Source organism: Serinus canaria, chromosome 2 (assembly GCF_022539315.1).
Source record: "Serinus canaria isolate serCan28SL12 chromosome 2, serCan2020, whole genome shotgun sequence".
Classification (NCBI taxonomy): domain Eukaryota; kingdom Metazoa; phylum Chordata; class Aves; order Passeriformes; family Fringillidae; genus Serinus; species Serinus canaria.
The window spans coordinates 29,790,999-29,935,177 of record NC_066315.1 but is presented as its reverse complement, the minus strand read 5'-3'; the positions used below and the strand labels follow the sequence as shown (position 1 = coordinate 29,935,177).

The 144,179-nt window shown below is 37.3% G+C and overlaps 1 protein-coding gene across 1 annotated transcript; it reads right to left on the bottom strand.

The window, feature by feature from the left end:
- Positions 1 to 51,379: 51,379 nt before the first annotated feature.
- Positions 51,380 to 113,090, bottom strand: AHR (aryl hydrocarbon receptor). Its single transcript, XM_030231432.2, has 11 exons — positions 112,899 to 113,090; positions 105,040 to 105,227; positions 74,775 to 74,890; positions 71,199 to 71,288; positions 69,244 to 69,367; positions 64,932 to 65,062; positions 63,875 to 64,077; positions 62,118 to 62,227; positions 59,397 to 59,538; positions 57,344 to 58,616; positions 51,380 to 54,217 (listed from the first exon to the last, which is right to left on the bottom strand). Exons 1-11 carry the CDS (start codon positions 112,952 to 112,954, stop codon positions 54,062 to 54,064), a joined length of 2,589 nt encoding a protein of 862 aa, XP_030087292.2. The 5' UTR covers positions 112,955 to 113,090; the 3' UTR covers positions 51,380 to 54,061.
- Between the last annotated feature and the right edge of the window lie 31,089 nt (positions 113,091 to 144,179).

Below are 144,179 nucleotides of genomic sequence, written 5' to 3'. Positions count from 1 at the left end.
TAACTTTCCTGGATTTTTAAAAAACACCATCCTTATGGGGGAAATTCAGTCAAGGCAGCTTTTTCCAGCCTGAGGATTATATTTGAAAGCCCTCTACATGCAAATTCATCCACTGATACAGTCTCTTTTTGTTTTACTGTCCATTTTTGTTCCACATTTGAGAGCTTTCTGCAGGGCTCTGTACAAGCTCTTGTTTCACTGGGCTTTCCAGCTACCATTAAAATTTAGTTTGTGTGCTAGGAAGTCCTTACATTAAAATGTTTCACATTTCCCTGAAAGGTCCTATCATTGGAAAGGAGTGCTACAATTATTTGCAAAGTCAAAAAACTCAAAATTGTGTGATTTTCTTCCCAGTGGAATTTAAATCTGAGATCCATAGAAAACATCTGAAGACCATCTATTTAAAATATCCAAATGTCAGACTATGTCATATACTGTGTCACAGTACGTGCTTTGATCTAAAAAAGGAGATAAGATGTTTCAATCAGCACTGAATAACAGCTGTCTTTAAGGGTTTTAAAGATAGAATAGACTATTTCAACTATTACATAGTGTCATCTTTAACATCTCAGTGTTAGAGGTGGTGATTAGAGAGCCATGACTGTAAGACACATGGTATGGTATGAGGTGAAGTTAAAATACTTCTCTCAATATAGAAACAAAAATAGCATTTAAGATGAAGTTTGGAGATTCTGAAAAAAATCTTTATTCTAAAATAATCTATGTGAAAACCTTTTTTTTTTTTTTTTGTATTTTCTCATGAGATTTCAATTTTTGAACAAACATTATGGAAACTTCAAAGTTTCTCATTACATAAAAATTCCAAACTTTGACATGATGTACTAAGAAACATGAAAAAAGACAGCTGCATGTCAGCTTTCACTCCCACATTGTAGGGAAGAGAAGACAAGGTTATGTGGACAAAAGAATCCCAAGTTGCTGTGGTGTTAGTAAGATTAGGACTGCAGTGCTATAGCCTTTGAGTTTATATATCTTGGGAGACAGAGTTCAGATGAATGCTTCTTGTGAGGACCATAATCATAGCAATCTATCAATTTAGTTCTGAGCAGAGGTTAACAGTTCATTCAGTTACATATATCTGTGAAAATCAGGATTTTTACACTAAGGGGATCTCCAGTACAGTTGATGAAAGCTTATCAAGGTGACATGACTGCAAGGAGAAGCATGAACAATTCAAAGGTAAGGTGAAGAAATTTGTAGTTAAGACTGATTATTGCACTGGCACAATTTTGTTTTGGTGCAGTCCCAGATATATTTAAAAAGAAATTTGGAAATTGCCTTGAAAGACATTCTGCACTCTCTTTGGACATCCTCATACTTTACCCAAAGTACCCTGGATACTTTGCAGGCACACTGAGGAAAGCTGAGGACAGCCTTTGCTGTTCTGCTAATCCAAAATTGCTGAGGGATTTCAGATCACTCTGGGGAGACTGGAGTGATCACAGAAGGAATTTGTTCTCTCTGGAGACTGGCTTGCACTGTAGTCAGTGACAGCAAAAATATCATGCTCTTCCCTCGCTTTCTTCTTCAACTTTCGTCCCTAAGGGAGGGAAATTCTTTTCTCATCAGATTTGTTCACTGTTTTCTATGTCATTTATGATGACATTAAAATTTCAGTGTTTTTTCTCTTGAAAGCTCCTGTGTTCCCTCACACATTCCTTCACACTATACATTTTTTACAGCCCAACCACTTCCTCCCACCTTCCCTTTCTCCTGTTTCGACTCTCCCCTTTTCTATATGTTTTCCTTTTACTTGAAGAGCAAAACACCCTACAAAATACAAACCTTCTTCCTGTTTGCAGCACCTTCTCCAAAGTGAAGATTATGGCAATTTTTTTTTCATGAATTACTGCAGCTCAGCACAGTGTAATGCATTTACTACCTAGGCCAATTTCCTGAACAGAGAAACACAGCAGGAATTTTTTTATGATACAAAGGGAGAGAGAGACAGAGGGAGAGAGGGAGAATTTTCTGTTTCCCTGCTTCCAGCTTTATCTACTTTGGGATCAACCATTCAATCCAAGCTTAATAAAGTAATTAGGTCAGTGTGAGGCAGTTTCCCAAGGGCAGAGCCTTTTAGAATTTTTTGTTCTTTCTTAAATGCAGAGATGTTATCCAATATAGCATGGTTCCTAGAATATTGTGTAATGTACATTTAATTTGTGTATATAACACAGCACTGCAGCAAGTCATGATTATTCAAACTGAACCTGGCGACATTTCAAGTCCAATTTCTCTTTCCCATTTTCTTTTTTCCTCTTATTTTTCAGGAGCCAAAGAACTTATTTTTCTTGAAAATATTCTTTTTCTCTGTTGCTACCAGCAATCAATGAAATTTTTCTTTACCCTGAGAAGACTGTATTTGAGCTCAGTCAAGTGCTTTGTCACTGTCTAAATGAGTACCTTGTGGCAGCAAGTGACCATCCTCCCTAAACCACACTGTGCACAAAGTTGTATCTGTACAGGATATGACAAAGAGCTCCATATTTAACTCACAGTGCCTTTAATGTGTTCTCCTGTTACTAAATTATATACTTGTCCCGTGCCATTCTCACACTGCATTTTTGTTTCAACTGTATTTTTGTTTTCTGGATCTTGATTAACAGTCAGCTACTGTTACTGTACTGTTTTCTGCACAAAGTAGAAATGCTACAGTGAAAAGGATACTCCTACGTCAGTTTAGCTATAAAGATTAATTGCTGGAAAGCCATAAAATACTTCTGGGCTAGCTAATCAGTTTAAGTAGCAATAATCTCTCTGAAACTAGAAATTCATTAATCAATCATCCCAACTGTAAATGCAGTCTTGGCAGAAAAATCAATGGAAAACCCAACCACTCTTTTAAGGTCAGATGTTATCAACCAAAACCCTGCTGTTTTACTTATGCAAGACTGCACATCTAGTTAGAGATAAGGCAACCACTGCAAAAAAACTCTGCATATGTGGTGAAGAATTTTCATAAACACCTGGGCAAAAAAAAAGTCTTGTATTGCTTTTTACTTCATTCTTCTCACACTACTGCTGTTGCATTTTGAGCACAGCACCAATAGCGAAGAACTGAGTAGGATTTTCACTTACCATAAGGAAAAAGGGCAGTTTTGATCAGTGGGAAATTTGTAGTTTTAATAGTTGCTATTCTTTGGAAGGTCCTGGAAGATTTTCCTAAGTATGAATATAAATTCTACTTGGTGAAAAGTTTCACATATGTTCTGAAACTTCATGAATGATTGAACAATAAATTATCAACTCTTTTTCATAAGAAAGGATGGGGTGGGGATACTCAAAGATAATAGATGTAAAACCAGCTAAAGACATTATTTTCACACATATGATTACAGTGTGGTACTCCGTAAGACAAGATGCACTCGGTACTGAATCCTAAATTGCTACCAGATTTAGCTAAATCTTAAAGATTTATTTTACAAGAAAATTTTGAAAGACAAATCCATCAAGGACTAATAAACATATTAAGTGTCTCAAAGACTGACATTTTGCAGACACCAGACATATATTCTTATAGTTTTCATGCATCCTTTTCATAAATATCAGCTTCAGACCTTGACAGAGGCAGGCTCTTTGGCCATTAGTCTTTCTTTAGCAGGAGTATTTCTTATCTCCTGCCCTTGCTTTTGTGTTGTGTGACTCACTCATCCATATTTCTGTCAGCAGATGGCATTACTCAACATGACCCATGAATGTAAACAGAACAAAAGGAGGCTGATTGCTTCAGAAAAGGAAGTCTTCATCACAGTAAAATAACAAAGTGATCTGATCTATTTATATTTTGGAAATTCTGCTTCAAAAGTCAGGCAAAGGAGAATGAAATGGTTCTGAAATTTATTGTGTTATGTAAAGCAGGAAACCAATTTTCCAGGAAAATACGTGAATTAGAATTGCAGTATTTACCTCAACTTTTTCCTATAAGGGTAAATATAACAAAGCTCCCCAAATTCTCTCTCAAGTCTGTAATAAAAGATTCTTCTGGTGAAATTAATATGTATTACCAACTTAAATAATTTATTCCATTAAAAAGGTAATTTTAAAGAATCCACTTTAACAAATTAATGACTCATTTACTACTCATTTTACAAATGTCTTTCTGTATGAATGCACCAGATGAAATGTATGTGACTATTTTTCCAGATAATGATGTGTGTAGATTTCATGCCTTTGAAAATTCCCAAAATAACTCTGATTATCAATGGGGAATGGCCATGTCAAGGGGAGTAAATAATCTTTTGGAGGCTTTTGGTTTTTTCGGTGATACTGACAGAGGTTTTGTGAATATGTTGATTCCCAAAAAGCAGACCAACTCAAAGCCCAGAAACACAATGGCTGCTGAACTGCACAGAGGTTTGCATTCAAAACAGTACTAAAACCAGTGTAGCTCACCTCTGCCTAGACTGGCACGACAGCTTGTGGACTTTGAAAGAGAGACAAGGAAAACTTACAACCAACCAACACCTGTTTGTATAATGACCAGGTGAAGTCATAACCCTGTTTGTGAATCATTCCCAGACTTTCTGACCTCTTCTAAAATGTCAGAAACCTTCTCAACAAATGTGCAAGCCACCTACAAATTTACAGGTTTGCATAAAATGCTTTTTTTGAGCACAATACATTCATAAAATACTTAAATTTGCTTTCAATTTGTTTCATCTTTAGTATTGCCTTCTTGGGATATTTGTATTTGACATTGTGTTGAACACTGTCAGTGGTTAAACCACCTCAAACACCTACAGGTACCACTCCTCATCCTGCCTCTTTTCCTCTCCCTTCCCTTTGAAAGCTTTCACACTTTTCCCTTTAACTATGAGGAGAAGAAAATCTTCTCAGTTTGCTGAAACACACCTAAGCTGCATACCTATAATGCTCATTTGCTATGAAAATATTCTCTTTTTTTTTGTAAACAACAAGTGTAGAAAAAATGCAGAGCAATCCCTTTGGAAAAATACATCATTAAGAACTGACAAATCTCTCTCATATCTCAAATCTCCCTCCCTACTCCCCTAAAAGAAATTTCTCTCATTGTGACAATTTTTCCAAGCAGCTTTTTTTTTTCTCATAAAAAGCCTTCATTGAAAATTTAATGGAAAACTTTCAAAAGGATTTACTTATTTATGCTGTATATCTTTTCAAATGTTTTCAGAGAATGAGCATGTTCAACAGCATAATGCCTACAAGGATGATTTTAAAAATTCCTGGGAAAAAACTTTATGTGACAAATCATTAATGTCATGTTTAAAAGCAGAAAAACTCTGACACCTTGTCTTTGCTTCAAGCTGGAGTTCTGCAGATACAGATGTTATGCCATTCATAATGCAATTTACTTTGTTTTTAAAGTCCTCCTTGCACAACTGAATGCATTTAAGACTCCAGCTGGGCAGGATGATTTCAGTCTTCATTTAAACTTCATAAAAATTAGCATAAAAATTACATCCTTACTTCAGGAATTTCGTTTTGAAAAGGTTTTTTCATTGACTTTGCATCTAAGAATGAGATACAAATTTTTCTAGATTAGTATAATGAAAAGAATTGCTGCTCTGCTTTTACTTTTCTTGAAAAAGGGGCAATTTATTCAGATGATAATTTTATGTATTTTTGCTAAAACTGGAAACACATTGAGAACTTTTATTGCGCCTACTTCTGTGCAGTTTAAGGGAAATAATTTTATAGAAATCTTTCTCATCAAGAAATAACCAAGAAAATTAATTCCATTCAAACATCTGCAGCATTTCTGCATATTCCTAATTTGGTAATTCTTGCAGGGGTGATTTTCATAATGTGCTTAGCACCACCCTCAGGAAATCTTTTAAGATGTCTCACATACAACTGGAGAAATATCGTATCACTACTTCCTAAAATATTTGGTTATTTCTTTCAGGGAAAGATAATTATATGTGACATATGAACAAGCATGAGTACTCATGCATATTCCAAGTTAAAAGAAATCTATAGCCTAAAAAAAATATTTCCACAGTGGGTAAGATGAGCAGCAGGTGAGAAAAAGATGTATGGGGGAGAATCACATATTATAGCTACCCATAGCTAATTACTGTTTAGATGAAACATGTGCATCTGTTTTCAGCAATTAGTGTGGAGATCAATAGAAAACATATATATTTAATTAGACATATGGTTCATTTTACTATAATTGGAACCCCATGTCACTTCTGGCTCTCCATATGCAGTATGGTCTAAAATGTTTTCTGGGGTGTGTTTCCACCATATGGAAGGTGAAGCTCAGACACCAGCTGATACTCAGACCTCATTGTCTTGTGGTGCTGTTAAATGTGGGCATTTACGGTGATTTAACCAGACCAGAAACCAATAAAACTTTGATTTTGAATGTCATTTAACCCTTTCCTTGATGACTGACCACTCTGCATGTCTTGTAACAATCACAGTTAATGCCACATTTGTTCACCAGTATTTGAGCTTACCAGTATTTTGAATTAAGCCATTTCACAAATCACTAAAAATTAAAGAAACTTTATAACTTCTGAGAAACAGATACATTCAGAATAAGGAAAAATGGTCATGGAATTATGAAATTTTACTCACTGAATATCCTTTATTCAGTGATTTCAGTAAAAAACTCAAATCAAACCAAAAGAAAAAAAAAATCACAAAGATCTTCAAGCAAATTCTGAATTGACAAACCTACCCCAGGTACCCAAATGTATGTATTTATATAATACTTAGTTACTGTATGTCAGTAACTTGGTTACTCTATGTCGGTCTCATATATATTAAACTCTAAATGAGGGGAAGCTTCCTCTGCAGATACAAACAGCAATAGAATGCAGGAGGGAATTAGTAAAGCTTGTTCTCAATGTCCATACTTTGTGAAAATGTGTGATATCATAAAATGTGTTCATAGGCATTTTGAGTGTTTAACTCCAGTGTCTATCCTGGACTATTTTATATGTTCATTTAAATATTCCAGTATTGCTTTCCAGACATTTTTTAGCAGATATAAAATGAATTAAACCAGAACAATTTAGTGAAAATCAGAGCTTTCCTATAGTTTTTGCTCAGAATACCTCACATTGTAAACATCTGCCTGGCACAGGCTAATGGATCTATTTTAAGCAGAACTAGCTAACAGAGCAAGAAAACTCTCTTGGAGGGGGTAAGGGAAATGGCAGACGGAAAGTTGCATCAACAGTAGTTGACTTACATGTTAAAAATTCTGTGTTAATTCTAATAAAGGATGCAGACACCAAAAAATGCAGTAGTGAAAGTACTCTTTGAAAGACAAATGGGTATGTGTGACCTGTTAAATGACCCCATATCTAAAGCATACAAACAGAAACTAAGAGCTGAAGTAAATCAGATCTTTCATCTGGATGAAAGATTTCAAAAACCACATATCAGGAGAGCAATTTTGCAACCAGATATGGGATATTCTGGGTGAGGGAACTTCCTGGTTTTATGCTCTGATAATGTCAGGAAAGGATTGCAGTTTCATGTGGAGAGAAGACAAGCAAAAATATTAAAATACCGAATCTTAACTTTGGATCCCTTATGTCTGCATTTTCTAAGGTGGAAAATTCAATGTGCAATAAACCACTTTTGTTTCCAAGATTATGTTTCAGGAATGAGTATCTTTGAACCAAATGTTATAAACACTGGAGTCAAAAAGTAGTATTTCCTCCCAATGCACTTCACTAGAATATTTGACCATACGCACTAAAAATGTTACTTTGCAGTCTAGCATGAGTATAAACAAACAATGGCTTCACTTTTCCTTAATGTATTTGCCTAAAAACCTCAGCAGTTGCTATGCAGCCCTTTTATATGAGGTAGAAGACACAGATTTTGCACTCCTCAAGCTGAGGAAAAATGCTAACTTTTCCTTCCATTTCTCAGGGAAACATTCTAAACTAGTACTAGGCAACATCCATTATTTTTGAAGTGAAGCCTGGTTTTTCCAGAGGAGGTCTGGGAAATTGTTACTGTCAGGAACCTTAAATTAAAAGATCTCCCTAATTAATTTGGGGAAAAATTAGACGAAACTCTCTTCAAAGCAGAGCAAGGTTGAATTTCGAGTACCTGAAGAATATTAAAGATCAAAGCAGTGGTGGATTTAAAGCAAGTTTATCACAAGTTTCTAGGCTGCAATCTTTGGTACAGATCCTGAAACTCTGTCTATATCTCCTTTAAAAATTTAAGTCCTTTTCTTCTTATACACATCCCCCTTCAACTATGCAATCTCCCTAAGATTTTTTGGGCTCCCTCTTCCCTGTCTTTATTCATTCCATACTGTTAGAGGAGTCCATTGACCCAAGAGAACTTTCTTCCTAAGGCAATAGCTGTATAAAAACATATTTCCAGCAAACAAAGGAGTTGCATTTATTATTTTTGCCAGAAAGTTGTTCTTTATCATAATTACATAAATGGGTTCAGAACAGGACAGCCAGAGAACAAGTGATAGAAAAGCCAAGGAATATAATGTAGTTTCTTTCTCATGCATTGCTTCAAAACTCTACTTTGTCCCGCTTAATATTATTTTTCCTTCTTGACCCTTAAAAGTGAAAGTGTCCAGAACAAAAGTATTAGTCTTGGACTGACGCCTATGTATATTGTCAGTAATTGCAGGGATTAATGGGAATTTCTAAGTATTGTTGCCATTGAATAAATTGACATCATTATCTTTGTTTTACAAGGGGAAATTTCTCTCATCGGTATCTGAGTTCTTGCTTACCTCATGCTGCCTCAGATATTGGTACTGGACAGAGGCCTGGGCATAGAGTGCACTGAAGGCCAAAATAAAAAGAAAAACAAAAGAAGTGAAAAAACCCACCCTGGTCCCTCTAGAAATCCGTTGAAATTGAAACAGATGATGAAGTTTTGTTTTTGCAGAGTTGGCAGACGTGCAGCTGGTTTAGCCAGGGAACAGAGGGAGCTGTGCTGAACTCTGGTGTGATGTCTTGTTTGCAAGAGGAAGAAGGAGCAGCTTGCATGACAGTACCAGTCCACTTTGTGAGAGATGCTAACAGCTGATTTCATCCTTCCCTGCTTTGTTCAAACTGGTTGCATAACTCAGGAGATAGCATCAAACATTTTGGCTGACAAGGCCAGGTTTGTTGCAGGGGACACTTGGGATACCTTTGCACCAAGAGCATGTCCCTACCCAGGATTTGCTGGGCTTCCCAGCTGCATCTTGGCTGCACAGCAGAATGCGTCCCACAGCTGGTAGACATTATAAAAAAACATAATCAGGCCAAGATGCATGAGCAAGAGTGTTTTTCCCATCTCTCAGGTGGTGACTAGCTCCGTGGTGTTGATGAAAGCACTGCACTATTTTGGAAGTTGTTTCAATAGCAAGCCATTTGGCAAGGCAGAAGGGCAGTTTCTGTGTGAGTAGCACTGGCACTGCCAGTGTCTCTCTGTATCTGCCAGGAGCCCAGACCCTCCAAAGACTTTAGGTTACCACTCACACAAAGATTATGCCTCTGTTCAGACTAAAGTGATTATGTTTTATCCCACACTCTGCCACGGAGTAGGTGTTGGCAAATAATTGATTTTTATTCCTAGTACTCTTAAGAATCAAAGAGAAAAGAAGTCTTACTAAAAGTTTGTAACACAGTCATGATTTTTTGCATTTTATGTGTGAATTATAAACTTTATAAGGAGTAATGAACTTATCATCGTCTTTAAACTGATTTTAAAGTCATTTTGTCATCAGGAGAGTAAGTCGAGGCCAGGTAAATGTTTATGGACATAACTGCATTGCCTGGAGATCAGAGATCTGTGCTAGGGAATGCAAAACCCCGGCTGGCAGCTCAGTGAATAGCCCACTGCTTGTAGTCATCTCACTAGCAACTTCTGTAAAGCCTCAGCTGCTCCAGAGAAATAGGAAAATGCCATCTCCTCCCAGCCTGCAGTTATTTAAATGCTCCAGTGTCAACCAATATTATACTGCTTTTATATTTTCTCCATTAGGCAGCTGCTGGATCTGCCTTTATGGGAAAGCCACCCTTGAAGTCACTTGACCTCTTGGTGCCTCAGTCAACACAGATGGAATATTGAATAACACCAGGATGTTGCTAGAAATCATATGATTCATTTGAACCAGGGAGGGAGGGCGTTTTTGGGAATTGTTTTTTTTTTCTTCCTCCTTGGTCAAATAAGAGTTTGGCTTATCTAATTATATGCAAAGGTACACAGATTCTGTTTTGCAAGAATGTATTTTCACAGTCCAGTAGTCATCTTTAAAAGGTCAGCAGTTGTATAAGAAAGAGTAGCACACATTTTGATTTGAAGCAATATCCTGTTCTTCTATTCAGATCTCTGGATCACAGGATCACTTCATAGGAAGTATTAGCATATAGATGATATCTGCTTTATGTATCAAGACTTTTTTTATAAGTCTATTTAGAAGCATGAGTGAATTCTTGTTACATATAAAACAATTTAATAAATGGAAAATACCTTTTTTTTCTCAGAGTCAAGATGCCACAATCTACAGTGATGACTTTTTTGCTATCACGATCCAGCAGCCTCCCCAAAGAGCTGCCAGCAATTGCCTGGAGGTCATGAGCTTGTTTCCTTCCCTTTTTTTCTGGCCTTCTGCCAAAGCAGACTTGTTCAGACATCAAAACCAGCTCTACTTGCTGCTTCAATATACCAACAATACCTAATAATCATCCTCTGCCAAACCATGGAGTGAATTTGCTAAAGTTCCATGGGAGGTAGGACTGAAGATACCATGTTGTAATGAAATTCATTCAAATCAAAAGCTCTGGCAACACAGGTGGAAGCAGTAAAACTTGAAACCTCAAACTGGAAAAATGAGCACATTATCTATTAATCCATCAGAAGGACAGTTTATAACTATTTTTCTCTCATCTTTTTGATGTATATCACTTAGGCATTTCATTATAAAGTACCTTACTGCTAAGAAGAGGCATTTGAATATTCAATTTATGTGAAGCTGTCAAAAGGTGAGCAATCCCAGGAGGCTGACTCTTGCATTTAGATGTTTGCAATGCAGACTGAGAAATTTTGGAGGAGTATAACAGGAATTCTAGTACAATCTCAATTTTATGTATCTGGACACATAATATCTCTGCTTACAAGCAAAGATCAAAGTTGTTTTGACTGGAATGCAACCTTCTACCATTCTTCATTATTGTGACACTCTGCTAAGCAGTGCATGGTCAGAAGTTTCCCTTTAAGGATGCCACAAGTTCTTTCTTTAACTTTGGCAAAGTTTTGAGCCTTTTCCTCATCACTCCTGATATTTTCATTTAGCTTTCACATTTAATTTCAAGATCAGCAAAGTTTACATTGAAACCATGACATTTTTACAGCTGCACATGACTTTTGGGACCACCACTACATTATGAAAGGTTTGTGAGCTTAATGGGTCAGTTGATGGACCAAGTCTGTCCTATCTTCTGAACAGAAATAGATCAAATGAGGATGATCTCAGCATACCAAAATATCTCTGATGCCCTGGGCCTCTTAAAATTCTGACATCCATTTACTGGGAGAAATAAACTCTGTAAGAATGGTAGTAAAATAAGTATCTGCACATACAATATGAGAAAACTACGTACACTGTATAACTTGAAAGTTCACAAAAGCAGCACAGAAGGAACAGATGCACCGGTGAAACAGGAAATAAAGGGAAACAGTCAATTCTAGAGGACAGGATACAAAGGCAGTTTAAAGACATGGCTGGAAGCCCAAATTATAAGACAAAGCCTTTGTAGAAAGGGTGACATTAGTTAGCATAGCTATAAAGCAGGAGCTGTGTTCAGTCTTGGGGTCTACTGGTTTCTGCTCTCAGAAGGTGTTGATGGTGTCACTGAGAAGGGACCAGCCCACTAAGAGGGACAAAAAACAGACTTGCAGCTGGTGCACACTCCAAGTTCACACCACAAGCTCTGGAGTCCTGGGGAGCATTTTAATCAAGCCAAACTCCTTCAGGGAAGGTGTAACTCAAGACGGAGCTGTGCCTAAGCACAACAATTAATCTCTGTCTGAACATGACAGATAGTCTTTAAGTTAAACATACAACGAAAATTGTATGGATAAGGCTGCTTGTTATTTACAGTGTACTCCTCTGAATCCAAGCTTGTCTCAGTTAGTGATGTGTCCTGTTAAGTACCCTATTCATAAGGCAAATAAAGTTATATTGACTATGACCACGTGTTTGTTTCATAACCCATTGCCTATTGTGAAGCACTGGTAGAGCAGTGTAATCCAGAGACCTCCCTCTTGACCTACTTCAGTGCTAGCTGCTTTTTGTTCCATCCTTTGATAAACATTATTTCACATCTGGAAGTCAGTTCTAGATATTTTAGTATCTGTAACAGATGTTTTGTATATAATTTAAAAATAGTGCTTAAGTGAAAGTTTAAAGACCTGCTGCATATTAGTTTTATTGTTGTTCTTATTTAAAACAAATAATTTGTAAGTTTGCTTCCTCCACCATTACAGCAGTAGAAAAGTACAATGAAATTCATTTAAGTACAATATAGTTTACCAGCCAGAAAAAGTAATTTTAATTAATTTTTTTGAATAACACTATTATTATTCAGCAATGCAAAATCCTGCTGCAAAACTGCACCCCACACACGTATTAGAAGTTATTATCTCACACTAAATCTTCTTGTAAGTTATTAAAAGCATTTGTACTCCTCACAATCTGTAAGTAACCAAAATTAATTGTTTATTTACAAATTTCAGAAGTGGCTTAAACTCTGATATTAATACTGTTACAGGAGTATTTTGTGTGCAGACATGCACTCTCTAGGCATAAAACCTCCAGTAGATTTCACCCTCCATTCTCTTTCATTTATATTGTCTCTCACTAACTTTTAACCCCCTTTTTTGGGGGGATTTCGCTTCAATTCCTCTCAAGGCACAACAGAAATCATGCAGGAGATGATGGCCAGTAGGCCTTTCTGTTTGAAATCTCAATGGGGTAAGTGTGGGAACAGCAGTATTATGACAAACCTATTTGCTCTCTGTAAACTACAGCTGGATCACACTAATCAGTGGCTCTGTTGCTTCTGCTCTGGCTTTTGAAGAGTTTCAATCCTCAGTGTGCTATAGATGACAGACATTTTGAGTCAATTTTTTGAGGAAACTCGTTCTCACCCAACAGCGTAAGAGTCAAGAAAAAATCTTCTCTCCATGTTAGAAGCAGCTAAACTTTGTTACCTAAACACCAAATAGGTTTGTTCCCTTTATCTGCATCTCTGCCTCCACCCAAACATATGTCTGCAAAAATTTCTGGTTCATAAGGTTGCTGCATTGTTCATTGAATTAGTCAAACTGATTCTGAACTTTATTGCTAATGGGACTGAAATATTCACAATCCAAATATTCATTTCCTCAAAAAGAATAGGAAGAATAGAGAAAAAAAAAAAAAAGAAACCTTAATTTTGCAAAAATGACAGCGTGAATATGCACTGGGAAGTTTATTACACTATAAATTGCTGTTACAAAAGAGTTTTCTTTGGAACAGTTATAAAATAAGTTAAAAGATAAACAGAGTGATTCATATGTTCATGTGAACTCTGCTAAGCTACTTATGAAGTGAATGAGGATTAGTGGTTTGCAAAAAGTCTCTGCTTTCTTAGCTACGAAATTTTGGTGTTTGACAGAAGACTCTGATTGAAAATAATGACCTCATCCACTGATTTACAATTGGCCGTTCTGTTATTAGGGGTATAAAGAGGCTTTCTGCTAATTATAGCTCATTTGGGCTCATTAAGTAGAGACTGACATTTCTCATACAATAAGAGGGTATGCTGGAGACATGTGTGTCTCAGCTATAGTCTGGGATTCTGGTACCATTTGAGGGCCACAATTTTGAAAAATAACTGGAGACCTCATGGGCTGCAAAGAGGAGGAAGCAGACAGTATAAAGGCTGGGCACTGTGCCACAGTAAATACAGAAGTGTTTGCCATCCATCACACTGCTGGTCTGGGCAGTACCCAGAGATAGGTCTACAGGCCAAACTCAAAATTAGGTTATGTGGGTGTCAAAAACAATTAACTGAAATATGTAATTTTTAACTCTTTTTTGCTTATAGATCTTAAATGAAATGTGTCCATAGATGAACAAATCACATGTACTGACTGATATTCATGTAAACGAAAGAAATTAGAGTGCAGAAAATGTTCAGGTTAAGAGCTGTAGTGCTGAAAAAGTGTTTATTCCTACATGTGGAAGACAGAGTTAATAAAGCAGAATTTGATCCTAAAATATTGCAAAGATCCTTCTATAACCCATTATAAAAATGGTGTGAGGTTTTCTTTTAATCTCCTGGTTTCATAGGTGTGTCCTTTTTGACACACTTCCAAAAATTCTGCAAGCCCAGTGAAGTCAATGAAGCTTCTCAGTTAAAACTGCTTTTGAAAAGAAAATTCTTTGAGCTTGGTCATGATTTCTCTTTTGAGAGTAAACATAAACAACCATGATTATCAAAAATTCCTGTCAAACCATTTGTATATCCAAATGTTTTTGTAATAGTTGCAAACAACTCTGTGAAGTTTTGGCCTTTATTTTCTTCTGATGTTGAGGAATGGTGCATACTTAAGGTACAAATGTATCTCTCCTTCCTTGCTTCTGAATAAAACAATGATTAACCATACATTCCTTTTCCTAGCTGTGGAGAAAGAATATCTTGGCAGATTTCCCACCTTCAAGTGTTTCTATGTCTCAGAGGAGGCATGTGAGAGCACCTTTTAATATTAATATAAGCCTTGCCATAGCAACATGAGTGTTGTCACAAAAAGGTCATTGAAATCACTTAGAAAAATTGTTTGAATTACTGTGGGGAAAATTACAGATTAAGCCCAGCTTCCCAAAACTGTTGTAACACACAATTGTTGTAGTCTCACACTCTGGCTTGGTTTTGCATTCTCTGTCCTTTTGCAAGGAAATATGGCTTAATTTTTCATTTGATATAAATAGCAGGAAGTAAGAATATACAGGACTCTAGATTTAGTTGTCAGTAATTTACAGCACTAAGCAGGGATTTATACTGAACACAGATAACAAGATTTTTTGGCCCAGACCCTCAGAAGATGTTCTTTCCTGTCATGGCAGCTCTCAGGAAAGCATCTGCAAGGGTGGTAAACCTCCTCCAAGTGTTCAGGGCTTTGGTGAAGGGAAGAATTCAGCCCTCAGGATGACTTCAGTTAGACACAGAAATCAAGTGGTTGCAATTGTCAGTGTTTTAGGCTGATCCATCTGATGCACTGTAGGACACAGAAGACAGAATTCATAATAAAGGGAAACCAAATTGTGCGCCAACAAATCTACCAGTGCAGAGATGAGATTTGAGGAAGGCAACAGAGAGTTCTTGAACCCTCTAAGTGTAGGTGACTTTCTCCTCACATGAAAGCAGGGAAGTCATCTTCTATGTGAGTCTGGCCATCATTTCCATTACAAAAGCATTGATTATAGCGGAAAAGGATAGCACAGGCACATAACGAACAGTTAACATATTTCTTTTAATCTGTCCCTTCACTTACTGTCTGTTCTGTAAATCACTGGTGCAAGATTTTCCACAGGAAAAGTTAATATTCCTTAACCTGAAGAAAATAACACTGAAAATTTCTAAACACATCCTAATCACTCCTACACACTCTGTGATCCCTGAGTTCAGGCCAGAAGACAGACAGAAATACAATGAGAAACCAGCTCTGGTTAGGCCACACTGTCATCCCTTCTTCAGACCCCAATGTCACTCCACAAGCTAAAGTAATTGGCAAAGGAATATTCACTGTTCTTTTAAGTTCGATCATGTATTAAAAACAGGAACAGAGGAGATATAAAAACCCGTAATGCTACTCCAGCTGTACTCTGAGTTCTTCTGCTCTGAGGAAACAAGTCTTTTTATGCTTTTTCTGGGAGAACTCTAAAGAAGAATGAACAAACTTGTTTTTAAATGAGATGCACCTCACAATTCAGCTCTTTTTTTTAAGCTTTGCAAAAACCCAAATACCTTCATAAAGAGAGAAAAAAATTCTGGGCTTTTCATGCACAGAGAGTAAGTTTGGATTAGTTATTATAAAAAAATTCTTCACTGTGCATGTGGTGAGGCACATAACCAGGCTGCCCAGAGAAGTTGTGGATGCCCCATCCCTGGAAGTGTTCAAGTCCAGGCTGGATGGTCTTTGAGCAACCTGGTCTGGTTGAAGGTGTCCCTGCTCACAGCAGAGGGGCTGAGCTTGACGATTTTCAAGGCCCCCTTCAAAATGAAACCATTATATGACTGTGAATCAGAGAGTCTATCCCCATTGCTGTAGTTAGCACCATGGAAGAACCAATAAAAGCATTGCTATCCAAGGGAATATGTGGAGACCCTCCTTTTGAGGGACCTTGGTGTTGAAAATTGTTCTAAAATGACCCTCAGATAGCTAAAGGAAGGCATCATCCTGAGTCTATTTAACACATAATCAAAGAATCACAGAATAAACTAGGTCGGAAAAGACCTCTAAGGTCATTGAGCCCAACCTATGACCGAACACCACCGTGCCAACTAGACCATGGCAGAGTGCCACATCCAGTCTTTCCTTAAACCTTGCATGATCTTGACTCCACCACCTCCCTGGGCAGCCCATTCCAATGTCCAGTCACTCTTCCTGTGAAGAAATTCTTTCCAATATCCAACCAAAACATCTTCTGGTACAATTTAACGTCTTCTCGTCCTGTTGCTAGTTGCCCGAGAGAATAGATCACCTGGCTACACCCTCTTTTCAGGCAGCTGTAGAGAGTGATAAGGTCACTCTTGAGTCTCCTTTTTTCCAGGCTAAATTGTCAGAGCTCCCTCAGCTGCTTGTCATCTAGCTTGTTCTTCAGACCTTCCCCAGCTTCATTGCCCTTGTCTGTACATGCTTCAGCACCTCAAAGTCCTTCCTGAAATGAGGGCCCAGAACTGGACACACCACTCGAGGTGTGGCCTTACCAGTGCCAAGTACAGGGGTAGAATCACTCTCCCAGTCCTGCTGGCCACACTGTTCCTGGTACAAGTCAGGCTGAGATTGGCCATCTTGTCCATCTGGGCACATGCTGGCTCATGCTCAGCTTCTCTCTACCAGCATTCCCAGGTCCTTCTCCAATAAGCCACTTTCCAACCACTCTGCTCCCAGCCTGTAGTGCTGCATGGGGTTATTGTGTCTCAAAGTTTTGTCCTGAAAAACAAGGAAGCTAGACAATTACTGAGCTGTGATGTTATTAAGGACGCCAAATGAATCATGCAAAAGAATAATGTAAAACACACACATGCCCCCTGAGTATATATGGTAATAGGGATTTTAACTAACTAGTTTAATTGCTTCCAAGAACTGATGACTTGTCAAGTGTACAGGATGGCAATGAAACAGCTCTGCTGAAGTCCAGATCCTCCAATATCTTGTCCGTTGAGACTTAGAGGCACAGAGCTGCCTATGTGCTCCTGCTTCCACTGAGCTGGGAAATATACTGAGGTATCCTACAAAAGCACTGTGGTCCTATGAAGTACAGAAAAAAAAAGGGTAAAAAACCAATTCTGTCTTGACTAGAATTTAAACAGTTTACAGTAAAAACACTGGCGACAATACGCAAAAGAAACTGATTTTTATAAACCAACTTACCATTCATCCTGAGCATAGGACAGGGCAAGGGTGGCCCAGGGTCCTATCTTGATGCACAAAAAAGCTGGATTCTTGTCTCAAAGATAACCCTTAAGTCCATTCCCTAACTTCTGAATTATCTAGCCTTAGATATTTTCAAGACTGTGTGTTTATAGTTTTGCTATAGAGCTGCCAAAGAATTTAAATGAGCAGATCCAGCTTTTCTATAAACCTGTGGAGAATTTTTCTCTTCATTGAAACTCACAAGAGTCTTTGACATAGTTTTTTGTTTGCTTGTTTGTTTGTTTCAGTGTCAATTTCTCACTAGAGAACATGACTAAATCTAGACATCTTTTTAATCTGGGAAAGTTTGGAGAGATTAATTAAAATTACCTTTCTGTCCATTCACCTCATATTCCTCCCTGATTTGCTTTTGATACTCACCATTTCCAGGGCCTAAGTTCTTGCATATTTCTGTCTAAATCTTGACATCATAAAATGAGTCTGTAACTCACAACTAAGCTCTAGCATGTTACAGAAATATCTTGGTTTGCCTTCTGTCTCAGCTGCTTTTAGGACCTTGGGTGATTCTTTTCATACAAAGCACACAGATTCAAGTCCATGTCTTCCCCTGTCATTCACCACTGAGAAATCAATGTTGGGAAGCCTTAGGCAGGGTGGGATATCCAGCTAGAGATCTCTCCCCTGTCTGATCTGTGTATAGGATTTAAACCTAGGTCATCTAACCACTGCAAAGCAAAGCTAGATGTGTTTGGTTCTGATATCCTCTCTTGTCCTACTGCGCAAAAATACTTAATTATTCATTGAGCTTAGAGAGACTGTAAAAATTACTATATTTAGATCACAATCTCTACTCACACATCTACTAATGTGTGTGTCAAGTGGATCACCTTCAACAAACACAGACTTTGCTCAGCTTATTCTAAGTGTAAGGCAGCTCTCTTGGGAGGAAAGCAATTTTATTTCAAGGCATTGCTCTAAATCAAATTTATGGGGACTTGAATTTTAGGATTCACTGCTTTGAATTCAGCTGGGATAACAGACTTCCTCTTTTGGCTTTTTAAACATTGCTTTTGCATCTACCCTACTTCTGGAATTGATTTGTAGCTGTGAAGTGCATGTTAACAGAATCCTCTGCCCCTCTATTAAAAAATCTGCAGAAGAACTACCTTTTAAAAGAGAGCTAAATCCTGCTCTTGCCTGGCAATCCCCTGTTGGCCATCTTAAGTTACTTCACATACATCTGGGTGTTTTTTCTGGGCCTCCTGGCTTCAGATATTTAAATGCACTCTATCAATTGCCTGGCATTAATTTGGCTGTTGAAAATTGCCCATTTGTGCAACTGGGATCCATTTCTGTGTGTGTTCAAGCCAAACAGGAGGAAGGGCGGTGGCTCCAGGGACTCTTTGAAGGTTGTGGGGATAGCAAGGGGGACACTGCCTCCTTGGAGGGGTGGAGAGCCAGGAGACACCGGGAAAGCTCCACTGCGCCCCAGGCCACGGTTAGGCACAGCCAGCCTCTCTTTGTGACACCACCGGGGGTAGAACTCAGCCCTCAAACTTCAGGCAATTGGGCAAAAGCCCAGGAGAAAACATATGGAAAGAATGAAACCAGGGAACCTTATAAAAAGACTGCATTTAGAAAGCGGAAAAACATGGAAAACAACCTGAGAGGCTTTGCCTGAAGCAAAGGCTGTGGGTAGTGCCAGCCTTTTTCTGTGCAAATGGAAACCCTTGGCAAAGATTTAAGGTATGAGGTAATTCTTAGCAATGTTATGGTTAACCAGTATCAGATTGGTACACTTGCAATATTCTCATTTTAGAAGGCTGGATTTTAAGAAATGGAGTGAGACATCCAGAATTTCTTGCACTTGAAAAATCTACTGAAAATTATTTGGATTCCTCAGAACTGAGGAATTGACAGTTTCCTCTCCTGTTCCCATCCCTTCATATTCCTCTAACTGTGGTCTCCTAAATAATTTTCCATACGAAACCTCCAACTTAGCCCAGGTAAACTCTGTCAGGATATTATGTCCCTGTTTCTCTTGTTATTTCTCATTCCCTTTATTTGAAGATTGAGAGGAATGTGTCCCATGTGTTCTGCCCCAGGGAAGCTCCCCACCACAGTACAGCAGAAAGACAGCAGTACACCTGAACCAGTGCAATTAAGTTCTTCTCAAAACAATTTGCTGACCCACCATTTATGGCAGTGCGTCTTCCATCTTTTATGGTGATCACTGGCAAAACAAGGGATGGCAAAGGCAGTGTGCTGTTCATGGCACATCTGCAAGCACAGCCATCTCCTGTGTCCATGAATGCTTTGTTCTGTGTGCATATTGCAAATATGGGTGAGGAAATGTCCTTTGAATATGACTGTTAGTCACCCTTCAAAGCATGGGATGGAGTAAATTGTAAGAATGTAATTAACTGAATTAGTTTTTTGCAGCTAAGTTGCTGGTGGGGTTTCATCCATGCTTATAATGCACAGGCTTTCATCATTTTGCTTCCTGGTTTATTTTTGCTTTATGATCTGTAAATACATCACAAGGAAGGGATACATCAAACTAACATTTTCTAATTAATAAATTAAGAATCAATAGCAGGTTATACTTGATCTTGAAATCTGGACTTGGAACTTTTAAATTTGCTAAATGTACAACATTGGTGAGCAAAGCTAACCATTAATCATAAATCCTGTTTCTTTTCCATAGGCAAATGTAAGAACTTTGCTTACATAATAAGAATTAAGAGAAATTATTTATGAAAAAAAAGATTAGTTTTTGATAAAATACCACACACAGAATTAACAAATGAACTCATAAAAGAACATATGTTAAAGAAAATGCAGATAAATTACACACTCCACCCCTGCTTCCCCAAATTATTAAAATTGATAATAACTTGTTCAGGCCAAAATATATTTCAGTTCTATTCTGTGGCAGACTTGAAAAGACCTGGGTAGTGTCAACATTCCACTTTCAGCTGTTGCACCTGAAATGCAGAAAAAATATTTTGCTATTATCTGTACCTGTCTGAACTTGCTGTATTTGCTACTCCAGGACTGCTTTCCACATTACTATGTCTGATCTCTCTGCTCTGAAAGAACCAGCCTGTGTTGTGGGAAATAAACAGGTCTGTGGCACACCTACTTAATTCCTTTGTTATGCCTGCATAATTGGAGAAGGAATGTACACATTACAACCTGTCCTGTTCTATGTTAATGTAGAGTGACTATAGAATTCTTTTTGGATTACTCTGCAATCTGCAAGAACAAGCAATTACAGTAGGTACAAAGTATTACCTATCAAACACGCTGTACCTATCATGTAAGCACTGAAGGCTTACATGATAGCCATACTCTGTAACTTACTTATCTAAAGCCCTGTTAAATGTTTTAAAGACCCTTTCACAGGATTCCTAACCAGTATAAATAAAAAGTAAAAAATCATTTCAGCAGATGATATGTCACAGCCATACTTTTAGCAGGACTGGGCACTGAAAAGCATGAAAGATAATGGTTTCTGAGAGAGACCTAAAATAACTCTTCAAAAGCACAGTGGCCATTCTATTTACTCAATCAAACTAAACCAAAAATGTTTGCATCAATAAAGTACTTAAAAACATTTAAAAAAAGGAAACTTAGCAATCTAAAATGAATGCAAGCCATCTTTGATTCTCAGCTGAACAGTATAATTCTGATCTAAATTAATTCCAATTCTACTGGGGCACTTATATTTTATACACTCTACTTTTTTCAATTAATTAAAAATAGTCATTAATAATCACTTTACATGTTGAAAGCTGAATATTTATTCTTGCTTTATAGCCAAATCCTTACTCATGATGGAACTTTACCATTTATGCTGCTGACCCTTTGCTGAATTAATTTTAACTCATTACTTTAAAATATTTCTCAAAGGACATTTGATTATCTATAGGCTATTCCATGATTTTTCTCAGCCACTTGAGAAAAAGCAATCATTCAGCAATCATATTTTTGTCTGATAAATTGAGCTTATTTTCAAAGCTTGTGTTTGAGATACAAAAACATAGTTTAAAAAGTGGACAGACATGGGGCATGCACGAGGGATCAGATGTCTGTAAAATCACTTTTCTGCTGTCCTAGGAGTTGTCAGAGCCTCTTCTAGAACTTCTGTAACCCTTTAGACCTGTATTTCAGTATTTCTTCACACACAGGTGTATGTGCTCTGGGACTGGCAGGGGATAGGGCACAAGGAACCGAAAGATGTTCAGACAGAGAAGAATAGAGTGAGAACAGTTTATCACATTGTCAGCAGCTGATGGAAAGGTTAATCTTGCCCAGGGAGTTCTGTGTCCCCTGTAAAGTGCAGGCATTATACCAAATATAATGAAAAAAAATATAATTTTCAATGGAATATGATGCATAAAACACCCATTCTTGAGACTCCACTGGATAAAATCCTAAGCTCAGCATCTCATCTTTATCTCAGATGAGATAACATCTGTCCTTCATTATCTTCACACGCAGACTTCCCTCTGATGTGTTTGTGAATAGCTCTTTTTTTTCTCTGATAAACCTGACATTACAGGACTCTCACTTACATTAGAAAACAAGGGTTCTTTCTGTTGAATTACTAGCAGTGAGTCTTGCAGAGTTATGTTTTTAATGAAAGTTTCCATGGATGGGGGATTTTATTTGGATGGCATTACACTTCCATAAAAACAGTAGGTCTTTATTGTTTCCATATATACCTCTTATAGCAGTTTTTTGAGCTGGTCACAGGGAAAGCTGATGTCATATAAAACTTCTGTGAAGGGACCCTTCCAAAATTTTTTGGATCATTATCACAGAAACAGAATCATGAACAAAAGTTTCTGAGAAGCCAGAGGAATTTTTACCAACCCACCTTTCTTGTGTTGAGGTACAAGGCTCAGCTTAGCTGTTCTTGGCCATCCTTACACTCACATGAGCCACAGAAACACCAGTAAGTGTGGTGTTCTCTAGCCATGATTCATTTTAGAGCTAGGCTTTAATTTCACCTATAGTGTCTGAAGATCTCTACACAAAAACCTTCCAGTCATCTACATATAATGATTTCTGGGACAATGTGTAGCACGAACATAACAGAGACCTACGTCCCATCAACCTCCTATTCCTTGACTAATCCCAGGATGAGTCTTATCTGTAGCTTCAGCTGAGCACTAAGTAGGTGTGATCTCAAACTCCATGTAGCTGGAGAAGATATCAAAATGTTTTCCAAAGTTTCTGAAGATACTAAAACAACTGCATGAAACAATTTTGATGTTATTAGACAGGAATAAGAATTGTCACAACAGTGTGAAATAAATGACATGAATGAGGCAAGTAGAAATGCTAAGTATACCTTTTTCCTATCCTTGAGATTATGTTAAATACATATATAAACATGTGTATATTTCAGCAGGAGTGTTCACGGTACTTTGCAGGCATAAGACAGCTCTTAGAGAATTTGCCATTTAAGGTTTTTTTGTCATTGCTTTACATGAAACTACTAAACTTGGCAGGATCCCTATTCTTTTCTAATATTATGAGGGATAAAATAAGCAGCCAGGGATCCCATAGACTGAGTAATGCTAAAAGAAGGTGTTTTATACTGTAAATCTGGCACCCTCCACTTCTGTATCTGGATGCATCTGGTCTCAAGATGGGCTGGAGTGGAAGTGGACATCATGGTCATGTAAAAAATTCGTCTATCTCAGCTTGAGAACTTGGCTGCTCCTGAGCTGCAGGTGGTCCTCTGCTGGGGACACTGTCTCTTGCCAAGAGCCCTTAGCTGAGATGGGAGAAAGGAAAGCTCCAGAGTTTCCTGTTTTTTTGAACTGAAGTGTCAATGACCATTATTTATTAACTGACAAAGGGGCCCTTTTTTCCTCTCTTTTAATTAGAAACTACAACAACTTGCTTTTCAAAGCTGAAAATACTTGAAATGATCCCAAGTAATATTCTAAAACCACTAGCCTAAAGCTGGCAGTTAGAATCCTAATGAAATCTGATCAACTGGCTGAGCCCTCCTTTTCCTACATACATACTCACATGCACACACACTCTCCCCTTGTCCCAAAAATACAAAAAAAAAAAAAAAAAAAAAAGAAACAAACAGACAAGGCGAGTGCCTTCCTTTTTAACAGTCATCTAAATTTGTCACACATTTAGTGGACATTTTGGGATCCATCTATAAGAGATTACACTTACTGCTTTGAGAGGCAAAATCTCCTTCATGAAACCTCCCAAAGCAGAGTAAGAAAAGTACATTCATTTCACAGGCTATATTTAATTTCATTCCAGGCTCATCATAGGCCTTTATAATCCTCTTCTGTGCAGAATATCTTCATGGTTTGAACTCCTCTTTAGCAGGATAGATTTAGCATTTGCTGTGGGAGGGGGGGGAAATCTAAATGAAGCTGTGCTGAGTTGCAGCAGCTGCTCCACCACAGGTTCTTTTCTTCCCCATTTAGCATGATCTCTATTCCAGCTCAGGCCTCTGCAGCATACACAAACACACACACCAGCTCACAAGATGTGAGGGTTTTGTCTTTTAATGGCACAGTCTGACAGGCAGCTTGCTGCTGAGGTTCAGCCAGATACAGCTAGTCAAAGCAATGCTGCTCATTTACATCTGTCTCCCATGCACTGAGTTCTGTCAGGGTTTATTTGTCATGGATGGAGTTAATTGTGAAATGCTCAAAACTGAGAGAATATGGAAGATACAACATAAAACAAGCATCTGTTCTGTGAGAAAAAATGAAATGCTGACATAAAACAGAGCTAAAGCTCAAGCAGTTTAAATGGCTGCATAGGCCTCATATATTTGAGGGCTCCAGTCCCTTTCCTAGTAAGTTCTTCTGTTACAGCCTGCCTACAGAAACAGCTCTTGAGTCTGTATTTGCACTGCTTTGCATCTCAAGAGGGGATGGAAGACTGTGATTGGACAGAAATAATTCAGACTATGTCATGGGTGTATGAAGAGCAACCAGTTTAGTGATGCTGTATGACTGAAATGGTTCGAGGAAGGGGGACTTGGGATGGTGAGTGGGCAGAAACTGGGGAGGTGGGAGACACGTCAGTAGTGCAGATGTGAAGTTCTTATTAAGTTTGCCTTGAAGAATGCTCACATCATCTCAGGCCTATCTGGTATTGCTGGCCTGTGCTTCTTTTGCAGAGGAAGGCCTGTCTGGAACGTGCTGATTTAAGCTCCTCACATCAGCTGTGTGTTGTCCACCTGTTCCTCTCCAGCAGCAGCAGGATCACTTGTTAGCTGGTCACAGAGCCTTCATGATATATTTGCCACCAAGCAGAAACTAATGTTTAAGACTTTTCTGAAGACATTGTGGTGCCCAGAAGTTTCCACTGAGAAAATATTTCATCTCTCTGAAAACATGGGAAAAAACTTCTTCTCCATAGATCTTCAGTCAATGACTGCCTCTAGGAAATGAGGGTTTGTAGGAGTATAAAACTGACATGTGGTGTTTTTCACGCAATGTAGAAACTTTTTTCAAAAGCACAGATATTTATGAGAAATCATGTTTCATTTCCATTTGCACAAAGTTTTATCGTGTTTTCCATAGCTACGTTTGTTTACTTATTTGATGTCTCTTCCCGTGAAAGCAAATCTCAAAAAAGTAACTTTCAAGGATAACCCTACTCAGTATGGTTGGGATATACTTTTTTCTATGCTAACTTTTGTATAGGCACAAGAACATCAGTGTTTTCAAAATATTCACGAGGCATATTGCATATGCAAAGAGATACACTTAAATCTTGTTGATTCAAGAGTGACTTCAGCTTCAGTTAAACACACACTTAAACTCTTTGCAAATGGTGCCTCAAACACTTGCTAAAACCTCCCTTTTTCATACCAAAGGGTCCTAGTAACTTGTAGGTAATGCTGCCACTCTAAGTACTTTGATCTATGCAACAAACTCTTGTTGTCTGCTGCCCATCTGTTCATCTCCTCACCCCAGTTGCACTCCATGAGAGCCTATGGGCTTTCTGAAGTCTAACTTATTTAGGTGGGATACAGCAGAAATTCAGTCCTGATCCACCAGGAAGGCTAAAACATTGACACCCTTGAGTCAGGAGTTGGAAATGGTATCAAAAGTGAAGAGGAGCAAATTAGAGATAATTGTAAAAAACTGCTAGTAATCTGTGGGAAGAGGCAGAACTCAAACAAGAAATCCCTCAAATTTCAGGAACCTCAGAATTCCTCTTCCCCATAGTGTCTTTACAGTATTTTTCTAAACTCATCCTCCTATCCTTTCAACGGCAACTTAGCTAGCCCTTTGCTGCTTTCGTGTATATCATTCTTTGCCTTTTTTTTTCACAATCTCTTTCCCATCCTCCTCCTTACCTCCAAAAATATACAAATAGATAAATAAGCAGTGACTGTGACCTTTCCCTGACTTTGCTCTGCTTACAATAGAAACATGGTGCAGGTTGATGCTTGAGCAGAATTCATTATAATTTTAATCCTTTTGAAACAAATGTTTCAATGTTTTTGTCATCTGGAGCCCTAGGATAAACTTTGGAACAAGAATTTTTTGTCTATATTTGTTTGCATAATTTTCAAGATCTTTATGTCTATTTGGCTTCTATTTGTATACAGTATGGTGTTCACTACCAAATAGAGACAGTGGAATTTCTGTGGAGTCATAGCTGTCTGTGGAAAGTCATTCAGAAATTTGGAACTGTCTTCCATGTTCAGAGAGTCAGACCACTTCAGCAGATTAGCATCACCCTCATCCAGTCCATAAAAAGCAGTATTAAACCTGTCGTTATCACTGACTTTTCTAACAAGAAAAGGTTTATCCTTTTTCTTAGAACTGTCATCATATGGAAGTCTGTATACAGAGTAGATTTTATTTCTAAATTTCCCCATTCCTTATGTCAACTATTCTCCAACCTTTGTATTTATACCATTTCTCTTACATCAGCAGTTCCAGAACAACAAAATATGCCTATTAATATGAGGAATTTTGCTTTTTTACACCAATCAAGCACTTGATACATGGTAGGTTGGCAGTTCCAAAAGGTGTCACACATCAAAACCCTGTGACTGAGCAAAAGGCTACAAATGTTTCCAGTCTACAGAATTCAGAACTTCATTCCAAATGCAATTAGTAACAAGTTTTGGACAATCTGCCATGTGTTTTCCAACGGAATTTATGGATTTGCCTGGAAGAAGTGAACTGGATTACTAGACTACATAAATTTTTACTTTCTGTAATCCTGCATTGGAGTCCACATTGTGAATCTGTGCTTACAGGTTCTACTGTAAGATAAAGGAAGGCTAGGTCTCAGCTTCTCCAGCTGGTAACTGTCAATATTTACATCTTTTTGTCTGCATTAGGAATTCATAACATTTTCATTTAGAGAACTTTAATGTAGGTACCTAATATGTACTGATTTCTTTAGGGCCATAAATATAATTTAGTTTTATTAAGAAAACAGAAGGATTAAATAAATACAAATGTATAAATGCGTTTGAATTTTCCCATGCTTTAATAATTGAAGAAAGAGCTTCAAACGTGTGGGTTTTTCTAGAACTTGCAATATCAACTCTGAGATTAAGCAATTTTAAAGAACATAAAATATATTGGAACCATGTTGTGCTCGTTCTTAAAAAAGAATATTTTGGCTTTTTTGTGGGAAATTAATGCTTACTGCTAATAACTGGATACCATTTCTAAGAAATCCAGAAACAGCCTTCTGATAAACAATTAAAGATCATTTGTGAATTTATCGCATGGTCCAGATTTAAATTTGATCAGGCTCTCTATTGCCTTCATTTGCATTATTGAGAGTTAATTCTAGAATTAAGTGGCTTAGTCAGTTGCAAATTTTTTGAAGGACAGTGATGGTGTTGATCATTGCATGAACAAAGTCTAGGATTTTTTAAGAACTTAGGGGAATTAAATACCCGGCTAGCAGTGGAATGTAGACACCTAAAGCTCCTAAAGCTTGTTTATATTATGACTAAAAGATGTTTTGTTACAGAGTTACCTCCTTACAGATTGCAGTACTAACTCTCAGTTTAGTTTTGACCTGAGACCTCTGTTGTAGGCAAGAACATGAGAAGTGCATGGCCTGCATGAAGCACCACCCCTTCTGGACCTCCAGCCACTACCCATTAACAAAAATTCCAGGGTAGGCAATGTGAAGAAATATCCTGTTTCAGAGAAAATCTCCTTTTTTCACATCATGCTGTCTTAATAAATCACAGATATAAGAGGAACAAGGACATCAAAGAAGATGAAACCTCAAGGTAATGGTCAGTGGGTGAACATTTCAGCTTCTGCTACCTCAGTAAGGGTTTTAATAGTTTCAGTTCTTAGAACATGTTACTGATATTTCTCCCATCCACCACGAACTGCCTCAACAAAACCTTGGGATGAGATGGAAATGAGAAAATTAGTAGTTTAAACATGAGAGAGTATATAATAGAAAGGCCTTCAATTTTTCTTTATTATTTGACATGCCCTTGTGAATCCTTAAGAGTATCTTTTAGCTGAAAACATGGCACTGTGCAATCCTGTATCTTGGGTATTTAAAAAAAGTAAGGTGTTTTTTAACATCAGTTTTAGTCAGTTTTAGTAAATAAATCTGTGGCATTTCTGTCTGGAACGTTACTGCAACAGCCTTCTGTGCACCAGTTTGTGGTGCCATTCAAAGCTCTAAAACACCATTAGCCTAAACTGTGCTGGCCAGGGCAGTGGGAGAACCAGAGTCTGGAACCTGATAATTGCTAGCAATGCGCATGGGTGGACAAGAATAAAAGAACAAAGGTGTTCTTCCAGCTGTTCCTCTGAATTTTGGGTAGCCAAGAAGAGACACTGCTTGGGGAAATTCAAGGTCAGGCAACATTTCAAAATGTGGGGATCTGAAGTAGAGAGGGAAAATTACTTCCATGGATGAATAGATTTGGTGACTGGAGGCAGGAGTGTGAGATGAGTCTTCCCACCGCCATGTAGTATGAAATTTTTTGAGGAGGGCAAGCTGTGCAATGCATTACTTACTGCAATAAATTAAGTGCTTAGGTTCACTAGGATGTCATATGTAAACTTATGGTATTACTCAGCCTACACTCTCCCATAAAAAGGGACTTTTTTTAGCTGTGACTAACAATTATAGAGCATTAACTTGGAGCTCTGGTCCAGATGACAAGGATCTGCTAGCAGGAGCACCTTATGACTTGGCCTGGTCTGTGTTACTGATTGAAAGAATGAATAGGCCCAACCAGTGTTTTAGACACGTATTTAGATCACCCTTGGAAACCCTCAGAATGGTTAACATACATACTCTCACTTCAGATTATGTTTCAAATGGAACTGACACCTCTCTCTTTCCATTTACTTTCAAAACAAGTAATAAACCTTTAACGTCTCAAATGAGAAGCTGGCTAACCCTATTATTTTTCTTGAGATGAAAAAACCCCCACAAAACAAAACCTAATAGCCAAACAGAACTAGTTTAGTTGCAATACAATGGACTAAGTTTTTGGCTGTAAACCCTACTTTTGGTGCACTAAAGTATGCCAATAACTCTTCTTGGATAAGACAAAAATGTATATGGTTGTTCTAAAGCATATACACACAGATAAAGCCCCAAACCTTATTCATTTTGGCTGTATTTGTGCTTATCTAACCATAAACCATGGTTAAAACTATTTTGGCAGTGTTACAGTGCATTATATAGTTTATTGCTTTTTGTTTTGGAAACTGAAAGCTGCTAAGATATTGTGGTTTGGAAGCTGCTTGCAGAGCATACACAGCGCTTCTCAAAGGCACACACTTTCACTGTATTGTTTTTTTGTCAATGGTTACAGACATCTCATACAATTAGGCTTTTATGCACCTTTTCAAAGACCCTTAAAAAGCGTAGATGGACTCTCCATTCAGTTTAATTTGAGTCACTCCTGTGGTATTAAAAGAGTTATGTGTTATATCATAGTAAATACAATAAAAATGCATTACACCACTCCAGAGTTGTTGGTTTTTATTGACTATTGTAGCAGGTTTTGATTTCTTATTTGCCAACTGAATTTGTATTCATTTTGCCTTTCCTTAAGGAAGGTTTCCTACCTATAAAAATATTTCCCTTTCTGAAATTCATTGAATAAATAAAAGAGAATGGAATTTCACAGTCTTTTTTTTTTTTTTTTTATATTGTGTGTACTGTCTGATGCCAAGACACACTAGGAAGTAGTAAATGGAGATAGAGGTGAATAAAGAAAAGGAATTAGAGGGGAAATGATGTCATGGTTGTGTGATGGGTGCTGATTCTGTGGGATTGCCACAGCAAAAACAGAACTAGGTTTTATATTTTGAAGGATCAGTGTTTATGGCTTAGGTTATTTTTTGAGGACACTGGATGTACAGAGGGCTAGTTTCAGGACAGAGGGGGTGCTTAACAGTTAATTGGAATTGGGAAGTCTGTTGTGTAGCTTTTCACATAGGGACACTGGGGCCATCAGAGTTGCAACAGAGTCCTGCTTTACCTGGAGACCCAAAATGTGGCCTGAGGCTACCATGGAGTGTTGATGGATCGAATACATTGTTATCACCAGTACTTTCAGCTCTTACAGTTGTGTTGCAAATACCTCTCATCTTTAAATCAGGATTGTTCCTGCATCCACTGAGCTGGGTGCACATGGGGAAACTCCTTCTCTATTTTGCTGAAAATGAAATCAAGTGTGATGAGATTGCAAGGATTAGTAGGGTAAAAACAAAATGCTTCTCTCTAAAGGCTACAGCAGAGATACAAACTCCATCAGGGGTCCATGGGTCAGATCTCTTAATTTCCCATCATGCTCCCAGTGGTAATTCCTAACTTGGGATACATAAATTTAGTTTGAGGCAAGTTCCACAGAGATTTCTGTGTTTCCCCCCTTTTACAAATAAAATGGCGAACTACTGTTTGAGTCCATCTCAGTGTCTTTTTCATCCTTTTTACCATCCACTTGTATATCACTATGAGAGGAAGAGTAGTTTAAGCATAATTAACACCTTTTAAAAGGGATAAAAAATGTATTTCTTTGTTCACTTTTACCTCAGGACAGAAAGGGTGATAGAAGTACAAGGAAATAAATTACTAACTTATTAAAATGCTTGTCAAAGAGAAGAGGTTCCATTTTGCATGGTCCACTATGTGAGCTGAGAGGAAGTAGGGAAATATTTTTCTAGTGGAAAAATACTGTTTCCAAATAGTCATGACACTGAGCAGAGGCTGAGGGGTGCCCAATTTCCAGCATCCTCCCACCACAGCCATGTCTCCCAGGCAGCTTGCCTGGCATTGCCTGGCACTGTTCAACCCCAAGCACGCTGGGGCAGGCACCCCAGGTTATGGGCTCAGGTATGCCTGGAGCCACATCTGCAGGCACATGGCACATGGAGAGGAGTCTGGCTATGAGGAAAACCCTGATGCAAGACATGTACAGGAATTCAGAATTGTGAGGACACAATTTTTTTAAGACCACAACACGTGGTGAAATACAGAGTGCATTTATATGGGGTGAAATAAAGCACGTACTTTATAATACAATCAAGGAGCTATTGCAGTGATTGTACACACAGTGGTTCTCACACTCTTCCTTTTTTATTGCCTTCTGTAACTTGTAGCCATGCATTGACTTATAACAAAGATATGTTGGTGTAATAAATAGGATGCTCTCATTTATGGCATGCCACTGAAAGGAGTAAAATCAATATAAAAAGAGATAAAAAAACAAATTAAAGGCTGAAGCTATAAATCAACATTGTGCAAAGTGCTGGTCAGATTTATTTTGTGCTTTTACTGTAAAAACACATAGCAATAGGAACTGGCTTGCATGGGACAGAATAGCAAGAAGGGCACAAAACCACATCTTTGCTTTTGCTGCCAAGGTCTGCCCTTGCCAACACAACTGTGCTCTGACTTACTAAAGGTATCCTTTTTTATGTTAATGTGTCTTCCAGCACCCTGACACCTGCAAGGGGGTGGGTGTCCCTGGCTGAGTGTGGGGGCCAGCAGAACCCTGGCAGACTGCAGAGAAGATGGCCTCACAGCAGTGCTTGCAGGCCACGCTGCCAGGCTGGTTCACCCTCTATTCCACAAGAGCATCCTCCTCTCTGTCTCCACCATGGTGTAGACATCCAGATTCCTCCAGGTCTATACCACACACTGCTCCAGGTGAGGCCCACATACTCCTCCTACAATCGGTGGGGCCCACATACTCCTCCTGCAATCGGTGGGGCCCACATACTCCTCCTGCAATCGGTGAGGCCTACATACTCCTCCTACAAATTGGATGTAAACTTATTTCCAGCACCTTTTCCAGGAAACCTAGTTTCCTTGCTGGCCTGACTAGGAAAGGTAAGTGTAGGTCTAGGCTGGGTTCCCAGATCTTGAAGATGACTGCTGGGGAAGCAGAGGTGCTGCTCTGCAGCTGGGGTGAGGGCTTTACCCCCTCAGTGAGGAAGAAAGAGCTGCCACGGGGCCCCTCCGCATTGGCAAGGTTTAAAGGGACGTGTCAGTCACCAGAGCCTTCAGCGTGCTCTGCAAATGCCTCTCCAGGCACAGGATTCAGGGAGAGGAATGTCTGCATCCCCAGCTCCCAGCTGCTCAGCCCTGTCAGAAATGGGCCAGTTCTGGCCATGTGCTGCGATGTGAGCCCTGGCCCCAGGGAACTGTGGCAAAAGAGGAAAGCATCTCTGGTGTTTATGTGTCTGCAGGCTTCTGCAGCAGCTCTGTGCTCATACTTGGTTCCTCAGAGCTACATTCAGCACTCAAATCCTGCTTGAGACCCCCAGGTTGAATCCAGGGCCTGGAACAGCCCCACTTGGGGTGCATTAACTGGTACACAGAGTAATCCCTGCTCTTTCTAAAATGGGTCTTTTCTTCTCTGTCTGTTTATCTTCTTTCATCTCACCTCTTGCTGACTCCATCCCTTCACCTAGCCCCTAAACTGGTTCTCCTCTTTTGATCTGCAGGTCTGGTCCCATCCTGAAAGGTCCCAGTCCAACCTGCGAGCACGTTGTCCAAACCCAGGTTTTTCTCTCAGCCCCCCTCTCTAGGGTCTTTCTTGGCTCTGGCTGGGCACCACACCTGTGGCTGCTCTGCCCGAACATTGCCAAATTTCTCTAAGGCTGCAGTCAAGGTCCTTCCATGATCTACCAGTACCAGTGAAAACAGCTGCTCTTCACCAAAACTGTGGGGCAAACTTTAGTTTCCATTAGAAGAGTATGATTTTATGTGTGAACTGTGGATTACTTTTTTTAATATTTTTTTCCTTATTACTTCCTCCCTAAAAGTCTTTTCTGTGAAGGTGCCCACAGGTAACACACAATGGTACATTGCATAACCTGGTGCAATTATGTCTTTGATCTGGTAAACAAACAGGGTGTAGAACCCAGCCAGTTCCCAGAGTTCATTCTTCCCCCAAATGTTTTCACAGGAAAGAATTCACATTTCACTTCCTCTATTATTGCAAAGGTTCAAAGCATTCATACTTGGCATATGGTTTTATTTTATTTAGAGCTTTATTTATCCTTGTTTTCCCTGAGTATAGAAGCCACCATAATGAAACTGTTCTGTAATTCAAAGATATGTATAACTACATAGTGAAAAAATGAAAAGGGAATTTAAACAAAAAGTAAGTGAACTCAGCACTAAACCACAGCATATTTCCAAATTAAACCCTACAGAATCATTACATTGCCTGCGTGGTGGGATAAAATGAAAATAACTTCCATGAATGTTTTTTAGCAAAATGACAGCCACAACGATATAAGTATGTTTAAAGATGTATTTATCAATATATAGGTGTAACATAAAATTGGCTAATATCACTTGAACTTTATCCCTCTCTAGAATATCCTTGTTCACACGGTGATTGCCTTTTATTTATATCAATCTGAATGAGAAAAGGCATACCTCCCACTCACAGACAGTCAGACCATCATAATCTTAAATATAACCTCTGTAACAAGCATGTTTTCCATTAATATTTTCTTCTTATATTGAAAGCTTCATATTTATCTCTGTTTGAATTTTTTTCTTTCAAAAGTTATTATAATGTGGGAAGGTTGACTGAGCTAGTTTCAACAGCTATTGAAATTTTTAAAAGTAGAAAAATATTCATTATGTATTATAGCTTTGAACTAAACATATAATTATGTCCAAAATTAATATTTTTGAATTTTTTGGAAACTGTTAGTGGCACAAAAAAAACCACTTCAAACAAGATCAAAATAGATAATCCCACATTTTACCTTAGATTTTAAAATCTAGGGGAAATCTCTGTGTGAAGTAAACTCCATACATTAGAAAGAGAATGATTTTTGGTAAAAATAACATTAGACATGATTTATTAGTGCAGGCAGATATCAGTCATTTACCCTAGCTGTTAATACTCCTTTGAAACAAAATGCTCAATGTAGATTAATAGAATTCTTAGCAGTCACAGGAAACATCACTTTCCAACTGGAGAAGAAAATGTTAACAAAATATAGGAGTGTCATAGTTAATCTCATGGAGAACAATGAGTTCTTCAATAAAAGAAAGGGAGTATCTGCACTGCAGTAATTTTATATCCTCCACTTAAAATGAAATAACGACCAAACAATTTGCTGTGCAGATGCATTCTCCTTGCATTAATTGTGACAGGGTGAACAAGTTCTAACAATATGGTAATTAAAACTGATCATATTTCAATCCAGAGCTGGAAGGTTTCAGTAGATACGTACTTCAAGAGAGCATCTTTCATCTTTTTGTAGCTGGTTGGAGTAACCCAAAGGTTTTGTTGTCCTGAATAAAGATCTACTGGTCTGTTTTCTTGGTGAAATGAAGCAGCAGTTTCAGTTCCATGTACCAGAGCAGTTCCCACTGTCATCAGAGGTTTTGTGGCTTTCCCAGCACACTAGCAGGAATTCAGCATTCAGGACTGTGAATTTAGACCTCATCCCTAGGAATATTCAACTGAAGGACAGGTTGGGGGAGCTTTCTGTGGGAATGTCTGAAGGAACAGACAGTTTTAAAGTCACCCAGGATAAATTAACATGTGAGATATACAAATTGTACTTCTTTTATTTGATGTGTTGACACCTGCTACAGAGCTGCTGCAAACCCTGCTGAGCATCTTTGGAGGCTGCAGGAAATGTGCTTACTCTAAGTCACAAGCTGCATGATCTTAACATCAAACTGCAAAGCGTAGGAGGACTCTGCTTTCTCTGCACCTTCTGCACTCTTTTTATTGGTTGGTCTTTTTCAGGAGTTATATTAACACTCAGTGACAACCTTACACTGCTTGTGTCTGAATTTGAACCAGTCAGGAAAAAGTCTGTGCTATATTTAGAGAGAAAGCCTCGCTTTCTTTCTTTATTAATGTAAGTGATTTTGCTCTGAGTCAAGAGCTGCCAGACTTACAGGAAATGATAAATAGGCCTCTGCTTTACATGCAGGAGAAAAAGGCAAGAGGGAAAACCCCTCTAATTTGTTTGTATGAATGATAGCATATCTCGTTTGCATAGTGCTCGAGGTAGTCTCGTTGAGGAGCTGGTGATCCAGTTTTGGAAATGACATGCTGTAGTGAATTTAGGCAGATCTACAAAGATCTACAGAGCTGGTGGCAAAGAGAGGGATGGCAGAAGGGCAGGAATAGCGCACATCCCGGTGCAAACAGGTACAAGACTCCTGCCTCAGTAAAATATAGTCTTCGACATGGTGGACTGACTGAAACAATTTTTTCACCTTATCTTGAATTGCCAGGCCTGTGTAGATGTTATTGCTCCTACTGAGAGCTTCTCTGTGGGACTGCTCAGGCAATAGCTGAGTTAATGAGTCAAATCTGGAACACTGAAGAATACAGTCAATGCAAAAGAGAATGCAAGTCAGACTCAGCCTGCCTCTTTGAGTAGTCTAGACAAAGAGATATATAAAATCAATTTGGAGTGAGAGAGAATTATTTTCTAATTGTTTTGGAACTAACCAGTTAAATTTTTGGGCTGCATGTCTGATAGTCATTTTCTTCTAGCTTCAGTTTCAGTAAATATCTTCCCAAACAAAACAAGCTTGTATTCCCAGAGATCTAAGGATGCTTTCAAAGAATTACTGAAAAACATCACTTGTGGAAAGAACTGTTTATGACCCTCTGCCCTCCTACTTCAGTCTGAGTATGACCCTGCAAGATTTTCCCACGTGCTGAGAAAATCAGAATGTTCTAGAGCAGACTGCAACTTGCCCTTTTTGCCTTTGTCTGTGTCACACCACACCATGAGGCCTGATGATCAAAGTTGGGGGGTGGAGGGGTGGGCTACAAAGTCAGTCCTGTAAATAATATATATCTTGCAAGTATCACAGGTAGGAGCCTTAGGGACAGATTTTCCCTTCTGCCCTTGAACACGAGTAAAGGAAAATTTTGGAAAAGAGGATCTACTTGACTGCTTTCAAAGTTCAAAATGTATTTTTGGAGAGTTGGGAAAAGAATAATAATAACTCCAAGTTCAAGAAATTTAATCTTCTGGAATATAAGCAAAGCCCTGAAAGTTTTGAGAAACAAAGAGGTTTTTAAAAATATGCCAAACTGATACAGAAACATTTTTTGAAAGTTGCTTCTCATGCTACCAAAAAAGATAGGAAAATCAGAAAGTCACTTTACACACAAGACTATGTTACTTTCTAGCAAGAAACTGCAAATTGAGGAAGACTTTTCACTCCAAAAGCATGAGTCTGAAGGTGCCTTTTTATTGTGAATACAAGAAACTTAACCTTGGCAAGCGTGAATTTGATTATAAGAAATCTGACTAAAAGGCAATCAGAACTATTAAAAGGACACAAATTAGAACTGTTCTTGCAGCAAATGAACCACATTTTGAAACTCTAATGGATTCTGGTTTGTCCACAGTGATGTGTGCAAGGTTGAATTGTAGTGTTTTATGTACATGTAATGGTAGGTTAAAGTAATGTGTTTATTAAAATGAAAGCTACAAGGCTTAGCCAATATATGATCATCCTAGATAAAAGCTGATTCACTTTGGCCCAAGGGCAGAATCACTGGGCTAAATACTACTAAGCATTAAAATCAGAAAGAATCAAAGCTACAAATCTGGCATGCAAGAGCTTTAATCTAGAAGCACTATATACATTGTGTTATAGTTTTGATTTTAATGTACTCATTGCTTGAGGAAAAACCATCTGCTTTACATTATGCCTGCGGTGCAGAGTACATAGATTTCATCACATCTCTGTACAGAATAACAATAAATGGACTGTGAACCATTCTTCAAATATCTTCTTTTAGAATATAACAACCAGTATAATATTTCAAGGTATGAAAACACAAAGAGAATGAAACAGAATAACTGCAAAAATGCACTTTGAAAGAATGTTTCAGAATGGTTTTGGTCATGGTCCCTTTATTTTATTGTCTATTTTGACAGTTGGCCATCTTCAGCTGTCACTGAAAAGATTGATTCAAAACTTTCACTTTATTCCTGCTTTAGAGATACTAAAATAGTAAAAGATTTCTTACATTTGGAAGATACATGCATCTTCTGCAACATGAAAAGTGTTGGACATGTTCTGTGCTTTTTTTTCCCCTCACAAGAAAATTATTAGTTAAAACACTAAGGAAAAATGTTCAGAACTTCAGATTTTCAAGAATAGATTTCCAAGAATAAGACAGAAAATTTTTCTAGGCTTTTCTAGGCTTTACAAATAGCTGGGTTTAGAAAAAGTTCTCAGGTTGATTTCTGGAATGGGACTTCCATAACAAAATAAAGAAACCCAAAACAAAGAAAAAGCATGGTGCTCACAAGTGTTTTCCAAAAGAAGTCAGTAACCTGCTTTCATACTAAGTAAATCTAACTATCAGGAACTGTCAGAAAAGCAGCATAGATGTGATGATGATAATGCTGTACAAGCTCTATAACTGTGCAAATGATATCTACAGCATAAAGACATACATGGTTATTATGGTTACCACCCAGCACAAAGAAAGTTCAAAGGATGAAGAAATGAGGCAAATGTAAATACAAGTCAGCAGTGCAGTTTTCTGCTGTTTGGATAAAGAATGTATGCTTGCTCCATGCAGTGCAAGGCAACAGTACTACAGCAGGAACTCATCCAGAACAAATGGCAGGTAAGAGACTGAAAGATCAGTAGCAGCCAAAATAGAACTGATCTGGGATTATGGGACTGCATGGTGAGAGGGGCAGGTCCTTAGGCCCTTTGTTCTATCAGTGTGTGATCTGGATTCCCCTGCTATGGAGAATAAATGATCATTGCTCAACCACAATTAGGCCAGTAATTAGAAAATTTGTCCTAGCTATCAGAAAAATGCAGTGGTGCTTGATAATTTTTTCTGTGGGATGTTATACCATATTCCTTTACCATCAAAAATCTAGTGCTGGTGACCTGGAAGTCCTTCTCAACTGATATCAGAGAAGCCTTTCTGATTACTTCAGGCTCCAGTGTCTAAATCACTCTCCAGACTTCACTTGACTGTAGGTTGAGATCTTTGCTGATAATAATAATTGAAGTACTGACATTGGGCTCACAAGTAGATTCTAAAATTAGGCTGGTGCTGACTCCACACTCTTTCAGTCTACTGTTGTTTCTGTTGTACTTTTTCAGTGTGTGAGTCAAGACAGAACTAAATAATGGCCATGCAGACTAGCTGGGACAAATCATTCTGATTCATCCATGAATCTGTAAATCAAATGAAGTTTTAAATGCTCAATAAAATAGTCTCACTCATATGCTGAGGTGTGCATATATAGAATATGAAAACTTTTTTTAAACTCAACTTCAATTAAATGAAAGGGACGCATATTTAAGCAAGGAATCTAGAGAGGAATTACATTTTATCACTGGGGTAATCTCCCCTGCTTTGGGCCAGCCCCATTGCATGACTCAGTGCTTCACAAGTGAGCAACCAGGAGTGCAGGCCTCCATTTCCATCGAGATCTAGCTACACTTATGGGAGAAGGGGAATGGATCACTTTGGAGCAAAATCTGTCACTGCAAAGGCAATAAAAGAAAACAAGTAACCCTTTCCATGGGAGTCCACTCATTGCCCATGCTCGAGTCAGAGAGGTCCACCTCTAGCAGCTTCTATGACTGTGTCAGGGGAGAATGGACCAGAGCTCTTCTGTGAGTACATCAAAGAAGTTACATTTCTTCAAGTCTATTTTGACATATTTACCAAGACAGAAAAAGCAGGAAATGTATAGCAAAAAATGAAATATAGGTAATGGGACTCGAAAATAATTTACATTTACATTCATTATTTTACATTTTATTTTAATCTGGGACTGAAAATTATTTGGATGCAGGAGATCATAGAACCATAGAGTATCTCAAGTTGCAAGGGGCACATAAGGCTCATGTTATAACCTAAGCCTTCATTTTTCCTGTTTGTGGACAAAGTACACTTCTTCCACTGCAGTAAGCAGAGGAAATGACCATACATTCTAGTTCCCTTTTTGGTACCTAAAAGAAGAATATGAAACTAAATTAAATCATGCTAGCACTTTGTCTGATGTGACATTGTGTATATTCTTTTCTTCCCCAATGTAATTCAGTTTCTCTCAGAATACAGCAGAATCCAATTAAACGTAATAAATCATGAGAAACATAGATTCAAGTAGGAAAGGGGGCTTCCCCAAAACTAATCAAAGCAATAGGAAAAGACTACTAAATGGGTCAAGGGAAAAAAGCAAAATATTATGCTATTATTACACTAAATAGAAAGAAAGAGTCAGAAGACCTGACCATACCTGGCATCTGTTGGGACTCAGATGTCAGAACATATCTATAATGTTCTGCAATGTTTAGAGTCTGGAACAAGTGGTCAGTGGCTCTAAGACTTCAAATGACAGTCATCCCCAAGCAAAATATGTTGTACAGAAAAAAAAACCCTTAAGTAAATGACCTTTCTGGAAAATATCATGTTGGTATTTCAGGTAAATCAGACAGTGTTTATAAAGAAAAATGCAGTAAAACTTTAATGAATGCCTCTGCATTTGGCAAAAAGCCAAAGAAAAATGCTGTACCATTGCTTTTCAGAGAAAGTAAAGTTATTATTCACTTCATGGGTGTGGGATAATTGTTCTGCGCTTCTTTGAAGCCAAACTTTTTCATAGGCAATTTAGAGCATCAAGTAAATTGCATGTGTTTTGAAAATAAAATACCTCTTTTATTGACAATACAGACATTTGGCCAGGAGGAAATCTATAAAAGGAGCTGATTTATTGGAAGAAGCGATAGGAGGGTTTTCTAAAGATTAGAACTCCATAACATGCAAGTATTTGTTTTTGTTGATTCTTACTGCAACTATTCTAACAAGATTATTTCAGTGATAATTTGGTTCCTATGTATGTATGTATGTATGTATCGTGTCTGCTGTCTATCTATCTATCTATCTATCTATCTATCTATCTATCTATCTATCTATCTATCTATCTATCTATCTATCTATCTATTTAAAACTGCCCAATTCCCCTATCAGCCCAGACCTTGGTAAAAGATAATTCTCAGCCTTATTCACTTCATAGTGGAGAGTCTCAGTATGCTCTTTGAAACCTCTCTGCTCATATTTTAGCTTTATTTAAAGTTTTCTTTTGGATAGATTGTCTGAATGATTTAATCACTTGCAACAGCTAATATGAGGGTTTACATTCTGCCCATGTCCCAGGTGAGTCTTTTCACATAGTTCTAGGAATTTTTTGAGTCATGGATCAGTTAGTTTGTAAAACTGTGAAGAACTGTCCACAAAATTTTTGGCCTGGTCAGCAAGCTTGTCTTTAGCAAATTATCTCATCTGCAAACGGAAAGTCTCTTTAGAATGAGAAATAGGAGATAAGAGGGGAACAGTTATGGCAGAGCTTCTATTGGAGAAGTGGATGCATCATCTGTGAAAAATATCCAGCACTGTCCCTGCTAGCTGATGCTGCCCAGAAACATGCAAGACATATTCTTAAGGGATTGCAATCAGCTTTAAAAGACTTTGCTTGAAAAATACCTCTTAAAAAATGTTCTTCCTCCTCATCAGGCTAGAGATCTGAAGAAAAAAGAGTAAGCATAGAAAAGTAAGCTGAGTGCCAGCACTTCCAGCAGAGCTGAAGTGCTGGGATCACTGTATCTGGCTTTCATGCCTGCCTAAGGCAGCCTGCACTGATTGCTGTAACACCCACTGGTACTGGCAGATGGCCGGATCCCTGACACTGTAAAAGCTTTCTGGTCGACTTTCATATCCCCTGTCACAGGGAACAGGCAAGATGCCACTGGCAGCAACAAATGGATGATTCCCAAGGACTTCTGCTCACAGAATGCTTAGAAGCAGGATGAGACCTAGCTGAATGTGTTGGATAATTGATAGAGTGAGTGTATATTGAAGGCTGAGCACCAGAGGCCAGAACTGACCCCACTGTCATGGGGTCACATTCGGACATAAATTCTGCATTTTCTCTAGTGAAAGGAGATTGGCAGTTTTTTGTATATAAAAATATAAGTTGCTTCTGCATTCCAGATGCTGTGGTTATACAATTAAGTATTTCCAATTTTAAAAAGTTTTATCGCAACAACATTGACCAGCTACGAGCACTAAAGGACTGTGACCTGGAGATGGATTAAAACTAATAAGAAATTAAATTCAATTTTGCCCTCCTGATTTCCATGTCTATGAGATGGTTTGTAAATCAAGCTGACTGCCTATTAACATGTTAAACAAACCCACATGCTGATCATGTCAGAATGTAAAAGGAATGTAATTATTTATCAACTTTTTTCCTCTTAAGTGCTTCTCAACAACATGCAGATACTTCAATGTGGTGATGATTCCTATATTTGGAATAGGCACTGATCTCCCCTGGCCTACCAGCTGCTTCTGTAAAAGTTGTGGAATTGCTTATGTAGATATTTTAGATAGCCTATAGCTAAAACGGCACTAGATGTCTGTATTTTAGTCCTTGAATATCTTCCAGTGTGTCATTCCTTGATGTGTATAGGAGATTGAACTTGAGTTCAGAATTTCAAGATTTGTGTAACCACTAGCTATGTATACTCTGAGTAATTAAATAGCTGATCTTGATCCTATATCTTAGTCATGCTCTTGTTATTCTGTAAAATACAGAATAAAGCTACATCTAGTATTACATCTGGAAACAGATCTGTTCCATTTCCAACAGTGAAGTATTTCAAATAGTCACTTTTCATTACTTCAAGTTAAGAGTAAAATGGATGATGACATTATCGCTGAGCAAGGAGGAAAAGATGCATACCAGTACGACTGTGTCAGTAGATTACTAATTGCTGTGTCAGTAGATTGCAAAGGTTTCAATTTCTCAGTGAAGGGCAGGGACCACATTCTTTGAAACTACACAGATGCCAAGGAGAAGCTGAATGGTTGAGAAAAAATAAAACAGAAAGGAAGAACAACACAAAAGCTGATTTCTCCACCTGAAGACAAGATAATCTCCCAAAGGTGTTTAGAAAATAAACTACATTTTTTGTTCTATTGCCTCAACCTCTTCAAATAGTATAATAATTTATGAAAAAAATCTGCCAATTAGTGGCAGGAGTGAATGTGGAAAAATCTGTGATTTTGTTCTATTGTCATTGTTTTCTACCTTCCCTTCTTTGATGCCAGAATAGTTGCAGCACAGGTCAGAAAACTAAGGTTAAAAAACCCCCACAGTGAATGTTTTCAAAGCTATAAATATTGATTTGTAAAATAAGCATAAGAGCTTTTCCCTGTTTTGCATGAATGACAGTCATCTCCAGCTTCAGAGACAGTAATCATTCCTGCTGGGATGGGAAAAAAGTTGGGAGACCCAGAGGTGACATTCAGAGCCAGAGAGTACCAGAATTGTTTTAGGCGTCCATGGACAGTACAGTTATTTTTGCAAATATGTTCTGTGTTTTTTCTACATGAACAGGCAGAAGTGATCTCTATCCTGAGGCACAGAGTTCCTAAGTAAGGCAGGCCACTTCTAAACTCACCTGACAACTTTAAACAAGGTAATTTTCTTACTTTGCAGAATGAACTAAATCCACTGTGACTGGGCCTGCAGGTGGGGAAGAACAGTCAGGGTACAGACACTGCCAGGAATAAAGGGGAAGACAGAAAGTGAGCGGATTAACCTATACTTATCTTTTTCTTTGTTTCTCCCATAGGCCAAAAAGATTCCACAAAAATTTGTCAGAAATATTTAGAAGTGGCAGATACAGGATTTCCCTGCAGTTTTTGCAAATAAGCCCAGATAACTTATGCTGCAATTTGACAAGTTCCATAAGGTGAATGAATATCATGAGCAAAGAAATATGTATGTTCAGCTGCTGTGAAAGCATCTTGATGATAGCTGAGAACACCTGCTGCAGGCTGAGATATGATACACAAAGGCTGTCAGCTAGGGAGTAAACACTTTCCAATTCTTCTGGATGGATTTTGAAATGTTTGTGTGAGTCATTTCCAAAGGTTTTGTATGAATTTCAAAAACACATGAAACCAAAAAGAAAAATCAATCTGGCAGGCAGCTATGGGCCCTTTAAAAGCACAAAAGCAAGCATCCACTCTTGAGCTGTGCACACATGTTTCTCCCACAGAATGAAAGGCCCCAGTCATGGACCAAACCGAGTCATGAATAAAAGATGGGAGAAATCCAGTAAGTTATATAAATTTTCTGCAGAGTATAAGCTAGCTCAGTCTAGGTCTGAGTGTCTGACAGAGAGGCACCTCGAACTACACCCAATGGGCTGGATGTCCTATTACTCTCAAAGCTTTCTTAATATTTTGGTCTTTCTTCCACAGTTTTATCTAGCAGCTCCTTGCTGCATCCTCTTCAGTCAGAAAAGATATCCCTTTTTATCTCATTTTTTGGGAAATACAGACTGTCCACTCCTCCAAAGTATGAAGAAAACAAGGAATTCTTAGTGATGGAGAAGGAGACATTGGATAGGCATTTGACATGAGTTTTCAACATAATGTTCATCAAAATCAAACCAATATAAATCTGGCATGCATTAGGAATTACCTCATATGAAAAGGAGGCAAGAGATTTTCTCATACATGTATGTCTCTAATATAATAAACAATCAATTCAACTAATGTCTCTTTGTCCAGCGCTGATGTAATGGACTACATTCACTTTGAGAAAAAAATAAAAGCAAAAATCCCAAACCCCCTAAAAACCCAGCTTGTTGAAAGAAAAGGATTGCAAAACACAATAAAAACAATGGGCTTGTGTTACAAGGGGAGATTTTTATTGAAGAATGATCTTGTCAAGAAAAAAATAATAGCCAGTGACCTGCCACTTCTGCTGTATCATTCTATTTCTTCTTACTTTTCTCTTCACACAAATTATTTTATAGCATGGGATATAGAAATACCAGTCCCTAAATACATACTGTTACAATTGACTAAGGGTGATCATCAAGAAATATTTTGTTGTGCTCCTCTCTGGAAGGCAGCTTCTTGAGATAACTATATAAAGACTATATAAAGAAGCGGAAGAAATGAACAGGAGAAAAATATAGGACAAATGAAGGGTAATCCTTCTCACAGGGAGAGCTTTTACAAGCCTACTGAGATTTTGCATGCATAGGGTGTACCCCACTCACCCTAATCAGACAGATGAAGTTTTCTACAACAATGAGGAATCCTGTTCTGTCAGTGCGAGGAGAGAGATGATGTAAGAGATCTTGCATCATTCTGTGATCCATTAGTAATGTTTCTTTTTACTGATGCAGTTGATTGAAGTTAATCAGATTATGTACTTCTACTACAAGCTCTGCAGTGAAGTAGCCATTTCGAAGGTTCCTGACTGACAAGCAGAGATTGAACAGTTTGATGACAAGCTATAGAGAAAACTATAGGTTTTTACCTATTCATGCAGCTCCCCAGGAAACACTCAGCAGAATGATGACATGACTTTTCATGAGCAGCGTAAAGAGCACCATATACGTGTAATTCACAGCACTCGACTATTTTTAGTTTCTAGTGCTTCAAAAGCAGGCTTTGAGACACTAAGAATCAAAAAAATCAGAACAGGATGCAATTTATCCTGCAAGGCCAAAAATGTTAGCCTAAAGATCTCTTTAATGTGATCTTAATGGCACTGTACTGACATTGATCTGATGTGAATGATTTTATTTAGGCAGACTAACAAAAAAAATCTTGAAAGCCACAGAGCCTTCACTGTGGTTACAAATGAGTATGATCCCAGAAGCAGATAAGTAGCTGATTTGCTCCCAAATGTGCAGGATCTCAAAATACATTAATGGTGTGTGAGATTTTTTTAATCTCCAGCCAAGAGTTACTATTTTTTCTACTTCTGCTACTACGCAAAATGTGCCTGGACGTTTTACAGTGTATCATAAATTAAAGAACACCAAAGGGACCTTTTTTCTTTATTATAGCAATCTACAAGAAAACCACAGTCTGACTTTTTATTGTAAATAGAACAACATATCTGGTTTCTAATTCCAGCAAGCTGAGCAGCTAGTTGTTAATGTGGCACTGAAAAAGCATTTCATGCATGATTTAAGAAGCTGAGTGTAGGTAATGGTATCTGAAATTATACCACTAAAAATATAGTATGGTAAATGAAAGGTCAAACACTAGCTCTTGAAGGATGGAAGAAGAGTCCATCATTTATTGCATGCAATTTTTAAAGAAGTGTTTCTCAAGTTTTAGGTTACAACTAGGAAGTTATAAAAGGCACCAAAGACGTAATGGGTGGAAGAAATATGTACAAGTTCTCTTCCTCTAATGTGGGAAGTGACAAGGGAACATGAGTGGGCTGTAATACCTGGCTGGGTATGTTTATCTTAGCCAGAGAATTGCTACCTACCTCTCACAGCTGGCAGTGGCTTGATTTCTCCTGGGCAGGAGAACTGACTCAGGGCTGCATGAAGATTGACAGCCCAAAATGTTGAGAAAGATTGCTTTGAGGGAAGATGTGACTCAGAAGGAACTGGAAAAGAGCGAGCAGAGGTATTGCCATGTTCTTAGCATGCAGGGGGCAGAGGAGGAAGAGGATGACAAGGGACAATCCCAAGACAGATATCCTACTTGCCAAGTCTGCTGTAAGACAGATGGTCAAGGCCTTAAAAAAAAAAAAATAATCAATCTCTCCACTAAAGCAGAATAGAGGACTGACAATTCCCTTTCTGCTGCAAAACAGGAAAAGCTGTTTAAGCTAACACACATAAACATGTATGTTAGTTATCTAGGTTATTTTCAGGGCTCTGACCTGCTGTAGCAGGAACCACTCACAAACATGCCATGGGTAAAGACACCAGCTGCCAGAACAAGGGACAGAGAGCAAGGAGAAGTTGTAGAAGAAGAATTGTAGCAAAGAGGTTTGGAAAAGCTACAAAAAGCAGATAAGCAACTTAGCAGCTGTTGGAATTGGGTCACGTTACCCAATAGATATAATCAATTGAGGCTGCTACTTAAGTCGTACCTCAAAGTGGACGAGAGTTGACCTAGCAGTTGCCACATCAGAGCAAAAAAGATTCTAAAATAGCCTGGTATTTGCTTTAGGCATTAGGTGTTATAAATCATCCTGTTTAACCCACTGGGAATTTTCTTTCTCACCTCCCCTCCCCCTTCCCCCTTAAATAACAACGGCTGGGTGATCTGTGTCTGCAACCATGGGAGTCAGCTCATTTAGAACATTCAATAATTCCAATCAGTTATTCCAAGTTTATGGGTGGAAGCTCAGCTGGTGTATTTGTTGCAAGGATCCATATCTGAGTGCAGTCCTTCCTGCTGCCAGTTGAGCCCTGGCAGAAGGCTCATCCTAGAACGACAAGGCTGTTGCATAAGAAGGAGTCACCAGTCAGACAAGTCTGGTCTAGGAGCTTACAGTTGGCTTTGAGCCCTGTGGTGTGAAAAGCACTCAGCACCGCAGATCTCTCTGCAGTGCCCGTACAGGAGTTAAGAGTCTTGGCAGCAATTCTGAGCCATATTTGTCCTTTGTATATCTTATTAGTAACTTCAGCTACTGTGCAGAGCTGCTGCAGGAGTCTGGATACCTTGTTCCCTGACGGAACAGGCAACTGCTCCAGCCATGAAGCAACTCTTCCTGCTCTACAGACTCCCACAGGCTATGTTCTTCACCTGCCTTTGCCATCTGTCAAAGTGATTTCAAGAGTATACTTCAGCCCTTACTGCAGAAGCTACACAGTTGTCTTCCTTCAGAACCAGCAGCGACCAAAAACTTGTATCTATATCTAAATAATATCTAAACAATAAAATCAAATTGGTCTCATTCTACTGGTATCTCTTGGAGCAGGTTATGTAAGATTTATATGACCCCTGAGAGTGGGTATGTAAATATGTCCATTAATACAAAAAAACTTTAGTTCTAAAAATAAATAAAAGCAATGAAAAAAGTTCCAGTTGCACATCCACTCAGATCTGGATCTTTTGCCTCATATTTTACCTTTGTCCAGATTCTAGAAATGGGCATGCTGACTTCAAAGCACTTTGAACTTCCACAAGTTTTGAAGTCACAGCTGAGTCAGAAAATTTGTGTCTTTCTCATCTGTAGCAAGAAACATTTTAAATGCTGGTTTTAGATATCTGCAAAAAAGGGAAGGACTGGAGCAAACTTGACAAAGTCATTTCACAGAGTTATATTTGAGGGAAAAAGTCAGAGCTTAGAAGAATTTGATGAGGTTTATCTACATTCTTTAAACTGATCATTTCCACATTTTTGCTGCTTAATAATAATATTCTTGGTCTGAAGGTCCTACGATTGTTATTTTACTTTGCAATATTAAAACTGAAACACAAAGTTAGCAAAACTTTTCTTTGCCTGAGAACTTCCTTTTATTTATTTTATTAAGAACTATTGAGGGACTGAATGTAGACTTGAGCCATAAAGCTAAGTACATAAAAGCTTATGTACTAAGTCTAGGTCTGAAGTTTAACACAGATCCTTCTTTGTACTGAACGAGGTGTCACAGGCTCTCATTAGCCTTTCAAGTTCTGATTAGATGTCAGTATAATTAAAACATTCTTTGGCACACGATCCTGCGCCTTCGCGATCACAGGCTGCTCTGTGTGCATGCATGTGCACGTTACACAGCGCTGCTGCCACCACCCACCAGGGACTCACAAATGCGGCACCATTTTGTTCAGTAATTTTAGGCACCTCTGCCAACAAAGGACTGCTCTATTTTTTATAGTGATTGGCAGTACTGTGAAGTCCTGACCAGCTCTTGGCACCGTATTTGGAGCTCCACTGGCAGAAAGTCATTCTGCACTTACTCTACAGTTCCATTTATAACTTGGAAGAGCAACTTGCACGTTCTGTAGAAAAACCTCTGAGAGACAGTTACGATCATAATGTTGAAGGGAACTTTCAATATTTGTGCTTGAAAAAACATGTATGTCAGTACAGACAGCTAAAATCAAAGAGAATAAACCCTCCAATGAGAGCATTTGTAACAGATTTCAGCTGCAGAGATCCTTCATCTACTGCAGATGTAAAACCAAGCATGAAGTTAGTTTTTTATTTTTGCAGGCTTTTATGTCTAAACCTCCATCCAAAATTGATTACATTTCTTCCCTCAAGAGAATGAAAAAGATGTTGATGAAGAGCTGAATGAATGTCCTAATTGCTGGTCCACAGACTCCTGGGAATCCAGCACCTCCTCCTGAGGAATCCAATTGTCTTAAGTGCATGTCCTAGATCCTAGACCAAAGGATACATCCCTTGCTCTCTCACTCTCTCTGTTATTCATGAACTACATGTTCCACGTGGAATGACTTGAAAGGAGAGACTTTTTCATTTCAGAATATCCTATGAACCACTATGGAGACCTTTTCTTTCACATCCAAACTCCAAACAAGGTAGAGGATGGAGCTAACTTATTTTGCTTGCACATTAGCTCCTTTTCACAGACTTTCCGGCTGCTTTCTGTTGGACAAATTTTCTCGGTATGTTCTGAAAACACTTACTGGTTTGGGCCCCACAGAGATGCCGGAAACACCTGACGTGCAACTTTGAGGGCTTGGTAGCCAAGTAGCTTGGTATTGCCAGGATCTTAGCAGTTATGGAATAATCAAGGCAGCCAAGTAAGGACGCTGAAAATTTAAAATTTGCTCTTTATAAAAGCACAGATTATGACTTGGAAAGTAGAAAAGAATACAAATACCTTCAAACATCTTTTAAGTCCACTGAGAATACCACCATCCTTTCTCCTTCTACACCTCCCCCTAAAACTTTAATGACAAGCATTACAAATTAACTCCATAGTTTTTCTAATTTAGCTCTTTTACTAGCAAGGAGTTGAGTTCTTCCTACCCTGTACCAACAGATGGCCACTAGTGTGTGTTGTGGGAAGTCTGAATGTCCATAACCAGCAAAAAGGAGAAAATTTGATGAAAAATTTTCATTCTGTAAGAATGGGAGGAACGTCAACATTTATTATTATTATTACTATTATGCAGCATGAAGGATTTCCATTAGTCCAAACACCCTTCAGGCACCCTCTACTGTTTTTATGACTTTTTTTTTAATAATGAAACTTCTCAAACTTATTTTTATAGATTTCAGACATCCAGATGGTTATGATCATATACAGCCTTCAAAATGTGTAAAAATATCTGTTGAAATTATTAATTTTGAAGTTAACTTAGTAATTAATAAAAGTTGTAAGCAGTGTTGCTTATGTTTTTATTTGCATCCAGGCCAAATTCAAGAGAAGATAAGAGCCTGTTAGCTACACTATGAATCATAAAAAAGTTTAAGTTTGAGGGAGCTCTCCTTCTCTCAGACTGCCTTCTTTGGAAACTAAGTATATACAGCTTTAATTAATACTAATAACATTGTGTGTTGGACATCAAATAGAAAAGTCAGGTTATTAAGAAGAAAACTCATTATCTCCTAAGACTGATCACATCTTTAATTTCACATATTTGGTTGGACCTTCAAAATTTTTTCAGATACTGATGCCTTAATACTATGGTTCTTCTTCACCTGTCAGGAAGACAAACTTCAAGAGATAAGAGGCTTTATAGAATGTGGGTTCACCAGAAAAATCAACGCACCAGAACTTACTAGAGTGAAAGAATGGAGTGTAGACCTGGCTCAGATTCATTGATAAGCAATCAAAGCAAGAATTGCTTCCTGGAGGGAGCAGGAATGAAATGGGTGAAACTGAACAGTGCCCCACCCTGGAAATTACATATTGAGATTGTGTAAGGTATACAATGGAGGGAATTTAATTTTTAGTTTTAGATGTCAACTTACATTTTGGATGTCTACAGATGTTTTGGTCTTGTATTACTTAGTAAGAACTACAAGTGTCAGCTAGTAGGGAAGCATGCCTGGGCAGAGAAGAAAGAAGGCAGGAAAATAATTTGCTAAATTAATCAATGACAGAATAAAAATATTAGAAGTAGAATCAGGCTCTTACTCTAGATAGTGGAATTAACTGTACTTAAAAAGCCAGTTCTCAGATAAACAAAAACCACCTGAGAACAAAACAGCTCTCAGTTTAAGTGTGCGAGTGAGAAATATGGTCCCTCACTAGGAAGATCTCCAAAACAGCTATTTGGAAAAGCTCCCCTCTGACAGACCCTTGAATAAGATTATGACTCCTACAAATTGCCTGAGCTTTTGGTACAGTGCCCTACAGCTGGTTTGGTATCACCATGGTTGTTAACTTTCATGCTGATTAGAGCAAAGAAGAAAAAACTTCATAAATCTTTAAGAAAATACTTTCTTCTGGAGAAAGCCATCTCCTTCCTTCAAACAAAAGGACAATAAGGTCCTGTACTTCTGGGAACAGGTTGATATGTGGCTTGAAGGTGTACTTTTAACAAATGCAACAGACTACAAAGAAAAGGATAACCAGTGTTGCTTATATTATTGCTTGATTATTTCCAGATGTTACCTTATAGATTTGCAGTCTTGTGGAATTATACTTTTATCTTAGTGTGTCTCTTTGTGCAGTGCAAGAAAGGTAAACAATAGTACTGACATACAGAGTTCAGAGCCTTGTATTGATTCTAGATAAGACATTTGTCTTAATATACTTTGCAAGACAATGGTGTAGTTCCAGCCAATTAAATTATTGCCCATCATGTCACTAAACTGAAAAACTATTGTAAATTTGGTAAACTGCATAGGGAATTATAGTGAAGCATTTGATTTAGCATTACAAACAATTTAAAAGATTATCATGCAAAGCCAAAAGCGCACACAGGAAACAGTAATATCAGCAAATATTATTAGAAAGAAACAAATTGTTTTTTTAACTTAATGTCACTATGAACTAGCAATAAACAGTAAATACCAGTGTAATGTAAGTACCAATGGCCAGCTCCAGATCACAAAAAAGAACATGCTTCTTTTCAGCAGCATCAATGCAGAACTCTGTTCCTGCCTCAGTAGAATTCAACTGTGAATTTACTGTGAGTAAACAATGAATGTAAGAGCCTTCCAACTACTAATTGTGGCTTGCTATTTACAAACTTTATTTATAAATTCATTTTCATGCAAGTATAAAATACTAATTCCATGGACAAATACACATTTGTTCACCACTCTAAATTATATACATTGTATTTGCATTTAATATTCAGAGAAGTGCAAAGTCCACAGTGACGTAAAGAACAAGTTTTGTAAACTATTTTAGATGACAAGCTCTCAAAAGGTATTAGTAACCATACAATAAGGTATTTTTTGTATACTGCTGAAATCAAACATTTTTGTAGTAAAAGAACATACATTTCAGCTACATTCAAGTGAATATTTTATTACCATGTATTATGTCTTACAAACTTCAGTGGAGATGAGCAAGAGCGCTACAGAACCATACCTTAACGCAAGAGGTGTTTTGCATGGTATGTGCAGGCATAGCCAAGGAAAGAGGAGAACTGGAAAGAAAAACAAGGTAAGAAAACTTGTACAAAAATGGACAGTAATACTGACTAACACTGGGTTATAATCTTACTTATAACAGACCTGAAGGGCTAATAGAGATCCAATTCAGAAACACCTGTGCACTGAAGGTACAGTTTGGTGCAGATCAAGAGTGCACTAATACAGTCAACGTTGTACACATGAGATAATGCACAAAATACGCTGATATGCATATCAACAACTAACTTGTTTACATTAAGTAGGGCAGCACTGCTGTAGTACTGCATCCTTGGCACTTAGTGATAGGACAACATCTATTTGGTTTAACTAAATTCATAAACAGGATATATAATGGTTTGTAAGATGGAATACATATATTATCCCTTTCAACCTTCTGGGTTTACAGCATTTTTCTTATTTTCCAGTTCAAATGCAAACATGACACACTACCTAGATATGGAAGACATTTCAGATGTTGGCTTAAATCATCACCTTTACTTACAAAAAGACAGAATCAAGGATTAATTCAAATTATAGAAAGTGAATTTGTTACTACTGTCTTGTGCAGAAAACAAAATCCAAAACATGGGGGGGGAAAAAGTGACCTTATAGTAAAACCCACAATGTCATTATGGGCTTTTCCTGAACAGTAACTGCTTCCCTAATATCCCTTTCATATATGCTAATTTCACTTAAAAGAACTGCTGAATTTATTAATCTGAAAAGTTGTAACTGAGTCAGAAGTTGGGCATCATGTATCACATCACGCAGAATGGAAAAAAATATGCTCTTCTTCAAAGAAAGCATGTTTCAGCTATGAAAGGATTCCAATTTTAATTGATTGCCCTTTATTAAACAATATTAACAAGGAGCCTATCTTCAGAGAGCCAATTTACTTTTGCCTGTTTCAAACAAACTGGTTTAATTGCCATTTTACATTATATATAACAAATGCAATAAAATTGTTCTTAACATATAACAATGTAATACTTTAAAATTAACTGTTTAAAATATTTTACAAAGATGTTTTATTATATATGAGCTATACAACACACAAGAGTATGAAATATTTTGAACATATACACATTTCCGTATTTTTCATGTAGATTATTATTTTGCACCAAACATTGGTGTCTGCAATTTTACAGTCCTCAATTAAAAGCAAAACAAAACCCCAGAATGTTTAGTGGATATGTTTAGTTTGGGTTTTTTCCTGAAAATAAAACCTATTGCAAGGAGAATTTCTCTAATGAATTTTTCTTTCCCCGATTTCGTAGTTTGCACAAAGCTTTCCAAATGGATCAACATACACAAGAAGAATAACCTCTCTGTACTTTGCAGTGGAATTTGCCAGGGATAAAATTGAGACCAAACTGACCCTTTCCCCACTATTAACATTGAAAATTGCAGTCAAAATAATGTCAATGCCAATCACTATTGAGACTCCTTTACCCCTTTTATTGAAAATGCAATCCTTTTCAATATCCATTTTAATGAAAATATTTGCATAGAGCAGCCTTGTATTATTTCTAAAGAACATTATGAGCGTTTTAACACAAGATAAGGCACATGTTTTTCAGCATCAATAATCTAAAACTAATCCTGAGGATCTGCTCCTCCCCCTCAGCAAAATCTGCTTTTTTAATATACCCTGTATTACCTGAAGAAAGCAGAAAAGCAGTATAGAACAAACTCAAATTCTTTAGCTGAACTAAACTGAGAACATTAACAACTCCTGATAATAGTGTAACAAATCCACAGATGAATTAAGTCACTTACTAAAAAAATAATTGTTAGAGGGAAAGAAAAAAAGACACAGCCAGTAGCACTATTGATGTTAGCTAAAAGTTCACATACTAGAGATGACATTTATAGTGAGTTTTGCTTAAATAAGCTCCCATCAGAAACAAGGTAGCTAAATTGTGAGGCACTTAAGGTTGACATGAAAAGGAGGAATGCAAGGGGTCTGTTTCATAGAAAACCTGAAGTTGCATATCATATCCTTGTATTAAGCCTTCTATTAAAGTGCTAGAAATGGAGACTTAAAACAAAAGGATTCAAATATAAAATAAGTGATTACAGAGCTTAATATGCATTTAAATTAAGTGCTTTTGATTCTCATGAATTTAGAGCTTTTTAATAGTTTTTAAAAAATAAAGTCTGGAAATAATCCACATGTGAATCACCTTCCTTGTGCCATCAATGCTATTTGTAAAGTGCCCAATTATTTTCTAAACAACAAAACCATTTGCCTTATCTTATGTTGTATAGCATGACATAGTCTGTAGTATGTATGTAATCCATACTGCAAGGACACAGTCAGCCTGATGGAAAACAGCACATGCATACTTTAAATCAGAAGATTTAATTCCACCTGTCATTCTAAGAAGCCAGGTCTTGAATTACATATCCACCCGTATATAGTGCAACCAACCTCATATTCTCAAAATGTAATTTAGCTGTTCAAGTCTGACACTCAAAGAGAGATATATCAAGCTTTTCCTCAGAGCAACCTGATGCCCAGACAAAATCACAGATGGAGCTCTAGGTCTGAATCACATAAATCCACTAGATGCCAAATCTGAGAAGGATCTGGGTTCTTTTGGATGATGAAGAGGCTGAAGATGTGTGGCAGTCTGTGCATTACTGATCACATCTAACTGAGAGGGATATGATTCATTTACATTTCCTCCATTGAAACCATTTTGGAACTGGCAGGAAAAAAAGAGAATATAAATGGTTAGTATAGGAAACTAATTTATTAATAAGTATTTTAAAATCCTCCTAAAGACACACTGGATGAAATAGTCTTAAAATTTATTGATTAGCTTTAATTGTTTTTTTTCTTATGATTAATGATAATGTCATTTGCATTAAAATAGGGACTGAATCATCAGTGAACTTTACCCATGTTGAAGTCAATGGGAGCCCTACTTCTGGCTAAGTGAAGAAATAATTTTATTATCTAAAGTGCAATAGAGCTTCTATTTCTAGAAAGTACAGTCTGAGAACTCCTAAATGTCACATCCAGCTGTTACATTTTAAAAGTAACCTATTTACATCTTTCCATGCCTGCAGTAGGATCCAGACATAACAGCTCCTCCAGGAATGCACATGCAGTCCTATCCATAAGCTGAAGCATACTGTGTGCAATCCACTGGCTGAAACGTTGCAGGGTGGGCTTTTTGACAGTCTTCACATTGACAGTGCCAAGTAAGAGCAATGAATGGCTTTCATCAGTCTTAACATAATTGTTCATAGGATTATTTTAATCACCTAATGTAATGCTTCCTGTCATGCTGTGGACTTTATCTACAAAATACTCCATTCGGTCATGAAAAGAAAATACAACAAAGTATTTTAAACATTTCCATCATCTCTTTGGGAGTAACTTAAATCATAAGTACTCATTCCTTCAAGGTTTGTCTCTAAGAACATGTCTTATACATTCATTCATCTATTCATCTATCAAATTATGCTGAGTATTAGTTCTTTTTTCCTTCTATGCAAGCATTGAAATTTGACTAACTGCACGATTCTTCTTTTTAACAACAAGGCTATAGCCATGTGAATTATGTTTTCAATCAAAGCTGACATACTTTTAGGAGTACACACAAGGATTGCTTCTGACAGAAGCAGGTTATTTCAATATTCTTCATTAATAAGATGACCACACATTAAATTTTTTAAGAGTGCTCTCAACATAGAATCAAGTACTTAGCAAGGTTTCTCCTGCTTAATAAAGGAGTACTGATCCTAAACAAGCAGCCAAACGATCACAGGCCTTTCCGTCGTTCCCATCACCAAAAGTGATTTCAGACTGCACTGGCTATGCCACAATTACAAGATAGGCAGAAAGTCAAGGCACATGACCACAACAGACCCTTCTGGCTTTCTCATTCCAGAGTCTTTTCATGGAGAAATCAATGGGACTTAGAAGCCTGAAAAGATACTGGTCATGGCTTGTATAGCAACATCTGTCTTTTCTCTGGACTCTAACCACTGATAGGGATGTCAGTGTGCTAAACCCAGCCACCAAGACTGCCCTGCTCTGGTCTGGCTGTGTGAATGTGGGCTCAGACAGCAGTATCCTATTTGCTTATTCACATGGGTCTTCTGCTCATGCAGTGCTACTCAGCCCCACACAGCACAGGAATACGCTAACAAGAGGAGCTGAATTTGCCTCTGAACAACTTAAGTAAGCACAATTCATCCACAAAAGGCCTTTGATAATTTTTTCTCACAACAAACTAAATGTCCTATTATTATTGCAGCACAGCATTCTAGTAAATAGGAGGTAATAGACATAATTTTTTCAAAGGTGCTGTCTTAGTAATTAAACTTTTTATAGATAGATGTAAAGTAAATGCAAGGAAGAAAATTAAAAAAAGGTTCATAACAACAATTATTGAGGAAGTGTAACAACAAAATAATCTGCAAAATAAATGCAATTAAAACCAGCCATTAAAAATAAAAAAAATGGAATTGCAAGTGTAACAGCTGTTCAAAAATGAATGCATCACATTAGTACAGCATTTGTGCAAAGAGTAATTCTTTGTTATTATAAAGACAAACTTGGATGGCCCTGGAGTAGCTCTGCAACCCTAAACACCGAGCACAGCCAAGTCGTGCTCAAGTTAGAACATTGCAGTTCCTCAAAGTCACTTCATGCAATTTCAGCCTCAGAGAGAAGCCATTCATCATGCTGAACGGTGCTATAATTTAGGTAAATTTCTGCAATTCTGCAATTGCATTCTTTTCAGCAGTGAAGTAGTTTTAAAAAATGAATGTTTTGTATTTTCTTAAGCATGTAAAAAATGGGTATGTTCTAATTGCACTCCTCACCTTTGTCTTGTATAGGTTAAATGCCACTTAATACTTTAATTCTGTAAATGCTTATGCATGTGCATAAGCATTTGCAGGATCAGTACTTTAGAACATTAACTCATTGAGATACAAAAAAAAAAAAGTAATTGTGCCTCTGTACTTTAGCAGCATTAACAGAAATAAAGGGTACAACAGAAAGTACTTCAACAAAGATTATTCAGAATCAGGAACCAGCAATTGAATTTTGTTTCTAAGTTAATTTTACCAATGAAGAACAGTATTTACAAGTGTAGTCTGTGCTACAGCCAGGATCCTCTCTTCTATGACTTTTACTGTGCATTCTCCTTGATGAAAAAGATTATTTTACTGTGACTATAAGTTTTTCCAATTATTTTTTCTTCTAGAGTTAATTTAGACAGCAGCTTGAGGAACAAGCTGGCTTTCACTTACAGCAATATGCAAAAACTTTTTTTGGCCGTAACTGTGTATAGGAGTGAAACAGTTCATATTTCAGGCCATTTTTATGATACTATAATCTAATGCTTTCACTAATCCTAAAATCATTGAGGAATCTGAGTAGCTAGACAATATTCACACTTCAAAACCATTTTTTTTTTTTTATCCTCAAAACATGTTTAATGGAAATGAGTGTGCCCAGCTAACTCAACTCCTCTCTAAAGGGCTTATTAGCAAATTCCAAGGCTTGGAATACTTTTCTTCTGCTCCTATCAGGAAAATTACTGGTATGGTACCACAGACTAGTTAATTCACTCTTGATTAATACTGCTAAAGAAAGCTATCAGACTGCAGGTACACACATGCATAAACTTGACCAAATGCAACTCTTTTCACTCTAATGAACAAATAAAGCAAAGATGTCCACACACTGCTAAGCCATCCATGTCAAACTCAGCAATTCAGTCACAACAACCTCTGCCCCCCAGCAATCACCCAAAACAATATCAACTCGATTCAAAGTGCAAGCAGTGCAGCAATGCTATTTACTATACCTTGTTCCCCAACGTTTGTTGCTGTTGATTCGACATCATAGGATCATATTGCATTTGATCCACGCAGCTGGGCTGTGCCTCCTGCGTGCACGGGTACATGGAAACAGCACCTGCATAGCATGTTTGAGGAGTCAGCATAACTGACTCAGAGTTTATCCCACACTCAAGGTTTTCAGGGACTTGCTGCAAACAACTGAGAAAATCCTCAAAATTGGAAGAAGCAGAATAGGTTGATCCATCAAAACCTGCTGCAGGAAAATCCATTTGAGAAAAATTAGAAAACGGTGGCATCATCGCTGTGGGTTGCTTGTAAGGAACAAAGTCTTGCCTACACTCATAAGGGGAAGTGTTAACTTCTGATTTGTAAGAGAACTCAGATGTACTGGCATGCATGCCAGGGAACATGTATTGCTGGGGCTGCTGCTGTGAGCAGCTAAGAGGCATGCCAGAGCTCCAATTTGTGAACATCCCATTGACTTGCATATGTTTCATCTTTTGACACAGCTGCTGTTGCTGCTGCTGCTGTTGTTGCTGTTCCACAAGCTGCTTTTGGTGCTGATGAAGTTGATGTGGATCTAAGTCTTGCTGTACCATGCAACCTTCATTCTGGACCAAGGGCTGCTGCTGGTTACAGTCTGAATATAAGAAGTCAGATTTATTTAACGAATCCTGAACATAAGTCAGGATTTCGTCAGTTATGTTGATGTCCCCAATATCATCCACATCAGATAATTCAGTTTTAAAAAACTCCTCATCCTGCTGAATACACTTTAGATCTTCAAAGTCAATACCAAGATTTTTCATGATGCTGTACAAATCACTGGTTTTGTTATCCTGAAAGAGTGCTGCACTGTCTTCAGGAAGTGGAACAGTACTGTCCTGGGAACACTCCATCAGCTCCCGTTTGAGAATGTTGTGATTTCCAGCAGGTAGGAGATTGTCTGTCCAGCCACTGCTAACAACACCACCCAGTTCGTCCCTACTGTCTGCAAAGAAGTTCCTCTCAAAAGAAAGTTTATGTGAGGCTGGAGGGCAGAGATAAACAGACTCATCTTGCCTTAACATGACACCTAGGAGGGAGTTTGGATCCACAGAGTCATCCTGTAGCGTTGCTTTGGCTCCTTTTCCCACTGTGCTTTTACTCTTCGGTTGAGAGGGGTCCATAAGGCTTGACATAGGGAAAGATACCTCATATAACACAGCCTCACCAGTGGCAAACATGAAGGGCAACTTCATGTTACGCTTCCGTAGATGTTCTGCCCCTTCTTCATCTCTGAAAATAAATCAGATATGTAGCATGGTACTGCAGTAATAAACAGTTATTCTAATCTTTTTGTCCCACAGAATTAACATAAAAAATGAGCTATTCTATTTGTAGGCATTTTTTGAATTCCTACCTATTCCAGCTCAACTTGGCCGAGTTAAACCAAGAGGCAGATTATGAATTAAGGAGCTTATGACTGTAATACCACATTTACATATTACATTTGTAATTAAATCTAGACAGCATACACCATTTTCTATGCATTATGGGCTGAAATAAAAACAAGTGGGCATTGTTCCATGCATTAAGCTTTTCTTGGTGTAGCAAATAAATCAATACTTGAAGTATCAGTTTTTCTCCATTTTACAGACTCCTTAGCAAAAATTATTTCATCTATTTAACAAGGCTGAATTCCATATTATGCAGAACTTAGCTCAGCACTAAAATTCAGGACTGAATTTGTTATTAGTTGCTCCTTCTACACATCTGCAGTCGGATTTCTCAGGTTTTGCTCATTGGGATGGAATATGGTGCATGGAATAAACTTCATGCTTCTGCTGCTGACCTTGTTCTTTATAAGAAATCAATTTGTCTGAAGTTTTATTAAAAGAACTATGCCACAAGTTCTGAAATATTTGAATTTTCTACATTTGTTAGCAAACAAAGAATCTGGGGAATTCGGAATATAAAGGATAATAATTTAAAAACAGAAATTCCTTTGTGAATATAAACAGTCTCAAACTATTTTTCAGTTTTGGACACATACTACTTTGTGAACTGGTGACTTACGTAAGAGGTCTTTGTGTGGCAATGATGTAATCTGGTCTTCCATTTTTGTAGACAAGCCGTGCATTTGCCTGTACCCAGGCCCATCGATTTTCTTTGGTTAGAAGCCTAAATACAGTCATTCCACTCTCACCTGTCTTCATCACTAAAGAGTAAGCATACTGTTTACTGTCCAGCAAAAAAATCATGAAAACATGCATGTCATGAAAGAAATCCCATCTGTAGAAAAATTTTACAAATGTCATGTCCTCCATCACCCAATTCGGTGTGCATTCCCAGTGAATCAGGATGAAGGATCACTTCAAGATGTCTAGTTTACTCATAAAATAGAAGTCAAAACTGCAAGATATCTGCTACAGATTGGCAACATTCTATATGAGGTTTTGTCCATTATTTCTTCAATAACAAAAATTAATAAATACTAGAACACGTAAATGGCAGAAACCCAAGTCTCTCTCACCTTCATAAAGCAGCTATTACTTTATAATTAGAAAACACTTTAATTCTGAATGCAATCTTTTCACATTTTGACTGGTTTATGCAGAAAACTTGAAAAATCCTATGTTTCATTCCCACTACCACTAAAAATGCTTGATAAACATACTCAATTTTCACAGTACATTTCTGTATAGGGTTTGTGTGGCCAGGTTTTGGTAGTTACAGGGAGGGCTACAGGTGTAGCCTCTGTAAGAAGCTGCTAGAAGCTTCCTCCATTTCCAGCAAAGAAAATCCCTAGCAGCTCCAAGGTGGACAGGCTACTGGGCAAGTCTGGGACAATAGGAAATTGTGAAAATGCCTCTGTGATAACATTTGAGAATAAAAAAAAAATTGTGCAGATATAATTGTGGCCAGAGAAGAGCAGATTGAGAATATGTGAGAGGATCAGCTGTGCAGACACCAACGTCAGTGAGGAAGGAAGAGTAGGAGGTTCTAGAGCTGAGATTCTCCTCCAGCCCAGGGTGCACAGTCTGTGTCATGCAGAACCATGGGGATGCAGATATCCACCTGCAGCCCATGGAGGAGACCCATGCCAGAGCAGGTGGATGCCTTACAGGAAGCTGTGAACCCATGGGAGGCCCATGCTGGAGGAGGCTCCTGGCAGAGTCTTGCAGACCCATAGAGAGAGGAGCCCATACTAGAGAAGGTTATCCTGTGGAAGGTGTTTTTATGGCCTTATTTTACTTCTCATTATCCTGCTCTTTTGTTAGTATTCACTTCAATTAATATGCTCAGATGAAGTCTGTTCTGCCTGTGACAGTATTTGATAAGTGATCTCTCCTGTTCTTTATCTCAACCCATGAACCCTTCATTATATTTTCTCTCCATTTTCATTTATTATATTTTCTCCATTCTCACTATATTTTTGTTCAGTTGTGAAGGGCAGAGATGGAGAGGCTTTGGTGGGTGCCTGGCATGCAGACAGCGTCAACCCACAAGAGTCATTTTGGTGCCAAAACCCAGGATCATGAGAGTGTTAAAGATAGTAACCAGGAGAGGTAACAGACAAGATGAGTACTGAACAATGTCAGAGAGTACAATTACTATGAGGAAGTTTTGTTGTAATTGTGGCAAAGGGACAGAGGGCAGATTTTGTGCAAATTGTCCAATTTTGTTCTGTGTTTTGATGAAGTTATCTTGGTTTTTGTGTGGGAAGCTTTCGTTTATTTTGGCTGGTTTTGTTGTTCTAAATGAAGGTCGTGTGATAAATGTGGATTTTAAAGATAATTTTTAAATATGAGATTCAGAGAGGTGAGGGGTGGAAGAAATAAAATTGTTCAAAAACCCTGCACTTGTAGATAGAAAAATTAAATAAGATGTATTAGGAAAGTCTAAAGTCTAACCAAACAACCTTGCTACAAAACTTTTTTTCTTCATTTTAATCTTAGCATAAAAAATGTACCAAAACCAGTTTTAAGACAAAGTTTCAAACCATTCAAGTTTCATCTCTTTGTTTCTCTTTATGAAAGAAACAAAACCACTGATTAGCAACAGTGACTTAACTTCACCTGAAGCAGAAAACGTGCTTAAATAGGCTGAGAACAACCTGCTGAGGGGCATTATCCAATTGTCTATGAGATGATAAAAGAAAAAAACCTGAACTTTTCAAGTGAAGTCAGTAGAAAAGAAGTATCATAATATTCTGAAGATGATTCTGTAAGTTCCAAAGATAACTCTGTTATAACTAGCAGCAAAAGTAAAAACCAGAGTCCCCTAAACAGTTATACATCAGATAGCTGGTGCTTACTTCCTCAACACTATACTTCTCTCCATAATTGTTACTTAAACCATCTCAAGCTGCCAAGAATCAAACCCAGAAAAGTTTGGACGCTAGCATGTTAAATCAGAGATCAATTTGTGGTAAAAATCTTACACCAATATCAAAAGAAAATGCTTTATTTATCTTGTTAACAGGAAAGATATCCTTGGTAGTCCCCTTGCCCAAGGAAAGTTCTTGAAATAGCAGAAGCCAGGCTGAGCAGAGAAGGAAGTCAGAAGAGCAAGATGTGACAGAGACTGGAATATTTATCTTAAAAGGGTCTAAATAGGAATATTAAACATTTCTTCAACCAGTGTAAGTTTTTAGAAGGACAGGTAGAACATATGAAATGAACAGTGTTCGTGTTGTTAACAACCTCTTTTTTTTTCTGCAGTTCAAATTGCATTCATACTGAAAAAATACTCCATGCTTTGATTTTATAGCCTTTTTTAGGGAATAAAACTTACTTCGGATGTGATTTTCAGCACAATAAAGCATGTCAGCTGCGTGAATAAACTGGTATCCTGTTCCTCTCATACACAGCTCTGCTTCGGTGTATCCCAGGACAATCTTTCCTCTGAAAGGTAAAAAAAAAACCAACTGCAACACTGCTGATGAAACAACTCACAGAATGAATGTCAGCAAGTTAATTAGTTAATTATGGCTAGAATATTTCAGATGTAAGTGCTAACAACAGTTTGTTGCTATATCAATTGTACACGGAAGCAGAACAGCTCCAAAAAAAACCAGAGTCAACAAATCATAAAACTTTAATTAGTCTGCCAGGTTGCCTTCAGTGACTAGGACTGGGTTCACAAAACATAAAAATCATAAAAAGATAAAGATCATAAAGATCATAAAAAAGAGTGGATGCCTACAGCCTGACTCTCAATTCCATACTACTGAACAAATTCACTCCTAGCAGGCAGCTCCCATTATTTCCAAAGAAAGATACCCCTTTTATTTGGCTCTGATCATTTACCTATAGTTGCTTGTGTGTAGAATTAAATAGGGGTTTGACTTCAGTCATCTAAAACTTTTGCCTAAATTAGAATTTTTAGTAACTTGAAGTTCGAATCCAGATGTATCTCAGAACTACATCCCCTCTGCTTTTGAGTGGTATGAGACCCCTGTGTTTGCATTTAAACGAGATATGACTCAGAGGACTGCTAGCAAGAGTCATGTTTGACCCTGCAGCTAAAATTAGAGTATTTCACTAGAGGCTGGGGAGATGAGACACTTAACAGAATTCACGTGATCTCTGTGCGATACCTGATAAAAAGGATTTGAAACAAAGACATGGGGATGGAAAGACAAAAGGTAAAAAAAGGGGGAAAGCAGAGATGGGGACATAAATACACATAAATATACATAAAACTATTTTTTTCAAGAGAAGAAAAACATCAAACAGAGAAATTAAACACTTGTGGTAACATTTTGTTGTTTTTTACTTGTATCAGTTTAGAGAAATAAAACATTTTGGTCTCTCAGTAGACAAAACACCAAGTAAGTAATTCAATTCTGTCCTGTAAGTAGGCATGGAAACCCATGTGAGAGGCTCCACTGAAAATGAAAGCATTGTCAGTCAAAAATAGGAGGGAGAGGAGAAGGAAGGAGGCCAGAAGCTCTTATTTTGATTAAAAAGCATCCTAATGGGCTTCTTGCCATTTTGAAACGTTATTTTCATCTAGTACTGCAGTAGTATTTCCAAATTTTACATAAGGAAGAGAATGGTTTGGAAGTAGGCAAAATCATAGTATAAAAAAAGTATTTGAATTCTGTTGAAGGAAAAAAACATTTCTGTTATATTTTACACCTATTTGAACTGAAGGAGAAATGTAGAATGAAATTAAACACTTGCTCTATCAGTTTTAAAACCAAATTTCAAACCAGATTTAACATGAAATTTTCTTCTTCCCTTATTCATTATTATACTGTCTTTTGGTTTTTCTATTTTGCATTGGTTTTGCAGGTTTTAGCTTTGTTTTTCTAGCAACTGAGATTCAGAGAGCAGCATGACATTTCAAGGAAATACACTATGGCACACTCATTTCTCTTTACTTGATAGCAGGGCTGGAGAGAAAAACGTTAACAGTTTCTGAACTGCCATCACTGAAACAGTTTATATAACATAAGAGTAGCTTATTCTATATTTCAAATACATACCTGAAACCTATTTCATCAGCAAATTATTAGACAACTACAGAGAATAATTTGTACCTACTTTGCATCACAGCCAGTGGGTGTGAAATCCAGTTTGTGTTTAGTTCTGAAGATGAAGTTTTTGGTTCGTATCTCAAGGATGGATGGTGGCTGCAGGGGAGTAGCTACTGCAAACAGTGCAAGCTGAGGAGACAAAGTTGCACCATCCTTCCCTTTCTTGTTTTGTCCATGGAGAAACTTCAGTCGTCCTTGAAAATTCATAGCCTTAGGATGAGGAAAAAAGTAATTGTTACAGCTGGAGATATTTAAAAGCAAGATATTTCTGTTACTATGTAAAACATGTATTTTTCATTTTTCTAAAGATCCATCAGATTCAAGTTTTATAGGATGGGATACATAAAAGTTAGCTAACAAGTGCAGAACACTCTTGTTATACCCCTGAGTGTGTCACTTCAATATCTATTGCTAAACATATTGAAAAATTAATTAATGGGAAGATTATTCTGTAAAAAACAAAAAAAAAAACCCAAACATGTAGTATCAAGTATCAGCTGGGGCTTCTAATATTCTAATGAACACACATGCATATAATTATATCATTATTTCTCTTGCAAATTTGTGTGTTCAATTTTGCAATTGTAAAAAATTATGTTTTGTAAGATACCACATAGAGGGTGATAAACCTATACTTGTTTTAAAATAGAAATAATTGACTAACAAAACAATGCTTTAAAAAACAAGCACAAAGTTTTCCAAATAAGGAAAAACTATGGTCCTCTTAATTTCGATGACTTATTGCATCTCAAGATACTCAACTTGCTACAACAAAATACTCTTGTAATGCATTTTAATCTATAAAGTACACAGCATTTTAAAAAAGCAGTTGCTTATTTGCGTTTCACTGAGGAAACTTGGCCATGAGAGAGAACTTGCATATGGTTGTGACAACAATCTTAAAGGGCAGTCATTTGGTTCACTAACTGAAACATTGTGGTTCAAGCAGCCCAGATACATTTGGAGACTTAAAAAATAAAGTAAGTTGCTGCACCTCTTGTTAAGAGGTGCAGATTTCCAACTTTTAGGCATACGTGGAGGTTTTTATGTAGGTCCATACTCACCAAGAATCCAGATGAATTATCCAGGAGACATCGTAACCTGCAGATGAAATTCCTTTCCATAAAGGAAGAATTCTCTGGAGGAAGCTGGTCTGGGTTATAATAGGTTGCTGGCTGTGAAAAGCCATTATCTCCTGCAGGAAAGGATTATTTATAAGGATTATTTTTAGAAGAACACCTAGCGAAGGCTATCTATAACAAACGATCTTCCTTTTCATAAACAAAGTGTTAGGTCATGACCTGAGCAAGAACAATGTAAACTGGAAACATCCTCAGAACCCATTATTATTGTGACACTGAGGTTAAACATCAATTCTTCTGATGGGATTATGGCTTACAGGCTATGGTATTTGAAAACTAAATGTAATTTCAGTTTTTGGGTTTGGGGTTTTTTGGGGTGTTTTTGTTATTTTTTTAATTTGAGTCTTTTGTTTGTTTTGGTTTTTAATTTATTCATTGTATTAGTCAACAGCCTAGATTCCGGACCAGTTGCAAAGAGCAGAGCTCTCAGCAGAGTACACAACCATGTTCCTACAATGGTATGATCTCCAACTACAGGAACTGAGTATTCAAAAACTCAGTATCAAACCAGGAAACTTACTTTCCAGACAGCCAGGTGAAAGCAGTAGCAATAATAAAAATCAGCAACTTCAGGAAACCACCACAAAAAATCAACATTCTTCTCCAATGAAGGCAAAATCACCCTACTAATTGGAGAAAATACTTCTGGGCTCTGCTGATCAAAACACCATAGTTACCTCTCCAGGTATACCTGGAGTATATGTGTTTTGCAGCTGTTTGCTTTACAAAATACTCAAAACCATGATTGTTAACTAGGATAAAAACATGGTATCTTTCCACCTTGTCAGGACAGGCATTTGCTAAGTGGTATTTACAAAACAGACTTACACATTTGGAATATAAAGTAAAACCAGAAGGTAAATCAATAAACCTCTGATAAAATACATATGTTCCACATGAGACTACATATACAGAGATGATTACTCACAGCAAATTTAGCAAAGCAATCTTGTTTGCAATACATATAAAAAACCAGCCATACCCTAGGAATTCATACATGCAGAAAATTGAGAAAAATCCAGCTTAAAAAGGCTTTATATAATAAATTAATCTTTAATTTTAAAAAATAGTTCATGTACTCTTGGAGAACTGATTATCAAGTATGGAAAAAATAATAATACAGATTTTAAGAACCCATATTGACTTTCCAGACATGGAGATGAGGTCAGGGAGAGCATATCACTTAATAACACACCACATTATATTTTCTGGAATATAATTCCTTCTCATGAACAGCTGGAAAAACTTAGAGATAGGCTCAGAGGTTAGTACACTGGCAAAACAAACCCAAAGGTAAACAAGTCATTACCAAAAGCCAGTTCTATTTAATTTCCTATGAATTCAAGGGACTGAATTGGAGCCAAATGAGATTGCTGATATCTTACCAATAGCCCTTACAACCTAAGGCTATCTAAATCCTACAAGTATGCTGAGTTATCTAGGTTTTCAGATAAAATCAGGAGATGCCTTTTTTTTCTTAAAAGAATTGCTATGCAAGGTCAAGTTTTGCTGAATAAACTTCAAGGTATGGAGAAAAAGAAACCTTTTTCTGCTCTAGATGGTAGTGTGATGAAAAGGGATAATCTGAAATTACAGCCATGTAAAGAACTGTATTGGCCAGTCACCATTATGAGCAGATCCCAGAGGCAGAAAAACTCGGTTATTTGTAGTCCAAGACAGATACCATCTAACTTTGAAATTAGAAAATAAGAAATTCCCACACTTGTCATATGGATGGTTCTCAACAGACAATGCAAACTTCCTTACTTGCTACTGCTGCAGGTTTTTTATTTTAAATTGCTTAACTGACAGTGAGAATTTTCAACACTTCTAAGATGGTGCTTCTATAGGAAGCTCTCTGAAGAAGCAATGATTATGAAGAAAGAGCATCAAGGAAACAGCTTGCAAATCCTAAATAATATTTCAAGAATGCCAACTCTGACTGGGTGCAGATCCAATAAGCAGCGCCAGGGTTTCTGCTGGCATCCTCAGCACTGTTAGGTGGGTCCTTCAGCATTTCTGCCACAGGAGAAACTCAGCGTTATTCTTTGGGTAAATACAGAGCTGAAATTTGAAGGTTCAGCAAGTCCAGCTGGATGTTGTGAAGTTTGTCAAGTTCCATAGTAAAACGCACAGTTCCCAAGAGTGAGCAAAGCTGTGGTGAAAGAAGTGGCTCCCGACAGGAGGGGAACAGAACTCCAAACAGGAGGCAATGGGCTTCAAAACTGAGCCTCCTACACTTGCGAAAGCAACACTACTGCACTTTTCCAGGCAGACAGAAGGCAGGAAGGTTTTACAGACAGGATCTTCAAGTGACCTACTGTAAGAAGGCAAAGAATCTTACAGAGCATCTACAATCCCTAGAGCAAAACTACCAGTTAACACTAGAGGGGTTAGAACCCATATCCCTCCCAAAGCTCACACTGGATCTCATTAATCCCACAGAGCAATGTGCAGAACATGCAGTGCATTAAGTGCTTGCCCTTAAACTCAAGACCATATGATTGCGCAACGCGCCAAGTTCAAAAGATAATCCAGACTTAATGCCCCAAAGCAGATATTTGGGACTGAGAAAACCAAAATTTTGCAAACTTCTCTGGGAACAAGTCAAGGACCAGGAGGCATGTCTGGGAAGCACAGTAACAGCTGAGGAAACTAGTGGTCTAGCAGCATACCAGAGTCCTGAGAAATAACCAGTCCAAGCTAACTGAAGCAGAATCAGTTCCCAGACTCAGGATGGAATCTGTGCCTAAACACAATTATAATATACCTATAAATATCTACATAATGCTAGCTGAATGTACTAAAACAGAAATGGATTAAATTAGCAAAAATGGAGGGGATCCTTATGGTCATAGCATTATCCTTTGCTATAAATCTGAATTCAGTTTAAAAATCCTCAACTTCCAAATATTTTATGCCACTTGAGGCTCAAAAGTCATGATTGAACCATAGAATCGTTTGAGATAGAAGAGACCTTGGAGATCACCTAATTCCAACCCCCCTGCCATTGACAGGGACACCTTTCACTAGAACCAGGTTGCTCAAAGCCCCATCCACCCAGTCCCTGGATGCTTTCAGGAATGGGGCACAATTAGCAGCTTTTATTAAGCTAGAAACATTAGATATAAACCAAACAATGATTTGTAATCCTGCTCAGCACTTCCTGATTTTCAGTCAAACCTGAGGCCAATCCAACCTGGTGTCATCCTTTTGAAATAACTTTTTCTAAATTCATATGCACTTACTTAAGGTCCATAGAACACAATTTCACTATGAAGCAAGCAGGATGAAAATCTGGTTTCTGAGAACCTCACTCTTTGCTCTACTGAACTCTGCTATTAACTAGCTGTGCAGCAGGCCTGTGGAGATGGATCTAGAGATGATGTAACAAACAATGTTGACTGCTAAATGAAAAACTGAAATATACTGAGATGCGTTACAAACCAGTAATCTTTCTATATTATTTCAAGGCATTTCCATACTCTAATTTTTTTTATTACTTAAAGATTTATTTTAAAAATTGACTTTTTATGGATTAATGAAGCCCCTATAATCACGTCACAGTAACAGAAGACTTAACCTACATGTTTAAAAAATTGTTGTGCAAAAGGAGCATTAAAATGGAGCAGTTGTCTCTATGACTTTGTTGTCATTATGATGCAGGCCACATGCTTCCTGGATTACACATAACCTGCACCTACACATCTTTGCTCTGATACACATGCAATATGTTTCTCCTTAGCTGTTTCCCAATATAGCAGCTCACTCAAGCATCAGCCAGTAACATGTGACAACTCTGCTCTAACATGCATACTACTTGATCTTAAAGGCTCATCTATTTAATTTCTCTTCCCCGTTTATGTCCAAGAGAAATACTACTCTATGTGGCAATGAATGCACTATTCCCTATAGTAACACTGTAACTAGCATATTCTTGGACTGATCAGTCTAAGAAACATTGTCACTTATACTCCAAATTAAAGTCTTCCAATTTAAAGTGTAATTAGTACTTTAATGGTGCTCTGTTATGAATAACAGTGCCCATTTAAAGTGCAAAATATAGTAATTCTCACTTTTGACTAAATGAATCCATAAAATTCAAATAAATTTGAAAGATGCTATTTCTTCTTTATTCATCTAAAATGATCTAATTTTTTTTTACATAAACAAATTTAAAAAGCCCAAGAAGAACCAACTAATCTGACAGGCAAATATTAAATTCTGTTCTCACCCTGTACACTTGGTCCAGAATCTCCTGACTGGGCAGGATTTAATGCCCAATGTAGCTGTCGCTGAAACTCAGGTCTGTCTTCTGTGTGAATCAATTCAAATACACTCTGGTGTATAATATCTGACTGTGAACAAAAGGAGAAAGGGGACAGAGAACGACAATAAGAAAATTATGTCACAATATGGTACAAGTTGTATGATGGACAGCCCTGAAAATTATGTCACAATATGGTACAAGTTTTATGATGGATATAACAAAATACATTTTTGTCAGGGATAAATACATACAATCACATGCAGGTGGCAAAGCTTCATGAAACAATTTTTGGCAGCACAGAGAACAGCTTAATTGAACACATGACTATAAACATGGGAAAGAATAATAAAAAATATTGCCTTAGAAAAAGAATTTACATTATTTCAACTATCTCTTTACCTGCTTTTACCTAAGAACACTTGAAAATGCTATGCTTAGGTTCTGTTTAAATGATTTAATTTTATATACTGGTAAATAAAGTATTTGCCATCTATTACTTGACTTGACCCACTATAGGTGCTACAGAATACAAAAGAAGCTAAAGACCCTGAACCAAACTGCCAAAACGAAGCCAAGCAGATTATAAACAGTGGATTTGTTTGCCTTAAAGCTTTGTCACTTCTTAAGGATGGGTTTAAAACATGTAATTATTAAGCCCTTATTCCAATACCAATTGTGTGGTTAGGAATGTGATCTAAATGGCAAAGGCTCAAGAGAAAGGATTTGTGCTTAAAGGAATTTAAGGGGGAAAAAACCCACCGAAAACAGTCAAGAAAAGACTCAGTTGACTGAGATGAGTTAAGATCCTATTTTCTGGCATGTTTCAAAAACGGAACCATTATATAAACAAAAAATATTTGAATAAAACATAGATCTAATGTAATTGAGATGAACTGGCAAAAACAGAAGCCTAGATCAAATTTGGTATGACGAATTTCATAAAACAATCAGTATTTTCCAGAATAAATTGCCAGAAATGCTAATTTTTGTAACTTTAAGACTTTACTTCTATATCATGCCCTTGATTTACTAGCATTTCTTCATGAATGTTATGCCCAATTTGTTTTCCAAGCTTTTTTCTTTTTTCATTCCCCAGCCCTGAAAGGAATACATAAACCCAGGAATAAAAATGGGGTTTTTTGAAATATTTTCTTTTACACAAACTTTCTCCAATCTCTTATCAGTTACCTAAAACTGCACACCAAACAAGGTTTCTTGCCATTTTTAGATAGCAGCTGAATCTATCAATATGCAGTATTCATGGATATACTTTGAGAACTATAGCTATCATCTTCATTCTACCATCTTCATATAAAGCAGTTCCAGGAGCTTTCTAACAAAGGCAGAATTTCCCTGCTATGCCTCAGTCTTTAGTACTTTGGCACCTGGCTTTCAAGCCCAGTGAAGTCAGCCATATGTGAACTGCACCATAAATAGTAAAAAACAAAATGCTTGTCTTGAAATTAATAATTAAATAAATAAACATGAGCAAGAGAATAAATTCCAAAAATACCTAAATCAGTCACTTGATATTTATAAATCTCAAGGCATATGGAAATAATTTTTCATGAAAGGTTTCTATTAAAATAATTACCTTCCCATTGAATTATGTCTCACTCAGCATCATAAACTGGGTAACACCACAGTATAAATTTCAAACAGTTGTTCCAGTAAAGAATAATTAAGTGTGAAAATTTCCTATCTTGCCTAACTCAACTTTGGATATTATATTCCTGTTGTCCTTGGCCTGACATCCTGGCTATGTAAGCTGATAGAAAACATGGTTTCAAAGTAATTCAACCTAAAGTACCTAACTGAGAGTTTTATTACAAAAAAATTTTAAGACCCTAAATATGAACACTGATGTTCCCTGAAATTAGGCAAAACCTTGGAAAAAATAAAAGAAAAAATAAACTTACTTGTTGGAATCCCAAGTAGTCTTGGATAGTAGAGGAGACATAAAAAACCAGAGCATCTGCTGTAACAACTAACACAAATCCATTTAATGCCTGGGGAAGAAACACAGCAATCTGTCAGTTTCAGAGATAAAATTCCAGATAATTATTGTGTGTCTAGGTCTACATATACTGTAGTCCCCCAATAAAATGAGAAGCATGCAAAAGCACATCATTATCTGACAGCACAAATAGGATTCCTCATTGCGTCTCTCTACAGTGTTAAAGTTAAATGAAGAAAATTGGATCTAATAAAAAAACCCCCAGACTTTATTTTAAAATTCAGTGGAGAAGCCAAGTGTTGATGACTTTTCAATATCCTTGATTGTAGAGGACAAGGGACATATATGAAGAACTATAAGTTTATCTGATATCAACCACATTTCACAATGTTTGTGTGGCTCAAGCCTTGGATACCCCCAGCTGCCCACAGCACAAACGAGAGCCATGTCACAAACCCAGTCCCAAAATCCATTCTATTCATAGTGCAGACAGGCCACTGTGGACAGGAAATCAAGCTATCAAGATCCCCTATATAGTCCAAGAAACCATTTTATAGTTTACTTAAAATAGAAAACCTCGGCAAAAGCAGACTATTGCAAGTAAACAATGTTTTTGAAGAGATTTCCCCCTCTGTGGAGCAGCAGACCAGGCGGCTCCACACTTAAAGTCACGCAAAGGGCATTTATCTGAACTCCCAATCAATAGGGTCCATGGCAATTGTTGTGATAGCAAACAGTACATTTGTGACTTGGCAGCTCATCTGAAAGGTGCCGATTTACTTCTATGGATTTCAGTCAAGATTTAACAAAAGGCAGTCTCTAGGGGCTGGATTGAGTATATTGTGCCACTTAATTTCCTCAACTGCATTCAAAGGCAAATTTGGCCAGCATACTCAAAACAATTTTTTTAAAAAAACTCTTTATTTATGCAGAATTATTGTAGATAGAAAATGTAAAGTAAGTGAAGGATATCGTATCTCTTGCTGCAACAAAGTAATATTATATAAATGTAATATCTAATTAAATGACTGATCTTTAAATGCTGTGAACCACTCCAATTTAATGTGTAGATATTATTTAATCTACTCTCATAAACAATTGTTATCTCTATAAAAACTCCTTATAAGTTTAGTAAATTTTACGTGAATAAAGAATGAGATAAAAAAACAGTAATAACCTGCAATTAAATAGCATGGCCAATGCAAGAAATCTCGAGTGGTTACACAGAATCCTTGGGTTTGGTGAACTTGCAGTGATTCCATGGGAGCAGAATGCCGCAGTGGCAGGTGCTTGTGTCCTCTGCTGACCTGTTCTGCAGGGCATTTCACCTCAGCTGCTTGACACAAAATATCTGCAAGCTGCAGAGCATCTAACTTTGTCTCAAATGTTAAAATTGGTTATTCTGGTCCATTTCATACAGAGCTACCTACACTTTCTGTACCTGAAATTCAATCACATTTTGAGCTGGCCCTGGTACACAGTTCATCTGGAACCAAGATTGTTACTGAGATAGCAATATGCATTACTTAAGCCAAAAATTCTGTAAAATGCATATATTTGGATATGCCAATAAGTGGGAGATGAGTTCTGATGGAGGTTTTTGCAAAATGCAATTCAAAAAAAACTGTCTGAAAACACATACTGAAATTTCTCAGTGAGTTTATTATTCTGGAGAATTGAAGATGATATTTGTGCCTCTAAAAATACTCTCAATGCTTCTAATAAAGACAGAATTACAAAATTGTTCATTATTGTTGAGAATTAAGTTTTAAAAATTTCTAAAAGGTCATAATTTTTCTTGCACTTTTTTTTTAATGAACTTGTTTGGGCTGTAATGGATTTTGTATTTAAAATAAGAATTTGAAATAATTTAAATAATTTTAAAGGAAATTTAGCTTGCTTTTAAGAAAGACACATTTATGTGTTTGATCTCTGCTTCCACTCTATATTGAATTGGGAAGACAGTTTCTATGTTGGAAATTAAAGGCAATTTTCTGTTTGTTAAGAAGCAAGCAAGAACAACTGATGAACAAACAAAAGCAATTACAAACAATAGGGTGTTTATTCATATCACCTTGGAAAAAGAAAAAAAAGTAGGGAGATAATAAAAGGAAAACATTCATCATCAGTTACCATTTATTCACCTGCGTAATGCAAAACACTTCTGGGCATAAGTGGAAGGGAAGAACTTTGCCAATATTTACAACTTACTGCTTCCCACTATCTTCTGGAAAATTCCCAATTTCATCACACTCATGACTTGTTACATAACCTGAGAAAACTCTATCTACACAGTCATTCTCATAAATTTTTTCACATATATAAAATATTTACAAAACAAATTCATTTAAGAAATTTGGTTAATTTACTTCCCAAGAGGGGCAGAATTTTCAATAATAACTATATCACCCACTTAATTTTCATACTGGAAAAGAGTTCCCTCATATACCTTCCAGTCAGAAGTCATAAACCCCCCACTATATTTCAGATTAAATAGGTGCCTCCAATATAAACCATATATTTCAGCTTTTTTGGTTCTTTTCTGTTTAAAAGAAAGCTGTTCACTGGCAGTAACTCCACAACTGTTCTTTGTCCTACTTTATTAAGGCTAGAAAATGAAATAAATGTCCTGGGTTTTTTAGTTGGTTGGAAAACAATTCTCAATTAGCATCAATTTAAAATAATTGTTTTTTGGGATTCTTAGAACCTGTTTTCATTTCTAGTCTTTGAACACTGAAATTCATTTTGTTTGAAGGGAACAGCTGGCTCTGACTGAATGATTTGCCACTTTTGATAGATACATCAGTGTGAAACCTGTGTAGTAGACAGACTAACAACATATTTCAAATGGAGCTGCAGGTCTCCATAAAATCTATTCTGTGAAACCAGTTAGAACATAGTAATATCTATATTTGTAATTTCTTGCATTTAATCTGGACTTGGTGGTATATAATCATCCATATGCTTTGACACTCTAGGATATTAAAACAGGCTTGACAATTTTAAAAAAACCCCACAATTTTAAAATGACTATTTTCCATTAGTTCATATAAAAGTTATTCAAAGTATTTAAAATTTGTCCTGAATCTACACTATGTATGTAGTGTCTTGCTTTCTCACTTCTTGAGAAGGCAAGACATCTCAGCAAGCCTGAGATCTTTGAAGTTAAACATTGTTTCTTCCAGACAATTAGTTACCAAATTTACAGTAAATCAGTAACTTATCTGACCCTTATAAAAACTGTTCCTTTATATTAACATCTTTATTAACAACAGATGCAAAGAGATGGGAACCCCTCCCCCCAATAAAATACTTAGAAACACTGAAGAGGAGCCCATATTCTAACATCCACTCTGAAGTCCCTACTACCAAAAAAAAATCCAAGAGCTGTTTAATATTACCCTAAAGAAAATGAGAAAAGAATTTCACAATAAGAAAACTTTTTCTATCTCATCACTGAGCACCTAGTATCCTAAATACAGGAGTTTGGCTTTTTAAAATTTTAATCTTTGTAAAATATGTCTATTGCAAAACATACTTGCAAGAGGAGTTCTCCTTCCAGGATCTGCATCCCTTCTCCACATTTTCCTGTTCTAGAGGTTTCCTGAATGCCATTTCTTTCTGGTCTGGTAGAGCTAGATGATTTCAATGCAACTAGAACAAAGAAAAGAAAAAAAAAGTGAGCTACTTTTGAAAGGCTCAATAGAAATTTAGGTAATGATCTGCTACTTTGTGTAAGAAAAAAATGGATTTAAATATATGCATTTTATATACTATAAATACAATCTAATGAAAGATTTTTGTTTCCATGTCAAACTTCTTCCTTACTTTGAGAGCGAACCCCCAATTTTTTACTTTTTTCTTTTCTATATATAATACTTTCACCTCAAAGTCATTATTATTGCAATCAACCCAAGTCTCATTATTTTATACCATTTTCGTTCTTCTCCTTCTCCTTACTATGACTCACTTCTAGATTGCCCCTCTTGTGACAAAAAAAGGACATTTTTGTTTTCATAGGCCATCCTCCTATGACAGTAGCAGCTCTGTGTTAAGGTAGGAAAACACTCACACTTATTCTTATCCCAGCTAATTACAGACATCAAACTATGGTTCATCAGACAGGTAAAGCCTGCTCTAGATCTAAGGCTCCCTTCAGGGAAAGATAGGAAAGAAACCCTAAATGAACCCTAAATGCATGGTACATAGTAAAAAAATCCCAACCAAACAAAGAAAGGTATTTCAAACAAAAAGATGTGTGTATTTTCTGTCATTGTTAAATTTTAACCTTTTAAACAACTAGGCACTCTTTCCAACTTCAGATAAAATACTACAACAATGAATCATCATTATTCAGATCACAAATATATCTAATTGAAAGAAAAAATTACCCAGTGACTAAGAAATGAAGAATCAGATCATTTTGCTATCAAGTTCTCAAAAGACATTCCCATCTCTGCATCCTTCTAATTAACAGGATGCTTTCCAAAAAAAACTACATATTCAAAGATCATCCATAACTCAGAATTTACCTACTTCTCACAGCTCCAAAAAAGAGGGGGAAAAGAAAGAAATCTTCAAATCTGAAATTAGTCTGAGTAGGTCTGTAGTGTCTAAACAGCTTAAAATTACTTGAGCAATTGTACTTTAAAACTTTACCATAAAATTAAAGGCCACACCTTCCAGTCAAAAAATTTCTATGATGCAAAGCAAAGCAAAATTTATAATAGAAAAAAACCTACAAAACCAACTGCACTTCTGCAAAATACAAGTTTCTCACAATTATGGGATATTCAGCCTAAATTTCAAATGATTTTTCAATCTGCTTAAAACCTTCATTTTTCCACTGCTTAGAACTTTATTCAAGAATCCTGAAGAATTTCTGTTCACTCACTTCTAAATTACATTAAACTATATTTACACTATATATATTAACTGAAAGATAAATTATGCCTTTCCCATTTTTTAAGCTATCATGATAGCTAAGAACTTTCAAGTGAGACAGTTTTCATTAAAATATACCTCAAAGGCACCACAGAGGAAAATGTGTTTTAAAGAGACATTAACTGATAAATGAGAGCAGAGTGTATCTTAAGGTTTGCTTTGAACTTAAAACCCTAATGCTGTTCTTCCTACAAGGTAGTCAAAATGTCCTGCAACAGGGAGGTACAGCCACAGCAAATTCATGTGAATACAATATGTAGCCAATTTTTTTTCTAGATTTATTTCAAAAGGATATATAGAATATTAACTAAACATCCCTGAAGCCAACAGGCAATAGGAGAAAATGCTTTAAAATGGCTGTTGTATGATTACTGAAAAAGTCCATATTCAGCTGTGAAAGCTGCAAGCAAAGATGCCTAATCACCCTTGCCATTCTGCAAAATACTACGTGCCATTAAATACAAGTGGGTTTTTTCTTTTATAATGTCTGATAGGGTTCAATACTGTCTGAGAGATAAAATCTATCAGGGCTCCTGAGCTCAAACGTAGCCAATGCATTGGTGGCTATATTCCTCCTAACTTTCAAGGTGCAGAAGAAATAAGTGTGAAGTTAAACATTTTCCTGAATTGGAATCTACACCTTTTGCAGAAATCAGAATGTGGATGGAATCAAGCTGTTTACAACTAAGGCACATGGAAAACTGCCAACAATTGGGATTAGTAAAAATGGAAGATACAGGGGAAATTAGAGCTGTATGTCCATAGTTTAGTATGCAACTCACAAAAAAAATGAAACTAATCCAAATTTTCCCTTTTCTGACAGATAAATCACAGGCCTGTCAATGCCTGCTACAAGGCACCTAAGTCCCTGGCACTGAAGAATCCCAGATACCAGGATGCACACTTGTCATATGTGCCTCTTCTACGCTGTCAAATTGAAGGCTACCAGGAACAAGGAACCTTACAGCATGGGAGGACCACCTTGTTAAGCAGCAGTTCTGAACAGACTTAGCCACACAATCAGGTGGCCTCAGAAACACCAGCTAGAGATAATGGAAAGGAAAACTAAATCTTAAAAATCATAACTCATCCAAAAGTAATATTACAGTCAACATCACTCAGCTTAAAATCAGCCATGTGTGTTCTGCTAGTTCTCACTGTCTTACTCATGACATCAGACAAAATAATCTCAGTATTTCATTACTTTATAGTCTTTGAATATTTGAATTAAATAGAATTCATTGTGGGCTATCCTCTCTTTATTTTCCTACACAGGAAATTAAAACATGAATAGCCCACAGAGTAAAGAAAAATTTGTACACATACTCTAGATTATATTCACCATCAATTTACCTCTCAGAATTTCCCATTAATAATTTTAAAGCATCAAAAATATAGCAAATTTGCTTATACTTGTAGAAAAACCCAAAACCAAATGAGAAAACAAACAAAAACCCCCAAACCAAAAAATATCAGTTACACAACTTGAGCAGGAGGGTTGGATTGTAGGCACCTGCTTTCCAAGTAGGTTAATGATTGCCATTTAATCCTATGTCCAGCAATAAGTATTTCCATTGCCTAGACTTCCCTGATTTGAAGTACAAGTTGAATCTCAAAGAGCACTAGATAGTGACATTTAATAGATTTTTCTAGACAAATATATATATATATATATATATATATATATATATACATACATATATTCTGATACATTTGTTTTGTGATTGTGAAATGCTTTAGAACCCAAGCCAGCAAATGTAAAAGACAGTTGCTTTTACCTTACATCTACAAGGATACTCAATAGTTATCCTCAATAGTTACATCAGTATTTACCAGCTTCTGATCTCTGACCTTAACCATTACATTCACCTGATAAGAGACTTATAGGGAGATGCAGTGAACTTTATTAGACTAACAGTATGGAGTGGGGAAAGATGTTTGACATACAATTACTTCAGGTCTGAAGCAGAATTCTAGCAATTGAGTTCTAACTACTGCCAAAAGCCATCTTTCATTTTAAAACCATATAGGTATTCATTAAAAAACTATTTATGTAAGGACAACAGGTACTAGGTGATCTTCCTTCTTTACAAGGACCAACAGTCAGTATAAGAAACTGCATGACTTATAAGCAGCTTGCTGAATCAACTAATAAGTCATGATAGATTAACTTCATTAATTATCTGTTAAGAAGTTCAGAAAGTAATCTAATATGAGGAAAATTATTGAAAAAATAAGTCTATCTACTGTCTCATTTAATCGCTATGCTGTCCTTCAAGAGAGACTCTAGTCCAAGATGAAAAATGTCTTTTTCACCTTCAAACACCTGATCTTTAGGGTTCATACTTGGTAGGTATGCTCCCCTCAAGCTCCAACCCACAACCAGCATCCTCTTCCTTCCAGGCTGTCACTCCTGCTCTCAGAAAGAACCCTTGTCATGATTTCCTCACTTGACAGGCTGCTGCTCTGAAGCCCCAGCTCCACTGTTTCACCCACTTCAGCTTTCAAACTCAATGACCAGGCAGCCATCTGTAGTTTACAGAGCACCTTCAACAGGAATCCTGTAAATATTGATTCCATAATTTCTTACCAGAAGTTACAACAGCAGAGAATTACAAAATTGTCACAGAGCAAATGCAAATAGTCTGTAAATGATGTACTTGAGAGGCTCCTACTTGTGCTAATTGTTGCAAAGTTAATAAAGTAAGTGGCGATGCAGAGAATTCATTATAAGGCATATATGGTAGCAATTATCTAATAATTATTAAGTTTCTGACAGGCATTCATACAGAAGGCTGATTCCACACATACATACTTGAACTGTTGAATTTACTATTACTTAAAGAATACAATTTAGATAGTTAGTTACTTAAAGGATTCAAAAACTGTTCCACTTCCTCCACTCATAAAATAAGTGACAACCTACAGCACTTACACAAATTTTCAAAAGAAACATCAATAACAACAAAATCTAATAAAAATACCTTTAACCTCAATGTGACTAATATTTTATGTAATAATCAGTTGTCTGACCATAGAACAATATAGTAGCATCCATCCAACATGGTGGATATGAGGTTACTGTCAATACTCAACTCAGCCAAACCAAGTTTATTATACTGTTTTTCTCAAATCTAGAAACTACTAAATTGGGAAAAAAGTATGTTTTTTTCAAGTCATCAAAAAGAACAAACTAAATGAGAAAAATAAAAGAAAGGTCTTTTTTCTGTTTTGAGTAAATAAGAAAGCTTTTCTGACACAAATGCACATTTGTTGGTGCTCAGTTGTCAAGTCTGGAGAGATTTTCTCCACTGAAACCTGAGCATTCACACACCAAATGTCTCTTATTTGATTATCAAAGGAGTGAAAAAATGTATGACTAAGCTTTCCATCTCAAAATTCATCTAATCCAGCCACATGTTATTAGAGTGCTGAATAAAACCATTTCAGAAACTGCTGGCTGAAAAGCTTTAGGGAAACCATACCAAAGTACAATGTGTTTAGAACCTTTTCCTACCTTTTCTTCCCCAAAGAAAAAGCATAGCAAATTGTTTTGGAGGAGATGGGCTAGCTCACTACTGAGAGGTATAGAGAACAGAATAATAAGATGCCAAATTTTAAAACGACCTTTTAAAATCATATTTGGATTCAACAAATTTCTTTGAATCAGACTTGAGATAATTTTTACTTTTAGGTAAATGATCTGTTCAAGGCTAAACCTGCATTGAAGCAACACTTGTCTAATATTGCAAGTATATCACTAGCACATCAGTCATGCAGTCCTGGAATTTAATCTTAAAGAGCTTCCCAGAACTGCTTTAAATCAAATTTTGGCACAGTTTCCAAGATCCGGCCAAACAGGTCAAAGTTTGCAGTCAAAGCCAATTGAGACAGTTTCATAACCTTTTCAGCAGATTTATAAATTCTCCTTGTCTGTTCTAGATTACTCTACCAAAACAACAGTTCTCTTCAGGGGGGTGGTCTTGCTCCAGCAACAAATGCTAAGCTTCAACACGAAGGTCACCAGCTAACACAAGACAAGGAGGGCACTACTGAGAAAACAGTAGTTTAATATTAAACTCTTGCCTAAATCATTAATATAAGCTAAACTGCTTATACCTGTGAAAGATCCATTTTAAGTGGGAGAAAATATTATATATCCACACCCATGTATCTACCTGCAACCTTATTTATTTCCATTACTTAAGATTGTATAAAACATTTTGCACCTGCCATCTCTGACACTGTCAAGGCAAAAATGTTTATGAAAGTTAAGTAACACAAGGAAAAAAATGCAACTAATTATTTTCTAGAAAGAGAAAATAAGTAAAATTCAGAATTTTCATAACTAGTTCTAAAGTCATAGTTAGGTTACATGAGGCAAGATTGACTTCTTTGTAGGCTGCATTTACAAGCAAAACACATTACATGTAGGGGAGAAAAAGTTTTCACTGTGTTTTGCATCCTTAAATTTTCAATTTCCTACCTTTTCATTTACGATTCTGAATAATTGTCAAGATAGATTTAGAGTGGATCTTCTTCCTTACATGTCTTAAGATATAATAATTAAAGAGCAGTCTTCCTGGTAAAGGTATTATAAATTACAAGTCAGCTTCTAAATTACAGTAAACTGTGGATGGATGGAGCAATGTATAACAACTCGTGTTCTCCATTATTACTGATACTCCAAGATGTAATAAAAACATTAACAAAAATGTAAAAAAAATACATAACTTTTCTGATGTACAGAGCAACATCAGAAGATTTCAGAGCAATATCAGATGAAAACACCTTACAAAAGTAGTCATGGAAGTTGAATTACCAGATTTTGTAAATATAAGCAAAATTAAGATGAAATTGTACATTTGATGGTGACTAGTAACAAAGGATACATTTTTCCCCCCTTAAGCATTAATGAATGCACCTAATTATGACAGTACTGGAACTGCTTTCAAATAATACATTTTAAATCAGAAAAATTACCAATAAAACATACCTAGGAGCTGCCTTTACTTTCCATAAAAAAGCCAACTATAGGTTAAAAATGAGTAACAACCAACCTTCAGCCTTAGAAGCCATGGTACATTAATTCATAAAAATATTTTCAGCTAATATGAAAACATATAAATATGTCTACATATTTAGGAAAAGCTACTGAAAGAACCAATAAGCCACAGAAGACAACTATTCTTGATTTGGCCTCAAAGAAATGATTCGTGGTTCAAGAGACAGAAAATGCCATGAAGCAGCTATCAGAAGAGGATAAATCATACCACCATGAATACTTTCAAAGAAATGTTAGTAGGTTATGGTTGGTGAAAGAAGAAAAAAGAGACTCAGGTGAAGTAAAACTTTTATCAGAGAAAGTTTTAACTGAAAAATTATTTCCACTACTTCCAAAAGGAGAACAGAATGTGGCCAAGTGGTCAGGTTCTGGGCATTTCCTGGGCTTTTGAGAGTCAGTAACTTAACTGCTGTACAGATACAGATTGCTTAATTATGTTAAAAATCTCTAGAAATCCAATATTTCCAGGTGTGCAGATTCTGTTACTGCAACCAGAGCCCAGCAGTGCCACAGACCTGCACTGGATGCACTACAAGCTCTGTGCATGTGCACCCCTCCATTTCCAGTCATCCAGTACTTCCTTTCTAGCCCAAATTCAAACCAAATAAAATTCATACTCGTCAGCTGTACAATCAGACACAGCAGAGAGCACAAGTCTACCCATCTGTGACAATGTTCAAGTATAAAATGAATTTTCCTTAAGGGAGGAAGAAATGCAGGTCATGCCCAAAAATGCTTTGGCTAAGAACCGGAAATTTTCATCTCCAAAGGAGATGATTCCAACAATTCAAAGCACCTTAATACAAAATTTTTCAATAGAAATTGTTAGGAACCTATAGTGGCTGTCACCAGAGCCCCTACTACAATATAGCCGTACGTATTTGCTAGACTATGGGGAAATATTTTGGCATATTCAAGATAAAGAAATTTCAATATTGAGGTTCTATTAAAAATCCTACTTGACCATTTCAGAGACCATGGATAAAAAAAGACCTAGAAACCAAAAATAAACCAGTAAATATTTTGTCAGCATTGGATTGAAATTACTCAAGGTACAGCTCCAGAACTTCCCAAGGGCCCTGCTGTACTTACACTTCAGACATGTCTTCATACATATTTTACACTCAACAAGAGAAAAGTGCAGAAGTGGTACACTTTACTTGAATTGCTGCAGGAGTCTAAAATAGTCTCTTCATTGCAATCAATATATAACAAATATACATGAGGAATAAAAGCAGCACACAACATTTTTCTCAATACCAAGTACCGCGATTTTTGAACGTGTGATATTTCAGACTGACCTAACAAAACCCATCTAAATTTAAAATGACCTTGTGTTTCCCCTACTATACAAAAAAGGCCCAAAATAAAAAATATTGTTTTTCATTTATCTGTGATCAAATAATACCCTTAAATAATTTAGCATGAAAGCTATTTTTGGCATAAGGAAGTCTGTTTCTTGCCCTTTCAAAATTGACATGTCTGGAGTTCAGATCAGTTCTACTTGGTTTCCAGGTCTATGGCAAGGATACATTTCCAATGCTCAGAGTTATAAATCATAAAACTGACAAAAACTTGGCAGGAGTGTCACCTTTTTTACTACCTAAACTTCAATCAAATTTCATTGGCCAAGACTCAAAGGGAGCCACAAATTTGCCAGAAATTACATTTCTGAATCACAAGATTATTTATAAGATACTACATAAGTACACTCATTTGTTCTACTGGGGGAAAAAAAGAAATTATATTTTCTCTAAATCTAATTTTGCTGCTTAGTAAAATTTACCAACACTAAAAACAAACAAAAACAGAAAAAACCTTCCAAAAAGTTTATAAATCCTACAGCTTTTGTGGATAAACCACCATATCCTAGAAATACTGTAGCATAATATTTTAATTCCCCTTACTTTATTATATATTATACTTGAACATATTATTTGAATATGTATTTTCTAAAGAACAAGATTTTAATTTAAATTTGCAATTTTTTTCATTTAAATAATTAATAAACTACATATATATAAAAAAAATACCAGGCCATATCAGCTACTTTTCAAAATATCTTGTAGTTACAAAAGGTGAACCAGTAACTTGGTAACTTCTCTGCTGTTTTACAAGTTCTGGGTTTAGTGGACCACAATTTAAATCCTAAAACTCATTTTTAATAAAACAAGGAGATATATTTTAACTGTTGATTGTACTGAGAAGTTATTGTTCTGCTAAATGCATGACTACATGCATAAATTCTAAACAGGAGGAAGAAAACCATAAACTTTTCCTTTCTAACACCTGAAACATGTGAAAACCTGTATGAAACATCTCTATCTCTTCCTGGCATTATTTTTATACCACCAAAAAGCCTCTTAGAAGAAATGACCTCTAACCTCAGTCTTCTGTGGAAAGCTGAATAGGTAACAGCAGGTAACCAGGACAGGAATTAGACCTTATCTAATGAGTTAATGATGGGCTAAATGTGTAGCAGCTTCCTGAGCCAGAATTTGGACAAGATGCTGGGTCTCCACTGTCATTTTGGAGAAATCCAAAACCTCATATTAATATCCTAAAAGAATGATGCTTTAACTGCAACAGCCTGCAAAAGTGGCAGCTGTCTTTCTCCATGGCTTCAGTCATGGCAGCACTTGATGACAGCAGAAGTCTACATCCAAAAATGAGGAAGGCAATAAATAATGCAGAGTCTTTGGCTTGGGTATATTCTTCACACACTACCAGCCACTATTATATGTTTCAAGCAAATACAGGATTATAATATACAGCATATACATTGGGCAGGCTGGGTGGTAGGCAGGCAAGAAACAAAAGACTGAGAGGCTGCAGACAATGAGGAAGTTATGAAAAATATGCCTAAAAGTTGAGAGGAGGAATGGTTTTGTGGTTCTGACATCATCTTCCTGTGCGTTGTGGTGGAAATCATACAGGCTCTGTACACTTTATTTCCTTAACCATGAAACCAGAACAGGAGCACTTCAGCTCCACCAGCACTGCAAGGATAAAGGCAGTAAAGATTGGAAGTTCAGATTCTCTAACTGGGAGAGATTTCAGTGCTCCATGTGAAAATCACATAGATTACACAAAGCTTAAATCTTATAATTGTACAGTATTTCAATATCATCTTTCCTGACAATTTTGGTTTGCTATGTTGAACTATTGTCTATTAAAGAGTTAAAGACATGAATGGTCATAGTCTCCATATAACTAACAAGGTAACATTTTCAATGGCTTCCTATATAGAAAGAACAAAAAGGGAAAAAAGGTCAGACTGGATTTTTTCCCAGACACTTTTATTGAAGACTGTGCTTAGGAGGTCGCACAGGACAGAGGTCTGTATTTCTGATCTAGCAGAAATACAGAAATAGCAACAGCCAGCATTATATAACTTATGTTGCTAAGGGTTAGGCTGTGACGCAAAGAAAAGCTATATTTTATTCATTACAACCCCAAAGAGGAGGGAAATAGAAAGGCAAGGAATGCTGCAAAGAAGGGGAACTGGAGCACACAGACAAACTCTGGTAGAAGAGGACTTGGGTAACAGGAACCTCTGCCTCTGTCATCTGCTCTGCCCCACAGGGATGCATTTCACAGAGGGCCTGTTCTAGTCTGTCCATAAGTAATCTTGATAGAGGCAGTCTGATAAAACCACAGAAAAACCATGGTGCAAGTTTGTAAAGTTCATTTCAATAATTCTAGCCTTACAGGATTTTATATAATAAATATTTTAAATATTTAAATTTTAAATATTAAAACACACCCTAGAGACAACAGTTATTAACAAAAACTTACTACTGGAACAACTTATTTATTCATCTTTCAGAAACAACTGCTCAGTTGAGTCAGATGTGCATGAAGAGTAAACCTAAAGCAAAGCAATATTTTCATTTATATGTTACCAGGTATGTCTACAAGTTCTCATAGACAGAACCTTTTCTTCAATATCATAAAGCAATTCTAACATATTATATGGTTTTAAGATTCTAAATGAATATACAAAATTTTACTTATTGTTTTAAAAAAAACACTCTAGCAAAGGTTCTATTCCCAAAAATCCTAAATACAGAAATGACTTGTCCCTTTCATTGCATAAGCTTTAGCAAACGGAAAGGTACACAAAATTTTCTTAATATTTTTAATGCTTGCATTCTGCTTTTAATAAACTGCTTTAGAAATCAAGGCAGATACTTAAATGCTATTCATTAAACATCACCACTTAATTTTACCCAGAGATACACATAAACACAGAAAGCTCCTGCCTTGATGAGATTGCCCTGGAGGGCAACCACACACACAAACAGAGATGAGTGATAGTATGGTATCAAGATTTCAGTTTCTTGTTGCTTGTTCAGTTTCTTCTTCAGTTTCATACTTTAGAAGAACTATGTGGCTTGTGTGGACTGGCAGAATTTTTTTAGTTGGGGAGGAGAGGGGTTGGGGGTGTTGAGGGTTTGGGGGTTTCTGTTTGTTTTCAGCTTGTGTTGTAGAGAAATTTTAATTGTTTTGCAACTGCGTAGAAATACAAAGACTGTTCTGAGAATCTGATAGCAAAAGGGACCTCTCTCTGGAGCTGTGACACAACCTGGCCATGGAGCTCAGAGATACCCATGGAGTGTAGTTGCAGTATCCTGCATCTATGAAGTCGACAATTCTATAGCAAATTTAAAAGGAATTTCCATCTGCTTCCACATAACTTAGTTCTACAGCTTTACAGTAAACATGAGACTTTGCTAGATGCTCAGAAAGAATGGCTCCTTTCACTGACTCTTCATTTCACATGCATTCCTTTCTTGTTTGGGAATTCCATAAATTCTTATTTCTAAAGAAAATACAACATTGGAAAGGCTGTACATAACTAATTACCATTTCCTCACAAAATGCTTTTTGAAGTACGTTCAACTTTCACTGCACCTGAAATGCCACTAAAAAGGTACGTTGGAAGATGTCTTTAAGGGGACAAAGCAACATTTGCAGACAATAACTGTTGTTACACTGCATCACCACAGCAAATATTTAGTTAAATCTCAATAATACTTACTTTTTCCCCTCCTTTTTTTTTTTGCTTTCCTCTTTCTCCCCTCACTGACATTCTAGTAAGGCTTACTTTGCTTATTTTACTAGAAATCCTCTAAACACCAGTGACAATTTTACCATGTCCAGCTTATGTCCTCCTGTGATAACACTGCCCATTAAATTCAACAGTTCTTCTCCCTTTTTGGTACTACCCTACTTGGTACATTCACAGACAGCAATCATAACCCCTAGCCTGCATTCTGCCATGCTGAACATGACAAACACACTTATCTCCTCTAATATGTACTCTCTAGGGCCTCTTTGCTCCCGTTCCTGTGGTATTTGTAAAACCCTAACTTGATTTGACAAACTGAATGACAATCTCTCAGATGTTCTGGAGAATCTCAATTGTTTTAAACTCTTTGATAAATGAAGTAACCCTGTTCTATGGGAATGTACCCTTCAATACTACCTCCAAGACTGCTTCAAGAGAATCTACCAAAATCTTCAGAAGGGAGAAATAAAAGACGGCCAAGCCCAGCTTAATAAAAAGTCTTCCACATCACTTGTTTTAGTCCCACCAGAAAAGCTGGGACTTTGAGAACAACTACAAGTTTACAAAAATACTTATCAGTATTTATTAACTGCAGCTACTGAAGTGAAAAACATTCTCAACATTTTAGCTTAGACAGTTATTGTCTGGCTCCCAGACTTCTGAAAACAGTCATAAAACAGGAAACATTATTTTAACATGGACAATTGCAGTAGAGATGGATATGGCTACAGGCCAGAGTACTGTACAACTCCAGAAGGACAGATCCATATAAAGGGCCTGATACACCAAATTTGGGGTTCTATACCCAGCATACTATTTAGAAATCTCCCAGTTTAAATACCATATGTACTTCAGTTTCCTAAGTTCCGCTGTAAGCCTCACTATGCATAGCTGCTGTACCTCCCTCTGGATGGGTAAGAATGGCTTGGCACCCACATCACCCTGACTCTAAACATGGTGCAGAAACTGGATTTCCTCTGACTCTTCCCCCATATGGCTTAAATCCAGGCTCTTCTGGCAGCTGGTAGCCCCTGATTCTTTTACAGGTCTGAAGAATATTGCATATCTCTTTTTTCAGTATCAGGATATAAACCCAGGTTTTATTCACTCCTCGGCTACACATGGTTCCCACCCCTTCTTTTTCCACTGCAGAAGAGGTCTGAAAGCTGGGGGTACAGGTAATACCTACTCTTCCTGTTGAAAAATATCTACCATACAGAAAAGAAAAAAAAAAAGTTTCTCAAGTCTGAAATACCAAATCAGAAAGCATATTCCATCTGGGACACCGAGAAAAAAAGACAGGATTATCTCTAACCCAGTCCCCATTGAAAAGGGACCATTCTGTTTTGGGATGAGTGTTCATGGGAAATGCATCATCTAGTCCAGAAAATTCCATTTTCAAAAGACTTTAGATCTAGTATGGTAATAAAGAAAAATCAGAAGTCAAGTAAATAAGAGCATACTGACTTAATCTTGACAGAACATTTTGTGTGTTGTAAAAAGTGCTTTTTATAGGTAAGGCTACAACATCATTAAGTCTATCTGCCCACGGAGTGGACACTGCAATGGAGAATTGGCAATCACTGATATTGGCCTCCACACAGAAAAGAGAAACAGAAACAAGCTTAAAGCCAAAATTTGATTGCAGTTTTATTTATAATGAAAGGAATAATGTGCACATATTTTCTTGTGAACACCTGCATGATATTAAATTTGTTTTTACAGTTACACAGATTGTTCATGTTCTTACCAAGATAAATGTACTTTGCTTCAAAATTTCAGTTATAAGTTTGTGCCATGCCTTTATCAAGCATATTCAGACTCATATTAGAGTAAGCACACATCAACTCATATTTTAATGGTGCCATCTGTCATATTTTTTTGTATTCTACTGCCAAAGCAGCAAAAGATCAAATGAAGTAAAACCTAAACATGAGGTTTCATTTACCCTGCCACAAGAAATAATTTTCAAGGTGTCAAAGACAGATCTGTTTGATAATTATGTATTTTCTGCTAAAATGTTCCATATGCTTAGAATATTTGGGATTTAGCCAAGAAAAAAAGAAAAATCACTTCTCGTAGTTGAGCAGCTCCTCCCCAAAATACACAACTTATCCTTATGCAGCTGATCTTAGGTAAAAAGATTTACAATAACAATTTATTTCACTATGTTCATCAGAAAAAAACACAACACAAAGTTACAGAAATACATGCATTTAGCTTAACAATTTAAAATGTAAGCTAAAATAGTGCAAAAATACTTTGAAACACTCTAGTGACCATTTCACTCAATTGATTCCATCTGCTCTACTAAGCTATTTGAATTATTAATAACAACACTTACAAATATGTGCCTTTGACAGCTGTCATTAAAGACAAGATATATTTTTATATAAAATAATCCAGTTGCAACTATTCACCATATTTGTTTAATCTTTAAATAGAAACTAAATTCTTCTTCCACATTTATTTCAGTTCTAAAATGAATGCATAATAAAAGCTTTGATAAACCAGAATGAGAATCTATTATTAGTTTTAATGTGTTAGTGAGGGAACTGCATATAGGACAGATGAAAAGATGACACGGAACTCTCTGCAGGATTCAGATGGTGACTGTTACTGAGACAAACCCCACTTCCTTCCTGCATCCCAGCCCTTTGTGCAGGAGGATGCTGAACTCACCAAGAGTGTTTTAATTTGAGTTTATAAATTATGGCATAGTCTGATAATAATTTTTTTTTAAATAGACCGCTGCTATGAATTGCTTTGTAGCAGTAAGTCCAGACTGATTCCAGGCACAACTTCATACTAATTTCCCTGACCTTAGAGTACCAAGGAAAAAAGAGCAATATGAGAATTTTTGGCAAAAGCTGTACACATCCCCCTCACTGCCTTGGACATCACCATTTTTGTAACACTACTGCAAATCCTAATTTAAGGATTTCATTTTGCCATTACATTTAATACGTAAATTTATAAAAGTACTTTCAATTTCTAAGCAGTTTTCATCTCTGTTGGAGAAGACCTTGCATACAAACACATTCTGGATATAATTTATGAACTCTGCAGCTCAGTTTCAGATATCTGCCTTCCAAATGAATACAAATTTGAGCAATCCTCATTCTTGTAGCAAAACACAAGTAATAAAATAGCAAGCAATGCAATGGCTTGAAGAATAGAAGACTTTGATTTAGAAAAGTGAGACAGCCCTCAAACACTTTCCCCCAGCTTGCCTTCCAACCCAAGAGAAGACAGGGTTCACTCTACAGCTTGCACAGTTTTAGCAGGGAGCATATTTGCCTTTGAGTTAGGACAGCTCACGGCATACAGTGCTCAGGTAGAACAAACCCAGTGATTCCTCTTCCACACAGTGAGCAGTAAATCACCACAGCTCATCATTCACCATCACCAGCTTCAGCCAGGGCTGCTGAGCTCAACAGCTAATAAGCCCAGAGCCCAAATACAGTTTAGCAGAACCCATATGATAACACATATAGCTCAGCCTCACCATTTTATAAGCCTCCTTTGCATACATCAAATATTTTCAAATGTGATGGCCAATTATTAAATGTCACTGAATCCAACATTTAACAGAGTGGAAAACTATCAACTAGTATCTTTTCACTGCAATTTTTAATATTCCATGAGCAGTTCTTAACTCTCTCTGAGCCAAACATTCAACTAAACAACAAGGCTGTGCAAAACTACTGGAAAAAATTATAGTTTATGTTATTTTACCAGTTTAGGAAAAGTAAAATAAGTCTGTACTGTTCCAGCTCTGTGGTACATATGTATAAGCTACTCAGCAAAATAAAATTCACCCTGCTAAAAGCATAACTGGTTTCTCAGGTATGCTTAAACTGAAAAAACTCAAGTGCAAAAGGAAATTAAAAAGGCATATTACTGGTGATGACTATACTAATGTACAAGCAGAGGAATGTACTGACCTGTACAAAGTTAAAAAAACAGGTTGGATAGACATGGTTTGTTTTCACAAAGGATATACACAGCTTCTGAGATTTAAGTGATCTTGTTCAGTCTCAAAAAAAACCAGACACAAAATTGCCAGGCATTCCTCCTTCAGGACAGCTTGGCTTTGCAGGGAAGATAAAAAGTTATTATGTGTATGAGCTTTCCTATTCTATTTCTAGCTCTAGCAACAAAATTAGTTATTAAAAAAGTAATAGCTTATGTAACAGATTTATTTTCCTGCTCTTCATGAAGGCTGTGAAAACCATTGATATTCATCTCTCTCCTCAAGCATAACTGGGATAATATAGGGGTGAATTAAAAATAAACTCTACGTAACTCAGTGATGTATTTCTCATGAAAGGAACTATGGGTGTTTAGTCTAGTTAGGACTGTAGTAATTTACACTTTTTTGCTTTTATGTACCAAATGGCATTTCCATCCTTAGATCCTAGTGCCAACAAAAATCTACTACTTCATTCCAAACATTTAATAGTATTACACTTTGCACACATAAATATATAGCTGCCAGCCTTGCAGAATAAATTCAAGTAATACTTTACATTCAATCTGGAATCAACTCACTCTGCAAGCAAAAGAGAAAGAGCTTCTGCTATAAGCAATTGATCCTGCTCATAAAATACACAAAAGAATCAGAGCTGATTGCAACTTTCACTGTTGCTTGGCATAAAAATACAAAAAATAATCAGCTTTCACAAAATAATTTGTTATTTGGATCTTTTAGTTCCATTTATCTTATGCGTGTAACTTTCTTATACAGAACCTTTGGGTGGGGTGACAATCTCTAAATTCAAGTAACATGTAGTCTATTATCACATTCAGAAAGCAGACACCAACATTTATTTTCAGAGATCTACGTAGAAAAGGTGATCTTCCAGCAATGCATTAAGTTCAAATATGACTGCAAGATCAAAGGTGATCTTGCAGTCATATTTGAACTTAATGCATCAACTAACAATTTACCAGCGTGAGATTAATTTTTGAGTTAGCAGAAATTACACAATTATCATTTAAGTGTCAATTTCTTAAGGTTATTATCAATGTCTTAGGAGGAAGAAAGTTCAGTGGCCTTAATATAAGCTAAATGAAGCAGATATCCCATTAGATGGATTTTATTATTATTATTTCCTAGGTTATTTTTACAAAAGAAAGTGGCATTTTGGGAAACTTGTTAGTGCTTTGGCTCCTACTGATTACAATGTTCAATGTCAAAAAGAAAACCATAAAGCTATTGAAATACAGAACTGATTCCCTAAACATCTCTCAGATCCTGACAAGAGCTACATCCTGTTAAGCATTAAGTTTCCAATTAGGGGAGATTAAATCATCTGGTGTGATATCTTGGAAAGTGATAATCTTGACTACATATATTCCAGAGAACCTTCCACATACCTGCAAGCCTGAAGCACATCTGTGCACATTAAACAGCATGTTTCACATTTTAAAAGTTCCTTGAATGCAAGAGCTCAAGATTTTGATGCAAAGAAGGTTCATAATAGCACCTACTGGGTTCTTCCATCAGCAAAGGCAAACAAAGGAGAGAATTTGGTCATGACATATAAAAGCCAGTAAACACCTCTACAAAGGCAGGGGATTCCCATCAGGGAGTCCTAGAAGGATCCCTGTAAGAATCACATAGCTGAGCAGACAGTGTCATCATGAAACCTCTAGTCAGAATATCTGAAAATGTCTGAAATGTAAGTATATTCTCACTTCAATTCCTTCATAAAAAAAAAGTGAAAGAAATTGAAGCAATTTCTTTGAAAGTCTCTTGCATTTAATTTATCATGTCTCTACTTCAATATTTGGTTTAATACAGCCATAGAGTGGGGTTAGCTAATGCAGACAAAGAATCTTCAGAATATTTTAAAGATACTTCAAGTATGAAAATATTTGCATACACTGTAAATTCCTGTGTTCTATTTTCATCTTGAATGAAAACATGACCCACTTTATGAACATGAGCAACTGTGGGCTTGGAGGGCATTACCAAATCCAAAGGGAGACAAATCTTTTCCTGTATGATTTCACCTAGATAAGAGTTAAAAGCAGCACATGGCTTTGGACAGCACTGAAAGAGTCTGCACAAGTAATTTTCTCCCAGATGAGTTTAGAGCAGTAGTCTTTTCTGAGCAGTTATAACCATTTAGTAGTGTATCATCTGAATCTATCCCCTTGCACGTGATACTGCCTTCCCTCCTCATTCATTTCTGTTCCTTAATCAGACAAATCCTCTCCAAGAGATTATAAAATAATTTACATAAAGGTTTCCTGGGAGAGAAAAGGCAAAAATGAACATGGCTGTATTCTTTTCTAGGACACTTAGGAGCTTAAAATAAGGCAAAGGGTTAAAACTGAAGGATAGTCTCAGGTATTTAGGTTAGTCTGACCAGCTTAGTCACTAACAGTCAGGTATCCTCAGTTAGAGGAAGGCACAAAAGGACAGCAGATACTTTTCTGTCTCTTAAGGGAGAGAGACATTATTTGAAGTGCAAGGGTGGAGCCCTTCCAAAACCATTTCATTGTACATAGATATAGAGACTTACTTGAGCCACAGTATTCCAGAAAAAGAAGATGCATTTCACAGCATTAGCTGCCCCTCAGCACTGCTACAAATGGAAATGTAAGTAAATATGTGCACAAGAAACACAAGTCCTTTGCATTATACAAACATAGGCTGGCATGGATGTTACAGGTGATGTAAAATGATGGCAAAGTAATTTGAAGTTGCAAGGCACAGAAAGCACTTGCTAAGGTTCCTCTCAAACACAGCCATGGTTTCTTGATTTTGCATAAGTTTTTTGTTGCTTTCTTCTGTTTTGGTCTTACTCGGATGGATTCAAACTCTGCAAGAAACAAACTTATGAGACTGAACCAGCATTCTGGCACACAACAGGTGGAACCTAATTCTGTCATTAGTATCTCCAATGCTTTCTTCTCTAGTTGTAAGACCCATTACATTTTTCTCATTGTCCATTACATTTTTGATTGTTAGTAATCCAATCATTTGCCTGAATTATTTTTTCCTATATAGCTTATCATATTTATTACAATATTCCACTGTTTCCCAGGTTTCCTTATTTCTTAGCATAAAATGCTCTTGTTTATTATTTTACCTTGGCATTTAAACTTTTCATTTGTGCACACTGAATTTACAGCTTTCTCTCTCTTTTATGAGATGTGTGTTTTATTTAATTCTCTGATCTGCATCCTAATGATTTTCTAAGTGTTGTCTATTTTCATCCAGTCTTGCATGCAATTCCATATTTTTTACATTCTATATTTTATTGGGAAAACAATTTAGGAAGAGGTCAAAAATAAAACTGATCCTTATCATGCATTCAGGACTTTCTGAAAGTTTGCCACAACTTTTGATTTCTAACATATCCTAAATCACACATTATGATGAGTAGGCAGCTCAGAACCATTTGTGAAGGGTGATCTGCTTGCACACACAGGCCCATTCAGAAATTTTTTGTTTGTTTTTTAACAATCAAGCTTTTTTATTGTTTATAAAAGTTAGTCTAATTACTTGGTCTGTCCAGCAAAACCATTTTTTTTAAGCCTATTCTCACTACAGCAAGCACTTTCAATTAAGTAAGCAGAAGTTGTGTCTGAGAAGGAAACCACCTAGCACAGCACAGTATTCATAAGTCCAGACAATTAACCACTTTTTTTTTTTTCCAGCATTTTCTCAATCCATATTCCTTTCTGTATCACTAATTCAGAACATTAAAACACAACAGAAACATTCAGCCTAATCTTGAACTGAAACTGCCTAGCAAACTTTTCTTCCAACAGGGTTTCAGAGAAGCAAATATCTATTTTGCTCTTGAATTCTGAAATGTGTTAATATGAAAGCAGTGGTTATAAAATGTTTTCAAAATATACAAATCAGACTAAATGCAATTGTAAACCTTGTTGACAGTGTTCTGCTGAACTACTCCTAATTCAGCTCAAACATGCAAATCTTGTAGGATAAGCAGTTTTTCCTCAATCCTCAAAACATTTCTAGATTAAGATCTCTTGACTTTTGAAGTACTAGAAATGTCATGTCTGAAAGACCACATTCTATGGCTAGACCCACTAAAATGGAAAGCTGGTATGAACATCAGTAGTTCAATGCCTGAGCTCTTAATGTCCTATTTTTCTCCCACCCAGACAAATGTACAAAATGCTGGCTGAATCTCACTCCTCAATTCACAGCCCTTATTGTCTATAAAATTTAGTACTAACAAATAGTACATTTGCATTGCCAGTTACAGAAAAATTGTTAAAAAGAATGCTTGCTGCATGCTTAGAGCAAAATGCTTCACAAAACATCGCTGCTACAGGTAATTGAACACGTTTCCTACAATATCACACCCATGCAGAACATGTTTCTTTTAAAATCATTAACAGTAGCCATGACATTCTTAAATTTGGCTGAAGTAGTAACACTGAAGCAATACACTTACTGGTTTTAGAAACATTTTACCAAATGAAGGCATTAGATTTGCTAGATTTGCCTAACATATATACCATACTCTGTTTTAAAACATTCTCCTAACCCAAGAACTTGAAATTTAACCAGATTGTGTGTGGGATGATTTTCCTCAGCTTTGGCAGTATACTTTCTTTTGAGCCATTCCCAAAACATAGCTCAGAAAGCCCTAAACTACTTCTTGAACTCAATTGGTGTTTCTCTTAAGACCAATAAAAGACTAAAATAAATAAAATATCTGCTTTTAAAGGGCTGAAAAACCATTATACACCACAGAATCACTCACAACACTGATTAAAACCAACCCAAGCTCTGCTACACAGGTCAGCTGAACTGAGGTTTTTATATGTTTTTAGCCTTTTTAATGTTGCTTTTTAAAGAAAGAGTTAACAGCATTATTAAGCGTGGAATGTTAAGTGTTTATGCAGTAGTGTCCCGTAAAAGGGGGACATATCCTCAGTACCACAAAGTGGTACTTAACACAACTCTGTTTTCTTAAGCAGAAGGTAAAAGCAACAACAAGTTGTGTATATTTCTTTTTCCTTAAGTGACTGATACTGAACTTATTTCACAGCATGATAATTATTCAGTCCAGAAACACCACACTAAGTCAACATGCACCAGCCTACCAAAATGAGAATTCAGTCACTGCATTTGGAAAACTCAAGTATTTGCTCACACAAACACTTGCACTTCCTATAGCAGATGTTTCCAAACTGTGCTATGCATTAGGAGCCTCTGCTCCTGATCTGGGTGTGAGAACAAAGACAAAATAAAAAAGAATAGAAAAATAAAGGTGGAGTCATAAATAGTTGCAACCACTATGGAATAAATGCTCATTCCCTCAAAAAGCCTGCGTGTGCATCTTGCTCACAATACCCCCATCAGCCTACCAGATTCAGAGAAGGTAACAGGAAGGCAAAATGAGATTTCTATGGGAGATGAAAGGCAGTTTGCCATTTTTGAGAGCAAGAAGTGGGCAGAAGGTTACAGGACCTTGTAAGTGTAGGATCAGGAGTAAACTATTATGTCTTTGTCAGAGAGGGTCAAAAGTGGGTGGGAATTTCTAAGCTTCTAATGCATCAGTGGTAGCTTTCACAGTAAAGTAAAGTTGGGGGAAAAAATGCCCCAAGAATGACTGCATATGAATATGTATAATGCAGCAGAAGAGCATTAAGTGTGCACTGCTTTTATGGTTGGCCAGATGCACCTAGTCACCTGATAAAATTTTAGTTCAGATTTTTTTTTTAAACATACACAAGGAATAAAACTTCATTTTTGCTTTTATCTTGTACTTAAAAACAGAAAAGTAAATCTCAGGAAGCATACAGTTGCTCAAATTTGTAATCTCTCACTTGGTCTTTGAAGCTTAGCAACCACATACCAAACTGTATACTGATTGTGGTTTCAAGACTTAGAGGCAATGAACTCTTGTGCCCTAACTATCACAGGGGTGACAGTCACCAGCTGAATCACCAAAACCATATCCTGGCATAGACACGTTTCTTCTGAGCTATTTCCCATTCAGTTGCTTCTCTTGGTACATCTTCTTTGCTTCTTCAGAAAAAGAAGATCAGCAAGAGGTGCATGCTGCTAAATTGTAACTTATCATCAGACCTGTTAATGTGATACTGCTTTAGCCACAAAAAGGGGTGGAAAAAAGGCTTCTTAATTTTTTTTTTTTTTTTTTTTGAGGTGAGGCACAAAAAATCAAATATGAAAGTGAAGTAATTTAATTCCTTGTGGAATGAGATCTATGGGAAATTTAACCTAGATTAACATTTTCGTACTTCTGACCCTTCGGTTCCTAAAATCAGAGTTTTCCTATAACAATTTTTCAATATGTTAGAACAAAAAGTGAATCAAATATTACATATTGTTTAAACTGCTATTGGTTAGGCTTTTGTTTTGTTGAAAAGACAAGTTAATAGAAACTAGACAATTACAATCTACTACCATAGATTTTTATTTTTTAATAAATCACTAGTTCTCAAATGGTTAAACTTTTTGCTTAAGAAAAAATCACGTTGAAATATCTGCTCCTTTTTACACAGTATTATTTTTTATTATAAAGCCTGTTTAAAAAACACTCAAAAGTGTTTTTTAAATTCCCTATACAGTTCCCAGCTATTTTCTTTCTCACCTCCTACAAACTGGGACCTGGTTCTCAAACATTAATTCAAATTCTTTTTTTTTTTTTTCCCTACTGAAACAGTGTCTTAAGTTTATCTTCACTGAACTGATGGCTCAACATCAACTTCATAGGGGTTTGTCTGGGGAATTTCTCTACCATTTTAACTGAAAAAATGGAAACTGTCAATTATATTCCATACATGAAAGAGGACAGTTTATTCCACTTGTAAAAGGCAATGTTGAGTTTTGCAACTACTGCATTAAAAGGGTATGGAAATGGGTTTGGAAGGTTTCTTTACAACACCATTCAATTCCAATCCTTGCTATATAAAAATATTAATTAATAAGCACTTTCTAACGGAAATATCTCTTATTTAAATTGAGGGAGGAAAACATGCATTTCAGCAAAAGAGATGTAGTTGTATTTTTGTACCAATTCATAACTTTTATGCAGTTTAGCAGAAGGCTTTCTGGAATGACTGATTATAGCAAGGGAACCAAGTGGACTTTTGAAGGATTGCTTCCTTTCCAGACCAAAACTGTCCTTTCTCTACTAGAGATATGACAGTTACTCTCAGCTTATTTCACTGCCAGAGCCCATAGTCTTATCTTGTTAAAAGCCACATGCATGTCCTTGTTCCAGTAAAAGTAAATCAAACAAATTGTATAAGCAAGGAGGAAACCGGGGGCACTACCCTTATTTTTTCCTTTAAATAAGCAAAATACAACATGCTAAAAAATGCAGCATGAAGAAAAGAAGCAATAAAGGAAAGACATCATCCTTCAGTTTGTAGCTCAGATGGAGACACCAAGAGGAAGTTGGGAATTCGTTCACAAAGCCAGTGTCTTCTGGTGGCCCCGCAGGAATTGTACTGATGAAGATGCGACATCTTTGATGAGGAAGTCAGACTATTTGACCAGTCAGGCAGTAGACTTACTCCAGTAATCTCTGCTTTATGCAATCAGTTAGAATTTGTCTTGAGGGGCCAAGTATGTATATATTTCAGCTCATTAGATGTTATACAATGCCATGCATAAAGTGTGCAGTACTGTGCAATTCAAAAGGCACATGGGTTGAATTTCAAGAGGCAATTATTCAGTGGAAAAAAATGAGCATCTCTTTGTTCAATTAAAAACAGAGTTTAGCATGCATCACTAAGGACAACTAATTCCTATTTGTAGGTCCCTTTTAATGTTCGCAGCTGGCAGGCAGTAAACCTACATTTTCTTAAGGAGTTTCAGATAACTACTCATTCTAGTTCTTACGGTTTAGTTCATTTAAGTTTCTACAATAACTAGGGTTAAGTTTTATCATTAACATTAGATCTTGTTAAACATACACAGATGGACACAGCACTGATGAGCAGGAGCTCCCAAGAGAGTTTTCCCAGAAAACATTTATCAATACATTGCCTGAAACTTTGAAGTGCACATTTGAAATTCATTATTTTTTACCTCTTTAAAAAGAGGCAAATTATTTATTTTAATTATTATTTTTAACACCAAATTAATCAATTAAACAATGAAAATGACCAAGGTCTGGTAAATAGAATTAGCTTTTAGCTGGATCTCCAAGACCATTCTCAAAGCAGTCATTCTCTAAGCAAGTAGTTTATGAAAGCATGTACGCAGCAGAAACTGTTCAAACAGAGGTGAAGCTTTTGTTTACTCAGGAAAAACAAACAGTGTTAGAACTAGCTGGAACTGTAAACATCTACAGAACTCAATCATACATGTCTTATTTCCTGTTTGACTATATCTGTATTCTGATAAGGCGAAACTAGGGCATTTCTCCCATTGTCAAACACACACAGGAGAACTGCTGAGTCACAAACAGCATAGACAGAAGCAAAAAGCATTCCAGTATTAATAGATTATTTGTACACATTTTTAATGTGTATTCATACTGAAGCCTTAAATAACTAGGACATATTTCTAAGGTCACAGTCAAGCAAACCATACTTCTAAAAATTCAGATGGATGAATCATGAAGCCCATGGAAGACAGATGTTGAAAGCCCAGTGCAAGATCTAATTATAATTCTCCACTCAAACTGTCATTGGAGGAGGGAGCAACAGTTGTGGTGATTTGTATTAAAAAAACAAAAAGCTCCAAATCACCTTATCTTTAGGTGCTACAGTACAGCAATAACATTAGCAAAGATTACAACATTTGGAATACACAAGGCCAGAGAAGCAGTGGTACTTCCTGAGGCTAGGCTTTTTAACTTGCTACCTGTTCGAGGTTTCAATGTCAAACAACAGTGTCAATCTCCAGAACACTGATGTGCTAGAACAGGACAAATTATATTTTAGGCTCTGACCTTGCAAACAAGAGTCGGGAATCCTGAGTAAAGCCCAGAACAGTATGCTTAAAACTAATCTCCCTATTAACAAGGCCTACAGAGAAACAACAAATGCTCTGCATACTGGACAGGGTTTTTAAGTAATTTTACAACAGCTTTGTGGAACATAAGAGGCTCCTACACTGACCTTTCATATGCCTTTGATTAAATAGTACACATAGGGCAGAGAAGAGATAACCTTTCATTTCTCTTCTTTGCAAAGGGAGTTCTAACAATGATTAACATCAATCACTGAAATACCAGAATGTAATAGGGAAAGAAAATCCAAAGAACATATTAACTGTTATCATTTGTACCTGGTTTCTCCTCTTATGTTGCAAATACATTAACATTTTAAGTTCTTACTTTGTTACATAAACATTATTTGTTATATAAACTTATACAAAATTTCAATCTTAGATGTTCCGTTTGGGTTATATTAAATTGCAACAATCCATGGGGGCTGAGAGCTGCCCAGCTGCATCAGTGCTTAGTGACACAGCACTCCTAAAAATAAAAGCTAAGATTGTGGAAACATACATATTTTGAGATTTAGAGTGATGTCACAGCTACATGGCTCTAATCATCATTTCTGAAGATCAAAATTTAGGACTTGAAAGCTTAAATCCCTACTTATCATCTGTTATGTAAAATACAGGCTAAAATAGTCTGTAGCAGACAGTCCCAAATGGTCAGTGTGAATCTCAGGGGATTGGAGGCAAGGGGGGAGGTTTGGAGAGGGAAAAAAAAAAAAAAAAAAGAGACAAGCAGTGAAAGAATAAGCATGGATTAGGAAATAACATGAATGGTATGGTAGTCTGATACTGAAAAAATGATACAATTCCAAGCTTCACATTTTGTATTAATTTTATATTTGGGCCAAGAGGAAGACAGTACAAAAGGAAAAAGAGTTGGTTTGTTTGGGTTGGCCTTTTTTTCCATCAGTTTTTTTTTTCCTCCAACTCTCAGACAAGATTCAAAGAAGTGCATTCAAAACTGTGAAAATTACTTCATGTGCATGGTATAAAATACCAGATACAGGAAAAGTAATTAGAGAACAACCAAACAGTGGGGTATTTTCTACCTTGGGTGTAGAAAAACGGCTCAGACATTCATGAATCAAGTAATATTAGCCAGGCCCACTAAAGATGCTGGCAGCAGCAAATTCCTATACAGCATCTACACAAACACTCAAAAGCAGTAAGTGCAGCCTAACTCCACTGCTCTACAGGGCTGTAAGCTTTTCCTGGTGAGGAGATCAATTATCTATGTATACAGTAATAGGAGCAGGGAAAGGAGGTATACCATGAAAGGGAAGTCACACCTTGAAAGAATACACGAGGAAAATTGCATGAGACAAATACAGCAGGCACAGATGGTAACTGTCCAAAATAAAAGCAAGGCAGGACAGAGTTACTGTACTATCCTGGTCTTACTGGGCTGTGTTTTAATAATGTTTGTTCTTTGTTTCTGTACTTTTTTTGTGCTTCAGTTTCTTTTCCAGACCCCCACCTGACGCTTGGCAGAAAGGCTATCTATATCTGCTAGACTGGCAAAATGTTGCTGCCCTTCTCAGAGTGACAGAATAAATACATTGTCTCCCACTTTGCCTGCGTTTCCCATTTCTACATCTTAGCCACACTACCCAGAACAGGAACCACATGCAGTCTGTTCTCTCCAGCACATAGCATGATAGAACAGTGGGCATGACAGGAAAAATACATTATCAAAAAATATATTTTATGTGATGACAATGGCTGCACTGGAAATTTAAGCCATACGATGCCAAGGAATGTGTGTTAATTATATTACAAAGTTAAAGAAAAAAGGCAATGCAAACTTAGTGGAAAAAATAAATCTTAATTATTTTGTTATTGCTGTGCTTGCCAGAATCCCTAGCATCCCACATAAGAAACCAATTCTAAACTAATTTTGAGCGGAAACTTTCTTCTATAAATGCAAAATACTGCCCAATAAGCAAGAGGGGGAAAAAAACCCAAATACTTTAAACCACAGGAATTCTTAGTGAAATGGATGAAAGGACAATTAATAAGCAACATGTTGAATTTTGTTTCTAATGTATTGATACACACACATAGCACAGCTACTTCATTTTAGATTCTGCAAGCCTCTCCTTTATTCTCAGTACACATTTAAAAAGAAAAATCATGCCCCTAACATTAAAAAAGTGATCAGTCATACAAACTCTCCTTTTAACCCTTTAATCTGTTTCCCAAGAAAAATTATGAATGCTTTTCTTTACCACAGTAAAGTACTTAAGTGATTATCAATTAATCATATAACCAACGACCAAAGCTAGAGGCAGCAGGGCTTTTTCCTTTAGTATGCATGGGGAACACAGGATATGCCTAAATGATTGTCCAGTTGTGCTCCAGATGCTGAGCTCACACTAACCTGTATCTACACAAAGAGCTGTTGTCCCATATTCCACTTTATATTTTTCACTGCTGAATACACACATGCATGGGCACTTAACAGCAAAATGAACTGAAATAATACCAGGACAACACACAAAGGCTTTAGTGATTGTCAGCAGACACCTGCCTGATTCATCCCAGTCTCTTATATATAAAAAGCTTGCCTTAAGCCACTTTCAGAAAGTATCTTACATGCACAAAATAAACACTCCAGCAGTGATTTAAGCTAACCTGCTTGACTTTGAGGACTGCTAATCCACTTCAGTACGGCAGGTAGAAGTGCACAACTGAGAAGTGACACCACCCTAAACCACTTTTTAGCTTTGTCTTGCCACACAAGACTTTATAAAGAAACAGACTTGAGACTCACTATTTTAATCCACTACTACAATTTCCTTCTTGAGTAAGGTGAAATCTGTACCTATAAAAGCATGCCAGAGTGCCTGACAAAGGCATACAGAAAGTCTGCTGACATCATGCGGATTGAAACTAACCTGATCACACTAAACTATATGTAAAGGGTCACTTAGCAGCACAATATCTTCATTAACAAAAAACAACAATCAAAAGCAACTGCTCGACAGAATACAGATCTGTTGAGGTTGTGGAAGAGTAAAATGCATCCAACTATTTCCTACAACCTGAAACACAGCAAGCATGCAGAGGTCTACCCTATTTCAGTAAATACAGTAGAAAAACTCACCTGCCTGTAGCTCCAGAGTACATTCTGTACCACTCTACCATCTTAATAACTAGGGTCAAGTGAAGGTGTTCTTTTTTATTATATATATATATATATATATATACACACACACACACACACACTCACTTAGCTTTTAAGTAACACCAAAAAAACCCCCGTAGATATTCAAGTGAGGCACATTTATTCAAATTGATGTAACTCTTTGAGATGTCTTTCACGAAACAGTTCTTTTTCTCCCCACAGACTTCCGCCTTCAGAAAACAGACATTCACTCTAGATTATTTAAACTTGGAAAAATGCAAGTGTTTTCTTTGAAAAAAATATCTATTGTTACAGCAAAACCTTGGGTTTCCTTTCAAGCAAGATCATATGATTACGCGTTTATATTTTACTTTCCGCAGGAATTTACACACCCCCCATTTGCATCCTGTTATTCATTTAGCGTTTCCCTTCACTTCAGCATGCTGCGTTAATAAAGTGGAGCCTTGGCTCAGCCTGGGCACTCAAGGTGACAATCAGTGCTCCCTCTTGCATTTGTCAGATTTAGTCTACAGGGTTTTCCACATCTATCCAACTACACAAAATGCTCTTCCGAAAAAGCCATTCTGAGAAGCGCTGCACAGACAGAGCATGAAAATCAAACCTAGGGCATTTCAGGGCTTTTTTGCTAATTCTGTTCTTCGAAGGACTAATTTTTCTTTTGCAAGGTGAATTTTACTGAAATAGATTCTACATCATTTAAGACAGCTGAAATAGTATAAAGACCTAATTTTTACTCTTCTGCCTGTCAGTCACAAATTGGTTACTTTTTTTATCCTCACTGAAGTCAACAATGTTAGTCTTTAAATACCTTCAGATGGAGACTGATACTAACCTGATTTGTAGTCCTACAACACAAAGACCTGAAAAAAAGTATCAAAAAGTCTCTTTCTGCTATTAAAACCCTTTAAGACAGCCTCTACTGAAGGTATCAATTCTTTTTTTTCCCTGTAGAGAACTCATAGCCTGAAACTCTAAACCATAGCCTTAAGCTTTATTCCAGGACCTTCAAGTGCAAACAGGGGGGAAAAGGCAGGAAGAATAAAAATCAGTCAGTCCCACTGCACAAGAAATTATGATGAGAGATCAAGATTTACTATTATCACTCCATGCCAAGTAGGACAAACATTTGCAATCTTGGAATTATTTCAGAAAACATCATTAAAGCAACCACAACAAAATACTTTTCATTGAGATGAGAACTTCTTCAAATCACCAAGAAAACACAGACAAGTAAAACAATTTCTTTTACAGCAGTCTACCTGAGACAACCTCTTGCAAAGATTTTAATGAAACTGAGGTGCCAAGAGAACTCTCATTTGATGGGACAAAATATTTGCATTTGAAAAAAGCACTGCTAGAAATACTCGGCCAGCTCTAGCTTTAGAATTTAAACTTCATACTAAGAATTTTCCTGATCAAGCACAGAAATCAAGACACTTGGACATATTCTTCAAACAATAAACCAGAATATAAATTCATAAGCACTAATAAACTGAAGCCAGTTGACACAATAAATGAAAACAAACATTCTGTATTCCTGCAGGAAAATGTAGAACTATTTCAGACAGGTTTCTTGAATCCTTTCATCCATGTTTTGGAGTCTGAGACAATCTTAAACTGATGAGGACAGCGGTTATTTTAATGTCAAAGAAAGTTTAAAGACAACTTGAAACTTAATATCAGCTTCATTGCAATGAAGATTCTTTAGCTACAGCTGATCAATAAGATTTCATCTTCAATATAATAACTGTAAAATCTCAGTGACTGGTAAAAGAAAAGGACAATTAATTAAATACAAGCTCCTTGCTTTATTCCTGCAATGAATAGGATCAGACTACTGGCATGAAGCCAAGCAGCACATCCCACCCTACAGAGCAGCTCAGGCAGTGAAGGAGAGAGGGGGACAGGACTCCTTGGCCACCTCCAAGGTGACCAAGGACACACACTTCTGACCCCACGACTACTCTTAGTGCTGCTGTATTACCCTGGCCAGGACTGGGGTCATTGCACACCTGCCCACATAACTGGAGAACCTTAGCTGTCATTTTAATGCCTCGTGTCCTGCATTAACCAGGGCTTGGACATAGGAAAGATTTTGTCTCTATTCTTTACAAGTCACCTTTGCAATAAACTGTAGGAAGGGGCACTATCAATTATTTTATATCAAAGCGAAGTCATTTTTGATGAATCATTAAGCAAAATACAGCTGGATGAGAAGTCCTATGACATATTTTGAAACAGTAATAGTTTTACTAAGGCAATTTTCAGAGGGGGAAAAGAGAAATCTCTTGGGTATCTTTGACAGTCTGATGAAAAGGATTGGAGGACTCATTAAGGGCAATATTACTTCCAAATGCAAAGCTTTGAATGACTGGTGACCTAAGTGAAATATAAGTAGTTACATTTGGTTTCAAGAAAGTGGAAAGCTTACTTTACACAGTTACATTGTATATATTCACGAAACTGACAGTGCCATTAAAATGCAGATAAATTTAACAGTTTTAAGTACTTAAACAGCTGAAATCAACATACAGTATAAACTGAATTTTACAAGCAGTTCAAACCCAAATAAATTCCCAATGCTTACCATCAAAAAAACTTTTTGCTCTCAGGTAACTGACGCTAAGCCTAAGCACAGACAGCTTATCCAGCTTGGCGATCACATCCTGAGGGAAAGGCAGCAGGCTCGCCAGGCGGTCCAGCTCCGCGTTCAGGCGGTCCCTGTGTCTCTTGGAGGGATTGGATTTGACTCCTTCAGCTGGGGATGGCTTTACACTGTGGCAGAAAAACAAACACAACATAAACACCAGCTCCTTTCCAAAATGAAGGCAAATATTTGCTGTGCCTAATGTTACATATTGTCTCAAACTGTAACAACCAAAATGTTTTCCTGAGTGACTTTGTTTCCCATTGGAAAAAAAAAAAAAATAACCTAAAAAGGCCCAATCTCCCCTCCAACACACACATTGTTAAATGAAGCAGTTTGACATACAATGTCTATTCAAACATTTGAATGAACATTAGATACTTTTAAGACTCAGCAATTTTTATAAAAATCTTCCTATGTTTTCAGTCAAATATCACTTGAACTCTTCCAAATGTTAGTATTCCAAGTACACCGACAACTTTCAGTAATATTTGTGTACAAATAAATTTGACGGTACACTTTTTCACTTCAATAACAATTTATCATGGGTGTCCTTAATTTTTATCAGTTTGGAACAGGCTAGTATTATGAATATAACAAAAGTTTTAGTAACTTCCTAGGCATTCAAAACTATACTGAAAACCATGAGATATAGCTTAGCCAGCATGTAAAATTTTTTCAGGAAGCACTGGGAGCTCATCCCTTAAGTCATCTTGCAGTTGAAGGCACTTCATTTGAGTACAGCACAGCAAAAGCACGCCTTTGTACAGTACAAAGAACAATTTGAAAATCTTTGTGTTATGAATTACATAATGAAGTTTTTGTAAACTTGCTATTTTCCATTCATATCCACCCTGAGCTCCAGTTCCAGATACTTGGATTCTCACCCCTTCCCACATACACAGAAGTCTGGGGAAAGGTTTAAACCCCTACTCATTTAAATTACAACTAGTCATTACAAGCCAATACTGAAACCAAATAATTTATCTGCCTAAGCCATAGTACATTTTATGTTCTTTATTAAACAGTCTTCTAATTAAAGAGTGAGTCATTGTCACTTTTCCAGCACTGCAGTTCTACGTGAGATCCACAGCAGTTATCAATTTGTGCTGCTCTCACAGAAATGTTGGTTCTGCAAGATGCATCACTCAAAAATACTGAGCAGAAAGACATTCAGCAGCTAATTTCTTCAGTATTTCGTTTAATCTGCTCCCAACTGTCATCCTTATATCAATTACATGATGAGCAAATGCAAAAGCTCCAATAGTTATTTTTGCCACTGTTTGAAGTAAACCATACAGAAAAGTGATTTCCTCTCATATTTTCAGTCAAATGAGTAGTGATAGAGTGGCCACTCTTATTTTTAGCTAGTTTTTACTTTATGTTTCAATTACACCTCTTGTTAGTTTAAATCCAAGCCCTTCTATTTACAGCCATTGCTTATTCAATTGTCACTTGTCAAAAACTTGCACTTAAGCCTGGCTGCCTGCTCCCCAGCACTACAACTGCCCTTTTCCACTTTAAAGGAGCCTTATGTGGAGCCTGGAAATGCAAAGACACCTTAATGCAAAATGTTGATAATAGACAAAAATATAATGTATCAGCAGAAATTATTTCCCAGATGGATAAAGTTAAACTTGCTGCAAAATAAATATTGCAAATTAGTAGTGCTTTAGCCTAAAAACATTTGAAAAGTGGGCAAAACAGTTGAATCAAGAATTAGATAAATTCTCTTTAAAAAAACCATAGTTTCATCATCAAGGTCAATGGATGACTTACTACTTGGTTAGATGGTACTTCAGTCACAAATCATGACTTTGACACCAGCAGTTCACCATATTCCCAAGTGAACATTAAATAATTTAGCAAGGTTTTCTTCATATTCTCTTATTCTGGTAGAAAATCAATTTGTACAAGCCATATAATTAGCAAAACTTATAAATAGCCCTAAAAAAAATAGTTAAAAATCATCAAACATTAGCAGCAACATTAAAGGGTATTTCTTAAATATTTTCATGTATTAGACTGTTTCTAAATGTAGAAACAAAATAATGAATTTCAAGCATTAGTCATATAACAGTTGTATAACAGCCAGTGAACAGCTAACTACGATCCAATCAAAGTGGTCTGCTTCTGAAAAGCAGAGGACCTGTAGAAACCATTTAAGACATGCAAACTCTACAAAATACATCAGCACTAAGTAACAGGCTTTTCTATCTTAACAACTGTCCCTTGCTTTGACTGAAACTTGCAAATTGACCAAGAAGCTAAAAACCAGGTTCAACTTGCAGTCATCTCAGATTGTCAATCTGATGTGATTGTTTTTCTACTTTACGTTTACTTTCTAAAGATTTGTCTTACTTTTATTTAGCTCAAAGCATTCCTGAATACTAAGTTACCAGTATTTGCATCAAAAATTTTGCCATGTTCTCTACCCCAAATCAAACAGCAATTATCCCTAATTTTCCCCTTTGTCACACAACTAAAATTCATTATATACAAATGGATTCTTCAGTGATGAAGAGAATGAGGGCAGAAATGCCAGGGGCATAAGCAGCAACTTAACCATTTTCCATCCATTTATATAAGCCCTTGATGCTAAACACAGCCCAGATTCAATGCAGAAAATGGTCTTCAAGGCAAATAATGTGCTATGTCAAGATTAAATCCATGCATGTGTTTTATTTAAAAGAAAAAAGAAAAAGAAAAGACTAAAAGAAGGAATGTATTAAAGATGACCTTTCCATTCTTAATCTTCTACCTTTCATAGGAAATCTGAATTCTCTAACCAAAGGCCAGAGGTCCCTGTACACTCAGTGTCTCTGGACTTATCTGCAACCCTTGTCACCCAATAGCTGCAAGACAAGCAACACTTAATTTTAGAGGATTTCCATCACAACACCAGCTGACTGCTGTTTTCACAGGTCTGCTACAACATACTTAATTAGAAGTTTTCACTACACATGCTCATCACATGCGCCTTCATGGGCATTAACCCTAAATGTTTAAAAAGTGCACAATTACCTGAGTCTTAATTATTATCAAAAGGCCAAATTAAGTTTCAATATTTCCATGCTCATTTGTATTATTTTAAAAGGAAAATTTAGTAGTTTCTGAGAAAATGCAAAGAAAGAACAAGTTTATTTTGTTCATAACATAAAACGCTGGGGGGGAAACTAGAAAACCCAACAGCCAAGCACTGAAAAGCATGATACCTTAGTAACAAGACTGAAGTGTGAAATAAATCAGAAAAAATGAATGTGCAAAAAGGACACTACAGAGAGAGTCACGTTTTAAAAAAACTAACATGATAAAATACCCTAATTATTAGTTCTTAAGAACTATCTTATTCCTCAGGAAAGGGGAATATAAGGAAAAACATACAAGCCACCTAACTAATAGAGTTCATCTTCTCAGCTTTGAATATTTTTCATCTCATATTTAACAGCACATGCAATAACATATCTTTTTCCTATGCACAGGATTTCACTCAGTGAAGGCCAGTTATATAGAATCAGTTATGACACTAAGCAAGTAATGGAATCCTAAAAAATATATATTTATTTGCTTTAGCAACTAAAAGAATACTTGTAAGCTTTTACTCATATTTCCCAAACTGAACTTACGATTACTGAAAATTGAGCTGGTGATTTCTTTGGAAACCACAGATAAGAATTACAGACTATTAACCTCTTAAACTTATTTTCAACCAATCTTAAAAGGGCAGAGACCCTTTCCAGTGGCTCTTTCAGCAGAGACTGAAACCAGTCAAGATTCACACTGCTGAAGGGATAAAGTTGTTTTATTAAAGAAACCTCAATCAGTGACATGCTACTCATCTGATGCTGGGCTACTAATTGTCATCCAGTAGCAAATAGTTCAGGTTGGTTTGGTGCATTAAGGATTCAACCAGAGCGATAGAAACATCCAGAACACCAATCAAGGATGAAAGTCTGACACTAAGTTTTAACGTATTTCACAACTTTAAGACAACAAGCCAGCATTTATTGGAAAAAAAGAAACAAAAAATTACATTCCTGTCTACTGACCATGTTATTTATATATATATACCTCCATTTGATGTAGATTCTCTTTCTAAAAATATTCTTTTGCAAGAAACATTAACCAAAACCAACCAATCAAAAAAACCCACAAACCTTAAAACAAGTGACTTTTAACAGTAAAGTCACTTAAAACAGTGATTTTACTACATGTAACATACAGTTACCTCAAGACTGACAAATATATATATAAGAGGTTTATTCTACATAAGACAACAGTCTTGCTACCTCCATTTCAAGTAAGAGGTGCAGACTGCTTTGTGGCAGATACTTCTTTACACAAAGGAATATTTCAATGATTATTTTTCCTTTCTGATGAACTTCCTTTTTGAAAGCTTATTCTGGCACTTTTTGTTTGTTTGCCTTGAATGAACACATAAATAGCTCAATTTTTTTAATTAAAATATGTGCTCTGCTTTCTAATACTACTAGGACTACTACTCATTACTAAAGATCAATCAGTAAAAACTCTGGAGTACTTAATGTCCCAAATACATTTAAGATAGCAAAGAAGAAAACCCTATCATAATTTTTAATTTGATCTACTAGATAAACAAATCATTATGCTTTTTGCCTCTGCATAGCATGAAACATTTAGAACTCCCCACCCAATTCCTTGTCTATTACACTCATCCAGTTATACAAAACAATTCTTATCCAAACACTGAAAAGAAGAAAAACAAATCAAATCAGAGCTAGTAGGCAGAAAGACATAAAAACTGCAAGCTGGAGCTGTTCTTATATAACACCTTTCATCTCACGTTAGAATCTATCTGCAGTAAACCCCATTTCCATAAAACTTGCATTTTTTTCCCTCCAACTACAATGGTACTATATTAGTTCACTTATAATCACTAGACAGAAGAAATGGAAAACTTGGAAAAAAAGACAAAAACAGAAAGCAGGGATCACTCATTGCTCCCCAAGCCTCAGTGGAGAGTAGAACATCCCCCAGCCCTGCTGCCACCAGGGGGACTCGCAGGGTTTAAACCTTAAAGAGGGAGGAAATTGAAAGACTCCAAGGTATTGAGAAAGTGATTTCTGTAGCATATCACAAGGAATTGCAGTGCACGTGTTTAGCATCTTTTTCTTCTCTCCCCTTACATGACAAGATAACAAGATGAATTGCAGGAACAACTGCCTATTATGTTCCCCCACAACTGTGTTTCTTTTTCAGCTGCAGTACTGTAATTCCCAATTCCCAAAAAAGCACATTTCAGCACTCGGCACAGTCAGACAACAGCCTGAGATTTCATCTCAGATTCAGCTCTCTACAGGGCACATAGTAGAAATGGGGAGTTTTAAGGAGGAAGTTTCTTAAATTGTTGTAGATTTATGACCATGGCTTTCATGAGTTATTTGTACCTGAAACAAGAAGTATTTCTTCTGTTTAATTTTTTCCCATGGCAACTATGTCATTATATTTAGACCTTATTCCATTTCTCTAAGCCATCTACACATCTTACTCATTATTATGCTCCATTAAGAGGTATATATATATGACAAATAAAACATTAGAACTACCAGCAGATATAATCTCTTCTACAAATGATACTAGTCCCAGTTATGTATCACCTCTACCTTTTTCTGTTCTTTTTATTTCTGAATAACTGAATTCTACTGAGGGGAGGAAAAATTGAATTCAAACAGATTAAAATGACAGTAAGTGTCAAACCTTTATTAGCTAGCATCAAGTACATCTTTCCTCTCTCCTGCAATCAGTTAAAAAGTTTTATTGCCTGTCTCACTTTCTTTTGGCCTAAAGGTGTGGTCTGTATGCAGTTATGTGAGAAATCAGAGCCCTCTGACCCACTAGCAACATTCTCCAAGACTGGCCCAACAGAAGCAGCAACCAAAGAGCATAAGGTATTTTGAGAAGAATAAAACCACATGAACATAATTAATGTGTTAAAAGCAAGATAAATGTCTTACATAAAAATAATTATGAGTAACCCAAGCAAGGTGGGTTAATAATTAGCCTCCACTTCAATTACAGGTGAACAAACTGTTTCAATATGAATGCATTTATTTTGAGAATAAACTTCTCCCTCTGATCCTAAGGCCAATAGATAAATAGTTCCCATTAGTAATAAAGCTTCAAGTTCAACTAATCACAGCTGTTCAACCAACTTACATAACAAGAAGATCCAGGGAAAAGGATTACTTACATAGACACCACAGTAAGGTAAAACAAAAAGGTTTCACATCCTCTATCCAAGGCTAACCAAAATTTAAGAATAAGGAGATCTTACCAACAAGGCAGAACACCTCACTTGTCCCAATAAGAGCTATTTGTCTTTAGATACTAGTAGGCTACAAATTCCACCAGTACGTTTCATTTCCTCACGAACAAACACTGATTTCATTCTTAAAAATCAAAAAATACAGTGTGAATTTAATTAAGCACCTCTACATTTTTTTATTTGGAAATAAATACTCAAAAAAGTAGGCACTGGTCTTTTCATAATTAATGCATTTTCTAGCAGTGGAATTTTATATATATATATATATATATCTACATACATGTATATACACATAGATACACATACACAGGTTTTTCAACTTTTTTCCTAATTTGTGAAGTAAAACCCCAAGCTATGTACATGCATTCATTCTAACAACTCCAACCATAAAGAAGCAAGCACTCAAGCTAATTCCCTTCACCCTGAGACCGAGTTGTCTTCTGTGAATCTAAAAAAATATCATTCTCAATAGGATATTATCAAATATTTTCCATTCTCTCCTTCTACACTTTTGTAGCCCTTGTAGTTAATTTACATCTACAGAAGTAGCCCACAGAAATGCACTTGGATTTTTTGAGCGTTGCTTATTTTTCTTGCAGCTCAGTAGTTTACCTTTGCTACATTTTATGACCTAGAGATTCTTGACTTTCAGTTGAAAGTGCAAGTTAAGCATCTCTTCTAGCCTAAAAATTCCCCTCTCACGAGAGCAGTGTTTTAGTGAAGCATATAAAACCTAGGATGCAGACCTAAAGCAGGTGCAGCAAACAAAATTACTAAATTACTCTGGCACTAAACTGTTCCCACAGTTTCAAAACTAAAAATTAATAAACAAAAAGCCGCTCTAGAGCCAGTTTGGTTTTTTTTTTTTCTTTCCTCTTCCTACTGGTCTACAGCACTTGGGTTTCTTTGACTACGCACAAATAAACGCATCCCATGCGGTACCGGAGGATTCAAGAGAAGGGTTCAAGCTGGAGTTCAGCCCTCCCAGGCAGGCCCTAAGCGGTGGGAACCGGCCAAGCCTTTCCCGACTCCGAGTACCCCGCAGAGACACCTGAGCGAGCCGGCGGCCGCGCGGTGCGGAGCGGTGCGGGAGCGCGGGGGGAGCGCGGCCCCGGCCCACGGCACCCACCCCGGCGGGGCGAGCGCAGCCACCGCGCGGAGCCGTCACCTCAGATGCCTCCCAATCTAGGTCAGCCGGCTGCGCCGCGCTGCCGGCACCGCTCCCTCCTTCCTCCGCCCCGACCCTCCGCGCCCGACCCTCCCTTCTTCTTTTTTATCGGGGTGGGGGGAAAAAAACCCTGAAAGCAGTAAGAGTCCTGCCGACACTCCAAAGCAGCAGCAGCGGTCCCGGCCGGCGCCCCTGCCCCGCACCGCCCTACGCCGCCCCCGCCGGGCCCCCGAAGCGCGGTGCGGGGCAGGACGGCGCGCCCCGGGGAAGCCCGGCGCTCGCTTCCCCTCCTCGCCTCGCCCCTTGCCCGCCCGCGGGGCCGCTTACATTTTCTGCACAGGTTTCCGCCGCTTGCGACTGGCGTAGGTGACATTGGGGTTCATCCTGCCGCGGCTCTAGCGCCCCGCGCCGCGGGCGCCGCCGGCCGGGGGCCGCCGCTCCTCCTGACCCCGGCTGCCGGGAGCGAGCGAGCCCCACCGGCGCCGCAGCCCTGGCCTCGCTCCGCCCGCGGGCCCCGGTCCTGCTGCCCGCGGCCGCCGGGAGCTCGCTCTCTCGCCCGCTCTCTGCGGCGGTGGCGCTTTCCCCGGGCGGGCAAGAACTGGAGGCGGAGGCGCTGCGGGGCGGGTTCCCAGGTGATCGGCAGCGGCTACACCCACTCGCCGCCCCCGGAGGGCACAGGTATGGGGGCGGTCGGGGCTTTCCAGCGCCGCTCGCGCCGCGTCTCCTCGCCCAGGCGACGCCGTCTCCCCGTCGGCTCCTCCGCGGCGGTGGGAGGGTGCACGGCGGGCTCTGCACCCCGTCTGCTGGCCGAGCGCCTGTCAGAGTGCGCGGAGCCGGGACCGCCCCGCACCGCCCTGCCCGGCCCCGCGCCCGCTCCCGGCCGGGTCCCGCCCCGCCCGGCTGACAGCCGCCACCGCCCCCTCGCCGGGGAGGCCCCTCGCGGCGGCGGCGGGCGGAGGAGCAGGGGCGGCCGCGCCGCCATGTTGGGAAGGTCACGCGAGGAGAGGGAGGACCGGCGCGGCGGCGGAGGGAGCGCGGCGGGAGCGCTCCGGGGTGGCAGCGGGGATGGGAGACGGAGAAACCCCGAGCCTCTGGTGGCCGGGGAGCGATGCGAGCGGGGCTCCCGCGGCCAGTGAGAAGGAAGGTCAGCTCCCAGCGCTCATGTAGCCAAGATAACAGAAAATAATCGAGGGGGAAAAAAATCACAGCGTTAAGGTTGAAAGATAAATGACACCATCTCAATGGCGTCGTGATGTCCGTGTCTGTCACTCCACCTCCCCCGTTCCCCAACTCTTCCCGCCTCCGCCGGACTGACACCGTCACAGCCGCAGGTCGCCCCAGCAGAGAAGCCCAGAATAACAAGCGACCGCCCAAAATAGGGGGTTACTGGGGGAGAAGCGGAAAGGCACGGGGCTCCGTCGAGAGCAAGGACAGCAGGACACCTGGGGACAGAACGGAAATCACTGGGGGCAAGGTTGTCGCTCGCCAAGCACCGGGAGGACGGGCGGGTCTCAGCGACCGAGGACGCGGCTCATGTCCCACTAGGTGACGAATCTCTGAGACATTACGCTGATATTTTCGGCTAAACATTAATTTCAAATAAAAGGAGCTACATGAGAAAGTTACTGCCGAATTGCTGACGAATAAAACCTTCCAAGGAGACCCCAGTGCCGGTCTGACCGGCTGTCGCTTCCCCCGCCCGTTCTCTCCCTCCGGTCCCTTTCGCCGCCGCTGCCGCAAGCATCAGAGCTCTTCCCTCCCCTGGAATAACCGCAATAAATTTTGTCTCAGGGCTAAACTTGAGAGCCCAGGAGTCGCCCTGTGTAAACATAGGTTTTTCGCGGTCACGGCTGAGACGAGAGTCGGGAAGAGCACCCTTTTCTCCCTTGCCGAGGCACCCATGGGGACGGCCCTGCCTCGCAGGAGCTCGACCGCAGCTGCCGGCTCGGCCCCGGCCCCGCGGCGCGGTCCCCGCAGCCACCGCTCCCACTGGCGGGAGGCCGAGGCAGTGTCCGTGGTGCTGCTCTGGCTGCCCGTCCGCAAGGGCCGGCAGGGCTGTCGGCATCGCACCCGCGGAGGGAGGCTCGCCCCTTCCTCCGCCGCTTACATGGAGAAGAGCCCCGCTTAGACGGTGTTTCTCCTCCGTTCTGCCAACGGAGGAGATAGCGGTGGTCCCGGTGTTATCGTTCGGCAAAAACCTGGAGCAGTGCGCGGCGCCCTCCCCGCGGCCCAGCGGCTTCCCCGGGGCGGTACTTTCGGTCCCGCGGGCTCCCTTCGGGCCGGACCGTGCCCCGCCGGGTCCCTCCGCGGGCTCTGGCGGCGGGCATTAGGCGCACTTGGTTATCAGCTTAATTGCTCGGGTTTCATTCCCTGCCATCCTGTGCCAGGGGCAAAGTACACTGAAGCCACAATAGTCAGATAAAATTAATTTGACTAAACCTTAACGATGCTAATGGGCTTGTCAGATGCCAGAGATTTGTCAAATTATGAAAAAAAAAAAGTCTTCAGAATACAATATTTTTGAAAAAATACAGAAAGAGTACCTTATGCCTTATGAGGTCAATGCATTGCAGTTACAGTCTGGCCAACTTTCTGACCTAACATTTTTGCAGAGGATGCTAACTTTTTGGTAGCTTCATTCCTCTGTCCCTTTCCTCTTCACTCTCATCTCTCTTCACAAGATCATACCAGCATCCTAGAAAAAAAACCAAGTGGATAATACTGTGTGTGTCTTACTTCCTTCTCTTTTCCAGCCCCTTTCTTGTTTTGATTTTAGATCTGAAACTGGAATGCACTGAAAATTCTTGTGCATTCTTCACTCCAAAAATATGCACCTATGGAAGCACTCAGTTTCTTCCAGCCTAAATTCCCAGTCCCTTTCAGTGCTCTTTTCAGCCTGAGCCTCTTCCTATTCACTGGTTTCTGTCAACACAAGTGGGCTGTGATCAATCCGTACAACATAAATTGCTGCTCCGCTTCCGTTCTTCGCTCACATTATCTTTGTGTTGAATGGTTATAGTCATTGTTCATGGCTCCTCTTCTCCTAATTTTTAATTTAATTGCTTCCAGTCTTTTATTTATTCACTTTGAGATTGAACAAAGATTTTTTTTATTCTCCACTGGCATCAAGATCACAGTGCTTTCTTGATCTCTTGTGCTACCTAGACACTCATGAGAGACACTCATGCTGTCTCATGTGCTACCTCCGAATCTACTGGGCAATACAAGAAGAAAGAAATAGCCTCCCATGAGGGACTGTATCTCCCAGTTCCCTTCTGAGGCCATGGGAATTGCATAGCACTAGTGAGGTACTGTGGTTACTCTTAGCTCCCAATTTTGGAAATAGAGAGTAAGGAATATTCATGCTACTAGGCAGAAGTTGCATCTTCTGTACACTGGCATGCCAATCCACTGCCCATTGTTACAAATCCTCTCCAATGGAGGAGACACCTTTTAGTGGCAAATATGAGATTTCAGGTGTTCAGCACATAGAGAATTGCAGAATGCATGGAGAACATCCTTACTGGGGCCTTTTAGGCATTTAACTAAAAAAATCTAAAATTTACCTACAACTTTTGCAAATCAGTTCTCATCTGATATTCTTAATGTCTGTTTGCTTAATGCACTGTCTCAGTATTTTCTATTTGATAATTTGGGTACAGTAGAGATGTTGACTCATTTTGAGTGTAAAACAAGGAAAACTATACAACTGTGATTCAGCAGTCTTAGAACCTCCTTTATAGTGTATTATTTTTGTTGGAGTTTTTGTTATTTTCCTTTTTGAACTTGTATTTTGTCATGTTTAACAGCAGGTTTGGTCTTGCAAAGGATGGCTGTGGTTAATGTCATATGGACAATTAAAAATGTTTAGTTTCTATGGAGATCACATTCATGTGTATAGTACTCTCATCTCTTCTCATTTTATCTTTAGGCTACTACTAAAGGTGTAGTATCTCACTATTTTTAGGTGTTTTGCTAGTTCTAAACCAAGGAACAAATCTTCCTGGAATAAATTCTCTCAAACCACTAGCAATCTCATGCTCAAAGCTAGCATTTTTGCCCTTATAGATATGACTTGTGATGCCAAGAAATGATGAGATTTTTAAGAGAAATTTGTGCATGTAGTGAGCTGTGCCTTTCCCCATCCCCAGCATGTGTGCAGTCCAGTATCCAGTATGCCTTGCAGTTATCATCCTCTGAAACTTCCAGAGCTGTCACTTGTCAGCAGTCACACCTGTTGCCCTAGCTCCAAATAAGCTCTATCGTTTTGTTCCACACAATTCCACATTCTGCTCCATTTCTGCATCTCCTGCCCAGAACAGTTCCCTCCTAAGCTCTGTCTTTTGGCCCCTTGCTCATTTCATAGAGTAGAGGCTATTTGGAAGAGGGGACTTTTACTAAACAGACAGAAATTCCTGAGTGAGCTGGAGATTCACAGGGTCACCATGAGACCAACAAAAATCTTGTCATTTGGGAGGAATTTATAAGAACTATAAACACTGCTTGTTATCTTAGGGTCATCTCTGACTCATTTCTAGCTTTTACCCTACTCTTTCTGTCCGTGGCCAAAATTTTACTTCCGTCAGCTTAATTCTGTGTGCTGACTTGTTCTAGCTGTTTGCAGTGCAAATAACACAGAAAAAACATAGTCTTGGTATATGTGATTTCTTCTCTCCTTCCCTGGAGACATGGAAAGAAGATTGGGATTTAAAATTGTGATTTTTGCATCTCAGGTTTTGTGGATATACAGAACTGTTGCTGATTTAGCTGTTATTTGCTGTGTTCTGCTAAGAAGGAATATCTATGGCAACTCAGATGAGTCTTGTCCTACTCATTTCAGGGAAGTAATCATCTGTGGAAGTTGAATGAGAGTTAGTGAATTGCCTATATATGGATTATTTGGTGACTGGAAGCGTCATACAAACATACTGCAAGAAACAAGGATTGTTGGAGGAGATTCTGTCCCACTTTTTAAAACTTACACAGAAGTAATTACACAGAGAACAAAGAAAATCAGTATTGGGACTAATTTAAAAATTCTCATTTGCAGGTACTAATTGAACTGTCTACAGATTTAATGAGAAAATGGGATTGACAATAAACTTCCCCCTCCCCCAGCCTGCTATTTCTTCTTTTGCCAATATAAGATGGAAACACCACATTCTTATTCTTTGCTCTCATCCAGACACCTGCCTCTCCATTCCCACTACCCTTGCAGGTGCCTCTGATGTGTTAGTGTTTAAAAGCACATCCAGTTTATATTGAATATTTAACTTGGGGAGCATTTCCAGAAGTTGAAGGGCCATATAAAGGATGAAAAATATGAAATATAACTATTCGGGAAAGGAGAATAAAATCCTCACATAGAGGTTCCTGATGTTAGATCTTGGTTAATAATGGTGTTTTAATTATTTTAAATTCATTGACTTGCACTAATCCAATGTAATTTATAATCTTAATTGTTCCAACAGAGCCCCCAGAAAATTATTGAGTAGATGAAAAACACATTTAGAGACTGTGTTCAAGATTTTTCAACTTGGAAATAGTTTGGGAAATTAGTAAGAATCATCTTGAAGGCAGGATCATGATTTTGCTCAGATCCTATGGTATGTAAACCAAAAGAGTATATTGCACTTTTAGTACAAGGATAAAGGAACACTATTATAAAATAAGTATAAGAGTCAGTACATTGTTTAATATTCTCAGGGGATTTTTATTACATGTAGAAACAAGTAGAAGAGAACAAATTTATACAGAATCTGCCTCTTTGTTCAAGATGACTCTTTTTTAATCTAAAACCAAGAGGTTCTGAAGTGCTATAGAGATATAGCCAAGCAACTTAAATGAAAGTTGCCTGCCTAAAACATTCATCAATCCTCTTTTTCCCACAAATATTGAAAATAAATTTTATATTATGGCTAAAATAGTCTTCCATAATTATGCCCAAGGACTTTTGTTTGTGTCCAGAGAAGTAAAGAGCCATTCATTTTCATCCAACAAAACCCACTCCCAATCAAGTACTGGAAGACATAAAGCAATCAGTGATAATAAGTCATCTCTTCCCAGTGGCAAGTCAGGATGACCCCAGAGAACCTCTTAACCAAGAACACCAGCAGTTAGACACCAGTATGACTGACAGCCACTCCTTCCTCCTCCCCTGCTTCCTTGTTGATGGAGGAAGTTTATGTTTGTTACATGAATATACAAAGAGTTAGGTCTGCAGCAACAAACTTAGAGAAAAATACTGGTGTTGCATATATTATATGATGTTTCCTGCAGTCAAAACACCAGAATCAGCAAATACATTATGTTCCCAGGATCCTTCCCTGCCACTGAGGCTCACTGGCACAAAAGGAATCAGATCCAGACTATTATATTTTCTCAGTTTCCAAATTAAGGTGATTGCATGCAAACTGCAAACTGCCTGTGCTAGCCCGTGAACTGCCCCTGGGAATCATGTGGGAACATGTTGAAGCTGTCAAAATGATGATTCCAACAATTTAAATCTACCAGTGATTGTTTTAACATCCTGGAAGTTCCACAACACTTGTTAAATTTACTAATACAGACTGAGCCTCAGAAAACATTTGCGATGCTTTTGGCCGTAAATGTTCCAAATAGCCTACAATCACTAGGATGCAGGAGCAGGAAAGTTTTGGTCACAACAATAAATCACCATGACAATCAGCAAATGTGGGCAGCATATGATCCAGCTGCAGCACAAATACAATCTTGCTGCACCGAGACCTTCTGTTCTCTTACACACACAACAAATGCATGAAGAGCTGATCATTTTCTTCTGCTTTAGAAACACTACTGTACTCTGTTCATTAACAGGGCTTTGTTGCTAAATTGGCTTATAATTTTAACAAAACCTGTGGTTTGAGAGGTCCAGAAAAAAGCTTACAATTATGATGGCTGACTCAGTAAGCTGCAACAAATTCTTTTTCTGCTCTCATTAAGAGGAAAGGATATACATAAAGTAAGACTAATAAGTAAAAAAATTATCTAAATTAGACAAGACAATGCTGTTTCCATGCCAGAATTTCTGTGAAAAGAAACTTGAGCTAACTTTAATAAATAAATTTAGGCATCATGCATTTTAATTTAACCTTATAAAACCTTTATCATGACTAAGATGAGCTACAGGTATTGTATCAATGGCAATTGTATTATTTCTCATTCTAGGGGACTTCCTGTCTAATCTAGTGGGTATACAAAGAGAAGAATATAATACAAAAAGCAAATAGATACACAGATATCTAAATGCCAAAGATCAAGGCTAAAACTATTATGAGATCTGTATAATTACACAGAGATTTCCACAAACAAATGTATAATTAATAACAGACAAGAGCAAACAAACAATAAAGCCAAAACACATTGATTTTAATACCTGCTCAGGAAATAGCCTGCCTGAGAATAAAACTGTGGTCTGTGTTACTTTCATTGAAATTATTTTCATTGATATGGTACAAAATGCAGTCATTTCTTGAGTCCATAGTTCTCTAAAGCACAGTGAACTGAATCTGTGTCATCCCTAACAGATAATTGCCCTACCCATCATTTACTGCCTTCTGTCAAAAGGAGACTGCAGCCTACCCAGCTAACGTGCTCGGGGCTTATTCCTAGAGACTTTTTCTCATTGAGCAATTCCATTTTTATAGGCTTTCTAATTTAGACACCTAGCATACTTTCCCATTCAGAGTGACTACAATTTTCTGTCATTCTAGCAATTTTTTTTTTAATTTCATCTCTGACTGAGCCACCTGAGGAAGTGAAGAGAGGAGAGAAGACAATGTGTCTTGTTAGGGCAGGAATGTAGGAAAACAACTGCCTTTGAAGAATTAAAGCCAGCATGGATCCTGAGAGCTACCACATTACATAGAACAAACAATAACACTGGAGAAAGGGTAACAGGAGCAGGTATCTTCTCAGTGGGAAAAACTTGAATGCTTTTATTCTGCAAATAGTAATAGTCATGGCTTGTTATTTCTTCTTAGCATTAATGGAGAACATGCATGTACTGAAAACTGCCCAAAAACCATTTGATGTATTGTTTGCTTTCTCCTTTCTATTTTTTTCCACATTTATCCTGTTAAGTGTCCTAACCAGACTGTGTTTACATGTATCCCTAAGCAAGCCACAACTGTTGCTAGCTACATATCATCTTTATAGTCTCATTATCTCTGGTTCTCTGAATTCTGTCTTGCTCACAGACTAACTTTAAGTATTTAACACTTGCTTGCAATGAGTCTTCTCAAAGCCTTCTAAATCAGTGTGCCCTGCATGCAAATTAAATGTTCAACTCCTCAGTTATAGCAACCTGCATGTTCATTTTCCCAACCAGCTATCGAGCATCAGCTTCAGAGTAGAGCCTCGGGTGTTGTCTGAAAAGTAAGATTTTAACAATCTCAGCTATGCAGAAGCTGTCTCTTAAATATTTTTTATGTTATACACATGCAAAAGAACCACAGACCAATGTCTAGGGCGTTCTTTTGCAGTTCAGAACATTCTTTAAGTATTTTTCTGTTTACAATAATGAAGAGACTGAATAATGAAGAGATACTGAATTAGAAAACTATCTGTCCAGTGGAAAAAAAAAAAGCTGTTCTGTTTCTTCATAGGAATGCTGCCTCATTGATAATTAGTATTTTCGATTATCTATCTATCTATCTATCTATCTATCTATCTATCTATCTATCTATCTATCTATCTATATATATATATATATATATATATAAAACTTTGTAAATAAATGAAAAAATACCAGAGTGAATAAGAGATATCATGGGCATTCTTCTCAATAAAAAGGTCTTTTAAAGAGAAATGCTTGTTTTTCGTCTATGTCTTTAATCTTCTAAAAAACGCTGGATGAAACCAACTAAAACACTAGATTAAACCAACTTTGAAACCTGCACATTGCCAGTTTCTTGTGTCAGTTTTCTTAGCAATCTCAGCACAATAGTGTCAGAACTGTTTCTTCAGTGTTTTGCACAAATATTTTTATTATCCTGGCACTACAATAGATTGCATCAGCAAGATACCATGAAGTTTTAGAAGTTCGCCATTTTCCCTAAATAATCAATGGATCTGTTATCTAAACTATCTGCCAGGGATTAAAAGTTGCTCATTTCAGAGATATAAAATAGTGCTTGTTATTTCTGAGGATATATACCAGAGCCAGTTCACAGCTTCTTTCATAAGGGAGACTTATAAAAAGGGATGTCCTAGAGGCAGCAAAACTCCAGGAAACATTACTTTTCATCCAGGATTCCTTCTATAGGAATTCCCTGAGTCCACACTTGGTAAGTTTGAATCTGGGCTCTTTCATCTTACAAAGTTAAGGATGAGGTTTCCCTAGTTCTGTGCAGCATGATAGATGATCCTTCAAAAGCTGTTGACAATCCTTTCAAGGCACATACTACAATATTTTGAAGTAGAGTTGGATTTGAAAAGAAACCAAACAATAAGCACAGAAATTGGGTGAGATGATCTCATCTATGTTAAGAAAGACAAGCAGCTGCATGTTGGTGGGTCTGAACTTTTCAGCTAGCCTTAAGGCTTGCCTTAAGGTGACTTGTGGTCTGCATAACATCTCAAGGCCAGTGTGATAGGTTTTAAGTGAGTTTCCAAAAAGAAGTAACTCCTGTATTAGTTTTTACCTCAAGCCTAAAAGAATCAGGAGTTGCAGCTGAAGGTTATAAGATAACTTCAGTTATTGAAGTTATCTATAATGAGTATCTTATGAATGAAATGCAACAACTGTCAAAATTTCTATTTTCTGTTTTGCTTGCTTGTTTCCTAGTAAACATTCCTCTATACCTACTAAAAATACAAATAGTTCTAATAAAATGAAGTGAATTGAGTCCGTGTTGCTTTCAGTTCCCTAATTCCATCAGATCAGGATACCTGGCATAGTGTTTTGCATGCTAAAAAAATAACACTGTGTTGTTCTTGGTGAATTTATTCATTCCTTATCTGATAGAAGTAATTAAGTATCTCTATACAATTTTGAGATGTTTAATAACAAAAAGTCTTTGGACACTTTATCAAAGTCACAGAAAGTGACTTTGTTTAAGTCTTACTTTCTGAAAGTGGGATTCCCACAGTACATTCTTGAAATCCAACCAGAAGAGAACAGGAAGATAAAACTGATGAAAAGCAAAGAGAATAAGCATGGCAAATAAGGAAATACAGAAATAACAATAAGCCAGTTATTAAAAGAGGTAGGTATTGAAGAGAAAACTAATAATGGATATGGAGCAACTTGAGATCAAAAGAAGACAGTAAAAAAATGTGAAAAAAGAGACAAAAGAAAATTTTTTGAGTTCCACTAGTAGCTCATAGAAACATAGCTCATTGTAATAGCTCATTTAGAAAAGTCATTGTAAGAGCTAGTGATCAATATGTTGTTACATTACAAAGAAATTTCTTAGAGCTTTTATGCCAGTAATTACAGTGGCAGAGAGCCACAGGAGGAATTCTACAAATTTGAGTGAGTATGTATGTCTGAGCAGCAGTGTCTGGGTCATTGCCAACATATAAATTGTATTTAATTTCCTAGGTATGTTGCATTTCACACTCATTAAATTCATGTCCTAGAATTAGCCAGTCCGAAAAATGAACAAAGAAAGGGAATGATATGGGAATAATCTTCAGCTTGTCCCCATAGAATCTTCTTGTGTCTTTTGGCTCCATAGAGCATATTGTGGATTTGCAATAATTCTTCCTCTGTGAAGCCCTCAGGGAAAGGCACACACAGGGAAACCTCCACATTCCCCATCACATGATCCTCCTGCAATAATCTGAAAAAAGAAAGCGTTTCTAAAAGGAGACCTGAAAACAAATTTCTTTGGGATATTAGTCTTCCTGTCAGAACATCTCCCCAGTAAAAATTGTTTCAGCAATCCATGTGCCAGAATGTTATGGCTAGATAATATTTGTAATATATTTTTGCCCTTGTATAAAACATTTATTTTATTCCCATAACATTCTCAATAAGTAGAAAATGTATATTTCTTGGTCTCCTTTGTTTCAGGCTAAAATTTGAACCCAAGTCATGACAATATTCAGAATAGACACAATGAGGCAAATATTTTGATCAGGGCAGAACCTGGTAGATACCTATGTGTGTTTTCCCTTGTTTTCCTTCCCTTTGTAACTATAGAGATGGAAGAATCACAGCTCAGTGGGTTTTTTGTCCTTAATTTCAAATTTTTCTGTTTTAGGCAGAGAAGAATAAAGAAAATGGCCAGTTTAGGATTTTAAGCCTAAAACAGTACAGTTCCTGATGACTGGAAATATGGTTACATTAAAATCATGGCTGCAGTTCACAGGAACTGCATTTATAAAAATGAAAAACACAAGAATTTCAGATATATTTTTGCCATTTTACTCCTGTTGTGGTAATTGACTTTGCTGAGCTTGTTCCTTTAACACCTACATACATTCTCTCCACAAGCAGCTAAATAGTTGCTTCCCTAATATAATTCACATAGGATTATGAATGACATTAAGCATGAAGATGATGCTCTAGATTGTTTAGGCTTGTGGAGGCTAGAACCACCTCCTGTGATCCTCTCCAAGCTTATTACAGCTACATTATATACATACATATATATATACACATTTATATATATATACACATTTTTATATATACATATATATAATATACATTTATATATATATACACACACACATATATATGTATATATATGTATGTATATGTATATATATATATACATATACATATACACATATGTATACATATATATACATATATATGCATCAAACTATCATACAATGATTTACATGTGACTAAGTCAGATAAGACAATAATTTCTTATACCAAGCTATATGCAAACCTAGAGCAGAATTTTATATAAATTAATAAACACTTCTGGTTTAAACCACAGTGTGTTATGGGGGAGGGAAAGGAAATATTATCATATCCTTTTTGCTGTTGACTTAATATTATTAAGACAAGGCCTTTCATGGAAATTTTTGGTATTCACATGGTGTAAGAACATCCAATATTGGTAATATTTGATATATTCATTTATTTGAGATTCTTTCACACTGATAATATATTTGCATGTATCCAAACAGCAGACATGATACATGTATTCTGAAATACTTGATAAGGATGACATAGCTTACAGAATAAGCTTTGGACAGTACTCCATATTTTAAGTCACCTGTGTTTTCTTTATGAAATAAAACATTACTCTGAGTAGCTAGGTCATTTCCATCTATAAAAAGCACAGAAATCAGTTTTTTGACTGATAGTATTTTGCAATCCCTTCAATCTATTTAGCTTAACAGATGCACGGACACACACAGATGGAAACATCTCAATCTTTTTCAAGCTTGATGCTCAAGAAAATAATCAGGACAGTGAGCTGGTGATGCTATGCCTTGTGTTTTTTGTAACTGAAACTATTGCAGTGGGATATTGGAAGAAAAAGAGTATTATTTTTCAGAAAACTATGGATGTCATGTTGGTTGTCTAATATCCAACCTATGTCATTCCCAGAAATCACTCCAGTTCAAAAGAAGTGGCTGTCCTACTCAACTCTGGGTGTCATGCTGCTTCTGTTGGAATTAATGGTTCATTCAAATTGCAGGTGCTGTTAGACCCTGAGCCCAGGTGCAAGCAGTGGCTGCATTCTGTGGTGGAATAAGGTGAGCTGCAATTCAATATAATTTTCTCTCTTCCTCTATCTTTATTTCCTGTACTCCAGTTTAGACTGGAAGATGAAACATCCGTAGGGAGGAAAGTCAGTGTGTGCTGTGCATCAGGGTAGGTGACCTGCAGGATCAGTTGCAAACTGCTCAAGACTGTTAGTCTAAATTCAGTCCAGGGAGAGATATTAATAAATATAAATTCAGTAGTAGATAATCAGTGGAGGCTACTTTTCCAATTTCCTCATGCTTTTGTAAGGAGTGATAGGATTCAAAGTAAATCTCTGATGGTGCTCCTTGGTTTAATGAGCAGCCACCTGTACTGCCAGATGTACAGATCCCCAGGCTTTTCTACCTTTCAAGTTAGTATTCTGCAATCCAGTCACTCCAAGCAGCAGTCAGGTAGCAAACATTCAGCATGGCTCACTCAGGAATTTCAGCTGGGATTTGGACCCTACAGGACTTTCCTTTGGGGAACTTGTCACAGCGTGTTTGTGCTGACACAGGGTTTTAGAAACAAAGTAATTTATATTACTTTTTGCAAGGTAAAAAGCCTTTGGGAAAAGTAATAAATAAATAAATCCTCTTTGTGAGCAAATCCCTCCACTGAAAAGAAAACAAATAAAAAAATCATCCTCTTGTTTTGAACTGATATCAATGGCACATTTTCGATGGCTTCTTCTTTCTTTTCAAGCTTCCAGCTATTTGCAGGATTTTTGATATTTGTGGTTTCCCCTGATCAGGGATTACTGACTTATCTATGTTTTATTCCTGCCAAGCACCCTTATCCCAATCTACACAATATTCAAACACTTTTATCTATAGCTCTGGAGAGGTAGAGGGCATTTGTACCAGTATCATTATTGTACCTTTCTATCTCAGTTTTCGCAGTCTTCCTTTATTGCTCTCTTTTATCTAATGCCTCGCTGTTGAGCAGACAGGCAACAATACAAAGCCAAACACATTAGTCATTGAAAGTACCTCCCTCACCCTTCATCAGAATCCATTTGGTTTCTTCTGCAGCTGTATCTTACACAAAGACACATTCATGAAATCACACACATCTTTGATTATTTTGAAAACATGGAGAAAACAAGGAACAGGAGAAAAACAAGCAAAAAAATCCAGAAGTAGAAATATCTTCTTTAATTGTTTTCATACTGAAATTAAATTATATTCTTCAAGAAAATGCTCAGGATGTCTAACCCAAAGACTTGGGAAGTGATATGAGACGTAATGAAAGCAAGTACTTTTTTTTTTAATGGTTCATCTGAAAATACTTACATGCAATTTTACCTACAGTGACTCTTACTGTGTTAGTAGACAAACACAGAGGTCGAAATTAGTAGATATAAATCATTCTGTCTTGTAAACACAGTGGAAAATTGCAGTTTTAGTGTGTAAGTTGAGACCTGTTAAATATATACTCTTTATTTTTCAAAAGGTGAAATAGAAAAGTGGGAGAGAATAAGAGAAATTATTTACTTGGGTTGAACAGAAACAGCAATAATTCAGACTTGATAGAAAAAATGAACACTTCCACATCTCCAAGTTTTCTCTACTAAAGAAAATTCCTTAATTTGAGCAGGGGTTAAAGTTTCCAGCCTTTGGAGTAAACACTTTAGAAAGTACTGCAATCTTTTTTCTTTTTTAATGCCAACTGAAACAAAGGGTGGATTAGTGCTCAGTGAATTTTCTGAAATAAGTGAGTCTCACACATAAATATACTCCTTGGATCCAACTCTACTCAAAATGGTTGCAAATTTGCTTCATGCACAATGACTACAACACAACTCAGTCTCAGATATTGAATGGGATCTTAGGCACATTTCCCATGTGTTATATATTCCACTTGAAGCTATCCAGATTGAATAAATAGACATCAGTTTATATTCTGCATAGGAATAATACAAAGATTTGAATTATCCTAAGAACCTGGGCCTTGAAAAGTCAGAATTTTATTTAACATCCTGCCTGAAAACAGTTATGGAATAGCATACATTCCTCAATATACCATATTACAAATACAAACACAATTAACAACAATACAGGTAATAACAATATCAAAACCCAGTAGCAATATATTGATACCCAGTTATCAAATTTCTTCTGAAGAACTGTTGTTACTGTCTGGGAAACAATACAAAGCAGAAGAGTTCCCAGGCAAGTGCTGTTAAGGAACCATTGCTGTTACCTGCTTATGTCTCAAGCAAACATATGGGTAACAGCAGCACTAACTTAAAAAACTATTAAGGAGGTCATGAAGCATGAACATACTGCATAAACCCTGGTTAGGCAAAACCCTAAGTCACCCCTGTTTTCTTGCATTCCATATTTTTATCCTGGATGGAAACAAAGTCAACATTCTCTCTCAGTTCTCCAAATAAAACTTCCAGGAATCAGGTGTTTCAGGCTCAACAGAGGCAACAAGAAAGAATGAGGGTGTAGGGTTGTTGTAAGCAAACACAGTAGGAAATTCACATCTGTTGTTTCAAGCACTGTAGCAAGTACTTAAAAGCTTCCCTAACAGTAAGCTAAGATCCACAAATCCATATCACTTAAGTCTTAAGGGAAGTTCCAATGGCTCTGGTTTTGCAATCAGCACTGTTATTAACAGCTGTTCGTTCACCTCAGTTTGTGAAGAAGAAAAGAGATCATTATAATTGCCAATATGAATCTTTTTTTATGTATGGTACAACCAACAAGTTACAAAAAAAAAAAAGTTACAAAACTAAAGAGAGAGAAAAATCCTAACGTGTAGTGTCTAGGTAATGTGTTATCCTGGTGGGATCAGGCTATATGGTGGGAATGGGCCTATAAGTATTAATAGACATTAACAAAACAATAGATAGTATTAAATAAATATTGTACCATGTCAATAAATTGGAAAGAGTAGCCTGGAAATAGCACACAAACTGTTTCCAAATCAAGGCGAACCGATCTAAAGTCTGGAGGCAATGAAGCCGAAGAGAGGTTAATCTGATCATGCAGCAATCCTTATGACCTCTTTATGTTGATAGGATAATTCTTCTTAAGGGGAATTAAAATTTATGGAGGAATAAATATGCTAAACTGTGCTGAGATGAAAATTATTATCAAATTATATATTATTGCTGAAAATAGCTGTGATGTGAAGGCTGCCCATGAGACAGCACTTGCCATCGCTGCATCGCTACCTGCTTCTGAAGGCAAGGTGCTGATTTTGAATAACCTGCTTCTGCAGGAATCTGATGATTTGCCCAGTGTTGCTTCATTACTTCAGCAGTCTTCTCTCTTCTCCAGCAGTTAGCAGACCACCATGAGGCACTTGTGTTTTACATTCTCTTCAACTGAAAATAATGCTAATGAAACATCAACCAGCTTCCATTCATGACAGGTCTAATTTTGGCAGACTGAAATTAGTAAGTGATATTATATTTATTTGTATCACAATTCATACTCAGACCTGGATGTTTCAAGAAAAAAAATAAACTAGAATGCCTGTCATTTAAAATTTTGAAAGAAATTCAAGAAATCCAGAATTTCTGATTCAGATTATGAACCCAATATCTTGTGTAGTGTGTATAAGCACTGAAATAAGGTTAAAAAGCTCAATCAGCTTCCAAACTTTTAAACATCTGGAAGTCAAAAGACATTTTTACAGGGAGAGCAAATGAACTGAATAAAAGGGAAAATAGATTTCATGAAAATGCTTAAGAAAATAGTTTTATTGCAAAGTTTAACTGTTATCAACATTCACTTCAAGCTTTTACCTCATTGCAGTTGTGTCTTCCTTTGGACACAAGTCATCAAATTGCCTCAGTATAATTTAATTCTTTTGGGCACAATAAGCTTAATGCTTTATATAACAGTGCTAAACCTACCAAGTGCCCAGAGTCCTGTAAATGCAAAAAGTAACCCATGGTCATTGTATAAACCATGGTATAAACCACCCCAGGTCAGACAAAGCCATAAAAACCTGCAAGAACCATTTCAGAGGGGTCAGCACCCGGCACAGCACAAAACTATCTGTTGCAAGAGAATTTTCCAGCCACTAAAAATGAATTTACAAAGCATGGATGCTTTTTCTTTTTTTTCATTTTACAAGACTTCACGTTATAGCAGAATATACACTGCACTCTATATGCGCTAAACGCTCAGATGAAGTTTCAGAAATATTTTAATTAAAATGAGTTATCAATTACTTGAAAATAATTGCCCTCAAATGTTTCCTTACTCTCTTTCCAGCTGGGAAAATTTCTGAGTAATAATGCTTTCTGGGAGCAAGAGGGGGGAAGGAAGACACCTCATATCATAGACTCTATTGTAATGCTGAAGGCTATGTCTGTAGTTGATATGTGCATATAAAAAGACAATAGGTCTGATTATCTTTTTTTTTAAACTTGAGGTGACTTCTGAATATAGACAAATCTATGGAAAAGCAGCCAACCTATTTAAAACATAGAAAAATATTTTATATAAAATATAGTTTTAAACTTGTGTTTAACCATAAGGATCAGTATTTGAATTGATATCACATGATTAAATTAGCTATTTCTTTTGGAGTATAGCTACTGTTATTCAGTACATACATAATATCTTTTATATCCAAATTTCTTTTCCTAAAATGTTTTCCTAAATTTCCTTAAATTGTGAGTCCCCTCTCCCTAACTACTATAAAACCTCATTTCTGGCAGAACTATTTAAAATATTTATTTTAAAAAACTTGCTTCTTATGAGAAGTGTAGACGTAGTATGTGAATCATTAGAAACAAAAGTACAGTTCACCCTCACCCTCTGTGGTACTTGCTGTTGGCTTTTTTTTTAATTAAAAAATGTCTTCAAAACAAAACCAAAACAAGCAAAACCCCAAACAAACATAAATAAGCTTGTTTTCTTTGTCCTATACAGGAGAAAATTCCAGATTTCTGAACAGACCTCAGCATTTCAGGACTTGGTGCCATGATGTATTCATTTAATTTTGTGTGTATGTGTGAATTATTTTGCAGAGATGTGAAACTCATTTGTATGTTTCTCATGGTTGTGCAACTTACTGAGCTGACATCTGAAAAATACATGTGGCTCATACTGTCTCCAGTTTTGGGGGAAAACTTCTGGGTTCCCACAACTCTCAAAAGAAGGAACCTACGGAAACCTTTGGATTTGCCTAGGTGGTGTGACCAACTTTAAACACTTCTCATCTCCAAGCAAGACACCAGTTGTCTCTCCTCTGTTGTTTTTGCAGCAAAATTGGACGCTAAATTTAATACACAGGGAAAATACTGAGCTTCAAGGTGCTTCCAGGGAGAGAAGCAGAGGAATGGATCCCTCTTTGCATTATACACTTGAGGGGGTGCTGCATGAAGGCATGAACCAAAATATACTCCTAAAACCCCTGTAAGGGTGTAAGGATAGTGCCATGCATAGGGGTGTCAGCTCTCTTGAGGATTAAGGTAAAAGAAACAAAGGCTTGCACCATAATGAAAAATTGCCTCTTCTTCAGAGACACACTGTCACACTTTAGTAGTCATGGTAGTACCTCTGTATTTCATGTACACAGATTTTCATGTCAAACAAATGCTTCTGATTATTCTAAGACTTCGGTTTTCTTAACTCTTTTACTCAGTAAGGAGTGGTTTTGGTTTTTTTAAATGGTACCATAAATAGCTATTCCTCTATTCAACTTGACGCATATGGTCATTCTATCGTTTTTGCCAAATCAAGGGAAACCAAACAAAGATTTGGGGGAAAAATGGAAAGAGGAAGAATAGTGAAGTAAAGTGTTTCCTGCACTTTGTCAGACTTCTTTATTCTCAGAATTTCTTCATCTTTTTCACACAGAATCTACACAGAAACACACTTATAGTGCTTACAAGTCCACTCAGTTCAGGTTTACTTCTCTTTTCCCTTTAAGATAATAAAAATGGTAACAAGAATAACAAAGATGTTACAGTCTACTGGCTTCAAAAGAAATTGAAGCAATATTTAGGCTGTAAATAATAAAAGTTTGACACTGCTCTTTTAAATTATATCTGTAGTTTCTTTTCTTAACTTTGAAAAGATCTGTACAATTGGTTCATGGAGGCCATTTTTAATATATGTGTATGTATATATATATATATATATATGATATATATATATATATGGGTTTTTTTGGTGTGGTTTTTTTTTTTTGGGGGGGGGGCGAGCAGCAAGATAAAAAAAAACCTATTTAGAAAGATGGGTAAAGATGGAAAATTAAGATCCAAACCTGAAATTCAAACACTCTCAGGATTTGCATACATTCAAATCCAGACAGAAAGAACATCTATATGTTTGCTGGCTCTGACCTAAAAACTCACACCAAAAAACTGGTAGGCTTTTTGGCTAAGGCCTGTCTATATTTAATAATCTTTATTATACATTTGAGAATCTAAGCAATTAACCTTTTTTCTTTGCAGGAGATCTTTCTAAAATTGTGAAGGAAAACAGAAAACAGTACCTCCATTCACTAATACTGATCATATACACACTGACCTCTGTAAAACAAGAAGCATTGTAAAAAAAACAACATCTACATGTGGATTTACACTTCTAGGTGAGGATAGATTTCAAAATATTTTCAGGAGTTTCTCTAACAGATGAAATGTCTCAATGAGCATGTCATTTATCTTATGTGTCATGCCTGGTAACAGGTAAGACAGAAAATATTTTTTCTTTTCCCACCACCCAAGAACATTCTGTATTTTCATAAGAAACAATGCAAATAGCAGGTAAATTCTCTTCTTCTCATCTGTGTCTAAAACAGTTGGATGTAGTTAACCTGCAGGGCTGGCATGAAGACTAAACACCTGTAACCATTCTGTTAGCCCTAAGGAAGCTGGACTCTAAAGCAGAAGAGTCAGCATATAAACTAAAGGAACTTTATTTGATAGTTTTATTTAGAAAGAGAAAGAGCTGGTTATAGATTAGATTATCCAACTTTATGTTAATGCATTGCATCATATAAAGAATAAGATAAATAACTCTAAATAAATTCACACCAGGAAGAGTCTCTTGTAAAATGAATTGAAATGCAGGCAGGAAAATGAACAATAGTAGTTTTTGGAAAGCTCTACCTTGATCCTTATTTTAGGGTGTATTCAAAGATTTTACCCAACACAGGTGTACATGAATGTCACCTATGGGATTCCTCTATGAGCTTTTCACTAAATGAATACTGTCAAATATCATATTCTGGCCTTTCTTCAATCCTTCAGTGTAGTTGCTGTGACTGGAACAATGGGAGGGATGGCCAGCTCCCCAGCACCTGGCTCTAATCATCACTCCTCAAGCGAAAGCAGCCCCCTGCAAATCAGAAGTATTCACTCCTCAGGTGCTTTCCCACAAAATCCTTCAGATGGGAGGCTTAAAATAAGCCCTTAAAGGGATCAGATTGTGCTCCTGGGGAGTAGTTGCTTTTGTGTCCTCTGCTTTTTCTGAGAAAAGGATCAGCAAAACATCTGCTGTAGGATATGAAGTAGTTGGAAAAAAGAGGCTTTTAAAGGCCTAAATTAGAATAAGGGAGATGAATCCGAGAAAACTGATAAACACTATTAATAATTTGTAAACTACCAAAGATACTTCTGTCATATCTACCACTATTACATACAAAAATATGATAAATTGTAGCTTACTGTAAAGAAGACAGTAAAAATTCTAGCATTTATAGTTGTTTGAGAAACTTTAAATCTTGCTTTGTATGTAAACCTTGAGAGATCAGAATAAATGTAGAGATCATGCCATGACCATGATCATGTCCTTGAAGGCAGTGTTGTAATAGATATATACAAATGCAGTAGCACATTACTGGTATCTTCTTCTGCACCATAGAGTTTTTTCCTCTAGACTCAGCAATGTATAGCATTTTACACTAAGCAGTCCTATCTTCATATTTTTCAGCTCTATGACTTATGATGTGTAGGAGAGCCTGATGTCACCTGTAAGACACCCTGGCTATGGAGAGAATTTGAAACTGTGCTGTAGTTTTATACATTTTTTCATCTTCTGAGGTAAAATGTTAAAGGGCCTGATAGGGTAGCCTATCAGAAAGTAATTTTTACGAACTATTCCTACAGTATCATATAGATTTAATAATTCCTGAGAAAAATACAATAAAGGAAGATTACTTAGGACATAAAAGGAGCTGTTGAAATGTAGGTCTCAGAAATTATGAAAGCCACACACTAGCTCTGCAGCAAGTTCTGGCTTCCACAATTACCTACTGCTACTAAGGTTTGGTTGCTCAGCCTTAGAAATTCCAGGAAAAGTAACTGAAAAAGGGATTGAGGAAGGGACTGAAAATTTTTTTGAAATTTTGTGACAGTAGTCACTGGTGCCTGAACTGTTTCCAGTAACAACTGCCTTGAGGTAACAGCACAATCAACAGCTATGAAGTCCAAAAATTAGAAATTTGTTTGGCATAGAAATCAGTAATTTTGAGGAAAGGAGCCAACTGAAGAATACTTCATGCATCTGGCATCTGGTGAGTAGCTGCTCTGTACAGTGTGGAAGGATATTGTAGGAAAAGATTTGAAACAAACTGGAAACCAGTAGCTTAAAACAAACCTTCTGAGGACTGAGAAAGATTCTGTGTTGATAGCAATATGGAAAAGATAAAATATGAGACTTCTGGGAAAAGGGTGAACCACAAAACAGGCATGACTTGTAATATGACTGAACATAACCGTAAGTATCACTTTCCAAAGGCTTAGTTTCCAGAAAAGCTAAAAGCACATCTCTTAAAAATGAAAACAACTGAGGTTATTAATAAATAATTAATTACATGAGAAGTAAAATGAATGTTATTTTTTATTTTCTATAAATACCAATATTAAACTGTCAGTTCTTAAAACAGGCCATTTTCAGTGTGAGTGAGAAAATTGGAACTGGGATCTGCAATAATAAAGCTGCTCTGAATAATGATTTAATACAGGGTTTTGTCTAGCGTTAGATGAAAGAAGGCTGTGAATAAACTAATATTCTTTAAGCCCTAATGGGATTAAGGCAGCAACATGATGAAATTTGATTATTTCCAATAAGAAGTTGAAAGCATTTGGCTTTCACTGTCATAATAGAATCACTCTTTTCTAAGCATTTTAATTTTGATGGGATATCCAATATAACATTATGTGGATCAGCTTAAAGGCAGTTATGTTTGATTACTTTCCTTTCTTTGTTTGTTATATTCCTACTGACATTTTAAATAAAAGGGTCTCTGAAATTCAAAGGGAAACATTCAAAAGCTGTAATTAACAAACTCTAGATATGAGTGACTCTAAATATATACAAATACAAGAGAAATCTTGAGCCAAATCTGAGCATGGTGAGAAAACTATTCTAGGAACCATTACTTAAGTATCATCAGCAATGCCAGGAGCAAATTGTAAATTGGAAACTACTTTATATTTTCCCAGCTGCAGGCAACAAAAATTTGCACAGCCTGACCTGCTTGTACTTGTGCACTCTAAAATCTCTGTTAGAAAACCTTTGACCTCAGGCAAGTGACCAGGCCCACAATTCCTTTTTGTAAGTCCTATGGCCACATTGGGTTTGGGTTGCTTCTGCCACCACACTCTAAGAGGGGATTGTACTCACCAAGTGAGTCTGCAGGGCTCCTTTGGGCTTTAGCAGGAGCAAGTTCCTTACCTTCTCATTCCAGGTCTTTCTTCAGCTCAGCCTCTGATTTTTGTGTTAGTCTCTTCACTCTATGATCACCAATTTTCTTAAGCTAATCATGAAAATGTCTGCTTCACTCATTAGTGGGCTTTGAGCATTAGCACATCAATGTTGCCCTGCATGTTTTCACTGGGTAGGTGATGATGCTCATCTCAGAAATTCACCTATCTGCCAAAAAGAGAAGGTGTTATTTCTGTTTTGTCAGATCACAAGTCAGTGTCTTCACATAGGCAAGAAACAACAAAAAGAAAAAATCAAAACAGAAAGATGATGTGTGAGACAGTCTTGCTCAGTCATTCCCCAAATCCACAGCTTCTGTACAGGTTGAAGGAACTCAAAGGTCTCTCTGAAGTGCAAAACATTTTCTAGTGGCAAAGAAAGAAGGAATTTTGCCTTGGGACATTGCAGTATAAAGGGCCAGGTCAAAAGATTCAGAGAGCAGAGCTTTTTGCTACTTTCAAGTTGTCAGGTTTAGTTTGTGCTAAAAGGCACCGTGGTCCCTGGTGAAAGGTAAGAAGCTGTTTAGACCTCACAGAGAAAAGGAGCTACCATTCACTGAGTTTTCCTGCTGTCAGAATCCTTCATAGTCCAGAGACCTTGTTTACTTGCCCTAGCTCCCAAGGAAGCTCTTTGTGCTGGGGACTCCATTGGCTTCCTGAGGGGGAAAGTCAGACCTCTCCTTTCGTGTGCCGGAAAGCTACCTGAGTGTTGAGGGAATTCACCTTTCCAATTACACCCTGTTTTACCAGAATTGATCAGATCTGCATTTATTTCTAAAGCTTCCTTCTTTAAACCAATTGCCCCCCTTCTCTGGTGGGCAAGATGGTTATTATTGTTCCTTTAAAATTTATTACTTGAGTGGATGTATAATGAGCAGAAATTGTTAAACTTTTAAGGCAAATTTTCATTCACTGACACCACGTTGACACTGAGGTCTCTACATTGCAGCAAAGCACTTTTTTTTGGTGTTGACGCTTCAATTTGACATTCTTGGTAGGCTCTAAAATATCTCTAAAAGGGCTGCTGACACCATCCCCCCTCCTCTCCTTTTTATACACCCCTGCCACGGCGCAGTGTGAGTTTGGCTGGATGTATTTCAGTCTAGTAAGGCATCTAGCAATGCCTTAAGCGTTACTCTTGTGTTCTGCTCATCCCTCGAATTTAGACAGGCGTTGTTCCCTTACCTTTTTTGTCAGAGTTAAACACTCAGGAGCATCAGTGCAGAAGTGAAAATTTCTGCCATTTCTTGACGTTTATACCACAGAGATATCAAACCACTTGATAGACAAGACTTTTCTATATTTTTTAATCAGATAAAACAACGGAAATCCAACCACAACTGAAGAGCCATGTTTTTATTTCAATACCAGGTATGGATACAACCAAATAGTGAAATATAGGTCTGAAACTACATCAATTGTTTCTGAAGGTGACAAAATCTTCCGTGTAATTTCTCCTCCCACTATATTTTTCTGGACTCCTCTGTTTAAGAGGCTTTTTGTCTCCTCACAGAGACACCAATGAATCATTTTCCTTCCCTACTAGCCCCATATCTACTAAAAAAATAGGAAAATATTTTAAAATTGAATAACTGGAGTGTTAGCCATGATGTTGCCATCAACTGAGTAGTATGCAGCTGTTTGCTTACCACACCCCACCCGTGGTGGGATGGGAAGGAGAATCAGAAAAAAGTTAATACTTGTGGGCTGAAATTAGAACACCTTAATAATTGAAATAAAATAGTATATTGTAATAATACAACAGTAATAATAGTAATAGAAAGGGAGATAACAAATATAGAGAGAGAAATAAAAACCAAGGAAGATAAGTGATGAACAGTACAATTGCTCACCAGTTACTGAGCAATACCCATCTCATCCCTGAGCAGCTCTCAGCCCCTCTGAGCCAACTCTCCCCAATTTATGCATTGGGAATGATGTTCTGTGAACAGAACTTCCCTCAGCTGGATGTCCTGGCTATGGTGCCTCCCAGCTCCTTGTGTACCTGCTTAACAGCCAAGCATGAGACACTGAAAGGCCTTGACTAAGAGCAAGCACTGTTCAGCAACAACTAAATATGAGTGTGTTGTTTACATTATCCTCACACTGAATGAAAAAAGCACAACACAGTAGTTCCAGTTACTTGGAAAAAAATAACTCTATCCCAGCTAAAATCACGACTAGTTTGTACAAAAATCAGAAGTAAAAAATAAACAACTTTTCAAAATGTCACCAGCAATGTAAATTCTGCAAAGAGCTTTGAATCAGGTCACAGTTGCATGTAGACAGCAGAGTATGTTGTGCTGATCAGAGTGTCAGTTCCCTGTCCAAGGGAGCCTCCCTCTTAAGAGCATCTGATGACTTCCATGAAAGAGCAATCCCATAGAGGTAAGAGGAATATATGATTGTCTAGCTTAGCTCAGCTTATTAAAATGTCAGAGAACAGGGGAACACCCACTTTCACTCTGTGACTTCTTCCTTCAAGCATCTCAAATCAAAAGCATTCTTTTAGTGCTGGCTAATATCAAGAAAACATATAGGATACGCCTATAAACTGTGCAAAACTGAGCTGCATTTCTAACTGTGAAAAAAGAAAGAAATCCAAAGAATAGTAGCTGGAGAAAATCATGGTACAACACCACTGTTGAAAGTTATAACCAATGATGAAATAGTATTTCTTAGAATCACAGCTGAATACTTCAGCCTTTGAGTACTATGCTGTTTATCAAAACTAATGCAGATTTCTGCTTTTTATAGTAGGAAACAGCCAAAGAAAAAAATTCAGTCTAGAAGGAAATAAAATATCAGTTACATTAACTACTTAGCTGTGGGAATACATTTTCACATGTTCTAAAGAAACAGTCAGGGTATATGTGCACATTTTAATATGCCATATTCTCCACAAACTAAAATGCAGTTTAATTTTAAGAATTAAGAAATGAAGATGAGCTCTTCTATGGACAAGTGAACATACTATTTGTAACACTGATTTTAAAAACTTATTTAAATGAGTAAAGGACTGTTTTCAGACACTCCATTTTTCTCTCCTTGTTAAAGAAGTTTCTCCCATGTTGGAAACATTATCACGATATTGGGGAAAATTTATTTTCAATTGTGTTTTATATTATATATTTAGCATGGAGAGCATGTACACCTGAGTATTTGGGTTGGGAAGGATTCAGAAAACCTGTGAAATTTCTGTCAAGTGAAGAAGTGTGAAGCTGAAGAAACAAGAAAAAGAGAAGGCTGAGTATGAAATTACCCATGTAAGTTGACTGGATTAATATTATTTATCTAGAGTGACGTATGCAGCAAATATTGCAGCATTATGCCTCTGGTCTCAACAATTGTAGTGGAGTTGCTTGGGATACCTAACAAAGCAGTTGAAATGCTGGCCTTGATGTCTGCTGAACAATGGTTATACACAGAAAAATTTGTCATGTTCTAGGAGCTGGCACGCTAATTATTTTTTTCTGAGAATTTACAGAAGCTTGATCACATGAAGGGTTTGAAGGGGGCCACTCCTTCTGGGAGTTGCCCTCAGTGGAGAAAGCAAGCAGAGAAGCATAGGGATGCAAAAGTGTGGATTTCCAGTCTAAATGTATCAACTCTATTTGAAATCTTGAGAGATGCCACCAGTAGTAGAGAGGTCCTGCCAATGAGTATTCCTGTTGTAACATGATAGGCAGTTCCCATTTCAGCCTGATAAACTGCAACTGGATAAGAAAACCTCTCTGCTCTTAGGACTTAAAACTAAATTTCCAGTTGAATAAATGTTTCTTGGTACTGTAAGGAGGTTTTGCTCTACATAATAGAAGTTATTAGATTTTATGGAATATCAATTTTGATTACAGAATGTTAAATTGTAGAAATAGTCTTCCCTGCAACAAGAATAATGTATGCATCTGTAACCTGGAAATGATGCAAATCATACATATATAGATGTTACATGACACCTTTCTTTCTAAATAGAAAAAATATTTGATCATTTATTAGGGGATAATGTGCCAAAGGTGCAACTGTGAGAATAATGTTCTTACTTGTGACAAGTCTGTCCTTACAGGAGGAGGGTATAAAGGATACATATTTCATCCACACACCACAAACTATCTACATTTCAGCAGATGTTTTCTCACAGCAGAAATTTCGGAAACAGAAAGTCAGTCTTCCTAACCACAAGATATGAATCACACTACGGTAGCATGGAAACCAAGATGATGCACACTCAGAAACAACAAATAAAATCAAAGATAGCAGTCTATTGTGATAGCTATATTTCTTAAGAATTTCTACTTGAAACCTTGTCTGGTTTCTGAACAAATTAAATTCTATAGTTTACTTATGAATGACACAGATAAAATTCTTCTGTCTCTGAGGAGTTTTAGTTTATATTTAGTCTCTTATTTTAAATTATTACTCACTGAGTTTTATGGGCATGAGAGGCTACTTGCACTTAAATTTTACAAGAATTAAAACTAAATCTGTTGTTCATTTCTTGAATCCATCACTTTTTTTTTTTGCCATACCTTGCTCTAGATTATCATTCTTTCCTTCTTGCAGAACTACAGTTTCATCATTCCAGGACCAAGGAGTCATGACCTGAATCTAATCTGACCATCAGGTTCCTCTGAATTAAAAAAAAATATAATTAAAAAAATCTAAATTACTGGGCATCTTTACTATTACATAAGGTTTGTTTCATCCCAGCTACTACTTCTGCAAATGGATGTTACCTTGCTGGGAGGTGTCTGACCCGGGTCTGACCCAGCTGTGTCTGCACTGTGACACAGGCAGCAAGGGCAGCACCAGTGCCACTGCAGTGTGGTTTGCTGGAGAGCTGCTGGATCAGCCTTTGCTGTGCTGGCACACGTGGCTGTCCCAGCAGCTGCAGAGCTGGCTCCAGTACAGAGCTCTGCTGGGGGCACTGCACCTCACTGAAAAAGTTCTCCACTTCCTTTGTTCTTGCACTCTGCTCAACACTTCCCTCTCTTCCCCTTCTCCAAATCACTTATCCTGCTGTCCTTGAGCACACAGTACTTTTTCTCAATGCTCCTGGTAGTTGCTCAATGTCAGCATTGTTTTGATGTCATCATAGAGTCTGTGTTGTAACCATGGCACAGGTGGGTGAGGAGAGAGGAGTGAGACAAGGCACTCAAGGAGATGGCTCTCAAATGTAGAGTAAGTTTGATATGCCTTGTCTTCATGAAGGAATTGCAAACCTGACCTACTTGGGGTTCTTATCTTACCTTCCACAGGCAGCTAAACCCGAACACGTCTGAATGTGCTACAGACATTTGCATGAGGCTGGAAAAGATAGATCAGCCTGTCACAGAAAGTAAATGTATAGTTGTAAACCCCCCCAAACATGTGTATTTTGTTAGTAGTCAGACAAGATTGATGCAAATAAAATTCATTTGCTCTGTCAGAATTATTAGAAAAAGCTCTGCTCTGGATCTAAAGCTTGATCCCATCACATATTTTGAGATTTTGGCCTGTGAAATAGAGGGCAGTTTGGCAGAATGAAGAATATGTTTACCCCCCTTTTCCCAGCTCTTTTTAAGCAACTCTGAATTATCTTGCTTTTAAAGACTCTGAATGACATAATAAGCATGTATGTATTTAACAAAATCCTAATTGAAATTTTTAAAATTAAATTAATACTAATATCCTTTATTGTTCTTCCATACTGCAGGGCAGAAACCATGCAAATAAATAAAACTGAATGCAACAGAACTCTGCCTTCAGCTAAAGTTGAGATTATTAATGCATGCAGACAGGTCAAATACTGTTGTGGTTTCACATCAGTTTCTTCTGTTTTACTTCCAGATTTTTGAGAGCTTCCCTTAGGTAAGGAAGACATCTGTTTATGTCTGAAAACAATAGATATGCTCAAGCTGGAATGTGGAGGAGGTTTCTCTTCACAAAACAAGCACAGCACTCTCCTGGCAGGCTTGCCAGAGGGCACAACATAACTAAGAATATGAACTGCTCCACTTACCATCTCTACACAAACACAAGGTTTTTCTCCAAACATGCCCTTGATGATACCAGAGAATGTATCTGAAGCTAACACTGGAATATCCCCATTTATTTCCTGACACTGGGATAAGCCTATCCATCTAGCACACAAAAATGGGTTAGTATCATTCAGTTTATTACAGTGCAAAAACCCAACAATAATAAAGAAGCAATGTGCCATATCAGCAATAAACCTATGCATGAACAGAGTAAAATACTGGCCAGCCTACAGTAGGAAGGATTTTGTCCTCATTTTTAGTGAAATTGTTTCGTGTTTAGCCTTAAATGTCTACAATTTTTCATGCAAATAAAGATGTAATCCATGCAAATCAGATCTACTTTTTTTTTTTTAATTTGGCTAAGTTTTAAAGAATCAATCATAAAAATGTTACATTTACACTACTGGTATGAGATCAGTGAGAGGTAATACCATGGCAATGATATTTCCTTCAAGCTATGGTGAGACTAGAAAAACACATTTCTAGTGCACTCATTAAGTTAACATATTCTATAATTAATAAAGAATCATGAGTCACTTTCTGGGAACAGTATTAAAGGGACTTCAGGATGTAGTATTTGAAGAAATAGAATTTGGGAAATCCTGTGATATTATGGAGCTGCATTTCTTAATCATACAGGAAAGTGATTTTAAGGGGAGGGGAATTGGTGACTTCTTTTAGTAAAAATGAATCACAGAAGTGCTGGAATCTGACAATCAAAATGAAATCTCAGTAAATTATACAAGTAACTAACAATATAACTCTGAGACATAAGGAAACCACAGGTTTCTGCCAAGTGTTTTCTCGAGAAATCTTGGAGCAGTTAGAGAAGATATAAAGCACAGAGCAATTAGACTGTTTCCTCTTTTTTACCATTGAAGGCTTAACAGTTAGGCAGATGATTCTGTTAAGAAAGTTACTACATATTTATTCATGCATGTTTCAATGCATATTGACATCTGTTAACATGCTTTTACATATGCTTTTCTTTAAAATTTCAAATAGCACATTTGTTGAGAAACCAGCAATGAAGAGAACTCATTTTAATTCATATGCTTATTTCAGATGCAGCTTCAGCAAAAGGTCAGGGTAGTGGTCCCTGCTTCCAGGAATAATTTGGATTTTTTTCAGTGACAATCTGATATGAATGCATGCATCAACATGATTTGATATAAGTGCATACATGGCATTTGAGTTGTGTCCTTTAGCAGGTGCATTTTTTCTAGCTGGGATGGAGTTAATTTTCCCATAGCAGCTCTCAGAGTGCTGTGCTCTGCCCTGACAGCTGCAAAGGTGTTGATAACACACCAGCAGTGTTTGCACTACTGCTGAGAAGAGCTTGCACAGAGTCAGCTCTGTCCAACATTTCCCCTCACCTGCAGGTTGGGGGTGAGCAAGACCTTGGGAGACAATATGGCCAGGACAGTTGACCCAGACTGACCAAAGGGACACTCCATAATATTCCAGACCATGTGCCTTCTCAGCAATAAGAGCTAAAAGAAAAGAGGAGGGGGGTGGGAGAGGAGGGTCAGGAGTTAGTTAAAATTACATCACTTTTCTTCTGGAGGGACTACTACATATACTGAAGCCCTGCTTCCTGGGATGTGGCAAGACATCCATTTATGATGGGAAGCAGAGAATAAAATGTTTTTCTTTCCTGTGCTTTTGCATGCATGACCTTTGGTTTTGCTTTATTAAATTGCCCTTATTTTGACCCCTTATTTTCTCCCTGCCCTGCCCAATGAGGAGGGGAGTGATAGAGCAGGTTCCATTCTCTCCAGTTTGAAGAGTCCAGTGCTACCCACGTTTTATGGCAGTATCAGCCTTCATCAGTCCTAACTTCATATCATACTTAGATTTTCCTGCAAGACTTTGTTAAAGCAGCTCTTTCCAGGACAACCAGCGTGAGCAATGTTCTCAGTTCTGAAAATGCTGGTCAGGGGGTGGAAGATCTGGCAGCTGTGAAACTTTTAATCTATAAATGTCATATTCAAAGTCTGGCAGTCCCTGGAATGGATGAATTAAAATTGAGGTTATCAGATATTCTTTTAAGCATCATTTAGACAGATTCTGCTCTACTTTATTATGAAATGATAAGAAGTCTTGCTTGTATTGAGGAAGAGGAACTGTGTCCTATGCCATAATTTCACACTTCTCTAATTTGTTTCAAAAGAAAGGAAAAGCAGATTCATATGTTACTTTCCTTCTTCTCCAGCTAAATTACAATTCTTCCCTGAGATTTTATTTACCAGAAGGTTAATAGTAACAATAGTATATTTAATAAATGATACTTTTTATCAATAGAAATGAAATAATTTTTTAAAGTAAAGTTGAAACTTTAAAGGTAAATGTAAAAGAATGCTTAACTTATCTTCTCATCTGCCTTTTTAATTCTGCTTTTTTAAAAGTCTTTTTTCCAGAAATTGTTATCTGTCTCAAATTCCAACTCTCTTACACAAAAACTCTTACTAAGCCCTTTTTTTTCTTCCAGTAATTTTTTTCTACCCTCTAGCAGAAAGATGAAAGGCAGGTAATTTGTCTGCAGAGTCTCCAGACTGATGAGAAGCATGAGACTCTGTGCACAGAGGAAGTTCTGACACTACTAAGGAAAACATCCCAGCAATCTTTTTTTCAGTGACACAATTATTGTTTGAAACGACTCATTGATCAGGGCATACATTTTAGATATTGGAATGAGAGTAGAAGTAAGAAGTAGTAAGAAGTAGAAGTCTGTATTTTACATTAAAGGAGAATTTTTTCCATTGAAGGCAAAAAAAAAAAAATTTTGGGGGGGTAAGAGCCAAGAAATTATAATCACATCTTTACAATCTTCCAGAATAGTAGTGCTCAATTATCATCTTTAAGAGGAAGATTATTGCATTTTGTAATTATAATATTCTTAATGTTTGAAACATTTGTTCTTAAAGAGATAAAAATTTGTTTTCTGGAAGTTAAACACAGTGCTTTGTTGAGCCTTTTACAAAGTTTAAGGTGCAAGTTGCTATAGACACATCTTTGCCTATGTCTTTTGATAGAGTTTCAGCCCAAAGTGTAGAAATAACTGAAGTCAGATTTCTCCTGCAGGTAAAGTAAATCGGTCCTGACATGACCAATAGAAACAGACAACCCAAATTACTTTCAAGAATAATGCTTTTTATCTAAAATGAGTAGTCCACCTGCTTCTTTTTTTCCTGTTGCTTTAAGACTGACTCTTCATTTGAAGAGAAGCT

Coding starts and splice junctions, on each gene's coding strand:
- AHR (XM_030231432.2), bottom strand. CDS start 112,954: ATGAACCCCAATGTCACCTACGCCAGTCGCAAGCGGCGGAAACCTGTG. Junction 65,063..69,243: donor TTCTGGACCAAGTGTACAGG/GTGAGAACAGAA, acceptor CCTTTCCTGCAG/GAGATAATGGCTTTTCACAG. Junction 54,218..57,343: donor AACAAACGTTGGGGAACAAG/GTATAGTAAATA, acceptor TTTTCCTGCCAG/TTCCAAAATGGTTTCAATGG.